This window comes from Homarus americanus, unplaced genomic scaffold, assembly GCF_018991925.1.
Source record: "Homarus americanus isolate GMGI-L3 unplaced genomic scaffold, GMGI_Hamer_2.0 scaffold15667, whole genome shotgun sequence".
NCBI classification, from domain to species: domain Eukaryota; kingdom Metazoa; phylum Arthropoda; class Malacostraca; order Decapoda; family Nephropidae; genus Homarus; species Homarus americanus.
The window spans coordinates 598,886-709,107 of record NW_024726107.1 but is presented as its reverse complement, the minus strand read 5'-3'; the positions used below and the strand labels follow the sequence as shown (position 1 = coordinate 709,107).

Genomic DNA, 110,222 nt, shown 5'->3' with positions numbered 1-110,222 from the left:
TATTCCCAGGTACGCCTCCTGATATTCCAAGGCACACCCCTCAGATACCCTGGGCACACCTTGAGACTGCAGTCCTCTTCATTAATTCCCTGCACACCTCTGACATTCTAGTGCTTACACCTCCGACACTCCTTGTGTTACACTCCTGACACTCCCAGGTACACCTCCCACTCCCAGGTACACCCCTGACACCCAGGTACTCCTCTCTGACACTCCCTGGTTCACCCTGAGACTCCTATGTACACCTTTCTGACACTCCCTGGTACATCTCAGATATTCCCAGGTACACCTCCGATACTCCCAGGTACACCTCTGATACCCACAGGTACACTTTCAGACACTCCCAGGTCCGCCTCTGACACTCCTAGGTACAACACCGACACTCCCAGGTACACTCCCTGACACTCCCAGGTAGCTCCCCACTGACATTCTCTGGCACACCTCTGACACTCCCAGGTAACACGTGCGACACTCCCCAGATACACCTCTGACACTCCCAGGTACATCTCTGACACTCCCAGGCACACCTATGACACTCCTAGGTACTCCTCTGTCACCCCTGATACACCCTCTGACTCCCAGGTGCACTATGACACTCCCCAGGTACACTGCTGACACTGCCAGTTACACCTCAGACACTTCCCAGGTACACCCTCAGACACTGCCAGGTACACCTCAGACACTCCCAAGTGCACTCTCTGACATGCCAAGGCACACCTCTGGACACTCCCAGGCACACTCTAACACTCCCAGGTACATGATCAGACACTTCCAGGTACACGTTTGACACTCCTGTGTACTCCACTGACATTCTCTGTTACACCTATAGCACCCCCAGGTGCACCGCTGAGACTGCCAATGCACACCCTGACACTCCCCAGGCACACCTCCGGACACTCCCAGGTGCACCTCTGACACTCCAAGGCACACCTCTAACACCCAAGGTTGCACACCTCTGACACTCCCAGGTACACCTCTGACACTCCCAGGTACACCCCTGACATTCCCTGGTACACATCTGACACCTATAGGTACATTGCCAACACCCAGATACACCCCTGACACTCCCCAGGTACATCTATGAGACCCCAGGCATGCACTCTTTAATACCCCAGGTACACCTTCTGACATTCCCAGTTACACCCTCCGAGACTCCCAGTTACACCCCCTGACATCTTCAGTAGGTACACCCTCTGACACTCCCAGGTACACCTCTCGAACTCCCCCAGGCACACCTCTGACACCCAGTACACCTCCGATACCCCAGGTACACCTTCGATAATCCCAGGTACACCTCTGACACCCCAGGTACTCCTCTGACACTCCCTATATTACCTCTGATATTTGCGGTACACCTCCGATATTCCCAGGATGGCCCTCCGATATTCCCAGGTACATCTCCGACACTCCCCAGGTACACCTTTGAGACTCCCAGGTAATTCCTTCGACACCCTGGTATACCTCTGACATTCCCAGGTACACTTCTGACACTCCAGGCACACCTCTGATACCCTTTAGGTACACCTTCTGACACTCCCAGGTCCGCCTCTGACACTCCCCAGGTGTCAACTCGGACACTTAGGTACACCCATGATATTCCCAGGTACGCTCGATATTCCAAGGTGCACCCTAGATACTCCTAAAAAGAATTTTTGAGACTCCTGTGCACTCCACTGACACTTCCTGGTACACCTCTGACATTCCCAGTTACACCTCCGACACTCCCAGTTACACCCCAAGACACCCCAGGCACAGCTCCACTACTCCCAGGTACACCCTGACACTCCCCAGGTACCCTCTGACACTCCCCTGGTTCACCCTTGAGACTCCCATGCACACCCTCTGACACTCCCCTGGCACACCAGATATTCCCAGGCACACCTCTGACACTCCCAGGTACACCTTTGACACTCCCAGGTACACCTCTGACACTCCCCAGGTACACCTCTGACACTGCCAGGCACACCTTGACACTCCCCAGGTACCCACTGACATTCCCTGGCACACCTCTGACACTCTAGTACACCGGCCAGACACTGCCAGGTACACCTCCGACACTCCCCAGGCACACCTCCACACTCCCCAGGTACACACCCCAGACACTCCCAGGTACACCCCTACACTCCCAGGTACACCTCCGACACTCCCAGGTGCACCCCTCTGACATCCCCCAGGTACACCTCTAACACTCCAAGGTACACCTCTGACACTCCCAGGCACACCTCTGACACTCCCAAGTACTCCATTTACTTTCCCTGGTACACCTCTGATACTCCCAGGTATTAATGTCCGACCCTCCCAGATAATTCCCTGACACCCCAGGTACATCTCGACACTCCCAGGTACACCTCTGACACCGCCATGTACACCTTGACAATCCCAGGTACACCTTTGAGACTCCCCAGACACACCTCTCTGACACTCCCAGGTACACCTCTGGCACCCCAGGTAACACCCTGACACTCCCCAGGCACACTGCTGACACTGCCAGGCACCTCTGACACTCCATGCACACCTCTCTGACACTCCCCAGGTACTCCACTGACATTCCCCACACCTCTGGACACCCTAGGTACACGTCCAACCACTCACAGATACACCTCTGGACACTCCCAGGCACATCTCTCACACCCCAGGCACACCTCTGACACCCCAGGCACACCTATGACACCCCAGGCACACCCCTGACACTCCCAGGCACACCACTGACACCCAGTGCACACCTCTCTCTGACACTCCAAGGTACACCTCTGACACTCCCAGGCACACCTCTGACACCCCAGGTACACCTTTTTTCACCCCAGGCACACCCCTGACACTCCCAGGCACCTCTGAAACTGCCAGGCACACATTTGACACTCCCCAGGTACTCCACTGACATTCCCTGGTACACCTCTGACACTCCCAGGTACACTGCTGACACTCCAGGCACACCCGACACTCCCAGGTACACTTTTCACAGTCCCAGGTACACCTTCTCGACACCCCCAGGTACACTCTGACACCCCTGTACAACCTTGACACTCCAAGGTACAATTCCTGATTCTCCCAGGTACAGCTTTTGACACTCCAAGTACTCCACTGACATTCCCTGGCAGCACCTTCTGGACACTGCCAGGTACAATTCCTCTGAGGGTCCCAGGTACTCCTGTGAGACTCCCAGGCACCCTCCGACACTCCCCAGGCACACATCTGACACACACAGGCACACCTCCTGATATCTGCACACTCTGATATTCCCCAGGTACCCCCTCTCTGACACCCCAGGCACACCTGACTTCCAGGCACTCCCACCGACACCCTGGTACCTCTGACATTCCCAGTTACACCTCCAGACCCCAGTGTCATACCCCCTGACACCCCAGGTACACCTCTCTGACACCCCAGGTGCACATGTCTGATACTCCCAGGTACACCCCTGACACTCCAGGTACACTGCTGACACTCCTGAGGCACCTCCACTCCCCAGTACACTTTTTCACAGTCCTGTGTACACCTTCGACACTGAAAGCACTCTGGACACTCCCTGCAACCCCACACTCCATGCACCTCTGATTCTCCCAGCAGGCAACAGCTTGACACCATACTCCACCGACACCCCTCAAAAGCACTCCCCTGACACTGCCAGGCATGGCCCCCTGACACCCCTGGTACCCTCTGACACTCCCTGGCACACCTCCGATATCCCCAGGCACACCCGATATTCCCCAGGTACACCTCCTGATATTCCCAGGTACACCTCCGATACTCCCCAGGTACACCTTTGAGACTCCCAGGTAATTCACTCTAGCCACCTCTGTGGGCGTCTCCTGACATCTTCCCAGGCACACTCCTTGACACTCCCCAGGCACACCCTGATACTCCTAGGTGCCACCCCCAGACACCCAGGTCCGCCTCCGACACTCCTGCAGCAGGCAGTACAACCTGACACTCCTAGGCACACCCACGAGGCCCAGGTACGCCTCCGATATTCCAAGGCAACTCAGACATTCCCCAGGTACACCTTGAGACTCCCAGGTAGTCCCTCTGACACCCTGGTACACCTCTTGAAGACTCGCAGCACACCTGACACTCCCAGTTACACCCTGACACTCCCAGGTACACCTCCCATACTCCCAGGTACACCTCTGACACCCCAGGTACCTCTGACACTCCCCTGGTTCACCTCTGAGACTCCCTGTGGCGTGCGTCTCTGACACTCCCTGGTACATCTCAGATATTCCCAGGCACCTGATACTCCCAGGCACACTCTGATACTCACAGGTACACCTCAGACACTCCCAGGTCCGCCTCCTGACACTCCCAGGTAACACCGACACTGCAGGCACACCCTGACACTCCCAGGCACCCCCACTGACTTCCCTCTCTGGCACACCCTGACACTCCCAGGTACACGTGCGACACTCCCAGATACACCCCCATAAATTCCCAGGTACATCTCTGACACCCCCAGGCACAATCTATGACACTCCTAGGCACTCCTCTGTCACTCCCTGATACACCCTCTAACACCCCAGGCACTGCTGACACTCCCAGGCACACTGCTGACACTGCCAGTTACACCCCAGACACCCCTCTCCAGGTACACCCCAGACACTGCCAGGTACACCCCAGACACTCCTGCAGCACCCTGACATGCCAAGGCACACCTCTGGAAACCTCCCAGGTACACCTCTAACACTCCCAGGTACACATCAGACACTCCCAGGCACACGTTTGACACTCCCAGGTACTCATATTCTGTTACACCTATGCCACCCAGGTACACCGCTGAGACTGCCACGTGCACACCTCCGACACTCCCAGGCACACCTCCGACACCCCAGGTGCCCCCACACCTGCTGCACACCTCACACCCAAGGCACACCTCTGACACTGAGGTACACCTCTGACACTCCCAGGCACACCCCTGACATTCCCTGGTACACTCTGGACACCTGCTAGGCACACCTTCAACACTCCCAGGTACACCTCCTGACACTCCCAGGTACACTCTATGACACTCCCAGGTACACCTCTGACACTCCCAGGTACACCTCTGACATTCCCAAGTTACACCCCTCCTGACTCCCAGTGTCACACCTGACACTCCCAGGTAGCACACCTCCTGACACTCCCAGGCACGCCCTCGAACTCCCAGGTACACCTCTGACTCCCCAGGCACACCTCCGATACTCCAGGTACACCTCCGATAATCCCAGGTACACCTCTGACACTCCCAGGTACCTCTGACACTCCCTGGTACACCTCTGACACTCCAGGTACACCTCCGATATTCCCCAGGTACACCTCTGACATTCCCAGGCACACCTCCGATACTCCCAGGCACACCTTGAGACCCTGCACTGACACCCCTGGTACACCTCTGACATTCCCCAGGCACACTCTGACACTCCCAGGTACACCTCTGATACTCCCAGGTACACCTCCTGACACTCCCAGGTCCGCCTGACACTCCCAGGTACAACTCCGACACTCCTAGGCACACCTCCGATATTCCCAGGTACCTCGACATTCCAGTACACCTCAGATACTCCCCAGGTACACCTTTGAGACTCCCAGGTACTCCACTGACACTCCCTGGTACACCTCTGACATTCCCAAGGTCACACCTCTGACACTTGCAGAGTTACACCCCACACTCCCAGGTACACCTCCACACTCCCAGGTACACCTCTGACACTCCTGTACCTCTGACACTCCCATGGTTCACCTCTGACACTCCAGGCACACCTCTGACACTCCCCTGGTAACCCAGATATTCCCCAGGTACACCTCTGATACTCCCAGGTACACCTTGACACTCCCCAGGTACACTCTGACACTCCCAGGTACACCTCTGACACTCCCAGGTACACCTTTGACACTCCCAGGTACTCCACTGACATTCCCTGGTACACCTCTGACACTCCCCAGGTACACTTCTGACACTGCCAGGTACACCTCCGACACTCCCAGGCACACCTCCATACCTACAGCACCCCTCAGACACTCCCAGGTGCCACTCTGACACCCCAGGTACACCTCTGACACTCCCAGGTACACCTCTGACACTCCCAGGCACACCTCAACACTCCCAAGGTACACCTCTGATACCCCAGGTACACCTCTGACACTCCCAAGTACTCCATACTTTCCTGCACACCCTGGAACTCCCAGGTACACCTCCGACACTCCCAGGTACACCTCTGACACTCTAGGTACACCTCTGACACTCCCAGGTACACCCCTGACACTCCTAGGTACACCTTTTGACACTTGCACACCTTGAGACTCCCAGGTGAACACCTCTGACACTCCCAGGCACACCTCAGCACCCCAGGCACACCTCTCTGACACTCCCAGGCACACCTCTGACACTCCCCAGTACACCGCTGACACTGCCAGGTACACCCTCTGACACTCCAGGTACACCTCTGACACTCCCAGGTACACCACTGACATTCCCTGGCACCCTGACACTCCCAGGTACACCTCCAACACCCCAGATACACCCCTGACACTCCCAGGCACACCTCTGGACACCCCAGGCACACCTCTCTGACACCCCAGGTACACCTCTGACTCCAAGGTACACCTCTACACCCCAGGCACACCTCCTGACACCCCAGGTACACCTCTTACACTCCCAGGCACACCTCTGACACTCCCAGGCACACCTCTGACACTGCCAGGTACACATTTGACACCCCAGGCACTCCACTGACATTCCCAGGTACACCCTGACACTCCAGGTACACCGCTGACACCTGCACAACCTGACACCCTAGGTACCCCAGATATCTCCAGGCACACCTCCGACACTCCAAGGTACACCTCTGATACCCCAGGTACACCTTGAGACTCCCAGGTAGTCCCTCTGACACTCTGGTACACCTCTGACACTCCTGGCTACACCCTCCGACACTCCCAGTTACACTCCTGACACTCCCAGGTACACCTCCTACACTCCCACACCTCTGACACTCCAGGCACTTTACGTATTGCTGGTCGGTTAAGGACCATGGTCGTGGTTGTTATAATCATAGTCGTGGTTGTTATAATCATGGTCGCGGTTGTTATATTCATGGTCGTGCTTGTTATAATTATATTCGTGGTTGTTATAATCATGGTCGTGGTTGATATAATCATGGTCGTGGTTGTTATATTCATGGTCGTGGTTGTTATAATCATGGTCGGTTGTTATAATCATTGTCGTGGTTGTTATAATCATGGTCGTATTCGTTATAATCATGGTCGTGGTTGTTATAATATGGTCCTTGTTGTTATAATCATGGTCGTGGTTGTTATAATCATAGTCGTGGTTATGATCATAGTCGTGGTTGCTATAATCATGGTCGTGGTTTTTATAATCATAGTCGTGGTTGTTATAATCATGGTCGTGGTTGTTATAATGTTGGTCGTGGTTGTAATAATCATGGTCGTGGTTGTTATAATCATGTTCGTGGCTGTTATAAGCATGTTTGTGGTTATAATCATAGTCGTGGTTGTTATAATCATGGTCGTGGTTGTTATAATCATGGTCGTGGTTGTTATAATCAGGGTCGTGAAAGTTATAATCATAGTCGTCGTTATGATAATCATGGTCGTGGTTGTTATAATCATAGACGTGGTTGTTATAATCATGGTCGTGGTTGTTATAATCATGTTCGTGGTTGTTATAATCATGGTCGTGGTTATTATAATCATGGTCGTGACTATAATCTTGGTCCTGGTTGTTATAATCATGGTCGTGGTTGTTATAATCCTGGTCATGGTTTTTATAATCATGTTCGTGGTTGTTGTAATCATGGTCGTGGTTGTTATAATCATTGTCGTGGTTGTTATAATCATGGTCGTGGTTGTAATGGTTGTTATAATCATGGTCGTGGTTGTTATAATCATGGTCGTGGGTGTTATATTCATGGTCGTGGTTGTTACAATCATAGTCGTGGTTGTTTTAATCATGGTCGTGGTTGTTATAATCATTTTTGTGGTTGTTATAATCGTGGTCGTGTTGTTATAATCATGGTCGTGGTTGTTATAATGATAGTCGTGGTTGTTATAATCATGGTCGTGGTTGTTGTAATCATGGTCGTGGTTGTTATAATAATGGTTGTGGTTGTTATAATCATGGTCGTGGTTGTTGTAATCATGGTCGTGGCTGTTATAATCATAGTCGTGGTTATGATCATAGTCGTGGTTGTTATAATCATATTCGTGGTTGTTATAATCATGGTCATGAGTGTTATAATCATGGTCGTGTTTGTTATAATCATATTCGAAGTTGTTATAATCATGGTCGTGGTTGTTATAATCATGGTCGTGGTTGTTATAATCATGGTCATGGTTGTTATAATCATAGTCGTGGTTATGATCATAGTCGTGGATGTTATAATCATAGTCGTGGTTGTTATAATCATGGTCGTGGTTGTTATAATCATAGTCGTGGTTGTTATAATCATGGTCGTGGTTGTTATAATCATGGTCGTGGTTGTTATAATCATGGTCGTGGTTGTTATAATCATGGTCGTGGTTGTTATAATCATGGTTGTGGTTGTTATAATCATGATCGTGGTTGTTATAGTCATGGTCGTGGTTGTTATAATCATGGTCGTGATTGTTATATTTATGGTAGTGGTCGTGATACATACACTATCTAATATACTATAAGAAGGAATAGAATAAAGGTTAGAATAAATAGTTAAAGAAATATTCTCCATAAGGAGAGGTTAAAATCATAAAAAAAATAAAAATTATTATGAATCACCGATGATCATTCCGAGATAAGTTATATTATGAAGAGAAGTGACCTTTATATTGGTTAGAATAGTCACCATCTGCTTAAGTCATCACCTGTGTTAAGTCATCATAGTCATCATCTACGTTAGTCAGTTTTAGGCCCATCCCACATGACTGACCGACCATCGATGTTCTTTTCGCGCGAGGGTGTTAGTTTTCAATGCGTCTTATTATTTACGCTGGTGGATGTAAGACCTCCTCCCCTCACTGACGCAGCTATGGTCAATTTGGTGTTATTCTTGTTTATAAATGCCTTTTAATCTGTCTCGAGTCTATTCGTCCTGTCTATTGCCATCCCAACTGTCTGTTCGTCTGCGTGGTATTTGAATGTAAGCCCGTCTGTACTCCTTGTGTCGTCAAATCTGTCTGTCTTATCCGTTGTTCGCGTGTGTCAGCTGTCTGTCTGTCCTGTTAGTTGCCATAATGCCATATTGTCTATTTGTGCATTTATGAATCTGTCTTTTTTTGTCAACCTCCTGTCTGTTTCACTGTCTATATTCACCCTGTGTCTATTGTAGTCATCTTCTCCATGCATGCCTGTTATTATCTTTGTATCTTTTCTCCTTTTCCACCCACAGGAATAAGTATACACTGTAGCTGTAAGGTCGTCTGGTAAATGCGCATCCAGTAGCATGATGAAACTCAGCTCCCCCCACCAGTTATCTCGAACGATTTTCTGTTTCCCCTTCCTTATTTATTCTTCTATTTATTCATCTTCCTTCCTTTACTAATCCAAACAACATTAAAAAAAAAGTAGGCTAAGAAAAAAGTGGGGGGAGGAGGAGGGAGCCGTACGATAACTGCAATCGTTTTCCAACGTAAATAAAATGGTTATGTAATGGCTTCCTAAAGAAACCATCGATATGGGACCAGGTTTGTTCCACTGTACGAATTTTATGCGATTTTTCCATCAAGTTTGTTGAAAAACGATTGTGCACTTTCGGCTGCCCAGAGCAGACACACACGCCTAGCGCTATAGTATATTACATTATTGCATACATAATTACTAAAGATACTTAAGGGTTCAGCTAAAATACAATAATCCCCTAATTAATTAAGTGCAATTTTGGTTCAGGGTCTTGTGAAAGTATGCAACATTTTAATAGTTTAATGGCTAAAATGTATATGAACAATATAAAAAATGGACACGGGATTGGTTAACTTAATATAACCTGGTTGCAAGCGAGGTCAAGTTAAACCCAAAGGCGTTTTACAGCTATGCAAAGTCGAAATTAAAAACGCGAGTAGGAGTATAAGACCTGAGGCTTGAAGATGGTAGTTACGCAGATTCTGACCAGGATAAAGCTGAGGCATTGAACTGCCCCTTTTCCTCGGTCTTCCCAAGAGAGGATGCGATTAACCTTCCTGCGTTTGAGGACAGACGGTTCGACACAGCACTGACCCACATTGTGCTCACAGAAGAGGGTATTAGAAATAAACTGTCCAAGCTAGTGGTCCATAAGAGTCCCGGCCCTGACATGGTGCATCCTAGAGTGCTAAAAGAGTTGTGCAACGAGCTTGCCGAGCCCCTGAAGATCCTGTTTTGTAAATGCCTGGATGAGCAAAAGGTCCCCAGTGAATGGAAAGTGGCTTTTGTGAGTCCTACTTTATCTTCAAGAAGGGCGATCGTCACTCCACGAACAACTATAGACCGGTGAGCCTGACCAGCATATTATGTAAAGTACTTGAGAGTATTATCAGAGATGCCGCAATGGAACATCTACTACGAAACAACCTTGTAAAGGAGTGCCATTACGGTTTTATGCCAGGGCGCTCCTGCTTAACACAATTGCTCAAGGTATTGGGTATTTGGACCCATATTCTGAAACGGGGTGGTAATATCGACAATATTTTCCTAGATTTTGCCAAGGCTTTCGACAGTGTATCCCACGAAAAGCTGTTTCATAAATGACATGCCTGACGTTGTACACTCCTCCATACAATGGTTTGCCGATGACGCCAAGTTATTTCGGGAAATTAAGAACCAAGCGGACTGTGAAGAGCTACAGAAGGACCTCTATGGGCTCCAGGAATGGTCGAAGAAATGGCTGCTGAGATTCAATGTCACGAAGTGTAAGAGGATGCACCTCAAGGGGCACTACTCAGTCGAGTGTCCTTGGAGCTGGCGGACGCTCGCCCCACAAGGGGTCACAGCTCAAGATTGAAGAAGCAGCAAGTCCAGAAAACTGTGAGGGCAAACCTTTTCGTAGTGAGAGTTGTGAACTCTTGGAACAATCTACAAGAAAGTGTTGTGACGGCACCGAGTGTGAGTTATTTCAAGACAAGACTTGACCAACACTGGAGACGATTTTTCACACATAATGAATTAAGGTACTGTAAATTACCTTAATTCATTATGTGTAATGAAAATCTTGAAATGTGAACCCTAACCCTCCTTTTGAAGCAGTCAACGAATCTGCTCCATTTGTTGTTTGTTACCTATACTCCCAGAAACTTAAAAGTACTTTACTTACTTTTATCCCCTTCACCACTGATCGGCTCGTTAGCCGCGTGGGCGATCAGTCACGTCTCTGTTACTTTTCTTTTTCTTTCATCCTCTTCACCAAATGATCGACTCGTTAACCGCTTGGGCGATAGGTCACGTCTCTGTTACGCACTGTTGGCTCCTGAATGTACAATGATATTAATAAATGACAAATGTAAAGACAATATTATCAGATAAATCTCTAAGGATACTAAATATATTCAGGAATTTTCCAACAATTGCCACCACGACAAAAAAAAATTAAACCCAAAACCAGACTAGTTTATTACCGACATAATTTATTCATCTAATTATGGAGAAAAGAATTCTCGCTTGTGACGAAATAAATGTGAAAACAAAAACAAATATGAGAAGTTTTAGCTGTCCTCTATCGGGGGCGCTTTGACCAACTCTTCCTATACACAGCAGTTGAGGGAGTCTCCACACAATATCTGATGCTGTGAACATGACTTAATAGGGGAGTACACTTTATGGTGATACAACAGTGTCAGCATTAAATTGTCATCCAATGTGGGGTCGTTGTTAAACATCCAAGCAGTCATGACTAATCATGTAGCCCCTGCACCTGCCACACAGAGATAACAGATAAGCGTCTCATTAATGATAACCCCTCAGTGTTTCACTCCCTAGTGCACACATATAAATATCAACCGAGACAGTTTTCACCATCCGTCCAACGAAGGAGACAGGTATACAGGTTAGTGAATATATAGGAGAGAGATTGTCCATCATAAATTTAGTTTTTTTTTAAGCCGTAAGCAAAGGTCTGATTATATATATATATATATATATATATATATATATATATATATATATATATATATATATATATATATATATATATATATATATATATATACCTGTATATATATTTCATGTAGATCCACAATGAAAACGTGGATAAGATAAATCTTGATAAAATCACACAGGGAAAGGGAAACAATGGAGCACCTTAGCTTTCGTCTTTATTCAAGACATCTTCAGAGGCAACTGAATCACATGGACAGAAAGAGGCTTAAGTACACAGGGTGACCATACTAAACATGAGGTCAGGTCATAAACATGACATCCACTAATCTGCACACCAACACGAACACACACGGAAAGGAGCTTAAGAGAAAGGGCGACGTGACAAGTCAAGTTAAGTTAGGTAAAAAATATGGGACCCACTAATCATCTAGCCTACATCTAACTCCAATGCTTTCAAAGCATTTTTAACCTTGGGTCACTGACAAATAAATTTGTGTAACATATCAGTTTTGTACTGACCATCACTAAGGTTTATAGAATTCAATTCCCTAATCAAACTAGCTTCAACCAGAAGACTTTCTGTGACACATGATGATTTGTACACTTCTAAACTGTTTTCCCAATCCATGGGATGATTATTGTTCCTAACATGAACGAACAGTGCACTGCTTTCAGATGCTGTTCTGATATTGTACTTGTGCTGTTTAATTCGGAGTTGCAATGCTTTCCCAGTCTGTCCTACATAATTGTCATTACAGTTGCTACATGGAATGCAGTAAACACTTCCATTTATCATACAAGGTTGGGCTATTCTTGATTAATTTATGTGGGTAATAGTTGAGTCATACTTAAAAACAACATTGATATTTAATAATTTAAGGGACTGAACTAACGGGACAAATTCATTGCGATAAGGCAGTCAAAATATTCTTAAATGTAGGAATATGCCTGGTTTGAGTAGAATGAAAGGATTTTTTAGCCCTTTTAAAACAATGATTAACAAACAATGAAGGGTACCCAAGTTTTTATGCAATAGACTGAATGTGTTTCAGTTCTTCATCAATGAATTCAGCGTCACAAATACGCAAACATCTCAAAACATAGCAGAAAAAAAATGACATTTTGGTATATTCCAGGTGACTCGATAAAAAATGTATGAAACTGTCTACCTATGTAGGCTTTCTGCTCTACTTTGCAAGTTGAGCTAGCTTCCATACTTGGAGCCAGTCCTAAGACACGCTTCCATAAACAGTCAACAAGGCGTTGTAATACACACGATGTTTCTAGAAGAGAAATTGGTGTGTGTGTCATGTGATTGGTAATTTGTCGCTCGGTGTTCATACAGAAGTTCAGGTTGTCTTCCTGGCTTATTTGAAATATTTTGCTCCAATATTTCCTGAATTCAGGTTCTTGTTCTTTGGGTTCAGTTAATTTGATTTGGTTACTATTTAGAATGCAGTTTGATTCGTTGCTGGAGATTCCCATTAGGTGTTTAATTTTCCTCCAGAATTCTTTCGGGTTGTGGTAAATTGCTTCTGTGTCTGCTATTAATTTCTCCCAGTTATTCACGTATGCTTCTTTGGACATGTTTCTTAGTTGTTCGTGTATGGTGTAATATTGTCTTCTGAATTCTGGCGTCCATCCTTGTTCTATGATTATTTTTAATAAATTACTGAATTGTGTTTGTAGAATTCTTGATTGATGTGAGTATTGAGGGTGTGGTAATGTAAGGTGAGTGGTCTTGGATATGTGGTGTTCCATTGCTTGGCTCACGTTTTCTTACCATATCTCCAGTGTGTTGTCTATTTGGGAAGTGTGTTTGTTGTTTAGTTGGGTGATTTGGTGATTGTTTAACTCCTTTTGGAATTTCTCCCAGTTGGACCGGCTGTAGCTGTATCTCATCCTGACAGGGATCTGTATTGGCGACGAGGAGAGTGTGGGTATGATAGGGAGATGGTCACTGGTGGTTATTGGGCCAGGTTCCATTTGCAGGTTAAGATGATGATGCTGGTTTGTTAGTACTATGTCTACATGTCCAATTTGACCTGCTGTGATGTATGTGGGGAATTCCGGGCCAAGGTGTATTGTGTTGCCGTGACTCAATAATGTGTTTAAAATCTGCCCTACGGCGACGGCGTTGTTATCTTGGTGCCCCAAGACGCGGTGTCGTGCATTTAGGTCACCCAGAAAATATGCTGGTATATTTCTTCTCATCAGTTTGAGCATGTCTGCTAGTGGGAATATGGGTCTTCTCGGAGGGAGGTAACAGGTGTCGATTATAATAGGTCCTGTTGGGCAGTTAATTTCGATCGCCAGAAAGTTTTCTTGAACTGAATCGTGTATCTTGTGTTGTATGTTTCGTTTGATGGCTATGGCAATTCCATCATGTTGTGGGTCTTGATTGTTTTTTTGGTAGACTGTGTAGTTAAATATTGTTATTTTTTTCTGAGTTTTTCTTACCATGCGAATTTATGAGAATAATATCTGGCTCTATGTTACGGTATGTGTTATATAGTTCACTTGCTCTCGGTGGGATCCATGCTAAAACATTGTGTTGGATTTTAAGTTTGTTTATTATGAAAGCCAAGAGTTGGTTTGCGCCATTTTTGCTGACCGGTGTTCCCCTGACCCCCTCTTGTCCGTCAGTAGGCCCAGGCGGATCTTTTTAAATGTTGACTGATCAACTCTCTCTATTCTGTTGTGTCTTGTGATGATTCTTCCTTTCTTAATTAGTGTTTAAATATGTGTGTCATCTCGAGTTTTGTCTGAGTATGTATATTTTATCTTGCCTTGCCTTATTTCTGCCAACAGTCTCTCTCTTGAGATTATGGGGGGAGCTGTAGTGGGGAAAAAACGTAGTCCAGTTTCATACCCAAGGTCTTCGTTCTCCGTGGTCTTTCTGGGTGAAGGTGGTGGTGCCATAGTTCCTGCTTGATTCTTTTTGGGGTGCTGAATCTGGCGGCTTGTTCTGTTATTGTGGTGGTTTCATCTTCGTTTTCGTCATCCATCGTTTCCTCCTCGCTTTCTGGCTCGGGTTGTATGTCTGAGATAGTCTGTTCTTGAGTCGATGGTTCTTGATTTGCAGTGCTCTCAGGTGTGTATATTATGTTGACAATTTCGGTAGAAGGCACGTCGTTTCCGAGGCAGCCCACGAGTACATATACCGGCTGACTGAACGAAGCTGTCTCCGCTCAAGTCTCGACCAAGTTCAGCCACGTCAGCCAGCCGACTCAACAACAGTTACAGGAGCAGAATGGCTAATTACAACAATTATAGGCATCTGTTAACTATATTACATTACATTATATAACATAATTACATTATAATATATTACATAATACAGTATTATTCTTCAGGCGCTACAAGGGAATAGAGTGTAGTTTGTTACTTTCTTCTTTGTCCTTATTAAATTTTCAACAATAAAGTATTAAGTTTGTCACAAACTTGGGGTTGGGTGAGTGTAAGAAAAGAGAATTTTGGCCTGTTCTGTGGATGAAGTCAGTAAAATATACCAAGGTACAGGGTATTAGGTATTATAATTTTGCTATGGCTGTTATGAACTCACTGTACAGATGAATTGGGATAACATTTTGAAAAATATCACCATAACTGTTAGTTGTCTATCAAACGGGAAATTATCTTTGTACCAAAATTCTTTACTTTCATATTATACAAGTATAAGGACCAGTTATCTACAAGATATGAAACCTTGAGATAATTTTTCTTACTTGTCTCCACCTGATTATAGTAATGCAATCAATACCTTAAGAAAGATAGCAATAGATGAGCACTTTCCCAATGTCAGTAGTAAAAATGTATACAATATGTTAATAACAAGGACTAAACCAGCAGTTGAAGAAAAGTAACCGCTGTTTAAATGCTCTTTTATATGGAAAAATATTACATGTAAATGCATGGAACCTCACCAGTGAGGATTCATATAGGTGATGTGCAGACTTTTGCTTACAAGACAAATGCTCACAAGGCATATACTCACAAGACAAATACTCACAACATTAATGGAAAGGAGGACAAATGTTAGGTTAGGCTAGGTTCTTCTTGTGAGCAAATGTCATGGAACCCATATAGGTATATTGACGAAATTCTGCCAACTAATCAGAGACTAAAAATGTGAAACATAAAACAATATGATAGATATATAAGATGTGGTGAGGTAGAATATCCATTACAGAGAGATATTTAAAGGGTTTAAAAATATCCTGATTACAGTCTGCAATATTAATAGCAAATTATTTCCGCATTTTTTAATGTTTAATATTAACTGTAGTAATAATAAGGATAAGACTACAATGATCATGCTAATGTCAAATTATAGCCTTTATTAAAAGCAGGACATGTTATAATAAATGGATGATCAAGATTACAGTATTTTAAAAGAAAAATCATTTACTGTACTTATTTCACAAATATATTAATTAAGGCATATTTTATGAGAGTACAGAACTTTGGTTATGCCAGTGTATTAGGATTAACTCATTGTCAGTGGAAAATACCAGATTGCAGGGATTTTCACATAAACTTACAGGGAACCACACCCTTTTTGCCACTAATATAAATGGTTTATGAATTCTGAAAAAGCATCAAAGAAACAATCCTTAAATTTTATTTACAATGATTGGTTAAGGGAGTTATCAGCAGTGATTCATCATTCCACCGCAGCTTAACATTGCCTGTCTTACATTACAAGAACAAACTCATAGAGTGTGGTTAATTCAATTCAATGCTGCAGAGAGTTACTAAATTTTCTGTAAGATCTGTTAGGCTTTTCTTACATTACCTTAGATCTGTAAATGCTAATTTGACATCTTAACCAAACCAGACATGAATCAAATTTTAATTGTATCCCTGTATTGCAGTCAAACTATATTTCTGCATATACCTGTAAATCCTGTAGTCAAATTATTTTTGTAAGATGAGCTATATCTTTATTCACTAAATTTATAATAAAACATATGAATCTAAAACAGGATATGGTTAAATTATTATTTCTTTGTACTGTATATCTATATATCTATTCTAAACTGATGGGAAATGAAACAGATTGCCAATTTGGTTTTATATGAAATTAAATTTTAAATAACAAAATAATAAAGCATGATGACAACTCACTACATTAAAATAAATCAAGAAGGAATTTACAAAATCTAAAAAAATAGAAAAAAACAATGTAAAAATATGCTCAATATTACATACCTCTCAATGACAACAAAAGAAAAACAGAACTTGTATGTCAATGAATACGTTTAAAGAATCTATTTACAATATCTTAAGTCTCTGCTGGTGCTATTAACATTCTGCTTGTGCACTTAAGTCATCTGGTTTAGCTAAGACCATATGTACAAAGCAATTTAAGTGCATTAGAGTCAGGGATCTTGGAACTTAACTTAAGTCCATCTCTGTTAGCCGGAACTCTTCAGGACCCGGGATTGTAATTGGTCGGATTTCTCCGAGCCGAATTTTCTGAAAACTCCAAAAGCTCTCTCCATTTTTCCTGGTTTGTGAGGAAATTCTGAGGATGAAATAATGAATAAGTCTGGGAAATTACAGAAAGTCTACAAATTTTTCTGTTCAGGGTCTGGAAACCAATTCTGAGGTTAGTTTAGGTAGCAATTTCCAGAATCTTTCCAGTAACCGGAAAAATTCCACATCATCCATGAAACCAGGAATTATTTCTTTAGTTTCGGTGAAATGTGAATAGTCACATGAATCTCCACCTGTAGGTGAAAAGAAAGGCAACAATATTGTGTTAGCGAATTCTGAAACATCTTTATTTATGAGGGTTAATATTTAGAAATTGTCAACACCTACATATATATTGGGTTTTATATAGGGAAAAGAGATACCCTTATATAGGGAAATTCAGGTTAGGTTAGGTTAGGTTAGGTTAGGTGAGGTTAACATTAAAAGTTTAAAGGGCTAATTTTGTCTGTTAAAATAAACAAATAAAAAATTAAATAAATTTCTGGCAGAAACTCGGATCTTTTTGGTTTTATATACAGCACTCAAAATTTGAAAAAAAAAATCAAATGTAGATTTTTATGGTGATTCCTAAAATGTGATCCTTTTTTTTATAGAAAATAACAGACACATATTAGAGCCCTTTTAAATTTTAATGTTCTACTTCGAAATGTTAACCTAATCTAACCCTAACTGGTAAAAATCATTCACCTTAAAATCCTAAAATTCGCTGGATGACCGAAAAGATAATACTACCATCAATTTCTTTTATTTTGGAAGGTGTTAATAATTTATGTTGGATTTATGGACGTACAAGGCCAATGTATTCACAATTGATTCTACCATACTTGCCATTTATAATGAAAACAAAAACCTGAAAAAATCACATATTGTCTGTCGGTACAGGCACTAGACATCCTACCATGTCCCATATATCGGTGTTTTGAGGGCCTCATTTCATATCCTGCCGACCCTACTGGCGGATGCTGGTCTAGGGAGGTTGTCTATTGTCTGGCCGTGTTGATCAAGGCTGGTAATGGACCTTTTGAGATTTGGTAACTTTTTAGGAACCATGTATGGTTGCTGTCGTTATCTTTGGGAGTTTTTGAAGGAGTTCTTGCTCTGATCGTTCTATATTTTGCCAGATTCTGCTGGCCAGGGTGTGCAGCTGCTGGTTGATGGGTTTCATTCTCAGGTCTCTATGTATCTTGGCTGTGGTTCTGGTGAAGGGGTATCTTTCACCTCTGACGAATCTTAGGGCTTCATTTTGGACCACCTGTAATTCATCATAGTATGTATTGAGGAGGAGGGGAGGAGGGGGGGGGGTGAAGGAACCACAGAAATCGCCGACATTCTAATAATTAATCACTCTTTTTTTTTTTCAAAGCACTGAATGATTCTTGCAAAACGTCCATCTGGATACCAAAGCCCTCAAATCGACGTCTCCAATGGTCCAATGCCACCCCGTATTATACGATCATCATCATCCTCACACTCCATGTATACCACCATCATCATCAAACTCCATATACCTGTATACAATCATCCTCACACTCCATGTACACCACCATCATTTTCACACTCTATGTATACCACCACCATCCTCACACTCCATGTATACCACCCTCATCCTCACACTCTATGTATACTACCACCATCGTCACACTCCATGTATACCACCATCATCTCACACTCCATGTATCCCAGCATCCTCCTCACACTCCATATTCACACTCCATATACCTGTATACCACCATCATCACTACACTCCATGTATGCCACCATCATCCTCAAACTCAGTTTTTTTTTTTTTTTTTTTTACGGGGAATAGCCCATCCGGGCACAGGTCATCGACTCACAACGGGGCCTAGGGGGCGAAAAAATAAGAGTAAAAATAATTAAAAATAGAAAAGAAAAAGATTATATTAAAGTACACCACGAAGATGCCTGAAAAACAGCTTCTTGGAATGTAACAGATTGTATGAGTATGGAAGCACAGAAGAAGGCAAAGCATTCCACAATTTGGCTGTGTGTGGAAAGAAGGGTGTACTATAACGGGTTATTCTAGTGTAACCGACATCCACAGAGTGGGCACCGCGGTGGGCACCGCTGGCAAGACGAGTATTACTACTTACGAGCCCACGGCCTCTCAGGCGGTACACAGGATGCCAAATCCACCGAACATTGCCCGTTAAAGTACCTGTTAAATAGAGAGAGTGGAGCAACATTGCGGTGAAGAGAAAGGGAAGAAAGATTATCAACTAAAGGAGGCGAGTTAATAAAACGGAATGCTTTGATTTCACAAAGACATTAAATAAGGTAAAAAAAAGTGCCTCTGATCCTCCTCCGTCATCCTTTGCAGAGCCAAGCCACTATCTGTGATGTACATTGAAATCCCTTAAGTAGAGGATCTCGGTGTTGGGGTGTGTGGATGGTAGAGTTAGGAGAACAGTATAGGAAACAAAGAAATATAGTCATAGTTGGTAGAGATATTTTGAGACCAGATGACATCATAAAGAGAAGATTTAAGATCCGTGAGTCGAGCTATAGGTGTACGTGTGTTGCAGTAGGCGCATACACCTCCCTCAGAACGGAAAGAGGTATTAAGGTTGTAGTTGGAGACTTGAAAGGTTTGAGTGAAGCTGCTTTCGTCAGTTGAAGTTCAGGTAGTAGTAAGAGATCGGGGGAAGAGGTTAATGATGGTGCTCCACAGAAGAAAATTTGGATCTCGGGCCGCGAATGTTGGAAAAATTAAGTTTGAAAAAAGCCGATCCTCCAGCAACCGCGGTGACGTCAGTTGAGGCCCCAGTAGTTTGATGATGGTCGGGTCGGCCCTGGGGTCCACAACCTTCCCGATCAGTGGGATCCATCCGAGAAGGCCCTGCTTTAATATTATTGTCAACTGATATCATTGGCGAATGAAAGAATAGAAAGAATAAAACAGATTAAGGGTGAGAAAGGTTATATATGTTGTGTTGTCAATAGTAAGAGAGACAATTGAGACCCTGCAATTGTGTGTAAATGAGGCAGAAAGACAGATAAGCAACCTGGGACTTGGTCACAATTTTCGTGATGCCATATGACAGCTGGGTCTACCTGTTTGATAGCTGCCTGCTGCCATGTATACCACCATCATTCTCATGCTCCATACGTTGAACCTTTATCCTCAAACTCCATGTATACCATCACCATCCTTACATTCCATGTATACCACATTTATCCTCGCATTCCATGTATATCACCATCATCCTCACACTCCATATACCTGTATATCACCAATTATCCTCACACTCCATATACCTGTATACCACCATCATCCTCACACTACATGTATACCACCATTATCCTCCATCCTCACACTCCGCGTATACCACCATCATCATCCTCAAACTCCATGTATACCACAATCATCCTGAAACTCCATGATTGCCGCTATCATTCTGACACTCCATGTATACCACCATCGTTCTCAAACTTCATATACCTGGATATCACCATCATCCTCAAACTCCATATATACCACCATCATCCCCATACTCCATATATACCACCATCATCCTCACAATCTATGTATACCAACTTCGCCCTCTCACTCCACATACTGTATATCATTATCATCCTCACACTCCATGTATAACACCTCTAATAAATGTGTATTTTATTTCAAATACTTTTTATTTTTTCTTTCTATTTATTTATTTATTTATTTATTTTTACTCTTTCTTTATTCTCTAATTCTCTTTTCATATTCTTCCCCTTTCCTTTGGTAGGTGAGGGAGAGAGGGAGGAGGGGTAGGCCTGTCGTTGAGGGAGGTGGTTTAGTTTTAGTTTAACAAATTTATTGACAAAGCTTGGAGTACAGTTTGCCTATTCTGAGAAATTCAGTCAGGTCTTGACACTGAGGGTGGTATCACTTCTCACTGCCACGCAGGGCAGAGGTTCATACACAAAGAAATACATCATATTCATTAAATATACATATATACATATATATATATATGTATATATATATATATATATATATATATATATATATATATATATATATATATATATATATATATATATATATATATATATATATATATGTATATATATATATATATATGCAAGTAAATCACTGTAGGTGCGCGTGATCTAGGTATATGCTGATAACCACAATGAAAGAAGAAAACACGAAGTTCCCAAGCACTTTCGTGTAATTCACATCTTCAGGGGTGAGTACAGACTAAAGAGAAGTACAAAACAAGGTGTATATATACAGAGGAGGGTGAGACCAGGTCCACAATGGTCAGGTATTAGGTAATGACCCTACTAATCTATAAATAGCACTGCAACGGTCGGTAGTCAGGTCAGAGGGTAAGGTGACTCAACCTTCTCACCTGGTTACAAACCTTCTTAATTACAAAATTGTCCAGTTTGTACATGCCATTACTCAAATTCATGTTGAATGCTTCGGTATGTTTAATGAGACTAGATTCTATGATGTTCCTACTATCAATTGAATTACAAGGTAATATTGAGGAGGCATTATCCCAGTCAATGCAATGCTTGTTATCCCTCAAATGAACAAACAGAGCATTGGATTCCTGGCCTGTCCTAACACTATATTTATGTTGTTTAAGTCTAGTTACAAGATCCACAATGAAAACGTGGAGAAGATAAATCTTGATAAAATCACACAGGGAAAAGGGAAACAATGGAGCACCTTAGCTTTCGTCTTTATTCAAGACATCTTCATGGGCTCTGAAGATGTCTTGAATAAAGACGAAAGCTAAGTTGCTCCATTGTTTCCCTTTTCCCTGTGTGATTTTATAAAAAGATATATATATATACTGTATATATATATATATATATATATATATATATATATATATATATATATATATATATATATATATATATATATATATATATATATATATATCACATACATATGCATACACATACACATACACATACCTACACATATATACATAGATCAGATTCATGTGGGTGATGTCACTGTTCACTGCCATGCAGGACAGAGGTTCGTACACAAAGAAATACACAGGGCCGGATTTACCTACTTGTGGGCCCCAGGCCAAACTCATCAGTGGGCCCCCAAATTTATAGAAATGTTTGCATGTTTCAATGATCATATATATATATATATATATATATATATATATATATATATATATATATATATATATATATATATATATATATATATATATATATATATATATATATATATATATATATATATATATATATATATATTTTACTGTAATTATTTTGCAATGGCTAAATGTCATCAAATATTACATAATATCATAATATTATAATGTAAGAAATATGAATTTCAACACAATGTGACACATCTTACTTTTAATCAAATTAGTTCTATATCATGTACATCTTATATATGGGAATAATGAATGAAATACAATTAACTTGAAGCATAATCAACTTTGCAAGCACATGAAGTACAGCAAACTGTGTGAATTTCAAAATATATTCTTCCTACTTTTTTTCATGGAAAATTTGTCAATGATACTGTTTGTGTCAAGGGATTGTAGGAGGCCAGATTCAATGCATAATAATGAAAGTGAGTTTAATCTGGTTTGTCCCATGGTAGACCTCAGATGATTTTTCACCCTAGATAGAGAAGAGGAAGACGTCTGTACTTCACAATTTGTAATGGGGATGGTAACGAAAATTCTTACCAAGATACTAATGTTTGGAAAGGCAGTTGTCAAAATACCATCTTTGGACCTCGGCAAAGTGGAGATGTTTGTCACTGACCTGTCAGATTGAAAAGACAAAATGTCTTTTAATTGCAAAAACTCATCTAGAACAGATGCTTCCAGGTCACTGGAATAGGTACTGACAACCAATTCCAGTTGGGCATTGAGATCATCATATTTCATACTGTCATACTCCGTTAAGAAGCTAAACAGCTTCTTTATTTCTGAGTAGGCATTCAGTCTGTGCTCTAATTCATTCCTAAGGCAATCTAATATGGTGTAGAAATTGTCCACCTTGAACTTCTCACGTGGATCAAGTTGAGTTTCAGTGCCAACTGATTCATCAAAGAAATGTTTTCTCTTTTTTGTTCTTTTTGTTGTCTCTGTGTAGACAGGCTCAGCAAAAGCCCTAGCCTGATCTTCTATTTCATCAAACTGACCCTGTCTCATTTCTGAGACGAAGGAGATCAAACTCTCATACAGTTTCACAACTGACAGAAGGTCGGTCTCAACTATTTGAAGTGATAAGCTGGTTGCATTAAACCTTGTTAAGATTTTATACCATATTACAGTAAGAAGTGCTGTTTCAAATGCTTCCATTTGTTTTATGAAGCCTTCACCTTCAAGCTTTGTAGCCACAGTTTTTCTACTGTCAGAATATATGTTCTCCAGTGCTGACTTTATCTCAAGGTAATGTAAAAACACTGCTTTAACAGCATCAGCCCTCGCACTCCAGCGAGTTTCTGAAAGGGATTTCACTACAAACCCTTCAGCAGGTAGTGCAGCTTTTCAAGTGATCCCATCTATATGTGGAGGCTGAGAAGAAGTTGTATAAGGCTTGCAAAAATCTGGAATATGAAACAGACCCAAGGCAACTGCTGGCAGCTGATGTTCCTACAAGGTTCAAGGAGTGACCTGCACAAGGGACATAATATGCCAAGGGATTCATAGCCTTTATTCTGGCTTGGAGACCAACGGTAACCCTGACACGTAATGAACGTGAAACGATCCTGTCCTTCACACGTCAAGGCGCTGAAGGTTTTTTGAACTCTCTCTCTCTCTCTCTCTCTCTCTCTCTCTCTCCAGTATATATGTATTTATAGATAGATAGATAGATCGATGGTGGGACACGGACATTTAAAAAATGTATATATATATTTTTTTGTTATCTTATTTTATCATATTTTCTTCATTTTACTATAGGGCCTAGTCCGTGGCCCACCTGAGAACCACCCCTTGGTCCACCAGTGGGCCATGGCCCACCAGTTGAAGACCACTGCGGGCCTATGCTTATTGTACAGGGGCCCCATACCCCGGGCCCTATACTTATTGTACAGGGGCCCTTATGGTTGTGAATATATTATATAATGAAATACTCGGTGTACACTTGAAACAAGGTTATACGCTGGCACGCTGCGCAACAAATTAGTTTCAGTGGGCCCCCAGATACCGGTGGGCCCTAGGCCAATGGCCTACTTGTCCTAATGGTAAATCCGGCCCTGGAAATACATCATATTCATTGACAGTAAATATAGGTCAGATTCATGTGGGTAATGTCACTGTTCGCTACCATGCAGGACAGAGGTTCGTACACAAAGAAATGCATCATATTTATTAGCAGTATATATAGGTCAGAGTCATGTGGGTGATGTTACTGTTCGCTGCCATGCAAGACAGTGGTTCATATACATTGGACGTCATATTCTAATTGAAGACTAATCAGTGTGGGCTAGCAAATTTGGGATAAACAGCAAGAATGTCCCCAAGCACCCCCGATTCAATATAGTAATTATAAAGTTTATGATACAATAAGTCAGGTGGCCTGAAGTCTTTGACAGTGTCACATTCAATAATATAGTGTTCAAGTGTATGCTTTAAAAGTTTATCACAAAGTTTACATGCTGAGTGTTCCGGTCTGGGTACAGCGTTACTAACTTGCCAGATGTGTCTGTATCCTAGCCTAATTCTGGCCACGACTACAACACATTGTCTGGTTCTGTCCTTATGCTGGCCATACCGGTACCTCTCGTCACAAAATTTGTCATATTTACTAATGCTACAACTGCCAGGTTTCTCTGCATTTTTCAGTTCTTCTAGATCAGAGTTCATGATTTTGACTTGAATGTTTTTAAGTACAGCATTGGACAGGCCAAGGTCACGGTCAAAATTTTCTTTCTTACATGCCTCATTGACCAGTCTATCAGCACTGTCATGATACCTAATTCCAACATGGGACGGAATCCACACAAATTCGATACGAGAGTTGTTCTCATTGGCAGTTATCACATTTCTTTTAATATCACATACAACTTTAGACATAGAACCTGACGGGCTGTTCATTGATTTCAAAGGACTTTGAGAGTCAAAGAATATCACCCCGTCTCCATTTTCTTAAAGGGAGTCTGTGGCTAAGTAGATTCCCGTTAGTTCAGTTTGTGTTGTGCTGGCCCAGTTGTTCAGCCTTTGCTTGTTTGACACTATCATCTCTTTTTCTTTATATATTACAATTGCACAGCCGGTTCTACCTTTGTTTGTCTGCACAGAACCATCAGTAAAAGCATAACATTCACTTGATTTAATACTCTCTATGTGTCTGTTAATAGTTTCTAGTGTGACACATCTCATCACATCGGTGTTTAACATTTACGTACTACCAACAGGAGTGAAATTAATAGGAACTGATATATCCAGCCAAGGAGGAATGGCATTAATGGGTTTGTCTGGGGTGATTGGGACATTCAGTTTCAAGAGATCTGCAACACTTTTATGAAGCCACGCCCCAAAGAGAGTCTTTTGTGGAAGGTTAGCGAGATAGTCGGGATTACTTAGATAGAACATCAACTCAGTTTGAACTGTAGTTTGGGGACCATTGTTCTTCAAAACTTTGACACAAAACATGGAATTAAATAAAGCAATTCTCTCAGATAGGGAGAACAGTCCGAGCTCTTTCCTCATGTTTACAATTCTTGTTGATTTTGGGCATCCTAGAATGATGGGCATGGGTTCATTTTGCACTACCTCAAGGCTGTTGAGTTGTTTAGGCGGAATAGTCACAAGATGGAGAGCATGATAGTCAACTACAGAACGAATGAAGTGAAGATAGAAAGTACGAGCACAGGTGATGTTAATTCCATAGCCCTTGCCAACAAAGGTTTTGAGGGGCTTAATGCGCTGCATTAGTTTGGCACGAAGGTTGCCGACAAAGTTTGCATCATTCACACAAATTCCAAGATATTTATAGGAGCTACATAGTTCCAAAGGCATGCTGTTAATGTTAAAGTCAAGAGGCAGAGGGTGAGCAGGACGAGGATTGAGGACCCTCGTCTTGTCAACAGATATTAAGAGACCACATTCCACAGTCCTCCGAGCAAATACATCCAGCATGGCTTGGAGCCTGAGCTTGGTCTGTGTCATAATGCAGATATCATCAGCATAGCATATTACTGCCTCGTTTGGCTGAACTGGAATGTCAGCAACAAGCTTGTGCATCAGTATATTAAAGAGCATGGGACTTAACACTCCTCCCTGAGGCGTGCCAAGCTCAAATGATCTCATTCTGGCACTTTTGACTCCCCTAAACCGAACACTGGCATACATGTTGGACAGATAACCCTTTATCCATGTCAGGAGGTTACCTTGGGTGCCAAAATTAGCTAGTTGTTCAAGTATAATGTCTCTATTAGCTACATCAAAGGCTGATTTAAGGTCTATGAAGGTCTTATCTTTTGAGTGAACAATATATTCTGCAAAGCATGTCTGTGTGCTACGCCCGGGCATGACCCATACAGATTAGGGGCCAGTTTTTCTTTGACTTGAAACATGAGACGGTTGAGAACAACTCTTTCAAGGACTTTACACATACAGGATGTGAGAGAAATTGGCCTGAAGTTTGGAGAGTTAGCTTTAGGGATTGGTTCTATGTTTCCATGAGTCCATGTCTTGGGCAGAATACCCTGTGTGAGGCTCATTTGATACAGGTCAAACAGTGGATGGTTAGGGATCTCATTTAACAATCTCAGGGTGTTATAGGTTATGCCATCCTCATCAGGGGAGGATGATTCATCTTTTATTAGTGATGTTGTTAGTTCGTGGTGCGTTATAGGAAACTGGTCAGTAAGGTTTGGTGAGGAACAGGTTATTTCAATATTGAAACCCCCCTATTAATGTGTGTGGTTTTAAGATATTGCTGTATGTCAGGTGTAAAGGCCTGGCACTTAGGGATAGAAATCCCTTACCAGGCTAATCAGGATCTTAATAAAGGAAAGTCAAGGACCATGGTTTTCCGAGGAATAACAAACAACCGTTTGAGATTGGCATCTCTTTACTATAAAAATATAACACAAAACTCTGACACCACTCAACAAACATCAAATAATTACGGGAGTCAAACAATTTAGGCAGTCAACAGTTAATGGAGTCAAACAATTAATGGAAGCAAACAATTAAAGGAATTCAAACAAATAATGGGAGTCGGCAATTAATGGATTCAAACAATTAAATGGAGTCAACAATTGATAGAATCGAACAATAAAGGGAAGTCAGCAATTAATGGAATCAAACAATCATAGAATCAAACAATGAACAAATATTTCCTACGGCAGTGGCCCTGGGGGAAGGTTCTGGAACACGGTGATGCACACTCAGGGTAGGGAAGCGTCCCACACTCGAGCGACGTCTTGAAATGGCAGAACACCGGGGCACAGACGGAATGAGATGTATTGACGGTCGTGGTATGCGGTAGTGGTAGATAACCAGAGAGTTGACAGTTGATAGGTGAAGGTCTGGGAACACAGCCCACGAGTCCAGGACCTATGATGAGATCGCAGCCAGAATTTGACAGACAGCAGAGTAGCTAGATACTGACTGTATGGCGGCTGGGATGAATCTGCCCGTGAACCAGATAGTAGCTGCCGTTCTCACCTCTGTCCAACCGCCCAAGTGTCGTCTGCACCAGCAAACAAGCGAGTTAGCAGCGGTAACCAGCCGGAGGATCGTTTTCGCCCTTACATCAGGAGGCAGGGAAGTGATTTGTGACACACTAGACCATTGGTCTAATAGCATGTCAGCATATTCTGCAGGGCTGTGATGAAGTTGGACTGGGGTGGGTGACTTGGTAATGGCTCTAATTTTGTTCCACACTTCTGCTAGAGTGGTTGTTCTATTAATCCCCTGTAAGAATTATTCCCAATAGGTGTTTCTCACCTGACCTTTGAGTTCACGAAATTCTCTGTTAGCTTTGAGGAATGCCAGTTTTATTTTGCTTATAAGTGTTGGCAAGTTGTTCTACCTTCTCTCCTTCTTTGGTGAGGATGGGGTCAGGTGTCCACAGAGGTGGTTTAGTGCTGCCCCCCCCCCCCTTCCTCCTAGACTTAACCCAGGTGGTATAATATGTGGTAATGACATTTACAAGATCACAGCAAAATTCATCCACTGACCCAGGTGTATATCCAGCATACCATCTGTGGATGTAGGCCTTGAAGTGCAGTTTAAGATTATCTGGAATGTTAATTCTGAGCTTAGGATGGGGTTCACACGACATTAGCAACAGTGTATTCAGTAAGTAGTGCATAATGATCACTGACTAGGTGGTCTGAGATGACCTTAGCCTTGACATTACTGTCTACTAGGTTATACCCAATCACATAATCAAGTCTGCCCCCCATCAGATGTGTCACTTTGTCTGTGTCGTATACAGTGATATTATGATTATTGATGTAATTCACGAACACCCTCCCATTGGAGTTACACTGGACATCACCGAGGACAGTGTTACGAGAGTTAAAGTCACCCATACACATCATAGCATTGTTACCTGATGGCTTTGGTAACACGTCATTACACCAATCATAGATGTTATACAGCGAAAATTGACTGTTTGCTATCTTTACTGTAAATTGTTGATAGTGAATACTTTCATCATTGTGAGTTTTGATCCATTTACAGACCAGAACATTCTTTACATAAGTGAGCAGGCCACTTCCTGTTCCACTATTGTATGCTGTAAACCCAGCTCTTCTGGGTGCAGCTTTCTTCTGGGTGCTGGACATGTAAGGTTCTTGTAAACCAATTACATCAATGTTAAACACTTTAACAAACCATTGTAGGTCGTTAATTCTGTGGTTAGCACTCCGGATGTTCCATGAAATGAACCTAAGCGTTTGTGTTACTCGTTCCACCTTGAACTTAGTATAGAGAGTCGCGTGTTGGCTTCATAGATCAACCTGACCAAAAACTTAACCATTTCAAATTCATCACCCCTGGAGTTCTTGATAATGCACCTCACGGCCCTTATTCCAGTAGGATTTTTATACACAGGTTCCTTCATTAGTCCCGCGAGTTGCTCTTCCGCAAATATTGGAAGTACAGGGTTATGGACAGTTTCCAGACCTGGGGTTATTAAAGAGACCACGCTGGTAGTCTGGGGCTCATTCTCCCCATTCATGCTTCCATCACTATTGGTCTCGCTCTGGCTACTCACCCTCAAGTTCGCATCATTATGAGAGGAGGCACCAGCTCCTTCAGAAGCTTCACTGACACTATCACTGCCATTGTTCACTGATACACTTACTTGGTAGGCTTTAACCTGACCTGCATTGGCTAACGAAGGAGAGATACTGTGCCTGTTGACTTCAGGTGGTGGAGGCGATCTGGCCACATTGGCATCACTGAGTGGGACAGCTATTGTGGGTGGAGGTGGCCTCCCAGGACAGCTGGGGTGCCAGGCCATCACACCCTCCTTCCTGCACCTGGGACACTGCCTCCTGGGTGGGGAGGTGTGGCTGTTGATTTCAGGCGATGGAGGCGACCCGGCAGTGTTGCCGTTGGCGTCATTGAGTGAGACTGCTATTGTGGGTGGAGGCGGCCTCCCAGGGCAACCTGTGTGCCAGGTCGTCACACCCTCCTTCCTGCACCTGGGACACTGCCTCCCAGGTGGGGCGGCCTGCTCTCTCCACTCCCGAGAGGCAGCTTCCTTGGTGGGGCAGCTCCTCGTGCTATGCATTCCTGCTCAGATGCCGCTGGTGGCTGTCTTGTGCCAGTATTTCGCCATATGATTGACCCTGAAGCAGTTGTATCACACCACAGGGGGAGGAGTCCACCGACTGATGTTACTAGGGGTACCATACATGCCGAAGAAGCAGTATATCTCAGGAGGTGGTTCCTTCCTTTTCCAAACAATGATGATCCTACTAAGTTGTGCACCATCCTTATAAGTTTTCTTGCTCTGTGGGTCGGACAGGTTAATCTCGCTTAATGAGATGTAGTGAGCTGACCTTTCCGTCAATGAAGCGTTGGATAGCATCCGTCTCCTCTTGACCTACATAAACGAAAAGTGGGGAGCTACCTGGCATAACAACATTCAGCGCAGTCGTGCAATATTCCTCATTCAGGGCGCTCAACCACTTAATCTTCATCAAATTGGTTGTGTTCTCGGGGAAGGCAAGGCGCATCTAGTTAGCCTGGGGAGCAATGGGAGGGATGCACCTATTGGCTCTACTCTGCTTCCTTACCTGGGTCCTCATTTTGCGTTTCTGCTGACGAGTCTTAAACTTCTGAAAGCCAACTTCAGTGTCGCCATGACTGTCCTCCTCATCTCCTTCGTTTTCTTTGTCAGGAACATCAGCAGAGCGCCGTCCGGCGTCGACTCCTACCATGGTTAGATTCAAATGGAATCCAGGTCTTATACACTGGGGCAGAGAGGTGATATGTAGGCCAGCGGTGTCCTTGAGTAACACTGATAGGATTTACACTCAATATTCGCCAACTCACTTGTTAAATTCCTGTTCCCACCAGCCCAGTATAACCACCATAGTCACGTGAGACACCACATGAAGTCATTAACACGTGTGATAAGCGCCAACCATCACCGGAGCGAAAGGAGGGAGGGAGGGTAAGGCTGGGAGCCATATGGCCGGGCCCGGGAATAGGCTTCACGGGCACCAGGGCACTCTGGATGCCAGAAGCTGTCAGTTTGATTACTACACTACACCCACAAATACCACTTTACGCATGGTCATAGCTCACTGACACTAATGTGAAGTCACTAAGTATAACACCCCGTTTCACAATGCGCGAAATAATGTATAAGTTAGTTTGGTTACCCTTAGTGTGTGGTGTGTGGCACACAGGTGGTGAACGGTGGCTGGGAGGCCAGAACGCTGGCCTGGCACCTCAGTGTCTGACCTATGACCTCAAACTTTACGCCGGGGACTGGGTGCCACATCATAAGCTATGCTGATGACATCCTCCTCCAAATTACTACAGTGCAACATGAACACCCTATACTCTCCACGTTCGCCCGGACCTGTCAAACACTCGGGCTAGTCATCTTACACACTAAAACCAAGTTCATCTCACACTTCCGGCGTCAGACTCCGCTGACTCTGCAAGGACATCGATCAAGTAAGCACCTACAGGTACCTTGGTCTACCCGTGCGAGCCACTACCAGCGCCACCACCTCTGCTGTCGCCGCCCACGTCATCTCCCAGTGCCGCCAACGAACGAGGCCCCTCCAGTCCCTCACTCACGGCCTCAAAGGAGCCTCTGTCAGGGTCCTACGCCTCATGTACATTGCTATCGTCAGAGCTGTCATAGATTATGCCTCCCCTGTCCTTGTAGTTGCCTCCCAACGCGAGAAACAAAGCATAGAGAAAATCCAAAACAGAGCGATGAGACTCATCCTCGGCTGCCCTATGACCACCAGAATAGAAGTCATGCAGCGTCAACTGATCCTGCTTCCAGTCTGCGATCGAATTACTGCTCTCAATGCCATCCTTGGTGTTAAACTCCTTCGCAGTGAGAAACCGACTCCCCTGTCTCGCTCACTGAACTCACACCTTGACTCCCTCCTGCGCCGGCCTGCCCCCATTACCTCTCCTTCCCTCTCTCAACACTGGCCCGTCCACACTGCTGCTGACATCCTGCGTTATCACCTCTGCACCCCCTCGACCTCTCTCCCTCCCGAGTACACTCATCCACCTCTACCGCCGTGGACCTCCCCGTGTGTTGATGTTGTCGTCCACACCTTCCCTGGTCGTAAATCCACCCAACTGCAGTATATGCTCAAACTTAACTGCCTTGAGCTGATTGATGATGTCGCCTCTTCTCTTACGACCTCCCTCCCTCCTATCCTCGTCTACTGTGATGGGTCTGTCACCACGCTGGGCTGCGCTGGGGCAGCTGTATGAATTCCTGAGCGCCAGGCCCGCAAGAAAATCAGGGTCCACGACGGGGCCTCCTCCACTGACACTGAAAGCATAGCCATCCTCGCGGTCATTCATGAGGGGGCAACCTATGCTCGCACTGAACGCCGGAACCTCCTGATAATCAGTGACAGCACTTCTGCGCTAGCGAGGCTCAAATTACCCTCCCCCTCCTCCCCTGCCGCCCAACACACCCTAGCCGCCGTCGCCAATCTAGAACAAACTGATGACATCCGTGTCAAGTTTATTTGGATCCCGTCACATATAGGAATAACTGCCTGTGACACTGTTGATCGACTTGCCAAAGAAGCGACACAAGAAGAAGATATTGAAGCCACCCTCGCCCTCTCCCTGAATCATCTCAAATCTCGCATACACACCACACAACGAGAAGCATTCGACGTAAAATGAACACACCTGAAACAACGGGGCAGCGTCACACTATGCCACTATGACGCTGTAACCGGTGACTCCAACCGCCACTACAAAGAGTATCAATCTCTGACTCGATCTCAACAGATTATATACATGAGACTGCGCCTAGGGTACAGGTACCTATGGGAGTACATTGGCAACCCTGAGCCAATGGCCGCACTGTTTGTAAACTTTGTGGCCAACCCGACTCTCACACCCTCCGTCACTACATCCTCACTTGCCCTTTGACCTCCTCCTACAGGTCCCCAGCCGTTACCAACACCTCTTCCCTCCCTGACCAGATATCCCTCCTCCTAGTCACAGGCCTGGCACTTGACATTATTAGGGACCTGCCACGCTTTGCTATAAACAGATGAAATGTACCGGGAATTTCCCCTCCCCCCCACACACTCATTATTCTGTCACTTTATGTAACTTGCTGACAAAACCCATGACCCTTCAGGCTTCCACGCCCTTAATGCATGAGTCATAAAGGCAAGCATGAACTCCGCATGCTTCCCAGTTGGGCACTGTAAACGCTTCTGCGCTTCACCTTGCACAGGATGTAAGGGGGTGCCCAATAAACTAGCCCCCTCCGGGGCAATCTGTAATCTGTAATCTGGTGCCACCTTCACTGTATCTCTGTAAATCACTGTATCACGTCACACTGTATTTTCCTCTATACAGTTTGGTTATGGTACATAATTATACAGTCCACGTTTGTAGGGCCGAGGTACCGAGATAACTAAGGCACACAAGGTAACTTCACACACCTGTACCAAGATTCACACAGCACTGAAGCCCAGTCAGGTCAGAGGACGACGAACGGGTGTGACCTCCCCCTACGGTGCCCATAGATGAACTGGAGTCATAAAGGCACAGGATGTAAGGGGGTGCCCAATAAACTAGCCCCCTCCGGGGCAATCTGTAAAATAATCTGTAGATGAACTGGAGGGAGGTGGGGTTTTGCTTGTGGTCACTCCTTCCACTAGAGGGTCGGCCTAGTAACCGATAGGGGGGGGGAGAATGGGAAGAGAGAGGAGGCTGATAATTAAGGAATAGGGCTAACCTACAATAACTGAAACACTAGGGAAAACAGGTGATAGTTATATAAGTTACTCATGGGGTCACTGTATCACTATACCACAAACACCCTTAGGAGTAATACCCTACTTCGTACACAGGGAAGGGAATTGAGAATCGACAGTTACACTTTCAAAACAGTAACCTATCCTCCTAGCTGGTTAAATGGGGTAACTTGAATCACAATACATTTCGTGAAACAGATAAAACCTTAAGTGAACTTACTAGTTATTGTTACTCCACTAGCTATCGACACCTGCCATGTTCCCTGACACAGACACACCAACCTAGATTGTCATAAACAAAGATGTCCTGCTATGGGATGCCACATGCTCATGACGTCATGTCTCATAGGATCTCCTTATTGGCTCAGGCCTAAGGCACTCACACTGTCATTGGTCAGTTTGACCGGGAACACTTGGGCAGGTCATTTCTTTCTGAACTGAATTTTCATACATATTTTCTCTGAACGAATAAATAATTTACCCTAAAATCATGGCACTGTTACAACTCTCCTTGGTCGCTTATATGGAAATTTGGGAGATGTTGAAAAATATTTCCAAAATTTTCATTCCTAGTCCTGGCTAGGAATGTCTTAGCTTAATTAGTATAATAATGAAATTGACAATACAAATCATATTTCTCATTATTTGGAAATCAAACTATAATTCGCTTGATATTAACCCACAAAAAGGTATGGAAGTAGATCTGAGCTAATGACACAGGTTGACACAAATGGAAAGAAAATAAATTCTACCTAATGCTGAAAAAAAAACGTTCTTAATCTTAAGGTAATAAAACTAGAAATTGCTGAAAACAAACATAATAAGAATGTTAAATATAAATCACACAATATCATGAGAACTAATGTAATGGATAAATTTACTAAAAAAAGGAAAATCAGTAATGAATGACTTGACTAAAAATCATGAAGAATGGTAAATCAAAATACTCTCATAAAAATTCAATTCACTTAGGTATCAACTCAATTTAAAAAAATCAGGTTCAGTTAGGCATCAAATTAATGAAAACAACTAATAATAAAATCACTCAAATGAAAAACAAAAGGCTTAATTACTAGCCATGCACAAAACGAATATAATATAGAAGATGAATTTTGTCAAATTTAATTTCTCCCTCTTTCTGGTTCTTATTAAAGAAAATATTTTCTTTATCTTCATGAATCTTCAACTTCAATTTTCAAAATGACTAGCATTTCAACATATTAATTTTCAAAGTCAATTTACAGAACTTCTCAAAAAATAGATTTTTCTCACTTCTCATCTTAATTGCTTAAAACTCTGGTTTTCATTCTCTTAGATGACTTCACATATAATGTACATTACATATTCTGGGATATCCTGGGTCTTATCACACACACACATACATCTTATTTTCGGTTGTTCAAATGGTCTCTCATCTCACAATTAATGATAGTACATCTGGCAGTAGGCAGACATACAGAGCTAACATTTGTAGATGGTGATTCGCCCACAGACACCTGCTTAATGTTCACTAACTTTTGGCTTCCATCTACTCTGAGTGAACAAATCGTTTCTGGAGACGTGGAGTATCTTGACTACATATCCACTACTTATTAACTGCCTAGAGATACTCGTATGGTACCTCCTCTTTGGTAACTGAGTTCAGCGGCATAGCCTCACTTCCTTATGATGATGGGTTCCAGGGCAGCTTAATATCAGACTCGTAATGAGAACAGAAGCTTTTCCTGTAGTGGGAGGACCAGCTAGTAAATTTTCTAGACTAGGAATGTCCATCCCAACAACTCTACAAGTATCTCCCCTATCTCTGATCAGGATACACAGCATCGATCGTATCCACAGTGACCACACTCCTACCCGTACTCCTATCAGGTACGGCATGACACGTCTACATTGGTAGATGCCTATGGGAGCGGAACCTTAATAGAGCTACCAACGGGACAGGGTTTTCCAGGAAAGGGTGTGTCACGACTCTCGTGACATCAGCTTCTCACTTCTCTCCTTATTCCTTACTTGCTTCTATCAGTTGACAACTCACAAGTGGTCTGGACTTTGCAAGCGCTGATTGTAGCCAAGATGTTGACTTTGGACCAACACAATTTAAGGTCAGCCTCTTCCTACCTAGCCAATGAAAGCAAGGCCCCTGGGTCAAAGAGCGGCACTAAGTCGACTCTGTCGTCCCAAGATATTTGCTTTTATCATCTCGATGACTGCGGTACCAGCATCGGGCTGGCGGTCTGGCTGGAACAAGGATGACAGGATCCCAGTTAGGGACATCTCTGCGTCTGGCATATCCAAGTTGACGAAAGGGCATGCTGGCAGCGATACTACGCCATTCTCTCCGTCGGGTTTCACTGCATTGAGAATCACAGGAATAAGCCGTCAGGGGGTGCATTGTTGTCGCCATCCTGGACAGGCTTTGCTGCTTTCTGACTGCTTACTGACTGCCATGGTCGTCTGGTCTTCCTCCAGTGTGTGTGTGATAGAGGTATGACTCGAGTCATACAAATAGTGGATTTACGTCAGGCTAGAAGTGAGATCAGTATGAGACATCGCAAGGTCATTAGGCTCCCGAAGCGGTGTGCACACCCTTTTAGACCTGCAACACAGTGCCTGTCTCGTTAATCCGAAAGTAACCCATGCAAGATAGCGAGAGAGAAAGCTGGAGGTGATTATGTCATTAACTTTCAAATACATGCTACCGGTGTAATAGCAGTGGGCAGGTCACTAGGGAAGGTCTTTACATAAATCCATTTCTATATGTCAACTACACTAGGCTCTAATAACTAAATACAAACAGAAAAACGGGAAGAGCATGGCGAGGAGGTAGAGGTGTGTTACCACATGTGGGTAGGGGAGGCTGGACGGAAAGTGAATAAGTGTGAGGGTGAAGGGGATGTGGGGGTGAGGGAGCGGTTGAGGGAGGCGAGGCAGGGTTAGGGTGAGGGTTGATAAGGTGGGGTTGTGGTGAGGGCTGGTGGGAAGAGGGGGTGGCTGATGATGGGGTGGGGCAGGGACACTTAACTTATTTCATCTCAAAGTATATTCGTCAAACAGTATGATAAGCATCAAGCGTGTTCGGCATTCGGGCCTTCGATGTAGAGCAGCAGAAATTGGACAGTGATTACATATGATCATCAAGATCGTCTTAGTGATGTGAAAGTGTAAGTCGATGTAGGACTTTTAATGCTAGACGCGATTGTATTTTTGAAAACTCAATTTCCACCGAGTTGGAGGTACAGCCAAGGTCACGAGGCCTATAACCACACAATCACTGCCACATGACAAAGCTTTTATTTTTTTTTTTAAGGAGTTGTGGTCACGGCTGTGATAAAGGCAAACCAGAGAGTGTAGTACTGTGATTTTAGGTAAATCACTTCATAGTGTCATCAGTGACCGCAGAAGAGACTGTAAATAACTTAAAGTGAATATATATTGGCAATCAAGCTGGTAAGGACTGTGGAGTTATGAGATGTTTGGGTTCACACTCAGGATGGGATGGAGAAAGGAAACTCACAATGTGCTCACTATATACATATTGTATTGGATGTACAATGCAGCTTGTTGCTGGGTAGGTAGCATGGTAATAAGCGTTGAGTAGAGAGAGCTGGGTGGTGAGGGTGCCCAGAGGAGGGACACGCGGCTTGAGGGACGCCAAGGTCGCTGGCGGGAACGGCAGCCGCCAGGCTGGCGCGGAGGAGGAGGTGTTGCTTGCTGGTGGCACTGTGTAGAAAGAGAGGTGGCCACAGCGGTGTCAGGCCTTATAAGGCAGGGGTAGGCGTGGGTAGATAGTTGACCCCCGCTCCGTGGGCGGCGCTGGAGGCGTAGGCTGGGGAATTCGAGAAGGTTCGGTGCTTGTAGGGGAGGAATCCACTACAGGACCACTGCCAGCCTATGTGTCATAGGTGCCACCGAGACTTTAAATTTTATTTTGTTTGTGTGCTTTCTCAAGGACTGAAACTGTGTCTATAATACACCACTCACAGGGAGATACAGTGTACACAGTGATATTTCATCTTTTCATCAGTGACCGCAGAAGTTGTAAATAACTTAAAGTGAGCGCTATCTAGCAAGCAAACTGGAAAGGCACCGTGCCAGCTGAAACCAAGTCGTGTTATAGGGGCCGCAGAGACTTTAAATTTTATTTTGTTTGTGTGCTTTCTCAAGGACTGAAACTGTGCCTACAATACACCATTCACAGGGAGATACAGTGTACGCAGTCACAGACGACAACTCTATAGGCAACAGAGAGTAGCTAAGTACTGTTCTTTCTCTCTTTACTTTTTTTAAATAGGTGTAGATCTATACACAGTCTGCACCCCCCCACAACAACAACAACAACCATGAGTTTGATATGTGATTACTGCAGGGAGACGTCGGAAATGGAGGATACACGCCTGACTAATGCAACGTTTAGGAAGTTGCTAACTGCCGTAAAGCATGATAGCTGTTGCTGGTATTGCCCTGGCTGCATAGTCAAGGTGAATGAAGCGATTGCAAGCCATAAGGGAACGAGTTCTCTAGGGACGAAAATAGATGAAGCTGGAGCCCTGCTGGTTGCCAAACTGGAACAAGTTGGGAAAGAGATCCTTGCTAAGACTGAGGAAGTAGCAGATAGAATGGAGGTGGTTGCTAAGAGGAGTTATGCTGACATATTAGCAGGGCCACGGGAGGGGGCGGAGAGAAATGCAGGATCAGAACAGGTTCTACAACAGCTTGGGATTTTGAAGAAGTGTGTCGAAGAAATGAAAATTAACGGACCTACTGTTAGGGGAGAGGAGGAACACCAGGAATGTCTCCAGCGCAGGGACAATGTAATAATTTTTGGAGTCCCAGAGAGCCAGGCGGAGGGAACTGTGAGTAAGGTAACACACAATAAGATGCTGTTTCAAAATATTTGTACAGAGGTTCTGAAGATTCCATCAACTCCTCAGGATGTGAGGAGGCTGGGACAAAAGCAGGGGGATAAGCCTCGTCCCCTCAGGATCACACTAGTGAGTGAGGAGGAGAAATGGCAGGTTATTCGACAGGCAAAAAACTTAGCAAAGAGCGAGGCATTTCGGGATGTATTCATTCACCCAAATCGCACGGTAATGCAGAGGGAACAGCACAAGAAGCTCCTGCAGGACTTGAAGCAGAAGAGGGAGGAGTCAAGGAGGAACGGGGACAGGTGTACATGGTTTATGCTCAGGGGGAGGGTAGTGGAAACAAGTGGGCCGACACAGGGCCAGGGACCAGCAGTGCACCCTCCACCCACTCAACCCCCCACCCGGGAGGCGGCACCAGCTCAGCCTACCGGACAGGAGGAGGCGAGCGCCGTGTAAACAATGACATTTCTAACCACACCCTGCAAAATACAGTGTACTTAGCAAATGCTGCAGCTTCTGAGAATGAGGGGGGCGGGGCGGGTTTACTACTAAGAGCAGAGACGTTACCGAGAACAAATTCTGGCTTGAATGTCATGTACACTAATACTGACACGTTCCTTGATAAGAGAGAGGAGTTGTAGAACTGTTGTACAAGAACAGGAGAATCGATCCAGAGGAATGTGAGCTCAGTATTGCTGGATATGACTCATTTACGAACCTTTCTCAAGAAACTTGCAAGAGAGGTGTGGTTATCTATGCTAGGCAAGACCTTAGAGCCAGCCAGGCGAGGGTACAGGGAGAGGATGTTTTTGAAGAGTCCAAGTGGTGTAAAATTAAATTAAATGGAGGGGACTTACTTATCGTCGAGTGTATCTACAGATCCCCAAACTGTGGCCCACTAAATCAAAGGAACTTAAGAACCTTAATAAACAACACGGCGATGCTCAACCCTAGCCACCTCCTTATCATGGGGGACTTTAACTATGGCGACATCGACTAGAGAAACGAGTCCACCCCGAATGACTTGAATAACCCTGCTACTCTTTTTGTAGAAACTCTGAGAGATAATTTTCTGTTCCAACATGTTAGAGACCCGACACATTACAGAGGGGAGCAAACACCCAAGCCACTTGATCTCATCATAACAAACGAGGATGGTATGGTGGCTAAACTGGAACACCTTGCCCCATTTGGCACCAGTCACCATATAGTGTTGTCATTCAGATTTAACTGTTACCTAGTTCAAGATAAGGCCAGGTCAAGGTGCAAATATTACAAGGGAAATTACAATGGGATGAGGGAAGAGATGAGAGGTATCAACTGGCCTGACTCATTTAGGTACAAGAACGCAGACCCAAGACCAAACCCAGTGCTTCTATGAACACGAGGGGATCCCTACACATGAATCATGCGGCGGTCGACAAAATTAAGAAGAAAACCCAGAAATTCAAGACGTGGGTTGGGTCAAACGATGAGCAAGACAGGAGGATGTATGCAAGAGCCAGAAACCAAGCAAAGATAGAGTGTAGAAGGGCTGAAAAGGAGTTCCAGAGGCTGGTTGCAAGCGAGGTCAAGTCAAACCCAAAGGCGTTTTACCGCTATGCAAAGTCGAAATTGAAAATGCGAGTAGGAGTATCAGACCTGAGGCTGGTGGATGGTAGTTACGCAGATTCTGACCAGGGTAAAGCTGAGGCATTGAACAGCTTCCTTTCCTCGGTGTTCACAAGAGAGGATGCAACTAACCTTCCTGCGTTTGAGGACAGACGGTTCGACACAGCACTGACCTACATTGTGTTCACAGAAGAGGGTATTAGAAATAAACTGTCCAGGCTAATGGTCCATAAGAGTCCCGGACCTGACATGGTGCATCCTAGAGTGCTAAGAGAGTTGTGCAACGAGCTTGCAGAGCCCCTGAAGATCCTGTTTTGTAAATGCCTGGATGAACAAATGGTCCCCAGTGAATGGAAAGCGGCTTATGTGAGTTCTATCTTCAAGAAGGGCGATCGTCACTCCACGAACAACTATAGACCGGTGAGCCTGACCAGCATAATATGTAAGGTACTTGAGAGTATTATCAGAGACACCGCAATGGAACATCTACTACGAAACAACCTTGTAAAGGATTGCCAACACGGATTTATGCCGGGACGCTCCTGCTCAACACAAATGCTCAAGGTATTGGATATTTGGACCCATATTCTGGAACGGGGTGGTAATATCGACAATATTTACCTAGATTTTGCCAAGGCTTTCGACAGTGTACCCCCACGAAAGGATGAAAATCAAACTGGAAGGGTACGGAATTCGGGGAAATGTCCTAGCGTGGATAGAAGACTTTCTACATGACTGCAAACAGTGTGTGGTGATTAATGGCACGAAATCGTCATCTGTACCTGTCACACGCCAAGTTATTTCGGGAAATTAAGAACCAAGCGGACTGTGAAGAACTGCAGAAGGACCTCTGTGGGGTCCAGGAATGGTCGAAGAAATGGCTGCTGAGATTCAATTTCACGAAGTGTAAGAGGATGCACCTGGGGCGTACCAACGGTAAGGAGGTGTATCATATGTCCCAACGGGATGATGAAACTGCACTAGTTGAGACTGTAGGTGAGAAGGACATAGGTGAGTATGTTGACAATGAGCTGAAGTTCATGGGCCATTGCGAGAGGAAGGTAAATCAGGCAAATAAATTATTGGGTCATATAAGAAGGTCGTTCAGATATCTAGACGGTCCGTCCCTCGTAACGAAATTCAGGAGTGAAGTGCTTCCCCATCTGGAGTACTGTCACCCCATCTGGTCCCCGAGATATGCTAGGGACTGTCAGTTGGTTGAAAATGTTCAAAGGAGGGCCACCAGACTGGTGCCTGCACTTCGGCACCTCAGCTACCCTGAGAGATTGGAGCGCCTGAACTTGCCTAGCTTATACTTCAGACGGGCAAGGGGGGGACCTAGTTGAGGTGTATAAGCATCTCAGAGGGCACTACTCAGTTGAGTGTCCTTACTTGGAGCTGGCGGACGCTCGCCACACAAGGGGTCACAGCTCAAGATTGAAGAAATCGTAAATCCAGAAAACTGTGAGGGCAATCTTTTTCGGAATGAGTGTTGTAAACTCTTGGAACAATCTACCAGAGAGTGTTGTGACGGCACCGAGTGTGAGTTCTTTCAAGACAAGACTTGACCAACACTGGAGCGGGTTCAGGTACATTCAGGAGCCGGTGCCTGCCCAGTATTTGCCAACAGTGCCAGTGCCAGTGGTCGTCCTTTCCTCTAACCTCCCCTCTTCCGAAGTCACTAGGCCCACAGGTCTCCTTTCTGATGAGGAAGGGTATGGGTGTGAGCCTGTTCATCTCCCCCTCGGCTCTTCTTGTCTTCGTCCCCTCGAAGCCCTAATTGTCCTGTCCAGCATCTCCAGTACAAAATCGTTCATTCACTCGACCTCTGGAGAATTCCCGTATCTCCTTTGCTAGTCATATTCTCTATCCTCGTATTGCTTCCTGATCTTTCCCTTGAATCTCTTAGCCAAAGTATTCAGTGATTCGTACGTGTCAATTTCGTGCAGTTTTCCCAGTACCTTTTGAGTTGTTTATGCAATTTCCCAGATCGTCCGCGGAAAGTGGGTATGACGGGTGGAAACATGTTCCCTCTCCCCCTGATGAGATGTTCCTGACTCTGAGGCACAGAGTGTTGGGAACCCTCCTTGGGTGGGTGTCGAGGTGTAGCAGCTAGACACTCCTGGTTCCGGCAGTTGACAACGTGTCCCGTGGATACCTCGTCGCGGCTGTCATCCCCTCACTCGTTTCCAGAAAAGGCCTTCCTCCTGGTACTGACAGCATCTCACCAAAGTCCTCCGTATCGCCTAAAGTCTGCAGTTGTTCCATATGATCTTTCATATTCTGCATTATTGCCATCAATTGGGTGAGCCTCCGCTGATAACCCCGATTACCTATTCATCCGGCCTGTTGGTTTCATCCTTCTCTTGGGTGAAAGGGTTTCTCCACTTCGCCCTGGCTGTGTGAGTGACCAGTTAGCATCTCTGTCGTTCAGGGTCTCCAGGTCTTCTACGCTGGCTCAGCTTATCTCCTCTGCTTTGTTCCCTTCCATGACTGGTGGCACAGTTATAGAGACGTTCGGTTAAGCAGGAGTGCTCTTCAACTGACATGTCTGCTCATTTATAACGATGTCATATAACTGAGGTCATACAAGGGATGTCATACAAGGGATGAACTGAAGTTATACAAGTGATGTCATACAACTGAAGTCATACAAGTGATGTCATACAACTGAAGTGATACAAGCAATTTCATACAACTGAAGTCATACAAGCGATGTCATACAAGCGATGCCATACAACTGAAGTCATACAAGCGATGTCATACAACTGAAGTAATACAAACGCATGCAATAAGCTTGAGCGATGTCACACTAACACGACAACAGAGGCACCACAATCAGTGTAAGGATTCATTACACAACTGCTAAGATCATAAAACTGATGCCACAAATACTAGTGTGCCCTTACTCACAATGTTACTTAACTGTCACAACTACTATTTTCTAATAGAAAGGACAACTCACTCGTTCTAAATTTTATTTACAATTGGCGATGGCTGTACGCTTTGAACACTATCTCTCCCGTGTGTATGCACGAATGTTATTGACACAGAGTCCACTCCTTCCTGACACGCGCTCCTCGCGGCAGGCGGCGTGCCTGTCCGGAATGAACGATAACACTCCCGCGCGCCCTTACGAACAATTTTGGCACCGAGACCAGTCCTTTCTGACACTGAACCCACATATAGAGGCGTCACGTTTCTCTACGTATACATACGAGTACCATACACACACTCAACCCACAAACCCCTTTTTCGCTGGGGTTAACTATAATTATATTATAGGCATCACACTTTAGTCGATGATTCACAAATTCACACAAAGGCATCCCCGCTCTCCTGCTGCATAGCTGTGGGGTGTGTCGGGTGCGGAGGGAACGGCCCAGCTGAAGGTCCGTCGCCGGCGAGTCACTCGCCAGTTCTCAGTAGACTGTATCGGCAGATTGTAGGACCAACGTTTTGACTGTAACCTCCCAATGAGCGACTGTGGGATAATGAGACCCTTGCACGTAGGACTCGATTGTTCTTTATTCGGTCAAAACTTGCAGAGTACAAATTACATATGTTACATATGAGATAATTAATTCATTCGTACGTTCCTTCACTATTAACAACTACATGTGATATATTTGAGTAGAGTGGGGTGTTAAACCATATAAAAACTTACGTATTTCGGGTCTAATGTAGGACTTATTAGCTCCCTGACTTGTTAGCTCACTGGGCGGCTAGAGACTATCTTCTGAACCCCACAGGGAGCGAGTCAGCCCGAGGCGAGGCCCATCTGTTTCACATTTAACACCTCAGCAAAGTTCGTTGTCAACTCTCTGTCTCTCTCCTGTCTCCCTTTCTCTCGTCTATATATCCCTCTCTTTCTCTCTCTCTTCTAGTTTATCCTACTGTGGCGGTAACAACCAAGGATTGGGTTTTTGAAGAGCCAGAGGCCCCCCATAGTGTGTGACAGTGTATCAGGTGATGGTAAACAAGATCATAATAGATTTCTTTCATTGCTGTTAGAGAGAGTGACTGTCGAGTATGTTGCATGATACCACGCTGTGAATGGCTTGTATGTGGATTCTCCAGATAAGTTTCTCATCAACAATAACCCCAATTAGTATTTTGTTTGCGTTTGAAGACTATATTACCGAGGTACAGGGGATCCAAATCTGGGGGCAATTTTTTCCTTCTGTGAAAGATCGTGTAGTGGGTTTTTTCGAGATTTAAGGTCAGTTTATTTCGTATTACCCAGGTCCTGACTTTAGTCAATTCAGTGTTCATAGTTCTCATCAAGGAATGGAGGTCTGAGTTGATGGAATAGAATTACTATCGTCTGCAAATAAGTTGAATTTTATGAGTGTGCTGGAGTGGACTATATCGTTTGTGTACAATAAAAAACAGTACTGGAACGAGAATGGAACCTTGGGGGACGCCATACAAGATTGGTGAGGAGTCAGATTGATGATTATTATAGCAGACATACTGTTTCATATTAGATAGATATATGAGGTAAACCAATTGTGGGACTGGCCCCTAACACCGTAATATTCAAACTTTGAAAGGAAGATGGTATGGTCGACAGTATCAAAGGCTTTAGAAAGGTCCAAGAATATACCGACTGTGAACTGACTGAGATCAAAGGAGTTTAAGATGTCATTAGTAAAGGATAGCAGAGCACTCTCAGTCGACCTTCTAGCTCTAAATCCAAACTGAGAGTCTGTAAATATGTAATTGGCATTGAAGAAGGAGTTTAGTCTACTACATGCTAGCTTCTCCAGTATCTTACTCAGGGCTCGGAGGACTGGTGTGGAGCGGTAATTCTTGAAATGGCCTTTATCCCCAGATTTTTCATATGCCTGGCTAACTTTAGCAATTTTCAGTTAATCTCGAAAGACACCAGTAGTGAAGGAGGAGTTACAAATGTGTAGGAAACATGTAGTAATAAGTGGGCTACTTTCTTAGTGATGTTCATTGGTTTATTGTCTTCGCCTGCTGCTGCATCTTTGGACATTTTCATGATGGTCAGTAATAATTCATCTGTTGTGACAGGGAATAAGAACAACTCATTTTGCTGTCTGTTTTGCAGGTAGGCTGTAAATTCCTCATGGTGATCACGGATGCTCTCTGTAAGATTTTTGCCAACATTAATAAAATATTCATTGAAGTGGTTGGCAATGAGGGAGGGTTCCGTTACAACTGAATCATTTATTATAAAAGCTGAGTGGGGGGGGGGGGGCCGAAGGTTGAGTGTTCCTGTTCTGAATAGAATTTATGATATTCCAGGTTTTCTTTATTGCTGCCTGATGTTGACTGGAGCTTATTTGTATAATAGCTACGTCTGGCATTTCTAACTGCTTAAGTTTATCTATTTCTGATACTTCGGTAAATATCACCAAAACTTAGGGGTCTTATTGCAAATTTCCTTTGGAGTTTGTGTTTTTTATCATTGCCTTGATTTCACTTGTGATATAGGGTTTGGAAATGGATACGGTTTTCACTGATCTAGTCTTGGGGGAAGGGGGAGGAGCATTTATCAAAGTAAGCATTGAAGATGCAAGAGAAGTTGCAGCAGTAACCTATCCACCTAGCTAGTTAAATGGGGTCACACGAATCACAATACATTTCGTGAAACGGATAAAACCTTAAGTGCACCTACTAATTATTTGTTACGCCATTCGCTATCGACACCAGTCATGTATACCACTGTCATACACATACTATATATATATATATATATATATATATATATATATATATATATATATATATATATATATATATATATATATATATATATATATATATATATATATATATATATATATATATATATACCACCATCATCTTCACACTCCATGTATACTACCATCATCCTCACATTCCATGTATACCACCATCATCCTCACACTCCATGTAATACCACTGTCATACACACACACTATATATATACCACCATCATCTTCACACTCCATGTATACCACCATCATACATACACTCCATGTATACCACCATCATCCTCACACTCCATGTATACCACTGTCATACACACACACTATATATATACCACCATCATCCTCACACTCCATGTAATACCACCATCATCTTCACACTCCATCTATACCACCATCATACATACACTCCATGTATACCACCATCATACATACACTCCATGTATACCACCATCATCCTCACACTCCATGTATACCACTGTCATACACACACTCCATGTATACCACCATCATCCTCACACTCCATGTAATACCACCATCATCTTCACACTCCATCTATACCACCATCATACATACACTCCATGTATACCACCATCATACATACACTCCATGTATACCACCATCATCCTCACACTCCATGTATACCACTGTCATACACACACTCCATGTATACCACTGTCATACGCACACATTCCAGGTATACCACCATCATACACACACTCCATGTATACCACCATTATACAGTACACACTCTCCATGTATACCACCATCATCCTCACACCCCATGTATACCACCATCATACACACACCCCATGTATACCACCATACCACCATCATACACACACCCCATGTATACCACCATCATCCTCACACTCCATGTATACCACCAACATCCTCACACTCCATGTATACCACTGTCATGCACACACTCCATGTATACCACCATTATAGAGTACACACTCTCCATGTATACCACCATCATCCTCACACCCCATGTATACCACCATCATACACACACCCCATGTATACCACCATACCACCATCATACACACACCCCATGTATACCACCATCATCCTCACACTCCATGTATACCACCAACATCCTCACACTCCATGTATACCACTGTCATACACACACTCTATGTATACCACCATTATAGAGTACACACTCTCCATGTATACCACCATCATCATCACACCCCATGTATACCACCATCATACACACACCTCATGTATACCACCATACCACCATCATACACACACCCCATGTATACCACCATCATCCTCACACTCCATGTATACCACCAACATCCTCACACTCCATGTATACCAACTCTACATCCCAGTCAGCCCTTTACACAACACCCTGTAAACAGAACATATTAAAAACTCTTTTTCCCTATACAGTAGTTATAAGCTGTCTCTTCCTTTGCTGAAAACAAAAATGTCTATATAATATTGATTGCTATACCACTATGTATAATTCTGCCTGTTATATCTATTTAACCTTCAACATACAAAGCAAAAAATGTAGTGAAAATAAAAACTGGTCAACGATAATAAGAATTAAAAAATAATAAATAATATATAATTAGTTTTTACTGGCTGGTCAGTGTCATTTATTATATAAGGCAGCTGAGAGGTCACAGCTGTGACATTCACCAGTGTTTTGTGGAAACTAACGGACAGCCCACAGCCGTGACCTCCACCAGTGTTGTGTATAGACTATAGAGACTAACTGACAGCTCACAGTTGTGACCTCCACCGGTGTTTTGTTGAAACTAGCTGACAGCTCACAGCTGTGACCTCCACCATTGCTGTGTGCAGACTACTGACAGCCCATAGCCGTGATCTCCACCATTTTTGTGCGGAAACTGACAGCCTACAGCTGTGACATCCACCAGTGTTGTGTGGAAACTAACTGACAGCCCACAGCTATGACCTCCACTTAAATCTTCCCGAGTAAAAGATGGCACTCATTGTAATATGGTTATGATATTACAGTACATTAAATAATATCTTAGATAAAGTTCTCTCTTCGCCAGGTCAGATTACGTATGTTATATTCAGTGTTTTAATGACAACCATTGACAAACACATTTCTAAACATATGGCAGTTTAGGAATGTTTTTGTGTATGTCTTATATCTAGTCTACATAGTACATTTAATAATAATTTTTTAACGTGCACTTAGATCAAAACCTTCATTCCTTGACAATATTTGAGTCTACAATTGCCGATAAATTAAAGGTATAACAAAATAATAGTATATGTGTTATCCTGGTTATTTTTGTAATTGTCTGTACTCTGTCATCATATAATGCATAAAGTATCATTTACAGGTAATTAATTTTTCGTTTAAACTCTCCATTGTATAGGATCTAACACAACTTCTTATCACATCTTTGAAGAAGAACGATATTGTCTCATTTAGGGAAAACTTGCCTTTTTCAACGTTCGCAGTAACCATAATATTTGTTTGTTTTGTAAACCTTAGAACACTTCTCAGTTACCCCAAAGCGTCAGTCAACTGACCCTGGCGTCACAGACTGTAGCACAAGCAGTTTGAGCAGTTTGATTAGAGGCAGGTTTATCTCTCCTTGTGGCTTGGATATTTGTGATTCAGTCGATAGTGCTATAGGGATGTAGTCATAACTACAGGGTGATTTGTTTATTCAGAGGGCAGGCTACTGGCCCCAGAGACCTCATTTTTGGGTCTGGTAAACACAGCTGTGAGCGCTAGCTCCCAAATTTGGGATGTTTTCGAGCCTATTACATTATCTGAAGGATATATAGACTTACCTACTTGTGTATAAGGACCTGAGGATAAGATAAGTATCGTCAAGCAACTTTGGTGTTGGGAACTTACTGTTTACCACACGAAAATAACTGCTCGGGGTCCCATCACTCCTGGCTGGGTGTTGTGGGATGTCAACATTGCCCCATGGAAAGTGAATTTTCGCTTAAGAACTCTACATGGAAGAGTAAAGAAAAGATAGTATTGGACAAAGTTCTTGAAGACCTTGAGTTGAGTAGTGATGAGTCTAATACGAGTGATGAAGCACAAGGGAAGTTCGAAAGTGAGAAAATACAGCTACAACAAGAGGTAGTGAAAAAGAAAGAAATTTCTAAAAGAATGAGGGAGACAAGCTGGCATGAGGACAGTGAAAGCAAAGAAGTGAGAGAGGAGAAGAGACAAAAACATCTAGGACAAAAAACGTGTGTGGGTGGTAATAATAATGGAAATAACAGAAAGGAGATAGTGGAGAATGGATCAAGAACAGAGCAAAGTATGGAATTTGAAGGAAGCAGACAAGAACACACACAAGGTGAAGTTGGTCGTGTCAGGAAGAGATTAATTTTTCCACAGTCATGCCCGATGACCTTCCTTGAAAAATTAAAATGGGCAGTACAACTAGGACGGGAGCATCGCAGCTTTCAGCCTCTTTTGAAAGAAGGCACACACAAGCCTTATCTTACAGTGGGGACCATGGAGGTTGTGGAAATGTTGACAACTGTTGGGTACAAGGGATTACTGATGGTTTTGCCAGAGGAGAGCGACATACTACTTACAAAGGTTATAATCTTCAGGTACCCTGTAATACTAGATCCAGAATACTTATTGGATGACGAAAGATTTGTTTGGGTCAAGAGGCATTTAATAAGGGGCGAAGAGAGAAGCCAGGTTATTGCTCTAATGAGAGGAAAGGTTCCAGAGAAAGTGTTCATCACAGGAGCAGGGTATAGGAAGGTGGCACTATATGTGGAGGGACCAATAATGTGTCTCAAGTGTTGCAGATGGGGACATAAGGCCTGGAGCTGTCAACTGGACCCACGTTGTAGATTCTGTGGGAAGAGGCACGAATCTAGCAACTGTAAGGACAAGAGCAAAGCAGGAGAGAAAGTGAAGCCTTGTTGTTGTAATTGTGGTAAAACTCACAATGCTAGTTCAATTGCATGCGAGATGAGGCCACGTGTGAGAAGTGACCAACAAAGGAATTATTCGGAGAACACTGAAGAAGTACGCTGTGGTTTGACAGTGACAAGACAGCAGGAGAACACACAGACAGTGGAGACAGTGATTCCTGAGAATGCCTGGCATGAAGATTCCAGAAGGATAAGGACTGTGCTTGCGGCCGGAAGCGTTGTTGATGCCAGGAACAGAGTAATAAACAAGTAGCAAGTGAGAGTAGTGGTGCAGCCCTCCAGGTTAGTGATAAAACTGTGCAAGAAATTCTGGGAGAAGAGGTGCTTAAGATGTTTCAGCTTTTGCAAAAGTTAGGTCAGAAAATAGAAGTGATAGAGAAAAGACTTGATACAGTGATAAATAAAGAAAGAGAAAACAAAGCTGTGAATAATGTAGAATTAAAAGGGAAAGAGGAAAGTGAAGAGCTCAAGCCTTTGAAAAATTCAGTGCTTAAAATAAGTATTAAAGAGAAGGAGAGGAAAATAAAGGATTGTGTAGTGCAGGGAGCAACAACTGAAAGTTTTAAAAAGGTGTTGGTAAAGTGTAAAGATGCAGATAAAGAAAAACTTTTGAGGAAATGGGAATCTGTGCAGGAGGATTGGGCCTTCTTAAAGAATCTGATTGGAAAGGATATAAAATGTGTAAATATTAATCCTGGATCTAGCTAGCCTTAAGATAATGTCCTGGAATGTTAATGGTCTACAAAATAGAGTGACAGATGTACAGTACTTTACCCTTAAAAATAATATTGACATAATTACCCTTCAAGAGACTGGGGACAGGAAAGGCGACCTGCTTAAACTGTCTGGATGTAAGGGATTTCATCTCTATTCGGGTGAAGGTATAAGAGGGGTCTCAACATACATTAAGAATTCCATACCAGCAGAACTAGTTGGAAGCCCGAGTAGAGTACAAGGAATAGAAAGTGTCTGTATAAAGTTATATTTGAAGGAAGGAGAATTGAACATAGCAAATTTGTATATTTCTGGAGGCTGTTTTGACCTCAACTTCTTACCAGATTGCATGTTTTTGGACTCAACTTTGGCTGTAGGCGATTTTAATGCTCGACATCCAAGACTCGAAACAATGGGGAGAATTAATAGTAATGGTATAAAATTTTGGCAATTTTTACAAGATCACCCAGATGCTTACTTGTTAGGAAATAAGGAAGTGACTCATATTAAAGGAGGAAGGTTAGACTATGCTTGTATGATAAGCAGTCGGGGAGTCCAGGGAGAATGTGAGATAATAAGGGAGCTAGTCAGTAACCATTTTGTTGTGTATGTTCAATTACCATTAGGGAAGAGACAGGTGAGATATTGGAGGAAGAGATTGAAACTAAATAAGGATGACACAGAAGTGTTTACCCAAAATATAGAGAAATGGTACAGAAATTATAAACCAGTCTGTATGGATAGCTTTTATAATGACTTAGTTGGGGAGATAGAAAGATATTTAACTAAGTCACCACAGAAAAAAATAAATGATAAGAGACATGGGGCTAGGAAACACTGCTATACCAATGACAAAATGTTGAAGGGATGGACACAAATGTTAAGGGCAGCACATAAAGATTGGGTAAAGAATGGTAGAAGAGAAGAAGATAGGGAAATCTTCATGGATATAGCCAAAATATGTGGGCAGGCGAGGAAGGAGGCAAGGGAGAAATATTGGCAAGATTTTGCACAACACATTGGGGAGAGTAAAAATCTCAAAGAAATATGGCAGGATATTAACAAAATTAGAGGAAAAAGGAGTAATTTTATTAGCCATCCTCATCCAGAGGAAGAAGCTAATAAACTGGTTGACAAATGGGCTAAAGCTGCTAGTGTTGCCTCCCTGCCTAACAGGACAATAGAAGCATTAGATGAGTGGCAAAATGAAAGAAGAAGATTTATTTCATCAGCTTTAAATATTTGTGATGTAACATGTGTAGATATTACTCAAGATGAGTTATTAAATGCTGTTAAAAAAGGAAAATCTACAGCACCAGGCGAAGATGGTGTGACATATGAAATTTTGAACTGCTTAGTTGGTATGGAAAATAGTCCATTATTAGATTTATTCAACATGAGCTATACAGAGGGTAGATTACCAACAGAATGGAAGAAAGCGATAGTTATTCCTTTCCCTAAGGCAACTGGTGGATACAGGCCAGTGTCTTTAACATCTTGTTTTTCTAAGATGATGGAGAGAGTATTATTAAATAGGCTTGTATATATTGTGGGGGAAAATCTATCTTGTAATTTATTTGGTTTTTTGGAAGGGAAATGTACTTCAGACTGTGTTATAAAATGTTTATCAAATGATGCAGACAGATGTAGAGTTTTTTGTGGATTTACAAGGAGCATTTGATAAAGCTCACAGTGAAGTAGTTATGAATGAACTGGCTGCTCTAGGGGTATCAGGAAAGTTGTTACACTGGATAGGTGACTACTTGCATGGAAGGAGAATCTGTGTATGGTATCAGGGATGTTTGTCTGAGGAAAGAGCACTTGAACTAGGCACTCCCCAAGAGGGAGTATTGAGTCCAATGTTATTTAATGTGTTAATGAACAAGATAGCCTCACACAAATATCCCAAAGGAGTTGTAACCATCATTTATGCAGATGACATCTTATTTCAAGGAAACTCAGTAAAAAATTTGCAGATTGCACTAAATAATTTTAGTGTTCTTTCTCAAAAGATGAGCTTAGTTATCAATGAAGAAAAAACCAAGTGTGAATGTAAAGGAAGAGGAACTGAATCTCTTTTTCTAAATGGAAAAATTGTTGAGAAAGTGTCAAAGTATAAATATTTAGGAATGTATATTGGCTTTACTAGTGAAAGTAAAGAGGCAGAAATATATCATGTCCTCACTCAATGTAGAGCAAGATTACAGCCCTTGAAGGCTCTAGCATGTTGTGGTAAAGGTGCTGGGGTACCCATACTGAGAATGATGTATATTTCTACCATCAGATCACTTATAAACTATGCAGCACCTGTCCTCTCTTGTACTGGTGAAGGAAGGCTACGGAAGCTTGAGATCATGCAAAATGAAGCAATGAGAATAATTTTAGGGTGTCAAAAGAATGCAATGATTGAGATAATGAAAATGGAACTAAGGTTACAGAGCATTTCACAGAGGGTCAATGAAATTAATACAGTTGCAGCAGTTCGATTAATGAGAGGGAACAGTGGGGGTAAATTTGTACAAGATATAAATGATGGTTTAAAAAATAAAAGGACCTTCTGCAGGCAAGGCAAGAGAGGATACATGAATGGATTAGTAAATATTATTAAAAAATGTAATCTGGCAGATTGGTGTACAGCTGTTCAGAAAAGTTGTATGAATCCACCCTGGGAAGAACGAGAAGTAGAGTTAGACGTAGTGCCTCTCACAATGAAGAAATCATTACATGAACCAGGACAGTTGAGGGCTTTATATGGGAATAAGATTAGTAATTTGCCTAAAATAAACACATTGCATGTATATTGTGACGGTTCAGTTATGTCAAGTGGCAGGGCAGAGTGCGGGATCCTTATAAGACAGTACACAGAACAAGGAAATAATGACATCAAAATATGTATAAAGATGCATATTTTTTGGTTGATAGTAGGGCAGCTTTGGATTCTTTGAACAGTGGGAGTCCAGTCTTTGGACACATTATTGGTTCATGTAGAAAATTAGTAAATACAATAAGGAAAAATGGCCATAATGTTCAATTTGTATGGGTCCCTTCACATGTAGGCATTGGTCTTAATGAAGCAGTAGATATAATAGTAAAAAGAGCCACGGAAAAGGCAGAGATCGACATAATATGTACTAAAACCTTGAAGCAATTAAGGAGCAAATTACGGAAAATACAATCAATAGAAGATAATTTCAAAAGGAATGAAATATACGAGAGAAGTGAAACAATGAAACATTACCATCATGTTCTCATGAACACAAAATTTACATATGGGAAAGATAGGAGTAGGTGGAAAGATTCAGTGTATATGAGGTTAAGATTAGGATATAAATATTATTGGGAACTTGGAGCTGAGAGAAGTGAACAGGATAAAGAATGTAGAGTTTGTAGAACATCCAGATCCCATACCCTGCCACATTATATACTGGAATGCTCATTGTTTAATGTATATAGAAATGCCCATATAAATAATGTCCCCATGCAAATAGAGTGGATGTTTGGAAATGGGAAAAATAGATGAAATATTAAAGAAATATAGAAATTTTGCATCTAGAATATAACTATGTATTATAACTAATTATATGAAATATTAGGGATTTATGTGAGTCCTGAGAGGGACATTCCTGGACTGGGGTGAGGATGACTTATGTCACTTCATCCCTTTGAGATGTATTAATGTTTTTTGTATCTCAATAAACGTATCAATCAATCAATCAATTTGTTTATTCAAGAAACCTAAATAATTTCAATCCACTAAAACTATATCAGTTAGGAACCTAGTATTTTGCGTAAATGTAGCCTAATGTCACAGAAGGACGTGACATAATCCACCCAATTTATTACCTTAAATGAAGTGTTGAGAGTGTCCACCACCAGGTTGCAGGCACAAATATTTTCATCGCAGCAAATTTTCCGACACAGAGTGTAGCATTGAACCAGGCCTATGTCTATAGGCTGGAACGTTTATATTATATTGGGTTTTAGTAGCGAAATCCAAATGTCTGTTTCTCCTTTTATTGAGGAACTGCTATTGATACAATTCCAAGAGTGTAAATCAACCGTAACTTTCACTATAAATGAGTGTTAAGAGAAGGACGGAGGCTATGTAAATAGACCGGTTAATCACGTCCGACTGGTGTGAGGTTTGAGTAAGAATGCCTCCTGGGTGTCGGCTTTACCATGCTGATTCAAGCATTTACTGGCCGCACCTCAAGGAAGCTAGCAATCACGTGATAAGAACATGACAACTCATAGCCAGTGGAAAGTTACAAGGGGTGATATGGAATATAATTCAAATGTAATTAACCCATTTATATAATCATTTTGTTGATGAGACAGGGGCTATTACAACATTTCTTGGGGAATATTGCTGATTGTGTCGTTGATTATTGCTTTTAATTTACCCAAAGTACGTGAATTTGTAGCATACACTATGTGTATATCCTTCAAGTATTTCCACAAAGCGAAATTTGGAAGCATAAGATCTGGGGACCGAGGTGGCCATATAAGAACATAAGAACATAAGAATGGAGGAAACTGCAGCGGGCCTATTGGCCCATACTGGGCAGTCCCGTTTACACCCAACCCCTATTGCTCATATAAGCATCCAACCTATGTTTGAAGCTATTCAGCGTATTGGAGTTAATGATGATATTTGGTAACTTGTTCCATTCATCCACTACTCTGTTTCCAAACCAGTGTTTACCGATTTCACGCCTAAATCTAAATTTTTCTAATTTAAAACCATTGTTACGAGTTCGCTCCTGGTTGGATAGTTTGAGTACCTTTGTAATGTCCCCTTTGTTTAGCTCTGCCTTCCACTTATACACCTATCAGGTCGCCCCTCGCTCTACGTCTCTCGAGGGAGTGCAAATTAAGATGCTTTAGCCTGTCTCTATACTCAAGGTTCCTAATGCCCGGGATTAGTCTTGTCATTCTCCTCTGAATTCTTTCCAAGGATTCTATATCCATTCTGTAATACGGTGACCAGAACTGAACTGCGTAGTCCAGGTGTGGTCTCACAAGAGCAAGATACAGTTTTAGGATGACCTCGCTAGTCTTGTAACTAACACTCCTTTGTATGAACCCAAGTACTTTATTAGCCTTGTTACGAGCAAAAACACATTGTTTACTTGGTTTAAGGTTCCTACTTATCATTACTCCTAAATCTCTCTCGCAGTCGGATTTCTCTATGGCATCGTTGTTCATCTGGTATCTGGTTTCCCTGTTTACATCTCCTATACTGAGTACTTTACATTTGTCGACGTTGAATTTCATCTGCCATTTTTCAGACCATTCGAAAAATTTGTTTAGATCTTCCTGTAGTTTTGCTGAGTCCTCGTCAGATTTAATAACACGTCCTATTTTAGTGTCATCAGCAAATTTACTTATGTTGCTGTCTATGCCGATATCTATGTCGTTTATGTATATAATAAATAATAATGGTCCAAGTACTGAGCCTTGGGGAACACCACTTGTGACGTTGCTCCAATGGGACTTAGTGCCGTTAATGCTCACTCGCTGTTTCCTGTCCTGTAACCACGCCCTAATCCATTTAAGGATGTCACCTTTGATGCCATGTGCTTCTACCTTTCTAATTAGTCTTTCGTGGGGGACTCTGTCGAAGGCTTTGCTAAAGTCGAGATATACCACATCATAATTGTGCCCCTCGTCCACCGATTCGAAAACTGATGAAAAGAATGTTAATAGATTAGTTAGGCAAGAGCGTCCGCTTGTGAAGCCATGCTGGGAATCATTGATCAATCTGTGCTTCTCCAGGTGATTTCGAATAGAGTTTGAGATGATTGCTTCCAGTAATTTGCCTACTATTGATGTTAGACTGATTGGGCGGTAGTTAGAGGATAGTGATCTATCCCCCTTCTTGAAAATCGGTATTACATTCGCTATCCTCCAGGATTCTGGTACTACACCTGTTTTTAAGGACATGTTAAACAACTTTGCTAAGGGCATACTAAGCTCTTCCTTACATTCCTTTAATACTCTGGCAAATATCTCATCGGGACCAGGTGACTTATTAGGCTTTAGTTTGTCTATTTGCTTACTAACATCGTTACTAGTCACTACTATCTCACTTAATTTGTTTTCTTCACTATCTCTGAATAGAGTCGGTGCCTCGGGTATCATGTTTAAATTTTCGGTGGTGAAAACTGTTGAAAAATATTTATTCAAATTATTGCTCATTTCTCTGTCGTTATCAGTGAGCTCGCTGGTGTCTGACCGTATTGGTCCAATCTTTTCTCGTGTTTTAGTTTGATGCATTTGGTAGAATCCTTTGGGGTTTGTCTTCGCCTCCCTTGCTATCCTTACCTCATTATTCCTCTTTGCTTTCCTTATCTCGGTTTTAACCCTACTCGCCAATACCCTATAATAGTCCCGGAGGTGAATTTCGCCACGATTTATCCTTCTACCTATAGCCTTCCTTTGGCCAATGATGTTCCTTAAATAATTATTAATCCATTTAGGGTCATTGTTGTCTGATCTGAGTTTTTTGTATGGTATGTTCTGCCTTTGTGCATTAAGTAACTCACTATTTAAATTGTCGTGGAACTCGGCAATCTCAGATCTCGTTATCAGGTCGGTGTCATCTGACAGGTTCACGGCCAAGCGCGACGCCCCCTCTCTCAGCTGCCTCTTTAAACTGTCAAAGTTCGCCCTTCTGAAATCTGGTACTTTAGTGGAATTTTCCTTACGTCTGCCCTGAAAATCTAACTGGAATCTAATTTCTTTGTGATCGCTATTTGCAACTTCGTTCCCTACCTCGACCCTGCTAATGAGGTTTTCTCTGTTTGACAGAACTAAATCGAGTATATTATTACCCCGTGTGGGTTCAGTTATATGTTGACTTAGAAAACAGTCCTGGATAGTCTCGAGAAAATCCTCTGATTCTGAGTTACCTGTAAGGTCAGTCCAATCTATTTGGCCAAGGTTAAAGTCGCCTACTATACAGACTTTGTTGTGTATGGAAGCCCTGCGCATTTCATCCCAGATAAGTCGCTCTTTGACTCTATCAAGATTGGGAGGTCTATATATTACTCCTGTGATTAATTTTTCTCTACCATCGATTAATTCTATCCAAATTGTTTCTGTATTCCGCTCAGTTTTTATTTCCTTATTTATTTCACACTTCAGATTATCACTAACATAGATTGCTACTCCGCCTCCTTTCCTGGTCTGCCTATCGGTCTGGAACAGTTTGTAACCCACAATTTGGTATTCGACTGGTAACTCACGTGTGTCTAGGTTGATCCATGTTTCAGTGAATGCAATTATATCGATTTTTTCGGTACATACCAAGGCCCTAATATCATCCATTTTGTTTCTCATACTTCTACTGTTTGCGTAGTATACATTTAAGTTAGTCGTGTTCTGAGTCCTCCCCTTACCGCGTTTAGTTTTAAACTCCCTGTCTAATTCAGTTTTGTCATCATTCCTAACACTATTTCCCTGTAATCTTTCACTTTGTTTACCCGCTCCCACTGCAGTCTCCTCCACCTCCGTGCTCATATGTTCTCCTAGCAGTTTAAAGACTTCGATATCTTTTGAACTGCCCCCTCTAGAGCCCCAGCCAGGGTTGCTACTCCATCCCTAAACAGGTGCACCCCATCCCTAGCATAAAGGTCCCTTCTGCCATAAAAGTTGTCCCAGTTGTCAATGAATGGGACTGATATTGACTTGCAATATTTGTCAAGACGGTTGTTGACACCAACCACCCTTGACAACCATTCACTGCCAACTCTCCTTCTAGGCAGGACACCGCATATGATAGGGATCCCTCCCTTAGTCCTAATACGATCTATAGCTGCCTTGAACTTATCAAGAAGCTCCTCACTCCTACACCGGCCAATATCATTGCCTCCTGCACTGAGGCAGATAATGGGTTTGTTCCCATTACCAGACAAGATATTGTCCATCCTGTCAATTATATCCCCCACCCCAGCTCCTGGCAAACACACCCTCATCCTATTTTTGTTTTTACCACAAAAGGCCCTGTCCATGTACCTTACCTGTGAGTCACCAACAATTAAAGTTTTTATACCTTCCTTGTCATCCCTGTCCCTGACTGTACTAACGTCCAATTCGTCTATCAAGGGACTGAACGAGTTGGTACACTTAGCTGTTGTTGTCGTTGTTGACGTATCCTTGGTGTACTTCTTCACCACCAGCTTGGTCCTCCCACTACTCACAACTTTCCACTCGCTTGAGTTTTCGTCAGACACTGGCTTTACTCGTCCAGCCTCCCCTTTTAACTTCGCCAGCTCTTCTTTTAATTTCAGGTTCTCCAACATGACCCTCTCAATTTCTTCATTGGCCTTGGCCAATTTTACCATGGACCACTCCAGTTTGGTCAACAAACTCTCATACCCAAGTCCGCACATAGCACTGGCCATATCTGATAATTATCCCTCCGGAGCTAACCTTGCCGTGACCTTTCTCCTAGTGAGGTCAGGGGACTTGGAACAGGGGTGGTCTGAATTTCTTGTGACTGGATCTACTGTACAGTACTTTTTCCATGGTTATCCAAACGTAATCTACTACAAAAAAGAAAAAATCTACCTCCAGCAGATAGTAGATAGATTTTGAGTTTTAGGAGAGAGAGTAACCAATAATAAAATTATATAAATAATACCTATATTGCTAAGGGCGTATTACGGCATTTATATAAGGATCCGGATTAACAACCCTTGAGTAAACAGGAAGGGCGTATTACGGCATTAATATAAAGATCCGGATTAACAACCCTTAGATACTTGAAAGAGGAAGGGCGTATTACGGCATTTATATAAAGATCCGGATTAACAACCCTGAGTAAACAGGAAGGGTTTATTACGGCATTAATATAAAGATCCGGATTAACAACCCTGAGTAAACAGGAAGGGTGTATTACGGCATTAATATTAAGATCCGGATTAACAACCCCTGAGTTACTTGATTATTGACCCCGAATGAGATAATGAGAAGAACAATAATTGAGGCTTTATAATTATGGGGTCCTGGTAGAGCGGGGCGTCCCAAGATATCACTTCACCCTAAACTTGTGACTATGGAACAGCCTACTCTGGAGTGAGGGTACGGCATTAAACAGATCCGGATTCTTCCCTACACTCGATAAGACTTACTACACGACTGCCACGTGTAATAACAGGTAAGCCTTAGGACACTTGGAACCTAATATCCTACGTCTGTCACTCTTACTGTACGATAATACCAATATATGCACACACATATGAAGGAAACTTTAAACCACCGTAAAGCAATTGTGAACAGAAGTGACTGGGAGGAATAATTAACAAGGAGTTACAAGGGAGGAAGGAATATGGTACTTAAGGTTGAGTCCTGTCACGGTCGCCATTTGTTACGAGTTGGGGATTTAGAATATAGTTAAAAGTCTACCCAGATCCCAACAGGCAACAAAAAAAAAAAACAAAGACAATCGGACTATAAAAGGGTAGACAAAGGATGCGAGTTTTTGTTGTGTATAATAAAGTACCATAAATTCCTTAACAAAATATTCAGCTTTCTATAATTTTACCCTTAACCATACTTAACCTAAACATTAACAGTATATACATATTTATACAACATACAATAATTTGAAGCAAGGTGGAGGTGGGGAGGCAATATAAGATTACAAATACTTAAGTGCGGAGCTGAGATGGCTGACGAGTAAGGCTGAGTATTGTAGAAGACGGTAGGTAGTCACTGTGCCGTAGGTTTCCAGGATAGGTGATCCTGTGGTCACTTCCCAGAGTGAACTGAACTCTCATCGAACTGGAGCTGACGAAGAAGACTTGTAGGAAGTGACACAACAACCAGGATATGGAGAAGGGAAACCCGGGAGTGGTAACTAAGACGAGTCATACTCGTGTTTCGTCCCTAGATGGCGTTGCTCGTGGTGCTGGGTAGGTAAATCAAGACAATAGATGGCGTGGTTCGTAGTGTTGGGTAGGTAGATCATGACAATTGGTGGCGGGGTTCGTAACAGCATAATCATACATCTCAGAACGGTTTGGGGATGTGATGTGATGTAATGTGATGTGATGTGATGTGATGTGATGTGATGATTTTCACTGAATGACGTCAGGAAGCCGTATGTAGTCTGGATTGTAGGTGCCTCAAGTACACATCCAGGTGATCATCTAACAGCATAGATCGATATTTTGATTTATCAATTTTCATGTGTGAGAATGTTGACTCACAAAGGTAAGTAGATAAAAATCAAACCCTGTTAATTGCTTGGCACACTTTCTGACATTTGGATATTTTTCCTCAACAATTAGGTTCCAAAATCTTCCGTCTGAGGCTCTGGATTTGATTTGAATGTCGTTCTGAAGAGTTAAAAAGTCATTCTTAGTTGGAGATATGTTTATATTAAACAAGGATGCCATTTTGGATGGATGCAATTTCATCTTTGCATCAAATGTCAAGAGCCCCTAGCAGATAAAATTTGGCGGATTTTATGTTAGCGGATATGTTTATATTAAACAAGGATGCCATTTTGGATGGATGCAATTTCATCTTTGCATCAAATGTCAAGAGCCCCTAGCAGATAAAATTTGGCGGATTTTATGTTAGCGGTATCATTTTCTGTGACCTTATTAAGTTAAATATCCTCCAAAATATTTAAATGTGTCCTTCCTTGCTAAATGACTGCAAGATACAAAGATAATACATGTCATGAATGTTGCTACCAATTATGAAGAAATTAAAATCGCATGTTTTTGTAATAAAGGACGGGTCGTGTAGCTGTAGGATCCCTGTTGATAGGCTACGCCGCTGCTACCCATCCCTCAATCTACCAGAAATTGCTTTGCGATCTACTTGTAGATCGCAATCGACGTTTTGACCACCCCTGATTCTAGGAAACTTCTGCAGTGAGCGTCATAGCGTGAATGAATGAAAACCGTTACACGCCACTTGTTTGGGCCAGGATTTGATAACGAACTATCACACTTGTTAACACTTGCCTGAATGAGTGTAGGGTAGTCGCTGGTACCTTTGATGAAGCTGGGTGAGATATTAGGTAATCTCACTGCATGTCACCTTTGATACTGTCGTAGATTGATTGATAGGTGAATCATCCCAGCCACCCTGGGTTGCACTTGTAATTATCTTAGCTTGTAAGTTACACAAGTGCACACAGGTTCTGATATCTTCACTTGTGGTTCCTTGGTTTAATGTAAACACACGTGGTGATTTTCTAGTTATATTGGATAGTCTGGTAACTACAAGGTTGCTTGTTGACAGACTACTGAGCATTAGCTATTCGCATGTAATTAGCTGGTATAATTAGAGAGAGATACAGCCTGGGGAGCTATCCTCACAACACGTCTCTTTGGTACGGTGTGTGGCTGTGTACTGGTGAGCTGTGGGAAACTGTGAACTGGCTGACCTCTCTCCGTCTGGTTGTTGGGGGAGGTAATTTAATACGTCAACACAAAGATAAAGGCTACACAGGCCTACTCTCACACGGAGGCCTGGGAAAATATATTTATGGGTTGTAACCTGAGTTTGTGTGAAACATACAAACTGTCTACCCTCAGAGGGGGGAAAAGAACAAAGCTTAGTGTAGCTGTATGCTCAATTGTCTGGGTGATAGAATGTATATAATGAATATATGTCCTTAGCCCATATTTATATAATATTAATTGATAGGGGCTAGAACACACTCACGAAGTTGCTCAGCGAAATTGAGAATCCTCGCCTGCAGCGGATATGTGAAAAGCTTTGTGGTTACTCCTTCACAGCGCGCTGGCAGAAGGGCACTTCTCAATGTGCTCCTGACGCGCTGTCCCGTGCGCCAGTTCAAGATCCTGCAGACTGTGGCAACACATCAGACTGCGATGACTTGGATCCCCTTCACGTGGCTGTGGTGTCTGCCCTCAATGCTGTCTGTAAGAAGGGCAGTCGTTTGGCACCTCTCAAGAACCAGACCTTGAAGAAGGTGCGTGCTGCTGCAACACGGGATGTGGAGTACGCTGCTCTGAGGACGTAATCTTCACCGACTTCCCTGAGCACCGCCATGAGTTGGAACCACTCTTACGGCCGTACTGGGCCGTCCGTAGCCAACTGACCTTGGACGACGACCTCATTGTGTTCGGACCGCGGCTGCTTATACCCTGCAGCCTTCGACGGGAGACTGTCACACCTGCATGACGGTCATCAAGGGGTGGAACGCACCAAACGTCCGGCTCGGCAGACTACCTACTGGCCAGAGATCGACCAGGACATCGAGAATGTCGTTTCTAGTTGTTCACGATGCCATCCCCTCCTCCCTAAGCAGCAGAACGAGCCCTTGTGGCAGGACGACGACCCGCCAAGTAGAGTGATCGAGTCAGTTTCTGCTGATTACTTTTATGTGGCTGGCCGTACCTATCTGGTTTATGTCGACCGTATGTCCGGGTGGCCATATGTGTCATCGTGTCTACAGATAGCGTCAGACGCTCATCTAGTCAGTGTCCTATGGTCGGTCTGTCTTCGCAGACACGGGTGTACCCGTCGTCCTGAGGACTGATGGAGGTCCCCAGTTCACGTCGTCGCATTACGCCGCTTCCTGGCTCGGTGAGGGGTAGAGCACCGGGTGACTTCGCTGTACAACCCTCGGGCCAACGGAAATGCAGAAGCTGCAATCAAGACGGTGAAGAAGCTGATAATGTCGAAAACACGGAAGGGACACCTGGACGAGGAAGAATTTGCCCATGGACTATTGGAACTTAGCAGTGGCGTGTCGTGGGAAAATGCTAGGGTAAGCAAATGACGCTTTCTTACTTGTAAAGTCACGAGATCTAAAAGAATTCTTTAGATCACAGACTGTATGTGATCTACTAAAGAATTCTTTTAGATCTCGTGACTTTACAAGTAAGAAAGCGTCATTTGCTTACCCTAGCATTTTCCCACGACACGCCACTGGAACTTAGGAACACGCTTCGCACTGAGAGGAGGTCACCAGTGCAAGTACTGTTTGGTCACTCCATGAGGTCGGCAGTACCTGCACACCACCGCTCGTTTGCTCCAGGGTGGCAACGCGCAGCTGATGAATGTGACTCCAGGGCTGAGCACCTCAGAAGAAAGGCGAAATCACGACACGACTCCACGGCAGACAGCTCCCCCCGGCTGCACCTTGGCGCCTACGTCGACGTGCAGGACCACGTGAGCAGTCGATGGGACCGCGTAGGTGTTGTCGTGGGTATAGGCTCTCGTCGGGACTACCTTGTCAAAATGGGTAGTGGCTGCATCCTGTGGAGGAACAGGAAGTTTCCCTCCGTCCCCATCGTCCGTTGGTGACAGAGAGCGTCTAAGAATCGACATCCGTGGCGAGGGCTCCATCGGAACCAGACAGCACCCAGAGTCCTGCACCTCGCCCACCGCCATGCTTAGGTTCAAAGGAGCATCCAAGCCTGCAGCTAAGGCCACGCCGTAGTGACTGTCAGCGACGAGCGCCACAGCGACTGGATATGCGATGGGATTCTCGACTTATGGCAATGAGATGAAAAGATGAATCCAGACATCGTGGATCCTCTAGTCGACCCCAGTGTCTTGGGGGAGATGTGTGGTGTTTATGTAATGCGAACGAGCTGAGCAAGTGAACCACTGTGTGGCGTGAATGAGCGTGTGCACGAGTGCTGTCCTCTAGTGGCGTGATTGACGTGTGCATGAGTGCTACCTCCTAGCGGTGTGAATGAAGTTGGATGTCTGAGTAGTTATAAGACATAGCACGAGGTTCCTGATCATATGTATTATCCTGTGAGACATTGTTTCCTCTCCCATTAAGCTGCATCTGTGAAGACCGTGTTTCATTGAGCCGTCAAGAACCAAGTAGAACTTGAACAATCTTAGGTTTTGTTGTCCTTGTGGCCTTGTGTCCAGAGCTCCAGGGTTCGATTCCCGACTAGTTAGGTATTGTCTGTATATGGAAGTCCGCGTGCTATATGGACAGCGATATATGTGTAGCCTCGTGTTTCCTAGCTGGATTCGGTAAAATGCTCCTCTGACCACACAGTTGGCACGGGCAATCCACAAGGGAGGCTCACGTTGATTAACAAAGACGAATGAACTGGCTTTGTGTAGAATAAAAAAAACCTGGGATTACTTTTGTTGTCTCTGTGGCGAGGTGGTAGCGATCTCTGTTCACACGCAGAGGTCCAAGTTTCAATTCTCGACTTTTTTTTTAAGTGAGGTATTGTTTGTATCTGGAAGTCTGCGTGTGCTATATGGACTGATGATATATATATATATATATATATATATATATATATATATATATATATATATATATATATATATATATATATATATATATATATATATATATATATATATATATATATTTATATATATATATATATATATATATATATATATATATATATATATTTATATATATATATATTTTTTTTTTCTCAATATTAACAGAGTGTATATTTATCATGACACCTATATGTAATGATTGATTGTCAGACCAAAGCTTACAGCCCAGAATTATGTCACATATAACAACAAGTACACCACAGACCTCGTGGTACCACCACATTCCGGGTTGACACACCTCAGGTCGACCCAAGGGACTTGACCTCGCCCGCTAATGACGTGAGCCGGGTGACCTACAGCCACACCTAGCCAAGACACCTGGCCAGGACCACACCTGCACACGGCTATCTAGATCAAACCAGTTTAGTGTTAATTGTTAGAGGTCAGAAGCCGGCTGGGCCGACTCCATATAAAGGCCCTACAGTCCCGTCCACGGGCATTCCATTATCATTATCATTCTGATTCTGGTCATACTGATTCTCATTCTGGTTGCTGTCATCCCCCTCCCGTTCGGGTCGTCACTCGGTTCACTAAGCAGAGTCACGCACGTCCCCTCCCCAGGTCGGGAGGGAGACCTCCCGACCAGACCACGGCATCGCCAGCTAAGCAGACTCTCCCATAGGAGGCAGCCCAGCCAGCACTCACTGGGCCTACGTCAGGGTACACGTGAGTCTTGTCAGAACGTCCTAGGGTGAGTTACCTACTGTGGGAAGTGTATTCATTCAGGTGTGTCCGAGAGTCAGTGTCAAGTAACGTAAAGCATAATGTGTTAGTACCCCGATATAATAGTGATATTAATGTGTCCATGTCATTGAGTGAAGTAATAAATAGTTGTATCAAGAGGTGTTTAACAAGTTGTCCCTTTAAGAAGTGATATATGTGTATTGACATACGAGATAAGATAAGCGTAGTGACGCTGTGCAAATAACATCCAGGCCACGCTACCAAGTTTCCTATCTTTACATTCCTACTCTCTATACTGCCTACTTATATATATTCTTCCTCTCCTTGTGTCTTTGTCTCATTACAATGGTGACAGCGAACTATATACGTTAATCCACGCCTTCCTCGCTTAGTTATTATAATGGTAGCAGCGAACTTAACGTAAACTCACGCCTTCCCTCGGTTAGCCATAACACCTGGCTCGTCTCATCCTTCATTTGATTCAGTCTAAGTATTGTCTACAATTGTGTAATAAGTCATTCCTGTGTCGTAGCGTCGTAGCGTGAAAAGTGTCCTAGTGTGTCATCTTTACAGCTCAAGTCAATGTCTCTTGTGGTGGTATGTGCGAATTTTTAGTAGAAATATGTTCAGTGCTTAACGTAATTTCCCAGTGTCGCCCGCTATCTGTGGCATTCTCAGTAGCCCAAGTGCAGTTTGATTGTTGGTCAGTGTTAAATGTAGCCATTATGTTTCAGTGATTAAAGCGGTTCTGTACTAACTGTCATAACTTAACATGTCTTTTAACCTACATCCTCCTCCCTGTCCTAATCCTTACCTCACCCTCCTTACCCTTCCTCCCATCCCTGCCCCGCCCTGCCCCGCCCCTCCGTTTCGTGCCCCTCCCCGCCCCGCGAAGCCTCGGCCTGGCCAGATCAACCACGCCTCGGCTCCTCCCCACCTCACCCGCAACGCACCAGCCTGGCTGGGCCTGGCCAGCCTAGCCTCGCCTCGCCTCGCCCAGTGCCCCGCCTCGCCCCACCCCGCTCGTGTGACCTCACGTCCTTCTGACCTGCCCCGCCTCGCTTGACCACACTGATTCCCCGTCTTTTGTCCCGTGAGCTGTGTGTTGATGATGATGGTTAATATAAAGTAATATTGCGATGAATGCAGAGCTTCACTCAGTGTATTTTTTATGCTATTATGATTTGTGATGTACTCTTTGACGCGCAGTGATAAATGATATTCAGTGTAGTGCGCAGAGCTTCACTCCCCGACCAGCCTAATGAGAACATTGTCGTGACGGAAACCGTAGTTGCCAAACATTGACGTGAAGTAAAGTAAACTTTTTTTTTGCGAATGCACTTCCAACTGATCCATCATCCCTTTAGGATTGTTTCTCTGTCAAATGTCACTCACAGTACCAGCCATGGCCAGCCGGACGTCAACCACAGTACATACGAGCAGAGAAGAACCAGCATGATGAAAGCAGCGTGATGAATGCAGCTTGATGAAGGCAGCACGAAACCCACCACACACCACGTCACTTCTTTCAAGTCCTCCCTTGGTCTAGGATTAAGAAGATTTTATATTTTTCTACTTTAGGAAGTTAAGGAGTGTGGAATGTAGAGCGACACAACGAACCCTGGTGAGCCCAGCCAGGGAGGGATTCACCACTGTGGAAGGTGTAAGACAGGACGGTCTTTGGTCTCGCCGACACTCACGTACGGAGGGCGAGCCTTGGTCCGCGGAACCTGCCTTACAGTCATCGAAGGAGACGACAGCCCAAGCAGTGGACCGGCCTTCATCCCGGCCGGAGGGGGCCGACGGCAGATGAACAGAAAATCGTCTGGAATATGTTGAAAATGATGATGTTGCAGAGAAGAAATACAGATGGAGCAGAAAAATTCATCTGGAATATGAAAATGAAGATGTATAAAGAGATGCAGATGAACAGAAAAATTCGTCTGGAATATGAAAATGAAGATGTACTAAGAAAAAAGGAAGATGGAACAGAAAATTCATCTAGAAGACGTTGAAAATGAGGCTCTAAACGTAGAGGAAGAATGCAGATGGGACAGAAAACTCGTCTGGAATAGTATAGAAACCAGGAGGAAGTGAGAAGAAGTCAGAAGGTGTGGAGAAACGACCTACAAGGTGCGGTATGTGAAGAAAGAAGACAGAAGATGTGCTATGTGAAGAAAGAAGACAGAAGATGTGCTGTCCTGACATCACAAGAAAGTCGATGATGAAGGACCAACCGACTACAGCTGCTGAGCTGCCGCCATCCCCTGTTTTTCAGATACCAGCTGGATGGAAGACGTGAGCTATGCCGGACCCAACTAATGTACTGATGTTGTTGATGTATAATAAAAAGATATCAATACCCTAATATGTGAAGTAGGAACATTTTTTGTATTTTGAAGTATTTTCTCTGATTTTGTTGATGTTTACTACAAAGAATGTCTTTTTTTAGTCTCACTTTTTTCTATGAGTTCATTTGATCAATGTCTTGGACTATGAAACACGATGTTGTAGCTATATTACTGACTGAGATGAATTATTATTTTGACATGGAAATGTAACACCTGTTATTGTTTGTAGAATGTGATTTGCAAGGTTGCCTCGGACACTATGCTACATATGAAGGATTTTTTCATTCTATGTTCACTTGCTATGTTTCCTTTTTCTCCTGGCATAGAAGCTTTGATCTTGGCGGGAGGTATAGTGAGCTTTGTCAGATCAAACTAGCGCCAGTAGAAAAACATACACCTATGAGATTGTTGTTTGTAAATGTGAGAATGTTATCGCCCCAGGGATTATCTTTGACACCACACGTGATGTTGCTGTCTATATGTGGCATCAGTCTCTGTGATGAAGCTTTGGTCTTGGCGGGAGGTGTAATGATTGATTGTCAGACCAAAGCTTACAGCCCAGAATTATGTCACATATAACAACAAGTACACCACAGACCTCGTGGTACCACCACATTCCGGGTTGACACACCTCAGGTCGACCCAAGGGACTTGACCTCGCCCGCTAATGACGTGAGCCGGGTGACCTACAGCCGCACCTAGCCAAGACACCTGGCCAGGACCACACCTGCACACGGCTATCTAGATCAAACCAGTTTAGTGTTAATTGTTAGAGGTCAGAAGCCGGCTGGGCCGACTCCATATAAAGGCCCTACAGTCCCGTCCACGGGCATTCCATTATCATTATCATTCTGATTCTGGTCATACTGATTCTCATTCTGGTTGCTGTCATCCCCCTCCCGTTCGGGTCGTCACTCGGTTCACTAAGCAGAGTCACGCACGTCCCCTCCCCAGGTCGGGAGGGAGACCTCCCGACCAGACCACGGCATCGCCAGCTAAGCAGACTCTCCCATAGGAGGCAGCCCAGCCAGCACTCACTGGGCCTACGTCAGGGTACACGTGAGTCTTGTCAGAACGTCCTAGGGTGAGTTACCTACTGTGGGAAGTGTATTCATTCAGGTGTGTCCGAGAGTCAGTGTCAAGTAACGTAAAGCATAATGTGTTAGTACCCCGATATAATAGTGATATTAATGTGTCCATGTCATTGAGTGAAGTAATAAATAGTTGTATCAAGAGGTGTTTAACAAGTTGTCCCTTTAAGAAGTGATATATGTGTATTGACATACGAGATAAGATAAGCGTAGTGACGCTGTGCAAATAACATCCAGGCCACGCTACCAAGTTTCCTATCTTTACATTCCTACTCTCTATACTTCCTACCTATATATGTAATTCTCTTCTTGTGAGTTTTGTCTCATTACATATAGTTTTGTACTGTTGACAAAGCAAATTTTGACATTAAGTTTTAACGGTTATCTGCTGTAGAAACTGAGACCCAGTGAACATTCTTATAACCCTGGCAGGTGAAGCGCCTATAACATAACAACAACAGAGATGCATCAGTTGTTAGCGTCCTGTCTGGTGTCAGTCCTGGCGGCCACCAGCCAGGCCCAGTGGGACCCACACGTCATCAACGGCCAGGCAAGTCTTACCGTGTCTACTGTTTATCCTATACGGGTCTTTTCTTGTCTTGTGTGACTATCGCCACTCTGAAGCTATCAGTATTCTTTTATAACACGTTTCTCTGTCTGTTTCGTGCGTGTTTCTGATCTCGTTAACAATGTGGCTCTCCATTTCACTGGTGTGTCAACCAACGTCCGACGGATTTTAGCAGTAGCCCTCTGCTTGTATCTTAGTGGCTGTGTCACCCACCTTAATTATTCTAGTGTCCATTACCATGTGTCCTATTACTTAGCTTGGCATAATATCTTCCCTAAGCTGCTCATCCATCAAAACTTTTTATACTTATCCATTATTATACACATCCCATTCACTTTTATCCTCACTCTACTCATCCTTTTTTTTCTCGTTTTTCTTTTCCTCATTTTCACTCACTATATCTCCCTTTACTCAGTCATTTATTATATCAGTGACTATACCAGAAACCAGTTATATATCAACCTGATGAGTCGTGTCCTCTTTACTGTACAGTACACCTCAGACCCTATCATGTGCGCTGTGTACTGCGTATGTCCACCTCTAACATTAATCCTTCTTATCTATGTGAAGATTTTTCCAGTGTAATACACTTTTCCATTTGTTTCTCGACATCATGTCGTGAACATTTCCAGAAATTGTTACAACGAGCATTTTTTATATCTGTAATATTTAGCTGTTCTCTTCCCCTCTCTCACTCAGGTCATCGTCCACCTGTTTGAGTGGCGTTGGTCAGATATTGCCGCCGAGTGTGAGAACTTCTTGGGACCGCGAGGCTACGGCGGTGTACAGGTAAACTGGTATTCCATCACCTGAAGCATATATTTTTTAAAGACTAACCACCCTAACACTAATGAAACACAACAAGTTGTGGTGTTCTGATGTCTGTGTTTGTGTGGGGGGTTGCCATGGTGTATGTATCGGGGTGGGGGAGGGGTGTATAGGTGATTGGTCCGTAATGCTTAAGATAAAATAAATAACCCAACTCAACCAACCACTAACCAAACCTACAATCCTCCCAAAATAAAATTTAACATACCCGACCTTTGTAATAACAACCCCCAAAAATAATAATAATAACAATATTAATAAAATACCAACCAGCCTACAAACACAACAACCCCCCAGACAAAGCCGCACAGAAATACTTACAATTCTCCAGAAGCAACCCAAACATACCCAACCTCAGTGACAACCCCTTTCAATAAAAACAACCTAACTCAACAACTCCTCCCTAAACAAAAACTATCACTCCACAAGTCAACTTACCGACCCCAAAAGCCCAGCCCCCAATTAAAACCAACCAACCTCTATACACAACAAACCCCCCAAACAAAACCTAACATACTGTACACTCATGAAAAAAAAATAAAATAAAAAATCTTAATCTCCGTTCATAATTTGACAAAAAAGCTCAAATCTGTCTCCTGCTTTCACAAAAAAAACTCTCCTACGATACGCTCATCCTTCCTTGCTACGAATACTTTGACATTTCAAGCTCAAAGATTCAAAACTCTTCCTCCAACTCGCTCCGTTCCTCTTTGACATAGCTCAAAGACTTTACCTTCACCTTTCTCCAAACAACTCTACAACTAACCTACATTCCGTTTCCCCTTCCTTGTTTTTCTTTGAGTGTGTGGTGTCCGTGCGTCCGACCCCAGGCGCTTCTCGGCTTTCGCCGCCGCCGTGGCGGGGCGGTTCTTCGCTTCACCGACACAGCCTGAGCACCTGACGACAACCAGAGCACCCACGCTTGGCCCGGTGTCAGCCCGACCCTGTCCCCCCCCCCCTTCCTCCCCTCGGCCTCGTCCTCGCGAGGTGTCGCAGCACCATCCACCCATCTGGGCACATCGCCTACCCCCTCACGCCAGCGGTGTTTAAGCCACTGCTTTCCTCTCCTTCTAAAACTCACTTCTATCCTCCATCTATCCTTCCCCTGAACCTCCTTCCCTCCTCTCACTAACCTTTATTGATTGATTGACGCTTAAAATGCTTAAAATGGGTCGGCTGAGGATTGTTTACCCTTTCTCCATTTTTTTTTTTTTTAGGGGATTAACCCACTCGGTCACAGGTCATTGACCCACATCGGGGCATGAGGGGGCGAAAATGTAATAATAATAATAATAATAATAATAATAATAATGATAACAACAATAACAATAATAATAATAATAATAATAATAATAATAATAATAATAATAATAACACTGCAATAATAATAATAATAATAATAATAATAATGATAATAATAATAATAATAATAATAATAATAATAATAAAGAACCACAAGAACTTGGTCACAATTTTCGTGATGCCATATGGCAGCAGGGTCTACGATTAGACAATACATTATGCTTCCAATATCTTCCCAGGCGGTGGTACCTCCCTGTTTGGTAGCTGCCTATTACCTACTACCTACAGTTTGTAAAGTACGCACTTCAGGATATACACATACTGTAACAGATACTGGATGGTGAAACATAATGCAAAACCATATAAGAAAAATGTATACTAAGTTCATCAGAATATAATGAATATAAAAGAAAACGAATCGATAATCAACTGTTCAGTGATATATCTCAAGGTGATAATAACAATAAATAACAATAATAACTAACAGTTTATTGAGAGAACATATAGTGAAAGTGGGGAGAGGGAGTGTTAGAATGGTTGACGTGAAAAAACAAACAAACAAACAGTATCTTTCTTTACTCGTTGGTTAGTGGAGATGTTCTGGGTACTTGGTTCTAATTACAGGAGCGAACATAAACACCTGTAGAGTTCTGTAGGTTCTTATTAACGGAAATATACAGGGGTGCGCTTACAAGCGCAGGTAGTCCTTACACTCCTCTTGGGTCAACTGACCTCACTCTGACCTCTCGGGCGACATGTGGTAAGTGGTATACTAGCAGCTTCCAGATGTCGCCAGGCACATTTATCTAAGCGTGTGGTGACATGAAACAGGGGCATTGCCACATGCTACTGACTAGAGAAATAATGTGTATATATAGAGTACATACATGGTATACATACAACATACATAATATACATACAGTTAGTTCTTGCGAAATTTGCCGAAGATAAGACATGAAGTTATTGTGATGACTTCCTACAGGTGTCTCCAGTCAACGAGAACGTGGTCGTGTTCCAGGAAGAGAAAAGCAGACCGTGGTGGGAGCGCTACCAGCCTGTCTCCTACAAAGTTTTCACCCGCTCAGGCGATGAAGACGCCTTTAAGGACATGGTGAACCGCTGTAATAAAGTCGGTGTAAGGTAAGACTTACATGTAACAAGTCAAAACTCGTATAGAAGATATACATATAGGTAGAAATTTATAGTTGTAGGAATGTAAAGAGAGGAAGTTTGGTAGCGTGGCTGATTCGTTACTTTCACTTATATTACGTTCTTAGGGGAAACCTTCTCAAACACCGCTTCAATACAACTATTTATTTATTACTCATGACACAGACACATTAATAGAACACTATATCGAAGTTACTAGAACATTATATTTACGTTACTAGACAATGACTCTTGGACACAAACATGAAATGAATACACTTCCCACCGTAAGTAACTCACCCTATGGATAGCTCTGACAAAGACTCACGTGACCTGAGGGAGGCCCAGCAGGTGCTTCTGGACTGTCTCCTATGGGAGACTCTGCCTCCCAATTAACACTAAACTGGTTAGATCTGGACAGCTGTGTTTGCCCAGGTGTGTGGTCATGCCCGGGTGTGTCTTGGCAAGGTGTAGTTGTAGGTCATATCACCCGGTCAAGTACTAACTGGCCGGGGTCAGGTCCCCTGGGACTATAGGGTGTGTCAACTTATGTGGGTACCATGTGGGCATCTACTTACTGTTATATGTGTTACATAAGAACATAAGAAAATAAGGAGTCTGCGATAGGCCGGGTGGCCTGTGCATGGCAGCTCCTATCGAGAGTTACTACCACTCTCTATCTATCCAGCCTCCTTTTGAACTTTCCAGCATTCCGGCACTTACTACAAAGTTGCTAAGCTTGTCCCACTCGTCCACCACCCTATTTGTGAACTAGTTCGTTCCTATCTCCCTCCTAAACCTAAACTTATCCAACTTAAGTCCGTTGCTCCGAATCCTATCCTGCTCAGATATTATAAGAACTTTGTCTATATCCCCTTTATTGATTCCTTTCACCCACTTAAATACTTCTATCATATCTCCCCGCACTCTTCGTCTTTCCAGGTAATGCAAGCTTAGTTTCTTTAACCTATCCTGATATGGAAGGTTTCTAAGTCCCGGAATCATTTTCGTCATTCTTCGCTGCACCGACTCTAGTGAATTGATATCCATTCTATAATAAGGGCACCAGAACTGAACCGCATAATTGAGGTGCGGCCTGATTAGCGCAAGATATAGTTACAATAAGACCTCTCCACTCTTATTACCTTCAATTCTAGATATATAACCCAATACTCTGTTTGCCTTATTTCGAACATTAACGCACTGTTTTCTAGGCCGTAGGTCCGGGCTTACAAGTACCCCTAGGTCTCTTTCACAAGTCGACGTCTCTAGGTTTTTGTTGTTAAGGCTGTATACATTGACAGTATTTGTTCTTCCAATATTAAGTATGCTGCACTTGCTGGTGTTGAATTTCATTTGCCATTTTTCAGACCACCCCTGCAGTTTATTTAGATCCTGCTGTAATGCATTTGCATCCTGCCTTGAATTAATCTGCTGCCCTATTTTGGTGTCATCAGCAAACTTGCTTATGTCACTGCTTATCCCAGTATCTAGATCATTTATGTAGATTATGAACAAGAGTGGGCCTAGTACTGACCCCTGGGGAACCCCACTGGTTACACCTCCCCACTCAGATTTAACACCATCTACGCTGACCCTCTGCGTTCTATTGGTGAGCCATGATTTTATCCAATTTAAAACTTTCCCCTCGATACCATTAGCCTTAATTTTTCTTAGAAGCCTCTGATGCGGTACTCTGTCAAATGCTTTGCTAAAGTCTAAGTAAATAACATCGTAATTTTCGTCATTATCTACTACCTCGAAGACTTTCCTGAAAAACGTAAGCAGATTTGTTAGACAAGATTTTCCCTTTGTAAACCCATGTTGAGAGTCGTAGATTAATTTGCTGTTCTCTAAATGCGATCCGATGCTATCTGCTATAATTGATTCAAGAAATTTCCCCACTACTGACTTCAACTGATCGGCCGGTAATTTGACGCTGATGCTCTGTCTCCCTTTTTGAATATGGGTACTACATTTGCCTGTTTCCACAAGTCTGGCACAACTCCCGTGTCTAATGATTTTATAAATAAATTTACGAGGGGTCTGCTAATCTGTTCCCTACACTCTTTCAAGACTCGAAGGAAAATTTCATCCGGCCCTGGGGATTTTGTCTTCTTTAGTTTATTTATCCTCTTAAGAACATCCTCTTTTCTGATAGTGATATTCTTTAATTTCTCTTCTTCCTTTCCCCTAAATATCAGTTCCACCTCTGGAATTTCCTCGCGAATTTCTTCTGTGAAAACTCATAGGAAGTAGCTATTCAATGCTTTGCTTATTTCTTCACTGCCATTTATCACTTCTCCCCTCCCTGACTTTAAGACCTAACTTTGTCCTTGACCTTTGTTCTATATACCTGAAAAAAATCCCTTGGAATTCGCCTTGGATTCTCTTGCTATTTTGATTTCATAGTCTCTCTTTGCTTTCCTTACATTTTTCTTAACATTCCTAGATAGTTCATTATACCTATTTCTGAGCTGCTCCTTCCCCTCCCTTTAATTTCTTATATATTCCTTTCTTTATTCCTATGTCATGTTTAAGTTTTCTGGTCATCCACCTTGGCTCATTCTTATTTGACCTAATTATTCTGTATGGTATATTTTGTTCTTGTGCTTTATGTAATATACTAGTGAATATATTATAGTTATGATCAATTGTTGTATCATCTATGACCTCACCCCTTCCTACTGGGGACTGACATGACTGTTCCTGATAATCCGCCAACCGAAAGTTTGGGACTCTGACCATATTGTCATTGTTTTTCGTTCCCAATTTAGGGTGAACCTGACTTCTCTGTGATCACTGTTACCTAGTTCTTCCCCTACTGTGTTATCTCTGATAATATTGTCTTTATTTGTTAATACTAGGTCTAATATATTGTCACCTCTAGTAGGTTCTGTAATTAGTTGTTTAAAAAAATTGTCCTGTACTGCATCTACGAAGTCTTCAGATTCATAGTCACCTACAATGTTGTCCCAGTCAATATTTCTGAAGTTGAAATCCCCCATAATGCACAGGTTGTTATATTTTGCTGCCCTACTCATTTCCTGCCATATGGGCTGAGCTGCTTCTTTCCCAAGACTTGGGGGCATGTAAATCACTCCCATAATTAGTTTTTCTCTTCCTTCCGTGATTTCTACCCATACAGACTCGGTTCCTATTTCACCCTTTATGGAATTATTAATACAACATTTTAATGTATCTTGACGAAGAGTGCGACCCCTCTCCCCTTCCTACCTTCTCTGTCCTTATGAAAAAGGTTGTATCCTTCTATGTGGTACTCTGATAACAAATTTTTGCTCGCCAGATTCATCCAAGTTTCGGTGATTGCTATGACGTCTACATTCTGGGTACATACAGCCATTTACGACCAACCCCTCTTCTAGGCAAGACACCACATACTATCTCTAATCTTCCCCAGCGCCTCCCTATACATCTTGAAAAGTTCCTCACTCCTAACCTTTCCTATGTCGTTTCCTCCCACACTAAGACACACTACTGGATTGGTACCCTCTCCTTACAAAACCCTATCTATCCTCTCAGCTACATGCCCTATCCCAGCCCCAGGAAAACACACCCTAGTCCTACGTTTCCTATCTCTTGCACAAAAAGTCCTATCTAAAAACCTCACCTGGCTGTCCCCAACTACCACGACCTTACTTCTGGGCAGGGTTTGTACAATTGCCCTTTCCTCTCCCTGCACCACACTTTCCTGCCTCTTCTCTTCCCCGCCAGCTTCCTCCAGCACCTGGTAGGGGTTACTACACTCCACACCCTGGACAGCTTTCCTGAGTCTGACCCTAGTCCCCTTGGAGACAACCACTCTCCATGCCTGCTCCTCCTTCACAGGAGTCCTGCTAGGCAGGACACCTACCTGAAGGAGTTCAGTCCTGAGGGCTTCATTTTCTCCCTTTAGAGTGTCAATCTCACTCCTCAACTGGCCCAGCTGCCTTAACAGAGTGGCCAGGAGTTCGTCTTTCCCCACACTCCGCACCTCTTCCCCCAAGACACAAAGATCCAAGGCGGCCATTTTCCTTGGTCACTAACGGGAGCACTTGGGGGCACGTCCTTCTCCAAGCTGGGTCAGGTAGCAACTGTTGTAATTCTCTGGGTTGTAAGCTGTGGTCTGATAAACAATCATTACATACCCATATCAGGACATGGTGAACCTCTGTAATAAAGTCGGTGTAAGGCAAGACTTACCCATATCAGAACATGGCGAATGCTTTAATAGCCATAGTGTAATATGATTCACCCTCATAAAAGACACAAAGTCATCTTCTTGTAGTATTTTTTATTAACAACAGTGCACCACAACGGATAAATATTATTAATCTAGAAATACTATATATTGGTGATTAATTTTTTTCAGAACTATTGAAATTAAATCCGGTTAAAACTATAATCAGAATGCTGGATATCTGTCAATTTATTGAGTAATTAATAATCTAGGAATTGGTAATCTTTAAAAATACACAGTTTCCTCTTTGATAAGCACGTGGCTTTGATTTGTTTCGGGCCTTTATATGGTTTAGGGTGATCGGTTAAGGCTATTTGTGTAAGCCTTCTGATGTTGACCAGGTGTCGAAAAGTTAACACGAAGAGACTGGACTTTTCGATAGGATAAGGACGAGGTGTGAGCCGATTGACAATCTAGCTTAGCAAAAAGTCTCTATTGAAAAATGTTTGACAATGAAATTTGAGTAGGTGTCTTGAACTATACATTCAAGCTGAACTTCATAAATTCTATAGGTGTCGTGCACATGTGTACATTAAAATTACATTCATCTCGCACATTTTGTACATCTATCCACTGTATACATGACTTACAATGCATTTCTATTGGTTGTTGCCGTATAGCTTCTTATAAGAGAGAGGTCTATCTTTCACAATTTGTAATTGTTGTAATACTGTAATTACTAACCTTGTTAAGTGCTTCAAGACTTTCGTTGTTGAAACACAGTAATAACATTTCAACAACAACGTAGCTTCTTATACCTGGTAGCCATCAACGTAACAAGTGATGGCCAGACAACAAAGAAACGCAATATACCGCAACTCGTCCCGGACACGATCACGTGTTATCTAAAATGGCACATGTTCCTTAGCGACAAAACAGAGGTATAACTCATCAGTTTCTGCCTCCATTAATATGGTGAATTGCATAAAAAAGACGTATTTATAATGGCCATTAAGCCATTAAACTTGCATTAAGTTTTTGTTTTTTCTCGGCACCAGGATCTACGTTGATGCCGTGATCAACCACATGACTGGGTGGTGGCCCGAGGGCACTGGTGCTACCGGGGGCACCTCCTTCGACGCGGGGTCAGAGTCCTACCCGGGGGTCTCTTATTCTGGCTTTGATTTCAACGATGCCAACTGTCACACCGCCTCAGGCAACATTGAAAACTACGGGGATGCTATTCAGGTTGGGAAATTTTTCGCCCTCTGTAAAAAATATTGAATATATGTCCAAGATAAACAGTGTGCACATAACCTCAGGAGCTCAATGTCTTTTAATAAGGAAATTTTGAAATTAAAAGTAATAATCCTTATGCTGGGAGAGTTTGATTTAATTTGCATTTTACTGGACAACAGTTTCCAAAATACATAAGAATTTACATTCATAACCAAATATATTCAATACAGAACAATATGGTTAATAACAACAACATTAGTTTATTATTACTAGAGAAATGAATTTCTGTTTAAATTCAGCGAAATGACAAAGCTGTGAGAGCTTACACATGAAATCTTATCAGGTGCGTAACTGTAAGTTGGTGGGGTTGAACGACCTCAACCAGGGCAAAGACTACGTCCGCAGCAAGATCAGGGACTATCTCAACAAGCTACTAAGCTGGGGCGTGGCTGGCTTTCGCATCGACGCAAGCAAACACATGTGGCCTGAGGACATGAAGGTGATATATAGATACTCTACAGCCAAAAATTAAAACCATACTAGTTTTTCACACTCACTTAAAAAAAAATACGTATAAAATATTCTACGCATATTAAGTTGATAACGAAAGAAATACTGGTAGAATTTGTCAGTAACTTTTTGTTATGTATGATTAGTAAGCATTCCCTGTATTATTACCTTTGTCTTTATTTATTTGTTGTATTCTTAAGCAATTTGTTAAAAAAATTCACTATCATTCTTAACCCAACAGGACATTTACAGCAATAACCATTATTCCTAAACTAAAGACTGTCGTGTTCTCCCGTATTAGTATCCTCATGTTTATGTTTCATGACTAAATCCGCGTATCTCCACAGCTAATCTTCAACAACCTCAGCGACCTAAATACAGAGTACTACGGGCCTGGAGAGAGACCCTTCATCTACCAGGAGGTCATTGATCAAGGTGAGTGTACAGTAATGATGCTCATTGTGATTCTAATTTATATATCAATCAACCAAAGTACCGTCCTCGTATCTGAGGGTTGGCGACAACAGCCCTGTACTCTAAATGTCCTCGGGCTGTTTTTACCAATCCTCCAAGATTTTGCATCTCTCTGGGGATCCAGTTCTTAATTTAATTAATCAATCTCACTCTCTGCCTTCCCCAGGCCCTCCTACCCCTCAACTTTGCCCATTAATATTTCTGTTAGTATTCCCTCATTCATAATTATATGACCAAAGTATTTTTTTTCTGTAACTTATTCTTAACATTCGCCAATAACACGACATTTAAAAAGCCTCGAACCTCTTTCTGGTGTCTGCTGAAAGTGTCCATACTTCTGAACCAAACAACAATATAAATTTTCAGTAACATTTTTCTCAAAAATAAGTTAATGTCCCCTTTTAATGGGTCTTTTACTTTATTAAATGCTGTTTTTTCTTGGCCTATTCTTGTTTTGATTTATTTCGCACATCTACCATCACAGCTAAAGTTACTTCCAAAACACACAAAGTTTTCTACTTGTTTTTTCGAAATAAACAAACCAGATGGACAAATTTCTTTGGACCTCTGAATCTTTTTCACTCAAAATTCTCAAACTAATTATAGTTTCTTTACTTCCTTTTCCCTTTCTAAATCAATATTGATCTTCAGATAACTCACTGCATATTCAAAATTTTATTCTACTTAAAATTATGTTGAATAAAACATTGCAGGCATGACTTATTAAACTAATTGTTGCACTCTCAGGCTCCTGTCTTTTTAGGTAACAATGAAATATTGATTTTCTGAAATCACTGGGAGGATTACCTTTAAAGCATAAATTTTATTGAAACATTTTATCCCATTCTTGCCCATTTGTTTTATAAATTCTGCTGGAAGCTGATCAACCGCATAAACTTTATCATTTTTTATTTTGCTCAAAGCTGCCTCAACTTCTTATACCAGTAGTGGTAGTGTGATGTATATTACCTTTTCGTGTATTACTTCCACGCTATCCTTATCATTGCATTGTTTTTCCCTCATACTCTACCCATCTCTTTTACTTATTTTGCCTCAAATAGAATCTTACTTTTTTTGTGGCACCACTGTTTGTTTACATCGTATTAAAAGTAGCAGAATAGGCAGAACTATTCTCAATACAGTAACCAGATGCATTCCCTACATAGTTAGTTTTAATAATTTTATAGAGTCGTAAGTAGAACGTCATTGGATCCTATCTCTTGTCTGGTGTCAGTGGTGCCACTGCACCCGTTATAAATGGATGCAACTGTTCAGTGTTCTACGCCTAGGTTAGGTTAAAATAAAATGATACATTCAATGCAATGTATCATTTTAGTATATTGGAATGAGTCAGAGCTGTCCAAGAGGCTCACAGACCAAAATCCACCATCTTAAACTTAAGCGAACCAATACATGACAAGGTAATGATTAGTATGATCCACGCACACCTGCACAATATCATTGCATCCGGATCATATAATGAATAGTTAAGGAAAATGGTTAAATTGAATAGCCTACCGGAGATGATATTCCCAGAGAATCCAGAATCCGAAAAATTATTTCAGGCAACATACTCAAGCGAACTGAAAGAAAGACTACAGCTAGGAAAAAGGTATGAGCAAGGAGCAACAGCTGATACACAAGAAATACAAGCGACTGATAGAGACCCCCAGACAAATGACTAGAAGTGACAAAGAGAAGACAGACTCAGCAAAAGGACAGTCTATAAGACAAAGGACAAGGAGGAGAGAAGAGAAGATGGAGACTGATCACAACAGACAACCTGAATCTGCTGAAGATATTAGATTAAAAGGGATCACTACACCAAAACATGGAATCCCAACATCGATACCAACAGGAAGGACAATAGCAAAAACTGTGAAGAGGGGATATACATGAGGACATATCAAGAAAAGTCCCTAAACGAAGAATACGTTTGGTCACTAACCATTATGGGCAAACTAAAGATTACGACCAATGACTTTAAAATATAGACCCGTCAGGGTTTAGAAGAGTCAGAAGCGGGAAACAGGATGATAGGTCGCCACTCCAACTGCCACAATCTAAGTTAAAAAATAACGGACAACAGACAAACAGTAAGAATTTTAAGAATAATTCAACACAACGTAAGAAATTGGAAGACTGAGCGAATTAACCCATGTAATATATATCAAGAAATTGACCCTGGCATTATACTAATAAACAGTCACGGTGAAAAAGACAAGAACAACACCAAACTCTACAACTATTATGTAAACTAAAGAAACCAATCGGGCAAGAACAATGACGGAGTAGCTATAGCGATTAAAAGAAACTTAAAATATAAACTAATCGATGACTTCCAGGATGAATTTCTAGCAATAAAAATAAATGTAACTCAAGGAGACGTAATCATTGCTACTACTTATCTGCCACCGAGACGACCCAATTTAACTGTAGAAGACCTATTAAAATTGGTTAACAATAGTCACCCTATGAATATCTTAGGAGACTTTAACGCCACACACAGGATTTTCGACAATACAAATAATAACGCCGTGGGAAACGCCCTGCATCAATAGGGTGTGTCATACGGAGGCGAATTTTTTTTTTTTGAGTTTGAAAAATCGGCCCATGGTATTAATGATGTAGTTCTATGTGCAGAATCATGTGATATCTTCAGATTTGAAAAGTTTTCATTTTTTTTTTTAAGTAGGTAAATTTTAACTTGAAATCTTATGAAAATTCAGTATTCCCACCCTTTTACCAACACCACTAAATAGCTTATTTAAAGTAAAGTAAATGTATCAGGTTAATTTATTAGGATGAAAATGATCCAGAATAGTGAAACGAATGATCTTGACACATTGATTAAATTTAATATTCCTTTAGAAAACAAAATCATCAAATACAAAAACCGGTTTTACTACTACGACCTGGTGTTGCTGCACACCATAGAGAACATGTCTTTCTTGCTTCTCTTTCTACTCATCACCTCTCTGCTGACCACCTGAGCTCGGATGTAGCCTTCCCCCCTCTCCTGGCTGTACACGTGACTGCTGGCCTCGCTCACTTGCTGTACACAACGCTCTATACTCTGGGTGTGCGAGGGCCAGGCAGGGACATGCATGGGGTTGTCCAGGAAAGCTCTGACTTGAACATTGGTGAGGCTGCAGGTAAGAGGGGACTCACTGCCAGCCAGGATGTTATCCAGATCTATGAGATCAGTGAGGGTCTTGGCACCTAGATTGACTTCAGGAGTCTTCCTGACCCTGAAGGAATCGTCACCAACTGATTCGTCATGCCCAGATCCTCTCATAAGTCTCATATCCAAGATCTTTTTGACTGCCACTCTTCTCTCCTCCTCATCCTTATTGCAGAGCATTGTCTGCAGAACTGCCTCGGGATGAGCATACCAGGAATATCTCCTCACAGTCTGCTCCACAATCTGGAACAACCTTCCTTGGCTGACTCCTCAGGAGCCTGGTTGAAGAGAACATGCCTCGGACCTTCGGAACGATGACTTGACCTTGGTGTTGAACCACTTGGCAGACACTCACGATGAATTGGACAATAAGTCTCAGGTTGTAGTTGGTTCCTTTCAGTTTATGCAGATGAGCGACCCAAATTCTGCAGAACCTGAGAGCTGCTGTAGAGCCACCCAGAATGTGAGACTGGACCTATCTGCAGGTAAGCAAGTCTATCAGGTATGACCCCAGTTTTGATGGCACTGCAAATCATGTAACCATAGTACTGGTCAGTACTCAGGTCGTCAATGACAGTATGTGCAAGCTCAACGAGTGGAAGGCCAACTGTGATTTTTTCAAAGCTCGGATTTATTTCTAACTCAGTGGCAGAGTCCAGCATCTTGCCAAGAGGACCAGACCATCTGTTGTTTGAAAGAGTCTTGCCATCCAGCTCCTTGATCAGATGTCTGAGTGGCAACCTTCCGTTGGTGGAGTGTCACAAACAATCCAGACCAGCTTCCTCCCAATCTTCCGCTCTATCCACTGTATGACCCCCCTTGCCACCCTGTGTTCGTGTTGGTGCTGTCCCCTCCAATGGCCTGCAGGGTCTGGTCTACGTTCCTCTCTGTGAGCCAGTTCACAATGTTATCTGCCACTATCTCAGCTGGTTTCCTGATGTCATCTTTCTCTGGAGTGAAATGCCACAAATACTTCCCTCCTGGTTCACTGCAGCAGGAGTAGTGTTCCTCCTTCACCATGGCAGGGAACAACTTGTCAGAATCTCCAACTTTCATGAACACTTTAGTGTCATCCTTTCTCCCATCAAAGAACAAACAATTGATTCCATTTTCTCTTATCCCCTTATCAAACTCCTCTTCTAGGTTACTGAAAAGTTTCTCCTGAACATCATCAGGTGTTATCAAACCACCGTCAATCCAGGCAGCTGTTGCTATCTCTGCAGTTTTTCTGAGACCAGTGTGGTGTCGCATGCTGGCCAGAGCTATGCTCGGGATATCTTTCCTATTTCGAATCTTATGCCTGGAAGGTTTGGGATCATTATTTTCTGGGTTAGGGACAAAGTCACCATTCTCCTGGTCAGCACTCGGATCAGCCATGGGGAAGTCATTAAACTCTGAATCAGCTTGACTCCAATCATCGGCCTTTTTTACCTCACCCTGGGCCTTCTCAAGTCTCTTTTCCTCGGCAACTCTTCTCCTCTTCTGTCTCTCTGTGGCAGCCTCCTGTCTCTTGACTCCAGAATATCTTGGCTAGAAATCATGAGAGCCCCTATACTGCCAGTCTTCTCTCTCTGTGCTTTGACAAATGCCAGTTCGATCACAGGAATCTTTCAGTTCACGCTTGCAAATACAGGAGATGTGGGCCTCGGATTTACAGTCACGATTGCATCCAAACTCAGGACAGAGAACAATTGGGCACTTGCAAGTAATTATGTCAAATAACTGGTCCAGTTGCTTGGCAAAGCTGTCCTTAACTGCAAGTTTTTCTCCCAAGAGAGATATCTTGCCTTTTCCCAACTGGCTAGCAGTCTCTCACTAATCTTCTTCTGACTTGTTATGACTGGAGGCTTGAACTGAGCGTTAGCCAGAGTGTACTGTGCCAAGACAGCTTTGGTCATATCACTGGCAATGTCCTTTGTTTGTGTAAGTTCTTTGGTTCTTTTCACTGATTTGCCTGATTAAAACACCGTATCTCAAAGCATCTCTCAATGTAGGCAACTCCGACTTCAGGAGCTCTCTCCCAGACCCAAGATAGTGACTGAGATGGCTGGATTTTCGGATTCCTCGTCCTGTCACAAGCAGCCACCGCAAATATTATCAACTTATAAATGCATCAGAATCTGAAACAGAAAAAAATATTGTTAGTTGGGTTGTTAAAGAATGAAGTCAGAAAGCAATGTTCACTATTTAATTGTAATGCACTAATGCAGCTGTACGTTAGATTTTCGATAAATTTCACGCTAAAATTTACCTAGCAAAAGGTTGCAAAATATTGAAACTGAAATTATTTTCTGTTTATATACACTAAAATCTACCAAAAAAATGATGGGCCATAAGTTTTAGCTGATCTTCCCTCCTATGACACACCCTATGCATCAATAAATAAACCTAGGGAAAATCAATCATCTAGGTCCTAACTTTCCAACCTGGAGAAATCACAATAGTACACAATCGACACCAGACAAAATTTTTACCAACAACAAAGCCTTTTTCAATTATCATATAAAACAAGGACCTTTCACAGGCAGCGACCATCTGCCAATTATACTAACATTGTCAACAAGCCTCATACATATACCAATAAAAAAGAGACTGAAAATGAACAAAACAGACTGGGACAGCTACAAAGAAGATTTAGGTAATCACCATTCGATTAACCTACAAGGGAAAACAAAAGTCGACATAGACTCAGAAATGGACAGACTGCACTCAGCAATAAAAACATCTATAACCAAACACGCTCCTATTTCACACTTTAGAACATTACCCAACAACAGACTAACAGAAGAAGTTAAATTAATACAAACCCATTACAAAGAAATAAACAGGTATATGGAAAGACACGGCAGTAACAGATGGCTATATACGACGCAGACAGCACTACAGATAAAATTAAGAGACGCATTTAAGGAAGCAAACAACAAAAAATTTAATGATATTATAAAGGCGGCCGACACGACTAAAGACACAAAAACATTTTGGACTCCCATCAACAAGATGATGGGGGCATAACTAGCAAAAAACACCATACATTAAAGATCAAAATGGAACAAAACTTACGAGGAAAATGAAAGGCCCCCGGTCTCACAGGTATTACACGAAATATGATCATAAATCTACCTGAAAACATCTTTAAAACATTATTGAACATCTTTAACGCATTCTTAATAACCGGTTACTTTCCAGACAGACTAAAATATGCTAAAATGATATTTATTCCCAAGGAGGGTAAGGACAATAACGAAATATTAAAATACAGGCCAATATCTTTATTAGAAATTACCGGGAAAGTACTGAAAAAAAAATTCAAGACTTATAACCCTTTTAACACAACAAGGAGAAAACAAACAATAGATAACATGGATTTATGCCCAATAGAAATACCCTAACTGCAATAGCTACAATAACGGAAATAATGGCAATAGAAAAAAGCAAGGGGAACCAGATCAATATAATTTTAAGGGACGTTTCTAAGCCTTTTGATAAAGTTTGGCATTTAGGTTTAAAATATAAAATATTAAAATTGGGACTTAACGAACATTTGCTAAGAATATTGTGTAACTATTTAGATGATAGGAGAGCACAAATTCAAATTGGAAATTTTATGGGAACTATGTTTATTCTCGAGAGTGGAGTACCTCAAGGAGGATGCCTTTCTCCAACACTATATACAATTTATACCTCAGACACACTTCAACCAACCCCCTTTAGCGAATGTGTAATGTTTGCTGATGATATTACTCAAATAGTATCATACCCAGGAAAATCAACCCAATTTATGGCACGTTCACGGTAACAGCAATAAAAAAACATAAATGACTTTGAGAAAAAATGGAAAATCAGGACAAATAAGAACAAATTCAGGATACTGTAATACCAAAAACCAAGATCAAAACAAGTCCAGTGATAGTAGACCAGGAACTACTGTATACCCATACGACAATGAAGGAAGAATGCTTGGACTAAAAGTAACAAAAAGAGGATATATAACATACATAAAAGATAAAGAACGACAGGCAAGACCATGATTATAAAAATAAAACGTTTTAAGAACCTTAGCATTAATAACAAAAGAAAAATTTATATAGCCCTTGTCAAATCAATTATGGACTACCCACCCATCCCATTGAACACCCTTAGTAAAACGAGCATTAAAAGGTTACAAACAGTACAAAATATAGCCCTTAGATTTATATTTAACATAAATATACAGACCGCATCAATAATGAACAGCTATACAAGAGAGGAAACCTCCTAGCAGTCAATGTAGAAATACACAACAAAGCCGCAAATATTTGAAACAAAATGACTGAACTCAACACAGAAACTTACCAAAACTGGATAAATAATATAGATAATGAATAATTCCAAGAACACAGTTGGCTTAAATCCGCCTGGAAGAAAGTAATTGAACCACCTCCTGCCCCAATATACACATAAAACATTAATAGAGGAAATAAAAGATGAGAGTGACCTACCAGCTCCAGGCAGGCCTTTCCATACAGTGTACCCTCCCAGTCACACAAGGACCTGGGAGGGCTTGCTAACGCCATCGCAGTAAAGAAAAAAAAAATTGTATAATAAGCAGCACTGTATAAATAAACCAATATTAATAAAAAAGTCTGACGACCCAAGGGAGCAAAACAAAGATAAAAAACTAATAGGAAAGATGAAGCGATCTGGTTAAGCCCAAATTCTTTCTACTCCTACTGTATTTCAGTTTCACTACTTTTCTTCAACCCCCGGTTGAAGAAACCTGCCCAAAACTACTCAACTTCCTCGTCCTTAAAGAGTTTTTTAACTCTGAAGGAATCGAGGGAATCATCAAGGTGGAGCGCCTTAAGGTGAACGGTGACCTAAAAATCACCATCGCCAAATATGGCCAATTCCTTCAACTGCCACAATTCACCGACATCAACGGTGGAAAGGATTGTCCACCAGGGGGACAACTTGAAGCTGTGAATGAACTCCCACCCTGAAATAGCATTCATGAACTCAAAAGCAATGAACGAACTTTTCAAGGGACAACTCTGCTGTCTAAAAAAGCTGTCAGAAACAACTGCCCTTGTAGGAAACCATGAAACGTTACTCAAAGAGGCTCAAATGGCCTGGAAAACCGTGCCAGTGAAGCCCTTTTGCAGACCCAAACGGTGCTATAAATACCAGCGCTACGGACACACCACCACCAAGTGCAAGGCTCAGGAGGATGTGTGCTACAAGTGTGGAAGCACCGGGCATCGCTACACCTCCTGCCCCAACCAAGAGAAGAAATGCGTAGCCTGTGCAGCCCACACCCCTCCACCGATACTTATGGCCACAACTCCGTGACTATACACAATACAGCCAGTTTCACCTCTGTGTCCTGTACATAATATAGCCTGTCTCACCTCTGTGTCTTGTACGTGATACAGCCTGTCACACCTCCGTGTTCTGTACATGATACAGCCTGTAACACCTCTGCGTACTGTAGATGATAGAACCTGTCTCACCTCTGCGTACTGTACATGATATATCCTGACTCACCTCTGTGTACTGTACATTATATAGCTTGTCTCACCTCTGTGTACTGTAATGATAAAGCCTGTCAAGTCTCTGTGTACTGCACATGCTATAGCTTGTCTCACCTCTGTGTACTGTACATGATACAGCTTGTCTCACCTCTGTGTACTGCAATGATATAGCCTGTCTCTCCTCTGTAAACTGTACATGATATAGCCTGTCTCACCTCTGTGTACTGTAATGATACAGCCGGTCTCACCTCGGTGTACTGTACATGATACAGCCTGTCTCACCTTTGCGTACTGTAATTATACAGCCTGTCTCACCTCTGTGTACTGTACATGATACAGCCTGTCACACCTCTGTGCACTGTACATGATACAGCCTGTCTCACCTCTGTGTACTGTACAGGATACTGCCAGTCTCACCTCTGTGTACTGTACATGATTATAGCCTGTCTCACGTCTGTGTACTGTAATGATACAGCCTGTCTCACCTCTGTGTACTGTACATGATACAGCCTGTCACACCTCTGTGCACTGTACATGATACAGCCTGTCTCTCTTCTGTGTACTGTACATGATACTGCCTGTCTCACCTCTGTGTACTGTACATGATTATAGCTTGTCACAACTCTGTGTACTGTACACGATACAGCTTGTTTCACCTCTGTGTACTGATATAGCCTGTACATGATACAGCCTGTCTTACCTCTGTGTACTGTAATGATAAAGCCTGTCAAGCATCTGTGTACTGTACATGATATAGCTTGTCTCACCTCTGTGTACTGTACATGATACAGCCGGTCTCACCTCGGTGTACTGTACATGATACAGCCTGTCTCACCTCTCTGTACTGTAATGATACAGCCTGTCACACCTCTGTGTACTGTACATGATTCAGCTTGCCTCACCTCTGTGTGCTGTACATGATACAGCTTGTCTCACCTCTGTGTACTGTACATGATATAGCCCGTCTCACCTCTGTGTTCTGTACATGATAGAGCCTGTCTCACCTCTGTTTACTGTACATGAGATAGCCTGTCTCACCTCTGTGTACTGTACATGATATGGCCTGTCTCACTTCTGTGTTTCTGTACATGAAATAGCCTGTCTCACTTCTGTGTACTGTAATGATACAGCCTGTCTCACCTCTGTGTACTGTACATGGTAGAGCCTGTAACACCTCTGTGTACTGTACATGATACAGCTTTTCTCACCTCTGTGAATTGTACATGATACAGCTTGTCTCACCTCTGTGTATTGTACATATACAACCTGTCTCACATCTGCATACTGTACATGATACAGCCTGTCACACCTCTGTGCACTGTACATGATACAGCTTGTCTCATCTCTGTGTACTGTACATGATATAGCCCATCTCACCTGTGTGTACTGCACATGATACAGCTTGTCTCACCTCTGTGTACTGTGCTTGATATAGCCTGTCTCACCTTTGTGTACTGTAAATGATATAGCTTGTCAAACCTCTGTGTACCCAACATGATATAGCCTGTCACATCTCTGTGTACTGTACAAGATACAGCCTGTCTACCTTTGTGTTCTGTACATGGTATAGCCTGTCTCACCTCTGTGCTCTGTACATGATATATCCTGTCTCACCTCTGTGTACTGTAATTGATACAGCCTGTCTCACCTTTGTGTACTGTACATTTTACAACCTGTCTCATATCTGTGTTCTGTACATGATATAGCCTGTCTCACCTCTGTGTTCTGTATATGATACTGCCTGTCTCATCTCTGTGTATTGTAATGATACAGCCTGTCACACCTCTGTGTACTGTACATGATACAGCTTGTCTCACCTCTGTGTTCTGTACATGATATAGACTGTCTCACCTCTGTATATTGTAATGATACAGCCTGTCACACCTCTGTGTACTGTACATGATACAGCTTGTCTCACCTCTGTGTACTGTGCATGATATAGCCTGTCATACCTCTGTGTTCTGTACATGATATAGCCTGTCTCACCTTTGTGTACTGAAAATGATATAGCCTGTCACACCTCTGTGTAACGAACATGATATAGCCTGTCACATCTCTGTGTACTGTACATGATACAGCCTGTCTCATCTTTGTGTATTGTAATGATACAGCCTGTCACACCTCTGTGTACCGTACATAATACAGCTTGTCTCACCTCTGTGTTCTGTACATGATATAGCCTGTCTCACCTCTGTGTACTGTACATGATATAGCCTGTCTCACCTCTGTGTACTGTACATGATACAGCCTGTCTCACCTTTGTGTACTGTACATGATACAACCTGTCTCATCTCTGTGTACTGTACATGGTTTAGCCTGTCTCACCTCTGTGTACCGAACATGATATAGCCTGTCACATCTCTGTGTACTGTACATGATACAGCCGGTCTACCTCTGTGGTCCGTACATGATATAGCCTGTCTCACCTCTGTGTTCTATATATGATACAGCCTGTCTCATCTCTGTGTATTGTAATGATACAGCCTGTCACACCTCTGTGTACTGTACGTGATACAGCTTGTCTCACCTCTGTGTTCTGTACATGATAGAGCCTGTCTCACCTCTGTGTACTGTACATGATATAGCCTGTCTCACCTCTGTGTACTGTACATGATATAGCCTGTCAAACTTTTGTGTTCTGTACATGATATAGCCTGTCTCACTTCTGTGTACTGTATATGATACAGCCTGTCTCACCTCTGTGTACTGTAATGATACAGCCTGTCTCACCTTTGTGTACTGTACATGATACAACCTGTCTCATCTCTGTGTATTGTAATGATACAGCCTGTCTCACCTTTGTGTACTGTACATGATACAACCTGTCTCATCTCTCTGTATTGTAATGATACAGCCTGTCACACCTCTGTGTACTGTACATGATACAGCTTGTCTCGCCTCTGTGTTCTGTACATGATATAGCCTGTCTCACCTCTGCGTACCGAACATGATATAGCCTGTCACATCTCTGTGTACTCTACATGATACAGCCTGTCTACCTCTGTGTTCTGTATATGATACAGCCTGTCTCATCTCTGTGTATTGTAATGATACAGCCTGTCACACCTCTGTGTTCTGTACATGATATAGCCTGTCTCACCTCTGTGTACTGTACATGATATAGTCTGTCTCACCTCTGTGTACTGTACATGATATAGCCTGTCTAACTTTTGTGTTCTGTACATGATATGGCCTGTCTCACCTCTGTGTACTGTACATGATATAGCCTGTCTCACCTCTGTTTCCTGTACATGATACAGCCTGTCTTACCTCGGTGTACTGTAATGATACAGCCTGTCTCACCTCTGTGTACTGTAATGATACAGCCTGTCTCACCTCTGTGTACTGTATTTGATACAGCCTGTCTCACCTCTGTGTACTGAAATGATACAGCCTGTCTCACCTCGGTGTACTGCAAAGATACAGCCTGTCGCACCTCAGTGTACTCTACATGATACAGCCTGTCTCACCTGTGTGTTCTGTACATGATATGGCCTGTCTCACCTCTGTGTACTGTACATGATATAGCCTGTCTCACCTCTGTGTACTGTAATGATACAGCCTGTCACACCTCTGTGTACTGTACATGAAACAGCCTGTCTTCCTCTGTGTTCTGTACATGATATAGCCTGTCTAACCTCTGTGTTCTGTATATGATACAGCCTGTCTCACCTCTGTGTACTGTAATGATACAGCCTGTCTCACCTCTGTGTACTGTAATGATACAGCCTGTCGCACCTCTGTGTTCTGTACATGATATGGCCTGTCTCACCTCTGTGTACTGTACATGATATAGCCTGTCTCACCTCTGTTTCCTGTACATGATACAGCCTGTCTTACCTCGGTGTACTGTAATGATACAGCCTGTCTCACCTCTGTGTACTGTAATGATACAGCCTGTCTCACCTCTGTGTACTGTAATAATTCAGCTTGTTTCACCTATGTGTACTGTACATGGTTAAGCCTGTCTCACCTCTGTGTACTGTACATGATATAGCCTGTCACACCTCTGTGTTCTGTACATGATATAGCCTGTCTCACCTGTGTGTACTGTACATGATACAGCCTGTCTCACCTTTGTGTACTTTCCATGATACATCCTGTCTCATCTCTGTGTACTGTACATGATATAGCCTGTCTCACATCTGTGTACCGAACATGATATAGCCTGTCACATCTCTGTGTACTGTACACGATACAGCCTGTCTACCTCTGTGTTCTGTACATGATAATTGATATAGCCTGTCTCACCTCTGTGTACTGTATATGATACAGCCTGTCTCAGCTCTGTGTACTGTAATGATATAGCCTGTCTCATCTCTGTGTATTGTAATGATACAGCCTGTCACACCTCTGTGTATTGTACATGATACAACCTGTCTCACATCTGTGTACTGTACATGATACAGCCTGCCACATCTCTGTGCACTGTACAAGATACAGCTTCTCTCACTAACGTGTACTGTACATTATATAGCCTGTCTCACCTCTGTGTCCTGTACATGATTCAGCTAGTCTCACCTCTGTGTACTGTACATAATACAGTTTGTCTCACCTCTGTGTACTGTACATGATATAGCCTGTCTCACCTCTGTGTACTGTACATGAAACAGCCTGTCTCACCTCTGTGTACTGTACATGATATAGCCTGTCTCCCCTCTGTGTACTGTACATGATATAGCCTGTCTCACTTCTGTGTTTCTGTAGATGATATACGCTGTCTCACCTCTGTGTACTGTAATAATACAGCCTGTCTCACCTTTGTGTACTGTACATGATAGAGCCTGTCACACCTTTCTGTACTGTACATGATACAGCTTTTCTCACGTTTGTGTACTGTACATGATACAGCTTGTCTCACCTCTGTGTATTGTACATGATACAATCTGTCTCACATCTGCATATTGTACATGATTCAGCCTGCCACACGTCTGTGCACTGTACATGATACAGCTTGTCTCATTTATGTGTACTGTACATGATATAGCCCATCTCACCTCTGTGTACTGTACATGATAAAGCTTGTCTCACGTGTGCGTCCTGTGCATGATATAGCCTGTCTCATCTCTGTGCACTGTAATGATAGAGCCTCTCTCACGTCTGTGTCCTGTACATGATATAGCCTGTCTCACCTGTGTGTACTGTAATGATATGGCCTGTCTCACCTCTGTGTTCTGTACATTATATAGACTGTCTCACCTTTGTGTTCTGTACATGATATAGCCTGTCTCACCTCAGTGTACTGTACATGATATAGCCTTTCTCACCTCTGTGTACTCTAATGATATGGCCTGTCTCACCTCTGTGTACTGTACATAATATAGCCTGTCTCACCTCTGTGTTCTGTACATTATACAGCCTGTCTCACCTGTGTGTTCTGTACATGATATAGCCTGTTTCACCTCTGTGTATTGTACATGATATAGCCTGTCTCATCTCTGTGTCCTGTACAACATACAGCCTGTCTCACCTATGTGTACTGTACATGATATATCCTGTCTCACCTCTGTGTACTGTACATGGTAGAGCCTGTCACACCTCTGTGTACTGTACATGATACAGCTTTTCTCACCTCTGTGTACTGTACATGATACAGCCTGCCACATCTCTGTGTACTGTACATGATACAGCCTGCCACATCTCTGTGTACTGTACATGATATATAGCCTGTCTCACTTCTGTGTTTTTGTACATGAAATAGCCTGTCTCACTTCTGTGTAATGTAATGATACAGCCTGTCTCACCTCTGTGTACTGTACATGGTAGAGCCTGTCACACCTCTGTGTACTGTACATGATACAGCTTTTCTCACCTTTGTGTACTGTACATAATATAGCCTGTCTCACCTCTGTGTACAGTACATGATACAGCCTGCCACATCTCTGTGTACTGTACATGATATATAGCCTGTCTCACTTCCGTGTTTCTGTACATGAAATAGCCTGTCTCACTTCTGTGTACTGTAATGATACAGCCTGTCTCACCTCTGTGTACAGTACATGGAAGAGCTTGTCACACCTCTGTGTACTGTACATGATACAGCTTTTCTCACCTCTGTGTACTGTACATGATACAGCCTGCCACATCTCTGTGCACTGTACAAGATACATGCTTGTCTCACCTCTGTGTACTCTACATTATATAGCCTGTCTCACCTCTGTGTTCTGTACATTATATAGCCTGTCTCACCTCTGTGTTCTGTACATGATATTGCCTGTCTCATCTCTGTGCACTGTAATGATAGAGCCTCTCTCACCTCTGTGTCCTGTACATGGTAGAGCCTGTCACACCTCTGTGTACTGTACATGATACAGCTTTTCTCACCTCTGTGTACTGTACATGATACAGCCTGCCACACCTCTGTGCACTGTACAAGATACACCTTGTCTCACCTATGTGTACTGTACATTATATAGCCTGTCTCACCTCTGTGTGCTGTACATGATTCAACTAGTCTCACCTCTGTGTACTGTACATGATACAGTTTGTCTCACCTCTGTGTACTGTACATGATATAGCCTGTCTCACCTCTTTGTACTGTACATGTAACTGCCTGTCTCACCTCTGTGTACTGTACATGATATAGCCTGTCTCACTTCTGTGTTTCTGTAGATGATATACGCTGTCTCACCTCTGTGTACTGTAATAATACAGCCTGTCACACTTCTGTGTACTGTACATGATACTGCTTTTCTCACCTTTGTGTACTGTACATGATACAGCTTGTCTCACCTCTGTGTATTGTACATGATACAACCTGTCTCACATCTGCATATTGTACAATGTACATGATACAGCCTGCCACACCTCTGTGCACTGTACATGATACAGCTTGTCTCATCTATGTGTACTGTACATGATATAGCCCATCTCACATCTCTGTACTGTACATGATAAAGCTTGTCTCATCTGTGTGTCCTGTGCATGATATAGCCTGTCTCATCTCTGTTCACTGTAATGAAAGAGCCTCTCTCACCTCTGTGTCCTGTACATTATATAGCCTGTCATACCTCTGTGTACTGTACATGATATAGCCTGTCTCACCTCTGTGTACTGTACATGATATAGCCTGTCTCACCTCTGTGTACTGTACATGATATAGCCTGTCTCACCTCTGTGTACTGTACATGATATACCCTGTCTCACCTCTGTATACTGTACATGATATAGCCTGTCTCACCTCTGTGTACTGTACATGATATAGCCTGTCTCACCTCTGTGTACTGTACATGATATAGCCTGTCTCACCTCTGTGTACTGTACATGATATAGCCTGTCTCACCTCTGTGTACTCTAATGATATGGCCTGTCTCACCTCTGTGTACTGTACATAATATAGCCTGTCTCACCTCTGTGTTCTGTACATTATATAGCCTGTCTCACCTCTGTGTACTGTACATGATATAGCCTGTCTCACCTCTGTGTTCTGTACATGATATAGCCTGTCTCACCTCTGTGTACTGTACATGATATAGCCTGTCTCACCTCTGTGTACTCTAATGATATGGCCTGTCTCACCTCTGTACTGTACATAATATAGCCTGTCTCACCTTGTGTTCTGTACATTATATAGCCTGTCTCACCTCTGTGTTCTGTACATGGTATAGCCTTTCTCACCTCTGTGTACTGTACATGATATAGCCTGTCTCATCTCTGTGTCCTGTACATCATACAGCCTGTCTCACCTCTGTGTACTGTACTTGATACAGCCTGTCTCAACTGTGTGTTCTGTACATGATATGGCCTGTCTCACCTCTGTGTACTTTACATGATATAGCCTGTCTCACCTTTGTTTACTGTACATGATAAACCTTGTCTCACCTCTGTGTACTGTGTATGACATAGCATGTCACACCTGTGTGTTCTGTACACGATATAGCCAGTCTCACCTCTGTGTACTGTACATGATACAGCCTGCCACATCTCTGTGTAGTGTACAAGATACATGCTTGTCTCACCTCTGTGTACTCTACATTATATAGCTTGTCTCACCTCTGTGTTCTGTACATTATATAGCCTGTCTCACCTCTGTGTACTGTACATGATATAGCCTGTCTCATCTCTGTGCACTGTAATGATAGAGCCTCTCTCACCTCTGTGTCCTGTACATGATATAGCCTGTCTCACCTCTGTGTACTGTAATGATATGGCCTGTCTCACCTCTGTGTACTGTACATGATATAGCCTGTCTCATCTCTGTGCACTGTACATGTTATAGCCTGTCTCTCCTCTGTGTTCTGTACATTATACAGCTTTTCTCACCTCTGTGTCCTGTACATGATATAGCCTGTCTCACCTCTGTGTACTGTATTGATATAGCCTGTCTCACCTCTGTTTACTGTACAAGATAAAGCTTGTCTCACCTCTGTGTACTGTGCATGATATAGCCTGTCACACCTGTGTGTTCTGTACATGATACAGCTTGTCTCACCTCTGTGTCCTGTACATGATATAGCCTGTCTCACCTCTGTGTACTGTAATGATACAGCCTGTCTCACATCTGTGTACTATACATGGTTGAGCCTGTCACACCTCTGTGTACTGTACATGATACAGATTTTCTCACCTCTGTGTACTGTACATGATACAGCCTGCCACACCTCTGTGCACTGTACAAGATACACCTTGTCTCACCTATGTGTACTGTACATTATATAGCCTGTCTCACCTCTGTGTGCTGTACATGATTCAACTAGTCTCACCTCTGTGTACTGTACATGATATAGCCTGTCTCACCTCTTTGTACTGTACATGTAACAGCCTGTCTCACCTCTGTGTACTGTACATGATATAGCCTGTCTCCCCTCTGTGTACTGTACATGATATAGCCTGTCTCACTTCTGTGTTTCTGTAGATGATATACGCTGTCTCACCTCTGTGTACTGTAATAATACAGCCTGTCTCACCTCTGTGTACTGTACATGATAGAGCCTGTCACACCTCTGTGTACTGTACATGATACTGCTTTTCTCACCTTTGTGTACTGTACATGATACAGCTTGTCTCACCTCTGTGTATTGTACATGATACAACCTGTCTCACATCTGCATATTGTACAATGTACATGATACAGCCTGCCACACCTCTGTGCACTGTACATGATACAGCTTGTCTCATCTATGTGTACTGTACATGATATAGCCCATCTCACATCTCTGTACTGTACATGATAAAGCTTGTCTCATCTGTGTGTCCTGTGCATGATATAGCCTGTCTCATCTCTGTTCACTGTAATGAAAGAGCCTCTCTCACCTCTGTGTCCTGTACATTATATAGCCTGTCTACCTCTGTGTACTGTACATGATATAGCCTGTCTCACCTCTGTGTACTGTACATGATATAGCCTGTCTCACCTCTGTGTACTGTACATGATATAGCCTCACACCTCTGTGTACTGTACATGATACACCCTGTCTCACCTCTGTGTACTGTACATGATATAGCCTGTCTCACCTCTGTGTACTGTACATGATATAGCCCTGTCTCACCTCTGTGTACTGTACATGATATAGCCTGTCTCACCTCTGTGTACTGTACATGATATAGCCTGTCTCACCTCTGTGTACTGTACATGATATAGCCTGTCTCACCTTTGTGTACTGTACATGATATAGCCTGTCTCACCTCTGTGTACTGTACATGATATAGCCTGTCTCACCTTGTGTTGTACATGATATAGCCTGTCTCACCTCTGTGTACTGTACATGATATAGCCTGTCTCACCTCTGTGTACTGTACATGATATAGCCTGTCTCACCTCTGTGTACTGAAGCCCCACACCTCTGTACTGTACATGATATAGCTGTCTCACCTCTGTGTACTGTACATGATATAGCCTATCTCACCTCTCTGTACATGTGATAAAGCTTGTCTCACTCTGTGTGTACTGTACATGATATAGCCTGTCTCACCTCTGTGTACTGTAATGATATAGCCTCTCACCTCTGTGTACTGTACATGATATAGCCTGTCTCACCTCTGTGTACTGTACATGATATAGCCTGTCTCACCTCTGTGTACTGTACATGATATAGCCTGTCTCACCTGTACTGTACATGATATAGCCTGTCTCACCTCTGTGTACTGTACATGATATAGCCTGTCTCACTTCTGTGTACTGTACATGATATAGCCTGTCTCACCTCTGTGTACTGTACATGATATAGCTTGACCACTCTGTACTGTACATGATATAGCTGTCTCACCTCTGTGTGTACATGATATAGCCTGTCTCACCTCTGTGTACTTACTAATGATATGGCCTGTCTCACCTCTGTACTGTACATAATATAGCCTGTCTCACCTTTGTGTTCTGTACATTATATAGCCTGTCTCACCTCTGTGTATGCTGTACATGATATAGTCTTCTCCTCTTGTATAGCCTGTCTCACCTCTGTGTCTTGTACATGATATAGCCTGTCTCACCTCTGTGTACTGTACATGATATAGCCTGTCTCACCTCTGTACTGACATTCAACCTGTCTCTCACCTCTGTACTGTACATGATACCCCCACATCTGTGTCCTGCTACATATAGCCTGCTCCTTCTGTGTTTCTGTAGATATAGCCTGTCTCACCTCTGTGTATGTAATACACCCTGTCTCACCTCTGTGCACTGTACATAGACCTGTCACACCTCTGTGTACTGTACATGATACTGTCTCACCTCTGTGTGTGTACATGATACCTGTCTCACATCCTGTGTACTGTACATGATACATGCACCTCTGCACTCCATCTTGTACCAATCCCATCTCACACTCTGTGTACTGTAATAAAAGCGTCTCACCTTGTGTCCTGTACATGATATAGCCCTTCACTGTAAAGACCTGTCTCACCTCTGTGTACTGTACATTATATAGCCTGTCTCACCTCTGCTGTACAATGCCTGTCTCACCTCTGTGTACTGTACATACAGCCTGTCACCTCTGTATTATAGTACATGATATAGCCTGTCTCACCTCTGTGTACTGTACATGATATAGCCTGTCTCACCTCTACTGTCTCATACTATCTCACCTCTGTGACTGTAGTATAGCCAGTCTCACCTCTGTGTGCTGTATGTATAGCCTGTCTCACCTCTGTGTACTGTACATGATATAGCTGTCTCATCTCTGTGCACTGTACATGTATAGCCTGTCTCACCTCTGTTCTGTACATTATACCTCCTCTTGTCTGTCATAACCCCCTCACGTATTTACCGTCTCACTCTGTGTACTGTACATGTTATTCATCTCTGTACTGTACATGTGCTGTCTCACCTCTGTCTGTACATTATAGCTTTCTCCTCTGTGTCTGTACATGATATAGCTGTCTCACCTCTGTGCTGTATGTTACAGCCTGTCTCACCTCTGTTTACCAAATAAACCACCTCTGTTGTCTCTAGCCTGCACCTCACCCACCCCCCCCAGCCTGTCTCACATCTGTGTACTATACATGGTAGAGCCTGTCACACCTCTGTGTACTGTACATGATACAGCTTTTCTCACCTCTGTGTACTGTACATGATACAGCCTGCCACACCTCTGTGCAATGTACAAGATACACCTTGTCTCACCTATGTGTACTGTACATTATATAGCCTGTCTCACCTCTGTGTGCTGTACATGCTTCAACTAGTCTCACCTCTGTGTACTGTACATGATATAGCCTGTCTCACCTCTTTGTACTGTACATGTAACAGCCTGTCTCACCTCTGTGTACTGTACATGATATAGCCTGTCTCCCCTCTGTGTACTGTACATGATATAGCCTGTCTCACTTCTGTGTTTCTGTAGATGATATACGCTGTCTCACCTCTGTGTACTGTAATAATACAGCCTGTCTCACCTCTGTGTACTGTACATGATAGAGCCTGTCACACCTCTGTGTGCTGTACATGATACTGCTTTTCTCACCTCTGTGTATTGTGCATGATACAACCTGTCTCACATCTGCATATTGTACAATGTACATGATACAGCCTGCCACACCTCTGTGCACTGTACATGATACAGCTTGTCTCATCTATGTGTACTGTACATGATATAGCCCATCTCACATCTCTGTACTGTACATGATAAAGCTTGTCTCATCTGTGTGTCCTGTGCATGATATAGCCTGTCTCATCTCTGTTCACTGTAATGAAAGAGCCTCTCTCACCTCTGTGTCCTGTACATTATATAGCCTGTCTCACCTCTGTGTACTGTACATGATATAGCCTGTCTCACCTCTGTGTACTGTACATGATATAGCCTGTCTCACCTCTGTGTACTGTACATGATATAGCCTGTCTCACCTCTGTGTACTGTACATGATATAGCCTGTCTCACCTCTGTGTACTGTACATGATATGTCTCACCTCTGTGTACTGTACATATAGCCTGTCTCACCTCTGTGTACTTTACATGATATAGCCTGTCTCACCTCTGTGTACTGTACATGATATAGCCTGTCTCACCTCTGTGTACTGTACATGATATAGCCTGTCTCACCTCTGTGTACTGTACATGATATAGCCTGTCTCACCTCTGTGTAAACTCTCACCTCTGTGTCTAATATCCCCTCTGACTGTACATGATAACTGTCTCCCTTTTAATGTATCCTGTCTCCTCTGTCTGTACATATAGCCTGTCTCACCTCTGTGTACTGTACATGATATAGCCTGTCTCACCTCTGTGTTCTGTACATGATAAGCCTTCTCACTCTGTGCTGTACATGATATAGCCTGTCTCATCTCTGTCCTGTACAACCTCTCACCTCTGCTGCTGATACAGCCTGTCTCACCTCTGTGTACTGTACATGATATAGCCTGTCTCACCTCTGTGTACTGTACATGATATAGCCTGTCTCCTCTGTGTACTGTAACCGCTCACCCGTGTACGTATAAGCCTGTCCACCCTGTACATTATAGCCTCTCACCTCTGTACTGCATGCCACCCACAAGTCTCACCTCTTGTACCTGTATAGCTGTCTCTCGTCTGTACATATATAGCCTGTCTCACCTCTGTTCTGCAAATAGCCTGTCTCACTCTGTACTGTATATAAATATAGCCTGTCTCACCCTGTGTGTAATGCACACATATAGCCTGTCTCATCTCTCAAACACTGTAATGACAGGAGCTTTCTCACCTCTGTGTCCTGTACATGATATAGCCTGTCTCACCTCTGTAATGTACATGGTATAGCCTTTCTCACCTTGTAACCTGTACATGATATAGCTCAATTCCCACCCTCTGTGTACTGTATTGATATAGCCTGTCTCGACCTCTGCTTTTCATTGCATAAAAGCTTGTCTCACCTCTGTGTACTGTGCATGATGTAGCCTGCTCACACCTGTGTGTTTGCACATGATACAGCTTGTCTCACCTCTGTGTCCTGTACATGATATAGCCTGCTCACCTCTCTGTGTACTGTAATGATACAGCCTGTCTCACATCTGTAATATACATGGTAGAGCCTGTCACACCCTGTGTACTGTACATGATACAGCTTTTTCTCAATTTCTGTGTACTGTACATGATGAGCCTGCCACACCCTTGTGCACTGTACAAGATGCACCTTGTCTCACCTATGTGTACTGTAAGCATTATATAGCCTGTCTCACCTCTGTGTGCTTTGCACATGATTCAATCCACCTCACCTCTGTAGGTACTGCACATGATATAGCCTGTCTCACCTCTTTGTACTGTACATGTAACAGCCTGTCTCAATTCTGTGTACTGTACATGATATAGCCTGCCTCTCTGTGTAAATTTGTACATGATATAGCCTGTCTCACTCTAGGTTTCTGTAGATGATATACGCTGTCTCACCTCTGTGTACTGTAATAACACAGCCTGTCTCACCTCTGTGTACTGTACATGATAGAGGTTTCAACACACTTTCTGTGTACTGTGTACATGATAATAAACCTGTCTCACATCTGCATATTGTACACAATGTACATGATACAGCCTGCCACACCTCTGTGCACTGTACATGATACAGCTTGTCTCATCTATGTGTACTGTACATGATATAGCCCATCTCACATCTCTGTACTGTACATGATAAATCTTGTCTCATCTGTGTGTCCTGCATGATATAGCCTGTCTCATCTCTGTTCACTGTAATGAAAGACCCTTCACCTCTGTCCTGTGCATTATATAGCCTTGTCTCACCTTCTGTGTACTGTACATGATATAGCCTATTCCACCTCTGTACTGTACATGACATAGCCTGTCTCAATCTCTCTGTGTACTGTACACACACAGCCTGCCACACCTCTGTGCACTGTACAAGATGCACCTTTGGTTCACCTATGTGTACTACATGAGAGAGGTAGCCTGTCTCACCTCTGTGTCACATGATTCAACCATAGTTCTCACCTCTGTGTACTGTACATGATATAGCCTGTCTCAATTCCTCTTTTTGTACTGTACATGTAACAGCTCGTTGTCTCAAATTCTGTGCACACACATATAGCCTGTCTCTCTCTGTGTACTGTACATGACATAGCCTGTCTGACCCCTGTGTTTCTGTAGATGATATACGCTTTCACCTCTGTGTGTACTGTAATAATACAGCCTGTCTCACCTCTGTGTACTGTACATGATAGAGCCTGTCACACCTCTGTGTACTGCGTACATGATATAACCTGTCTCACATCTGCATATTGTACAATGTACATGATACAGCCTGCCACACCTCTGTGCACTGTACATGATACAGCTTGTCTCATCTATGTGTACTACATGATATATTCATCTCACATCTCTGTACTGTACATGATAAAGCTTGTCTCATCTGTGTGTCCCAGCATGATATAGCTCTGCTCCATCTCTGTTCACTGTAATGAAAGACCCTCTCTCACCTCTGTGTCCTGTACATTATATAGCCTGTCTCACCTCTGTGTACTGTACATGATATAGCCTGTCTCACCTCTGTGTACTGTACATGATATAGCCTGGTCTCACCTCTGTGTACTGTACACATGATACAGCCTGTTCACCTCTGTGTACTGTACATGATATAGCCTGTCTCACCTCTGTGTGCACTGTACATGATATAGCCTCAATCTCACCTCTGTGTACTGCAGGTACATGATATAGCCTGTCTCACCTCTGTGTACTGTACATGATATAGCCTGTCTCACCTCTGTGTGTACTGTACATGATATAGCCTGTCTCACCTCTGTAGTAATTTAATGATATGGCCTGTCTCACCTCTGTGTACTGTACATAATATAGCCTGTCTCACCTTTTGTGTTTCTACATTATATATACTGTCTCACCTTCTGTGTACTGTACATGATATAGCCTGTCTCAATTCTGTGTTCTGTACATGATACAGCCTGCCCCACCTCTGTGTACTGTACATGATGTAGCCCGTCTCACCTCTGTGTAATTTAATGATATGGCCTGTCTGACCTCTGTGTAATTGCAAGCATGATATAGCCTGTCTCACCTCTGTGTACTCACATGACATAGCCTGTCTCACCTCTCAGTACTGTACATGATACAGCCTGTCTCAATTTTCTGTGTGCTGTGGGCTTGCCGATATAGCCTGTCTCACCACTGTGTACTGTACATGATATAGCTCACCTTTCTGTGTACTGTACATGATATAGCCTGTCTCACCTCTGTACTGTACATGATATAGCCTGTCTCACCTCTGTGTACTCTAATGATAAGTGGCCTGTCTCACTGTGTACGCATAATATAGCTCTGTCTCACACCTTTTGTGTTCTGTAGACAAATAGCTTCTGTCTTAATTCTCTGTGTACTGCATGATATAGCCTGTCTCAATTTCGTGTTTGGTATGATGATAGCTCTGTCTCACCTCTGTGTGTACTGTGGTATGATGGTAGTTTGCCCCACCTCTGTGTACTCTCTAATGACAGGCTCTGTCTCACCTCTGTGTACTGTACACACATAGCCTGTCTCACCTCTGTGTTCTCTGTACATTATATAGCCTGTCTCACCCTCTGTGTTCTGTACATGGTATAGCCTTTCTCACCTCTGTGTACTGTACACGATATAGCCTGTCTCATCTCTGTGTCCTGCACACTCATACAGCCTGTCTCACCTCTCTGTGTACTGTACTTGATACAGCCTGTCTCACCTGTGTGTTCTGGTACATGATATGGCTCAGTTCCCCACCTCTCTGCGTACTTTACATGATATAGCCTGTTCACCTTTTGTTTAATACTGTACATGATAAACCTTGTCTCACCTCTGTGTACTGTGTATATACAGCATGTCACACCCAAAGTTCTGGTACACGATAGCCTGTCTCACCTTTCTCTGTGTACTGCACATGACACAGCCTGCCACATCTCTGTGCACTGTACAAGATACATGCTTGTCTCTCACCTCTGTGTACTCTACATTATATAGCTTGTCTCACCTCTGTGTTCTTGGTACATTATATAGCCTGTTCTCACCTCTGTGTACTGGGTGTACATACATATAGCCAGCCCTCACCTCTGTGCCTGTAATGATATGGCCTGTCTCACCTCTGTGTGTACTGTACATGACATAATAGTCTCATCTCTGTGCACTGTACATGTTATAGCCTGTCTCACTCTGTGTTCTGTACATTATACAGCTTTTCTCACCCTGTGCGTCCTTGCATGGATATAGGCAGCCTCACCTGTATACTGTAATGATAGTGGCCTGTCTCACCTCTGTGTATTGTACATGATATAGCCTGTCTCATCTCTGTGCACTGTAATGATAGAGCCTCTCACCCTGTGTCCTGTACACATATAGCCAGCCTCACCTCTGTGTACTGTAATGATATGGCCTGTCTCACCCTGTGTACTGTACATGATATAGCTCTGTCTCATCTCTGTGCACTGTACATGTTATAGCCTGTCTCACCTCTCTGTGTTCTGTACATTATACAGATTTTCTCACCCTCTGTGTCCTGTACATGATATAGCCTGTCTCAATCTCTGTGTACTGTAATGATATAGCTCAATCCCACCTCTCTGCTTACTGTACAAGATAAAGCTTGTCTCACCTCTGTGTATCAGTGATATAGCCTGTCACACCTGTGTGTTCTGTACATGATACAGCTTATTCCCACCTCTGTGTCCTGTACATGATATAGCCTGTCTCACCTCCATAGTACTGTAATGATACAGCCTGTCTCTACATCTAGGTACTATACATGGTAGTGGAGCCTGGTCACACCTCTACAGTACTGCACATGATACAGCTTTTCTCACCTCTCTGTGTACTGTACATGATACAGTCACACACCTCTGTGTGCACTGTACAAGATACACCTTTTGTCTCACCTATGTGTACTGTACATTATATACTTGTCTCAATTCTAAAGCGTGCCATGATTCAACTAGCTTCACCCTCTGTGTACTGTACATGATATACTGCCCACCTCTTTGTACTGTACATGTAACAGCCTGTCTCAATTCTCTAAATTGCACATGATATAGCCTGGTTCCCCCTCTGTGTACTGTACATGATATAGCCTGTCTCAATTTCTGTGTTTCTGTAGATGATATACGCTGTCTCACCTCTGTGTACTGTAACAATACAGCCTGTCTCACCCTCTGTGTACTGTACATGATATAGCCTGTCACATGTGTACTCACATGATACTGCTTTTCTCAACCTGTATTGTGTACATACACAACCTGTCTCACATCTGCATATTGTACAATGTACAGTGATACAGCCTGCCCTGTGCACTGTACATGATACAGCTTGTTCCATCTATGTGTACTCAAAGCATGATATAGCCCCATCTCACATCTCTGCACTAAAGCATGATAAAGCTTGTCTCATCTGTGTGTCCTGTGCATATATAGCCTGTCTCATCTCTGTTCACTCTGCAATGAAAGAGCCTCTCTCAGCTCTGTGTCCTGTACATTATATAGCCTGTCTCACCTCTGTGTACTGTACATGATATAGCCTGTCTCAATTCTGTGTACTGTACATGATATAGCCTGTCTCAATCTCTGTACTGTACATGATACAGCCTGTCTCACCCCTGTGTGCAGCCTGTACATGATATAGCCTGTCTCACCTCTGTGTACTGTACATGATATAGCCTGTCTCACCTCTGTGTACTGTACATGATATAGCCTGTCTCCACCTCTGTGTACTGTACATGATATAGCCCAGTCTCTCACCTCTGTGTACTGTACATGATATAGCCTGTTTCACCTCTGTACTCTAATGACATGGCCTGTCTCACCTCTGTACTGTACATAATATAGCCTGTCTCACCTTAGGTTCTGGTACATTATATAGCCTGTCTCACCTCTCTGTGTTCTGTACATGGTATAGCCTTTCCTCACCTCTGTGTACTGTACACATGATAGCCTCCTGTCTCATCTCTGTGTCCTGTACATCATACAGCCTGTCTCACCTCTGTGTACTGTACTTGATACAGCCCCTGTCTCAACTGTGTGTTCTGGTAACATGATATGGCCTGTCTCAATCTCTGTCTACTTTACATGACATAGCCTGTCTCACCTTGCTTACTGTACATGATAAACCTTGTCTCACCTCTGTGTACTGTGTATGACATAGCATGTCACCCCTGTGTGTTCTGTACACGATATAGCCTGTCTCACCCCAGGTAATTTCACATTATATAGCTTGTCTCACTCTCTGTGTTCTGTACATTATATAGCTTCTGTCTCACCTCTGTGTAATGCACATGATATAGCCCACCGCATCTCTGCACTGTAATGATAGAGCCTCTCACCTCTGTGTCCTGTACATGATATAGCCTGTCTCAATTTCTGTGTACTGTAATGATATGGCCTGTCTCACCTCTCTGTGTACTGTACATGATATAGCCTGTCTCATCTCTGTACTGTACATGATATAGTCATTCCACCTTCTGTAATTGTACATGATATAGCTCTGTCTCACCTCTGTGTACTGCACATGATATAGCCTGTCTCATCTCTGTGCACTGGGTAATGATAGAGCCGCCTCACCTCTGTGTCCTGCACATGATATAGCCTGCCTCACCTTCTGTGTACTGTAATGTATGGCCTTGTCTCAATTCTGTGTACTGTACACATATAGCCTGTCTCATCTCTGTGCACTGTACATGTTATAGCCTGTCTCACCTCTGTGTTCTGTACATTACACAGCTTTTCACCTCTGTGTCCTGTACATGATATAGCCTGTCTCACCTCTGTGTACTCGTGGCTGATATAGCCTGTCTCACCTCTGTTTACTGTACAAGATATAGCTTGTCTCACCTCTGTGTACTGTGCATGATATAGCCTGTCACACTGTAGTGTTCTGGTGTGTGTTACGATACAGCTTGTCTCACCTTCTGTGTCCTGTACATGATATAGTCTGAACCACCTCTGTGTACTGTACATGATATAATAGCCTCACCTCTGTGTACTGTAATGATATGGCCTGTCTCACCTCTCTGTGTGTATTGTACATGATAGCCTGCCCCACCTCTGTGTACTGTACATGATATAGCCTGTCTCACCTCTGTGTACTGTACATGATATATAGCCTGTCTCACCCTCTGTGTTCTGTACGGGATATAGCCTCTGTTCCACCTCTGTAAATACTGTACATGATATAGCCTGTCCACCTCTGTGTACTGTACATGATAGCCTGTCGCACCTCTGTGTACTGTACATGATATAGCCTGTCTCACCTCTGTGTACTCTAATGATATGGCCTGGTCTCAATCTTCTGTGTACTGTACATAATATAGCCTGTCTCACCTTTGTGTTCTGGTACATAGCCTGTCTCACCTCCAAAGTACTGTACATGATATAGCCTGTCTCACCTCTGTGGTACTGTACATGATACAGCCTGTCTCACCTCTGTGTACTGCACATATAGCCTGTCTCACCTCTGTGTACTGTACATGATATATCGTCTCACCTCTGGTAGGTACTCTACAGGCCTGTCTCACCTCTGTGTACTGCACATAATATAGCCTGTCTCACCTTTGTAATTCTGGTGTACACATATAGCTGTCTCACCTGCACTGCACATGATATAGCCTGTCTCACCTCTGTAATACCCATGATATGCTTCATCTCAATTCCTCTGTGTGTACTTGCAGGTACATATAGCCTGTTTCACCTCTGTGTTCTGTACATTATACAGCTCATTCACCCCTGTATTCTGCATGATATAGCCTGTTTCACCTCTGTGTATTGTACACATATAGCCTGTCTCATCTCTATGTGTCCCAGGATCATACAGCCTGTCACACCTATGTGTATCACTGTACATGATATATCCTTGTCCTCACTCCTGTGTACTGTACATGGCAGGAGCCTGTCACACCTCTGTGTACTGTACATGATACAGCTTTTTTCACCTCTAGGTACTTGCATGAAGACACAGTTTACATTCTGTGTACTGTACATGATATATAGCCTGTCTCACTTCTGTGTTTTTGCAGGCTTGAATGTCCACTTCTGTGTAATGTACAATTGTCTCACCTCTGTGTATCAAAAGACAGAGCCTGTCACACCTCTGTGTACTGTACATGACATGTTTTTCTCACCTTTTGTGTACTGTACATGATATAGCCTGTCTCACCTCTAGTACTGTACATGATACAGCCTGCCACATCTCTGTGTACTGTACACATGGATATATAGCCTGTCTCACTTCCGTGTTCTCAGAGCATGAAATAGCCTGTCTCACTCTCTAGGTACTGTAATGATACAGCCTGTTCACCTCTGTGTACTGCGTACATGGAAGAGCTTGTCACACCTCTGTGTACTGTACATGATACAGCTTTTCCCACCTGTATACTGCATGATACAGCCTGCCACATCTCTGTGCACTGCACAAGATATATGCCATCCTTAATTCTGTACTTGATTATATGAACAGTCTCACCTCTGTGTTCTGTACATTATATATTCATTCCCCACCTCTGTGTTCTGGTACATGATATTATCATTCACTGTGCACTGTAATGATAGAGCCTCTCACCTCTGTGTCCTGTACATGATATAGCCTGTCTCACCCTGTGTACTGTACATGATACAGCCTGCCACACCTCTGTGCACTGTACAAGATACACCTTGTCTCACCTATGTGTACGTATTATTCTCTGATATGTTTCTGCCTCACCTCTGTGTACATGATTCAACTAGTCTCACCTCTGTGTACTGCACATGACAGTTTGTCTCCACCTCTGTGTACTGTACATGATAGCCTGTCTCTGACCTCTTTTTTGTATGATATATAGCCCATTCCACCCTCTGTACTGTTCATGATATAGCCTGTCTCCCTCTGTGTACTGCACATGATATAGCCTGTCTCAATTCTGTGTTTCTGTAGATGATATACGTTGTCTCACCTCTCTGTGTACTGTAATACACAGCCTGTCACACTTCTGTGTACTGTACATGATACTGCTTTTCTCACCTTTTGTGTACTGTACATATACAGCTTGTCTCACCTCTGTGTATTGCATACATACAACCTGTCCTTACATCTGCATATTGCATGATACAGCCTGACTCTGTGCACACATGATACAGCTTGTCTCATCTATGTGTACTGTACATGAGATATAGCCCATCTCACATCTCTCTGTACTGTACATGATAAAGCTTGTCTCATCTAGTAGTCTTGCATGATGGAGTAGCCTGTCTCATCTCTGTTCACTGTAATGGAAAGAGCCTCTCACCTCTGTGTCCTGGGTACATTATAGTACTGTCCTTAATTCTCTCTACTGTACATGATATAGCCTGTCTCACCTCTGTGTACTGTACAGAATGTCTCACCCCTGTGTGTAATGCACATGATATAGCCTGTCTCACCTCTGTGTACTCTAATGATATGGCCTGTCTCACCTCTGTGTACTGTACACACATAGCCTGTCTCACCTCTGTGTTCTGTACATTATATGGCCTGTCTCACCTCTGTGTGTACGTACATGATATAGCCTGTCTCACCTCTGTGTCATGCACATGATATAGCCTGTCTCACCTCTGTGTACTCTCTCTGTACATGATATAGCCTGTCTCAATTCTCTGTGTACTCTAATGATATGGCCTGTCTCCACCTCTGTGTACTGTACATAATATA

The 110,222-nt window shown here is 42.9% G+C and overlaps 1 protein-coding gene across 1 annotated transcript; it reads left to right on the top strand.

The window, feature by feature from the left end:
- Positions 1–11,915: 11,915 nt before the first annotated feature.
- LOC121865355 (alpha-amylase 1-like) lies at positions 11,916–87,654 on the top strand. Its single transcript, XM_042364692.1, has 8 exons — positions 11,916–11,984; positions 69,674–69,791; positions 70,509–70,598; positions 72,922–73,079; positions 78,327–78,516; positions 78,851–79,006; positions 79,365–79,530; positions 87,428–87,654. Exons 2-8 carry the CDS (start codon positions 69,705–69,707, stop codon positions 87,652–87,654), a joined length of 1,074 nt encoding a protein of 357 aa, XP_042220626.1. The 5' UTR covers positions 11,916–11,984; positions 69,674–69,704.
- The last annotated feature ends 22,568 nt before the right edge of the window (positions 87,655–110,222 follow it).

Coding starts and splice junctions, on each gene's coding strand:
- LOC121865355 (XM_042364692.1), top strand. CDS start 69,705: ATGCATCAGTTGTTAGCGTCCTGTCTGGTGTCAGTCCTGGCGGCCACC. Junction 70,599..72,921: donor GAGGCTACGGCGGTGTACAG/GTAAACTGGTAT, acceptor GACTTCCTACAG/GTGTCTCCAGTCAACGAGAA. Junction 79,007..79,364: donor TGTGGCCTGAGGACATGAAG/GTGATATATAGA, acceptor GTATCTCCACAG/CTAATCTTCAACAACCTCAG.